The sequence below is a fragment of the Synchiropus splendidus genome, chromosome 1 (assembly GCF_027744825.2).
Source record: "Synchiropus splendidus isolate RoL2022-P1 chromosome 1, RoL_Sspl_1.0, whole genome shotgun sequence".
NCBI lineage: Eukaryota > Metazoa > Chordata > Actinopteri > Syngnathiformes > Callionymidae > Synchiropus > Synchiropus splendidus.
Genome location: NC_071334.1, coordinates 3,231,689 through 3,367,890, shown reverse-complemented (window position 1 = coordinate 3,367,890; position 136,202 = coordinate 3,231,689). Strand labels below are relative to the sequence as shown.

Here is a 136,202-nt window from a genome sequence, read left to right as displayed (position 1 = left end):
TAGTTACACACAAGTCTACTGACACTAGTCAGACTGAAACATAGCATCTAGAGTAGTTACACCAAGTGTACTGACACTAGTCAGACTGAAACATGGCATCTAGAGTAGTTACACCAAGTGTACTGACACTAGTCAGACTGAAACATAGCATCTAGAGTAGTTACACCAAGTGTACTGACACTAGTCAAACTGAAACATGGCATCTAGAGTAGTTACACCAAGTGTACTGACACTAGTCAGACTGAAACATAGCATCTAGAGTAGTTACACACAAGTCTACTGACACTAGTCAGACTGAAACATAGCATCTAGAGTAGTTACACCAAGTGTACTGACACTAGTCAGACTGAAACATAGCATCTAGAGTAGTTACACCAAGTGTACTGACACTAGTCAGACTGAAACATAGCATCTAGAGTAGTTACACACAAGTGTACTGACACTAGTCAGACTGAAACATAGCATCTAGAGTAGTTACACACAAGTGTACTGACACTAGTCAGACTGAAACATAGCATCTAGAGTAGTTACACACAAGTGTACTGACACTAGTCAGACTGAAACATAGCATCTAGAGTAGTTACACCAAGTGTACTGACACTAGTCAGACTGAAACATAGCATCTAGAGTAGTTACACCAAGTGTACTGACACTAGTCAGACTGAAACATAGCATCTAGAGTAGTTACACACAAGTGTACTGACACTAGTCAGACTGAAACATAGCATCTAGAGTAGTTACACACAAGTGTACTGACACTAGTCAGACTGAAACATAGCATCTAGAGTAGTTACACCAAGTGTACTGACACTAGTCAGACTGAAACATAGCATCTAGAGTAGTTACACCAAGTGTACTGACACTAGTCAGACTGAAACATAGCATCTAGAGTAGTTACACACAAGTGTACTGACACTAGTCAGACTGAAACATAGCATCTAGAGTAGTTACACCAAGTGTACTGACACTAGTCAAACTGAAACATAGCATCTAGCTCATCGGTCGCCATCAATTTACTACTACTGCAGTAGTTGTATGTGGAGCGGATGAATAATAGTAGCTCGTGTAATAGTGGTTAGTGTTGCGTCTTGTTCAAGTTGTGTATTGTTCCAGTATAATCTTGAATTTAAGGGGATCAGCAGAAGTACCAGGAAGTGAAGCAGGGCTCAGTTGGTTTTTAGTTTTCAGAAACACCATCATGTCAAACCGTTTCTCTTTATTTTCTGGGAAATTTCATCGGTGTTTTTTCCCTTGTTCTCACCGCTCAGCTGTGAGCCTGGCTAGTAAACCGAAGCCTGCTGGATAAAGCATCATGTTTACCGCTGTAGAATGCACGTGCCAGGTCCAGAACTCCAGGTGGCTCCTTCACAGGTGTTTGCTACAATGCAGCCGTCTGCACCTCATGGTGACCAGACTCTCTCAGCCCATGCTGTTTTGCTTCATACATTATCAATGAAGATACTGAAATGAAAATTGCGTTTATGTCCGCTTGTCATGTGACTACCCTCTCATGATGACGTTCTCGCTCCCTTCAAAAGTCATTTCAAGATGTGTGGACACCAAAAACAATCTCTTCTTTATGTTGTGTTCCATATATTGTTTCACTGTTTGGTTTCTTCTATTTCAGATTATTTTATTTCCATCTATTTTTGTAAGCCCTGTGCTCGACTGTGGGATATGGGAAGAGCACCCCATCAAACCTAACTCACCTCCTTGTCCCTGATACTTTCATGTCAGAGTTTACAGTAGCCCCATCTCACGCTTCAATATTACAGTGTCTTTACAGGCCTGTTCTTCGCGAGTGATGTCGCGGCCTTAACAAACGCCTCCTCGCCGCTAGTGTTGCTCTGGCTCCTTCCATTTGCTATCGAATCGGATCTTGTGGAGGCATTATGATACTGCGGCTACTTTCTTCCTCAGCGAGACAAAATGAGTTTCTTTGCAAACAACAATACAACATTAAAACCCCAAACAAAAATGTGAAAATGGAATATGGTGAGGCTTTTCATTTCGTTCTTTGTTAACATTCTGTCCTGAAAAAGGGAAGTCCTGTCAACTCGTTGTTCCTGACTCATTACACAAGTTCATTTTCATCACCGTTTCAGCACTTCCTCTACTTGAGTCTTTTCCTGCGCAGGTTCAACAGCCCACAAAGGATGAGCAGGTAATCCACTTTAAAACGACCTCTTTCATGTTATTGGACATTTCAACAAGCCTTTTTTTTATTGGAGATGTGGTTCTTTTTTATTGTTCTGGACTTGCCTGACATTGCAGGATGAGATTGTGGCTCCTGGTTTGCCATCTTCTGTTCGTGGCTTGTCACGACATCACAAACGGAAAGGACGTGACTGAATCCTCCTCGAGCGAGGAATTCTTCCGCGGGGGTAAGGTTTGATCTGAAGATAAAAACTTGTAAGGGTGTAAGTTAGGAGGAAGAGTCCTGGTTCAGGTGAGCCATGTGTGTTGGATGGTTGGGATGAGAGTGAGAGGCTGGGGAAAGGGCTATGGCGATGAGAGGTCCCCACAAAGAAAGCAGTACATGTTTGTGTATGCGTGTTCAGGTATTCATATTCTTGTGTGGACCGGTCCTTGACAATACGCTGATCTTATGAGGACATTTTGGCTGGTCCACATAGGGTTGTAAGGGTTCAAACGTCAAATAAGTGGTTTGGTTCAGAGTCCTGGTTCAGGTGAGCCATGTGTGTTGGACGGTTAGGTTTAGGGGGAGAGGCAGGGGAAAGGGTGATGGCCGTGAGAAGTCCTCACAAAAATAGCAAAAAAAAAACATGGGTGTGGTCTTGTTTAGCCCACTTTGTTGGGACCAATTCTTGACAAAACACTTCATGACACTGTGGGGACATTTGGCTGGAGCCCACAAAGTTCCGCCTCCATTTGAAGGTGACCACTTCAAAGTGAACTGGGTCAGGTGTTTTGCCATGTGTTTCGGACGGTTAAGTTTGGGGTGAGAGGCTGGGGAAAGGGTGATCTCACAATGTCCCCACAGGGATAGAAATACAAGGGGCGTGTGCGGGGTGTGATCGGCTTATTTATTTATATTCTGAAAATCCCAGTACCAAGAGTACTCAAACTGACACGCCTCTCTATAGACGGGGGACAACAACATCCTCCTGGCGGAGGAAGGCGCAAATGCCCAGGTTCGTCCTTCACATGTCGGTGTGTGTATCTTTCAGCCTGACGTATTTGATCCGTTTCAGCACAGAACCAAAGAATGACGACACAAATTGAGCCATATTTGAATGATGGGAACCAGCAAAACATAGTCCGGTGAGAACGTACTCTCTCAAGACGGCTTGACTCAAAGTTTCACCAATAAACAAGGGGTCTTTTTTTTGTTTTTTGTTTTTTTCTCAGAAATCTTCGGTCTATCCGAAAGGTTCTCGCAGGAGACAAGGTGAACGAGACGGTGTACGTCAAGCTCAAGCACTTCCTCGCCGTCCTCTACACAGCCAAGTCGGTCTTTTCAGGCCTTCACATTCAAGCCAGCGACTCTGAAGTGAGTTCCGTCGTCCACGAGCAGGTGTCGTCCGCCCCAGCAGGAAGGAGCTGTAGTTCTATTCAAATAGTAGCAGAACCTTGTTCCTGTTTTCTCGCCCCTCCTGATGCAGGTGAACACGGATGAGCCGGTCCATAATGCTAAACTCTTTGTTGAGCTGCCAGGCAGTTTGAACCCTGGATCTGAAAAGGTTTTGTTTTGGTCCATTGTTCTGAACGCCACGAACTGGGTGAGAACATTTTTAAATATTAAAAATGTAAAAATTAATCTGTTTTTATTGGTGATCCAATGGGATTTAGGGCTCTGGTCATTTCTCCGTGGAAAAACCTAACAACTCATGCATTTATTTCAATAAAACGTTACATGCATGAATTATATAACGCGGTCGAATCACTATATTAAATCAACTTTCACGTGACTGTGGTGGCAGATGACGGTTTTCACGTTAATTCCATGCAGTAACCTTTGCCACTTCTCTTGTCGGAACTCTGTAGCTTGAGCGCCATCTGCTGGCCGTTTTAGCTCATTACACTGTCGGACACAAGGACGTTTGTTTCTTTTTTCCCCTATTATTATTATTATTATTATTATTATTAATAATAATAATAATAATAATATATTTTTTAAATTGTTGTTGTTGTTATTACCATTTACTAGTTTATTACCATTCGGCACACCCGGAAATTAGAGATGTGGGGGTTGAGGCCTCCTGTAATACATTATGGAGTAGACAGTGACATCTAGTGGTACTGAAAATGAAGACAGTGGTTAGTGAAACCTTGTCAGTCTATTCAAAAGAGGAAACACTGAAACTGCATGTCTACAATGATAGCAGGCACCACACAGTTAAAGGCTCATTGATGCTCGATGCTACGAACGGATTCCGGGTCAGGACGGATCCTTCTGTCTGCGCTCGGCCTCCATTTACGCCGTATTGCTGCATGTTTCCATAAAGCTAACATCCATAAGCCAAACGGAGCAGTACCACCTGAAACCATGGGGGGCAGTGTTGCTGTTACTGCCCGACAAGTAGACGTAACAATGGCTGAAACTCCTCCTCCGACTCGTCCTCCAGTGGCGATATACAATCCTACATCTTTTTCGTCATTGCCACGGCGAACAAAACGTAACAATGGAGGAAACTCTCCGTCCTCCAGTGGCGACATATAAACCTATGTCTCCCTCGCCATTGTTAGGGTGAAGAAGACGTAACAATGAGGGAAACTCTCCGTTCTCCAGTGGCGATATATAAAACTACATCTTCTTTGTCATTGTTTGGGCGAAGAAGACGTAACAATGGCGGAAACTCTCCGTCCTCCAGTGCCGATATATAAACCTATGTCTCCCTCGCCATTGTTAGGGCGAAGAAGACGTAACAATGGCAGAAACTCTTCATCCTCCAGTGGCGATATATAAACCTACATCTTTTTCGCCATTGTTACGGCGAAGAAGACATAACAATGGTGGAAACTCTCCGTCCTCCAGTGGCGATATATAAACCTATGTCTCCCTCGTCTTCTTCGCCCTAACAATGGCGGAAACTCTTCATCCTCCAGTGGCGATATATAAACCTACATCTTTTTCGCCATTGTTACGGCGAAGAAGACATAACAATGGTGGAAACTTGGCCAGTGGCGATATATTTAACAGCCTCACCGACCACCGCTTCCTACAACGCTGCCTCTGTTTCCTCTTTAGTGCAAGAGCTACATGATCAATACTGACTCCACAGACGCCATGTTGGTTTTGGAGTTTGGAGACATAAACCATTGACTTTGGGCTGCTCCCCCTGGTGGATATATATTGGTGAAGAGCAATACCAACATAAAGAACGCACTGAAGCGGTCAGCGAGCAGAAAGGGGCCACAAATGGATGACAAGTCATGAAATGTGTCCTGATTTTCAGAGCCCACTAGAGGGAGCTGTCAGCTGTAAAATGTTTGGACTAGAACAAGTAACTCAATGAAACCTCACATCATTTCTGTACCAAGAGCGCCATCTAGTGGCCTCTGAAAATTACTGCTCCACCAACCCTGCAACACTGTTTCATGAAAGTTCATCTACCTCTCTGTATAATCCTGTCTTATATAATTCCTGTAAAATAAATATCTGTATTGTGTTGCAGACCGTTTCGGGCATCCAAGCCCCCGGTGACCTGTACGAGAACAGACTGGTTGGCCTCAGTGTTGGAGTCAAGAACATGACGAGACTCCAGCATCCTGTCAAAATAACAATGAATTTGACAACATCGATGAACGTAGGTGTTTTTAAATCTTTGCTCACACAACTGTAGAGAGTCATTACAGGCTTTAAACTTACCTCAAAATAAAGACAGAGAATGTGAGTTATTGTCATGATGACACACCGTAATCCACAGAATCATATACTTTACACAAAAAAGAGGACAACATTCAGGCTTTCTTTCTTTTACTTATTACAGAGGAAAATGTGAAAATATTGAAGACGCTGCATGCAGCAATATGAAGTGTTTAGGAGAATATTCAAAACAAATGGGGAAAAATGTTATTAACACCTTAGAATTTAATGTTTAAAAAAGTCCTGCCATATCATATCATATTATAATACACGTTTGTATATTTAATATATCTTTTTCTGCACACACAATCAAAGTATAAAATACATACATGGGAAAAATATACAAATTGTGCCAGACACTAACTTTAAAAAAATATATATATTCATTTAATTGTGTTCAGTGTGGTATTGCGAGTGACATATCCTTGCTTTTGGAAGTCATATATAAATGGAGAAATTTTTATTAGTGCGTAGTAGTAAGTCATTTATGTCCATCTGTAAATATACGAGAAGACTTCTACGATTGGTTTCTTGTCTGTTCCTTCGTAGAAGACTCTTAAACCCCGTTGTGTCTTCTTGAACTATTCCAAAATGGGTGAGTCCATTGAAACAGAACACGCCTGCAGCGTTTCCGGTTGGTCACTGAAGGAATTGCTCTTTTGGAACGTCAGCGTTTGACAGTGATGGCTGCGACACCATGTGGTCCTGCGGTCGGACGAACGTCACCTGCGTCTGCGACCACCTCACATACTTCGGTGTTCTCATGGTAGGAGCTGCTTTCATGTCAGGTTTGGGTTTGAACTTGGGGCTGTTGCCCTCGTGGCATCACACTGGTGACAGAAGAATCCAAATATGTTACTACTGTGTTTTGGTACTGTTGGCTAGATTTGAGAAAATAAAATAAAATCTGAAAATAGATGGCAGCAAGAAGCAAAAAACATGGCACTTCTGAAAGGAACTAGCAATGGAAAATGAGAGAAACAATGAATCCCATAATGATGATGAGATATCAGCGAATAAAATATGAAATGGCAGTGAACTCACATCACAGTGTCTATACATAACAGAGCACTGGAACGTTGGAAATGCAGGATCAGGTCCTTTAAAGGAAAAGTATTGTGAAGACATTTCATTTTCTTGCGGTGGTTTTTGCCTGATGATGATGAGGATGATGATGATGATGAGGAGGAGGATTATCATTATTCTTCTTTATGTTTATATTTCATTTGTAATGCATTGACTTGGTCCACAGATAACAGCTGACCTCTCCACTCCTGACCTGACGGCACTGACCTACATCTCTCAAATAGGCAGCGGTGTGTCTTTACTCTGCCTCTTCATCACTGTCCTTCTCTTCATCAACAATCGGTGAGTGGGTGCGTGAGAAGCTGGGAAAGACTGACCCAAGGAACGTTGCAACAATCCTCCTACACCTTTGTGCCGCAGCAAAATCCGAGCCGATGTCTCCATGAGGGTCCACATGAACCTGGTGGTGGCCCTCATTCTCCTCAACGTGCACTTTCTCGCCGGCGAGCCGGTGGCAGCCCTCCACTCCGCTGGTCTCTGCCTGTACATTGCTCTGGCGATCCACTACTCTCTGCTGGCCACCTTTTGCTGGATGGCTCTGGAGGGCTTCCACCTCTACCTGCTGCTGGTCAGAGTCTTCAACATCTACTTCAGGAAATATATGCTCAAGCTCTGCCTCGTCGGGTGGGGTAGGTGACTCCTCAGCTCACTTCTTTCTTTGTTTTTCCTCAGTGGAAACTCATAGCCAAGGAAGGTCTATTGGCAAAAGAAGAAAAAAAGACATTTCAAAATTAAAAACTGATTTAATAAATTCATAATATATATATATATATATATATATATATATATATATATATATATATATATATATATATATATATATATATATATATATATATATATATAGCAAGTAAAAAAAAACATGGCAGAATGTATGAGTGACATATCAAAATCCAATAAACCAACGTTCAAAGGCCAAAATTCAATTGTTCAAATAATTAGATTTTGTGTTTTAATATTTGTATAAATATTTGTTTCAACACATGAGTAGTTTGTTTGAAAACTCATAGCCAAGGAAGGTCTATTGGCAAAAGAAGAAAAAAAGACATTTAAAAATTAAAAACTGATTTAATGTATAATTAATTTCTATATATATAAACCAACTTTCAAAGGTCAAAATTCAATTGTTCAAATAATCAGATTGTATGTTTTAATATTTGTATAATATTTATTTCAACACATGAGTAGTTTGTTTTTCCTCAGTGAAAACTCATAGCCAAGGAAGGTCTATATATATATATATATATATATATATATATAAACTTTCAAGGGCCAAAATTCAATTGTTCACATAATCAGATTGTATGTTTTAACATTTGTATAAATATTTGCTTCAACACATGAGTTGAGTAAACAAAGAACTGTACGTCAGCTGTTAGCTTTAGCATGCCCACTTGTCTAACATATACAGTAAGAGGCTAAAGACAGTAGTAATACAAGCGGAGTTAGTTCTCTCAAGATTTTCAGCCTCAACTCAGGAAATCACAGATGGTAGCCTTGGAAACGGTGGTAAAGAGGAAGGTGCAGGCAGGATGGAATGGGTGGAGACGACTGCCAGGGGTGATCTGAGACAGAAGAGTAGCAGCTCGAATGAAAAGGAAACTCTTATATGGAAGTAATAAATCGATGAGGTGTCATGAAACAGCATTGCAGGGTTGATGAAACAGAGGCCACTAGATGGCGCTCTTGGTTAAGAAATGATGTGAGGTTTCAGTGAATGAGTTGTTCAAGACCAAACATTTGACGGCAGACAGCGCCATCTGGCGGCCTCTGAAAATCAGGACAGTGTGTCATGAAACCTCACCGACTCATCACTTGTATAAGCACTGTAGTGAGACCTGCCTTGGTGTCTGGGTTGGAGACACCAACACAGGAAGCAGAGTTAGAAGAGTCAGCGTTGAAGATGCTCCGTGACTAGGAAGGACAAGGTGAGAAACAAATATACCAGAGGGAAAACGGCAAGTTAGCGAGGCCAGAGAAGTCGGTGGGATGTGATCGGTTGTGGTTGTTTTTCTTTCAAAAGCTCTGGTAAGAAACAAGCTTCTTCAACGTTGACTGCCAAAGCTGTTGAGGAACTTCAGAGCCAGCATGCCGCTCACGTGGATTCACTTTCTTCTTTTTGGTCCCGTCCTGCAGGAGTCCCAGTCATCATCGTGTCGCTGGTCATCCTCCTGCGGAGAGATGCCTACGGCCCATTGGCCCTGGACGCAGCCAATTCTACCATGATGTAGGAAAGGACTTCTTACCCTTTTTGATCTCGGGGCCCACCTTTCCCAGAACAAGTGACCCTTCATTTCATTTCTGATCAACCACCATATTTCATCTGGTTGCACGTAAACAAAGCAAAAGCTTGTGAAGCCACTAAGATATTTATTAGTCATCAAAAAGTCCGACCAGCAGCAGAAGCAGGTGCAGGTCATATTCATCAAATTTACTAAAGAAAAAAAATATATATAAACTGAATAAAATTCTGAATAAAATAAATAGAATGAAACCATGTCAACATATCATAAAATAAAAAAAAAGTATTTTATTTAAACACCAAAGAAGATACAAGTAAATGAAAGTATCACCACAAAATGTTGTAACGAATGTTCCAAACTGCTTCAACAGTTTTTCTTTCCAAGAACTTCTCCATAGTTTGCTGCTGTCAAGTCAGTTCAGTGACTCACTCCTGCCACCATACGTGGCTCATGGATTAAAACTGAGCGTCTCAAAAGTCGGCCCAAAGTTGTAAAACAAAAAGCCTCTAGTGGTTCAAAATAAGTGATGCATGAAAGACCCTGTCAGATCAGTCGTGACACTGCTCATCTCACCACAGCTGCTACATCACCGACCACACTGTGAAGATGGTGTCCACGGTGGGAGTCTTCTGCTTGGTGTTTGCGTTTAACCTCGTCATCTTTGGGCTCACTGTGCGCAGTGTTCTGAGTCTGCACTACAAGAAAGAGGTAAGCAGGTATCCAAGGAACATGACCCACCGTCCACAGGATACCAACGACTCCGCCTCTGCTGTCTCTTGCGATGCAGTATGGACCAGGCAACAGCGGCAGAGCCAAGCAGAACATTGCGATGCTGGTCGGGGTCACAGTTCTGCTCGGCATCACCTGGGGAGTGATCTTCTTCTCGTTCGGGGAACTGTCGACAGCCGGGCTCTACCTTTTCTGCATCTTCAATTCAATACAAGGTTTCAGTGGTTTGACTGAGTGGTTTGAATGAGACTATCCGAGGCAGAAGACGGTGCCAAGTTAAACAGCTTCCTGTGAGTCAAGATTGGTGTTGGCTCACAGCAAAGAGGTTTCCAAGCCACTCCTCTTGCATGAGAGCATGTGGATTCTGCCCTCTTGTTAGCTGTGATTCATATTGAAATATTGACTCCGCCTCAAATGAAAAAATGACATTAAATTAAAGATTTCAGATGCTCGTATGGAAGTGTCAATGAGGCTTCATGAAACAGTCGGATTTTCAGACCAGATGGCTGTAAAATGTTTGGACTCTCATTCAATGAAAGCTCACATCATTTCTAAACCAAGAGCGCCATCTAGCCGCCTCTGAAAATGAGGTCATCAACCCTGCAGCACCAGTCACTCGCTGGCAAGCCATACAAGTGAATGGCCACGCCTTGAACACGCTCCTAAATCGATGTTGAACTTCCAACCAATCTGGAAAATCACATGGAAAATTCGAGGGTGGCGGTTAGTTTGCTACACACAACGCGAGCCACTAATTTACCTTTGAGGCTGTGGGAGGAAAGCGGAGGGTCACATGAGAAACCTAGTTGAGGCATTGGCAGAAAAAAGTCCAACCAAAGTGGTTTGGTGTGAGTCTGCACAAAGCTTTAGTTTCCAGGAGCACAACATCTGATCCATTCATTTGTGTCGACACCCTGAAGCCTGGAGTCGTCCACAAACCCTCAAACATTCCAATGCCTCTCACCTCAACTGTTCTGATCTCACGCGCCCGGGAATATTTAGGCAAAATCTGTGGCATGTACTGCAGATGCCGTGCTGCTGACCTCTTCCAAGTGGCCTTGGTGTTTTGCTCTCTCAGACCCTTTTGTGCTTCCTCTGCAGGGCTCTTCCTCTTTTTGTGGTTCCTGATGTCACTGCAAAAGACGTCAAACTCCAGACCTCCCACAAGCATTGAAACTCGGAGCAGCTAATGTGAATTAGTTTGGAAGTCAAATCAGCGGAAGCCCGTGCGTTTGCATGAGTGCACTGTGAACGTAGCTGCTTTGAGACCTTGAAGTCGTCTCCATCTCACTGACTTCTGCGCTCTTCCGCAAGGCTGAAGGTGGCACTGTAGTTTTCAATGAATAAAATGAAAACACTATGAACCTACGGTCATTTTACCCACATCTTTCCTTCTCCTTGAGCTCTGTGGCGACACTAAACATTTTCGCTGAGAAATGTCATTCGTACTGTAAATAACAGCATTGGCAAACAGAACTTTGTCTTAAAATTCTGCGCCAAATCTCACCATTTCTGTGTTGTCAGTCGACTATCTCCACTTCTATTAGTGACATCTGTCCAGTATTAACACTTTAGATGCGTCACTGAAATATTCAGCTGTCACGTCTATGTTTGCGAATGGTTGGAGATAAAGCTGTCGATGAGAAACAACCCGCAGTTTGGGATGGGCATAAATCATCTCATCTAATTTGTAAATTATGAGAGCGGCCGTACTGAATTCAGTCTCTATTTACACCACAACTTTGAAGGAAACATGCCCAAAATGTTGCTGAGGTTAAAGTTGCATGTGTCCGCCATCTGTTTGTGTCAAGTCCTAACCACTTTAGGCTTCATCTTTGCAGCTTGACTTGCTTAAATGGCGTTGCTGTCGGAGGAGCTTTGCATTTGTTGCACTTCAAGGTTTAATAAGTCCGGTTTTGTTCTTCTGTAATCTCCAGAGCCATTGAGCGTAAGCAGCCTTGCAGTTGTCTTAGCTGTGGAGCTGAGTGTTAACACCATAGTGGAGGTTCTCAAGCAGGTGTCACTCGATAATGCAGGTGTCCTCTGCCGACAAACTCTCAACTCAGTTCTGCTGTAAACCAGTGTTTTTCAACCGGTGTGGCGGGAGAGAGGGTCAGGTGAGCGTGGGAAATGATCCAGTCCCACCTCATTTGTCCGGAGACGGAGGTGGGCGACATGATGGCATGAAATCATAACTAGGTGTAGGTAGACCATCTCCCATCATGGGAGGATGACGTGGATTCCGCCACATTCTGAGGCGTTGACTCATCCATCGCTGCACCCAGAAAGCAGCTGGTAAATTGGGCCACTCCGAGTTGTTTTTAAATCTGATCTAACTTGACCTTCTCCACAAAACCGGCTGCACTGCAAAGCTAACAGTGCTGGTGGCTAAGATGACCCCTCGCTTCAAAACGGCACTGACGCTCGTAGACCCTCACAATTCGCTTTGTTGTTTAAAAGTGGGCTAAAAACCTAATGTGGACCCAGAACCTTTAAAGAATGTTAATGTCTGGAAAATCCCTCAAGCTAGAATGACATAATTCAAATAGCAGGGATAGCGGAGAGTCATGAGCGTCAGATTTTCTCAAATGAAAAGGTGTTTTCTACCTTAACTTTTGAGCGAGCACGACTGCACTGGGCCACGTCCTTCTGGATTTTCTCAACGAACAAAGTTCACCGTGGCTTATAAAAGGTTGAAGCACACTGCTGTAAATGACTCACAGACTAAGAAGTTGATTTATTCATGTTCAGCAATATAAAGTGGCAACTGATGTGTGACATTACTAGGTTTTATTAATGCAACAATAATGGACTCAAAGAAGGAGGGGGCTAAGCACTCCACATTTTCTGTAGACATTCTGTTTTCCCTCACTCCAAAATGAATAGACTGAAAAGAGGATTGACTCACACCGACCTGTGACACGTCAAGACAATGGCCACCTTGCTGACCTGTGCTTATGTTAAAACAGCCTCGACTTGCCAGATTTGTCATCGCCCTTCGCACAGCAGAGAAACAAGACTTTTTAAAGGCGGGAACAGAAGAAATGTCTTCGGTCCGAGCAGTTCTTGTGGGTCAGCAGTTCTCCCGACTTTGTTATTGTCCCACAGTAGCTCCCTGGTGGTGGACATGTGGTGGCCTCTTCGGCTGCAGGCTCTCCATTCATCCAGAGCCATTCACCCGCCAAGAAGCGAACACCAACCCACGCTTCTTCAATGTCCTTACGTTGGAGCAGGAACGCCGCGTCCTTATTTCCAATGATGTCGTCCTTCAGAGCAAGGTCAAACAAACGGTGGTTGTAGGGATGGATCCCATCGGATCCAGGGCACGAGTCCTGCAGGTTTCCAGAGCCTCCTCCCAGGTGTCGTTGCCACTCATGAGTACGACGTCCTCATAACACATGATTCTATGTTTCAGAGTGCATTTCACATCAAACCATTCTCCCTGATTGACAGCGACACAATTCTCACCACCATCCTGATCATCAGGCTCAGTGCTGTCCCACGGTGCAGAGGAGAACTGCAGGCCGTACAATGAGGACTGCAGTGTTTCGCCCACAGACCAAGTCCACTCGGAGTCTGCGTTCTCTCGGTAAAGTCCGATCCAAAAGCTTTTGTTTTGGCTGATGTGGTTTGCTTCCTGGAACTCTTGGGAAGATCGTATCATGGCCAGGTCATTGTGGTTTTCTTGACAATAGTCCCGGGCTTCGTCCCAGCTCACAGAGTGATCAGAAAAAATGAACGTCTTTCTCGTGTCCAACATGGGAGACTGAGAAAGGAGAGTGAAAATGAAGAGCAAACCGTCGGCCAACATTTTGTGAGGTGACGACGTCAAAGCTGAGAGTGCAGCTGTCTGAAAGTCCCACCTCAGGGTGCTGGAATAAACAGCTCCCAGAGAGTGGGAAGCACCAGCGGATCATTTGCAATATTCAAATGATCCGCTCAGATTCGCTTGCAGAGACCTCAGCCAAAGCGCAGGTGCTGGAACATCTAGAATGCAAAAACTGACTCAAGCCTCTGACAACGCCAGGGCAAGGGTGAGAGTACAGATGCAGGTAGCCTTGCTCCCACTGCCCAGAACCTGACTGCGGTGCTTGTGAAGCCACCAGAAAAGTTGCTGAGAGCCACAAAGCTCAAGCTGGAATGATTGCACCACAGTGGGGCATGACTTTGCTGTGGACTGGAGTCTGTTGATAAGATAAGATAAGGTGAAACTCTAGACCAGTGATTCTTAAGTACAGGGCCGGGGCCCATGCTTGGGCTGAGGGCGCCTCCTAGAGGGCCGCTAGAAGTTTTTTGTTTTACACCTTTGTGCTGTGGGGGCCGTGAGACGCTCAGCTTTAATCCATGAGCCACGTATGGTGGCAGCAGTGAGTCACTGTATTGACTTGGCAGCTGCAAATCTGTGAGAGTTACCAACTATGGAGAAGTTCTTGAAAAGAAAAAAAGGAAGGAAGTGATGGCGCCCTTAACAGTAAACACTGTTCATGAAAACACCAGTTTTGAAAATTCATTTCATGGTGATACTTTACTCTTTACTTTTACTTTCTATGGAGTTTAAATGAAATATATTATTTTTACAGTAGATTTAGAGATGGTTTTATTATATGTATTTTATTGAGAATTTTATTCAGCTCATCTCAAACATATGTCTCACAAAGCCACAGTAAACTGACATTTGGTCAACATTGTTTTATAACAGGTGAATTATTCCAGGGGCTTGTGTTCGATGCACATTTCAACCAGAGTTGGTCACGAGCACCTGTCAGTCCATTAAGAATCAATGGTACATTAATGCAATGTCACAAGCAAAACAAACCCTGACAAAGTAAAACTCCATGATCGAAACCCCAAAAATGTCTTGTCTTATGTGTACAGACTCAACGTAACCCTTACATTATGCCAAGATACTGTTCGTCGATTTGGACCCGTACAGTGTGAATCCACTCAAAACTGTCCGGAAAGTCACATTTGCAAAAGAGACAATCATACATTATTTAATTCAAAACTATATTTAAGAACTATTTTGTAGTAGTTTCTCCACTTCTCCACAGGCAGGGTGAGCATCTGACATCATGACACATCTACAAAGTTCAGGAAAGTCACCAAGGGCCAGTCTGGCTGCTCTATGTTGCTCGAGCTTTGCCCCGGTTCTCAACTCCTTCTTGGCTGGAGTCGCAGTCCTGGATCACTTGTGGCGTTGTGTCTTCTCTTGTTCTCAAAATGCATCTGTGTGTATGATGCTCATCACAAGAACATTCTTGTTTTTGGCTGCTTTTTCAGTGAAAGCAAATATTGAGGAATGCAGAAGTCTGCGCTGCGTCTTCAGCATTTCACTGAGAAGCTCTGGCTTATTTCTTCTGACTGCTCCCAACAATGTAGCTTTCTCATGGACGTTCATCTCAGGGCTGAAGTGCTGAGTTTATATCAGCAGCTCGTGCAACAGCAGTCGTCATTTTGACGACATTGGAAGATGGCAGTCTTCCTCGTCTCTAGCGTGGTCACGATCCAAATTCTCAAATTGGCACTCATTTTTGGTGTCTTTGTGGAAGAGGTGGCATGAGATAAATGTCCAGGAGGACACTCCTGGGTCTCTGTCAGTTAAAATTGTATTTACTTTCTTCTTCTTCTCTGGCTTATCCAGGGCTGGGTCGCGGAGGCAGCAGTGTGAGCAGGGATGCCCAGACTTTCCAGTCCCCACACACCTCCTCCAGCTCTTCTGCGGGGACCCCGAGGTGTCCCCAGGCCACGTGAGAGACATGTCCTGGGTCTTCCCCAGGTCCCCTCCTCTCCAGGGAGGCGACCGGGAGGCATCGGAAGCACATACAGAACCACCGCAGCTGACTCCTCTCCATGTGGAGGAGCTGCTGCTCTACTCTGAGCTCCTCCTGCGTGACTGAGCTGCTCACCCGGTCTCTGAGGAAAGAAGGTGCTTTGCGCTCTTCAGGTCGGTGGAGTGTTCCTGCCTCAAGATTAGGAGTTTAGCTCCGATCTTGTTCACGAGTGAGGGACGAGCGTGAGACTTACGGATCAAATCAGCGGTTGCAGAGATGAAAGGCAGGGCACTCTATTTACCGCTCAATCTACGTTGGTCATGGTCTGAAAGAAGAAGGTCCCAGACAAAAATGACCCGCAACATCAGCTTTGTAGACAGACATGCCAGTTCACATCAAAGGATAGAGATTTCACTCACCTGCTCATGACTCTATGTGAGGAAAAGCCACAAAACGTCATGAAGAAGACAAAAGCAGGACAAATATTTCAACTCAAAAACTGAAACGGGTCACAATGACCCTAAATTCAGGATACAAGGGTTTTGAGCTCAATCAAATAGTCAAAGAGTTGAAGAGTTTTAAGATCTCTGATTCATTTGATTTTTCAGACGTCATTTATACACTGTAAGTACAAACACTTAATGCTTTAAATGTAAATTTGTGTTGATGGCTGTAAAACCCATCAGGTGTCGCTCATTTGAAGTTGCTGGTCCGATTCTCTGCTACATTTGTTTAGCAAATCGGGACTAACAGGCAAAGCTCTTGTTTTATTTAGTCAAATACGTGAAGCTTCTCGATGGAGTCACACGAGGCGAAAGACTCTCTGAGCCGAACTGAGGAACAGGCTTTCAAAAGTGCCATTGTTTTAATACGTTCATCGGTCTGTTATTAGAGTTGCATAATTTTATGGAGTCAAAATTCTCACGGCAGAATACAGAGAGTAAGATCAGAACTGTGAGCCCTGATCGACAGGAATGTGGGTCACGTGTCCTCCTCTGAGCTGCTCTCGATTTTACAGAACAGAAACTGTCTGGTGGAGATGAACCAGGTGCAGGAGGGAAGAACTTGGCACCCCTTACCTGACAATGGTTACATGCCATCATATCAATGGGGGTCACCATGGCAACGGGAGCGACGCAGAATCACAAGGCCTTGTATCAGGCCTGAAGAGTCCCACCCTAGTTCTGAGGCATTTCACAGCATGGAAGCTGTACGTCTCACGTTCCTAGACTGCGCGATGACAGTTGATACCGCAGCACACTGACACTAATTCAAACATGAGTTTTGCAGCGTGAGTGTTGGGGAGAAGGATGCAGCTCTTGGGTTGAAGTGGAGCAGGAAGTGGTCTCAGATCAAGGTCTCAGTAAAAGGGCGTCATGACGTAGAAAGTCAAACATTCACTTTTGTATCTGTATATCCTCGTGCAAATGTCAACGCAGTATGTTTCCAGAGACTGAGCTCGGCTTATGATTGCATCCACTCACTCCTATGGCTACTGTGAAGTTGGCAAAGGGAAACTGTGATTCGAAACATTCCATCAGTTTTCATCCATCCATCCATCCACATCTGCTTATCCACCCTTTTCCAGTTGAGAACCATGGCCTCGGACTGAGAGGTGCTCATCCTCATTCCTGCTGCTTCACACTTGATCCAGCGAGACCCCCCTCTCTGCAGTTGGAGCACACCCTCTGGTCCCCCTTTTTAAATAGGGGAACCACCCCCCTGTCTGCCACTCGTCGGGTATTGACCCGGACATCCACACAATATAGAAGAGACGTGTCTGCCAAGACAGCACCTCGACACCCAGTGCCTTTAGCATTTCTGGACGAATCTCAGCCTTGCCAATGTGGAGCGTTTTGACTCCCACAGAGACTTCAGCCCGATTAAGACTGCCCATCATCCTCCAGCTCTATCTCCCTTACAGCCGAAGCATCAGCCCTTCGGGCCAACCGGTACTTTGTAACTGTTTCAGGAGTGCCACTAGACACAAGGTCTCAATACGACTCCTTCTTCAGTCGGACGGCTTCCCTGACATCTGGTGTCCACCAAGATGTCCTTGGGTTACCGCCCCTTGAGGCACCGATGACCTTCATGCCACAGCTCGCCACTGAAACTTCAGCCATGGCAGCCTTAAACATCGACCACCCACCTCCACAGGGATGCAGGAGAAAGCTTCTCGGGGATGTGAGTTGAAAACCCTTACTACTAGTTTGGGTGAGGCTTCGCCTGCCATCGGAGCCAACTCACCACCAGATGGTGATCAGTTCTGCACCTCTTTTCACCTGAGTGTCCAGAACATACAGCCACAGCTTGGGTTCCGGAACCCAAGTGAGAAGTGTGGAAGTGAGGCCCACCAGGTCCAAGTGATAACGCTCCACCTCCCCAACTAGCTCAGGCTCCATATCCCACAGTGGGGTGACGTTCCATGTCCCCAGAGCTAGCCGATGCAGTCCAGGTCCTGTACGCGGACGCAGCCCTCTGACTCATGAGATGTTTCCCACAGGTGGTGGGCCCATGTGATGAGGATGGAACGGATGGAGCATCCACGCAGCTCTCCACCCGGCCACCAGACAGGGCCAACACCCAGGTCGGGCTCCAGGTGTGGGCTCGGTATCCCTCCAGGCAGGGTACACTCAATATGTCCATTCCTTTTCATGAATCAATTTTTGGACCATGCTTAGTCTGACCTCTCATCAGGGACCTGTTTGCCATGGCTGACCCGACAAGGATTTAGAATGGAGTGTGATGAAGTTGATCTTTGGACAGGTGCGGCAGGTGAACTCTGAACAACTGACTGTTGAAGCACGCGTGACCACTCCTGCATTCTGTCCTCTGTTTGAAGTGGACTTTTGAGCACAGGTGTGAAACTGAGACGTCTTGAACCTTGAGGTGGGTTTGGGTTCATCCTGGTGGTCTGGATCATTTCAGCAGCTGAGGAGTCTGAAGTCACACACAGACACACAACATGGCTGGAACTGGACTCTTGAAAACACACTCTCACCTCTCTGTTCATCTTTTACAGGACGCCCCGCCTCCCTCACGGGGCGTGTTCCTCTGTCAGAGTGTGTTTCTGTGAGCAGGATCAGAAGGAGCTGAGCTCAGCTGGAAGATTCACCTGCAAACATGGACCCACGTCTGCAGACCAGAGGAGAGCTGCTCACAGGTCAGTGACCTTCAGACTGTCCACACAAGAGGGTGAAGGGATGAATTATGAGTGAGGTGGTGAGGTGAAGGGATGAATCAGGAGTGAGGTGGTGAGGTGAAGGGATGAATCAGGAATATGGTCCTGAGGTGAAGGGATGAATCAGGAATATGGTCCTGAGGTGAAGGGATGAATCAGGAGTGAGGTGGTGAGGTGAAGGGATGAATCAGGAGTGAGGTCCTGAGGTGAAGGGATGAATCAGGAGTGAGGTGGTGAGGTGAAGGGATGAATCAGGAGTGAGGTCCTGAGGTGAAGGGATGAATCAGGAGTGTGGTCCTGAGGTGAAGGGATGAATCAGGAGTGAGGTGGTGAGGTGAAGGGATGAATCAGGAGTGAGGTCCCGAGGTGAAGGGATGAATCAGGAGTGAGGTGGTGAGGTGAAGGGATGAATCAGGAGTGAGGTGGTGAGGTGAACGGATGAATCAGGAGTGAGATGGTGAGGGGAAGGGATGAATCAGATATGTGGTCCTGAGGTGAAGGGATGAATAAGGAGTGTGGTGGTGAGGTGAAGGGATGAATCAGGAGTGAGGTGGTGAGGTGAAGGGATGAATCAGGAGTGTGGTGGTCAATTGAAGGGATGAATCAGGAGTGAGGTCCTGAGGTGAAGGGATGAATGAGAAGAGACTAATTCTCCACTGTTGATGGAAACTCAGCTGACACTGTTGAGTTACTGAATTGAATGAAAGAAGCAAACATGTAAAACAACAGGAAGTGAAGTCCAGTGAACAAAGTCAGTGCAGAGCTGAAGCTGCTCTCATCTCAACACAATCAGAGTTTATGACTCTCCTGACTGTAATAAACAGTTATAAACCTGGACTGTGGACAGGTGTGGCAGCAGCAGGTGACCTCTGACCCTGACTGGGTTGTGAAGGGCTGACACTTCCTCTGTTCTGTGATCCTTGGACTGAAGCAGTCAAAAGTGTCCGAGTGGCAAGAAGCTACATGGCTCCGGAGGCGCACAACTACACAACTCGCTGCACTACACTTCACTACACAACACGCATCTACAGATCTTTCAGCTTTTAGCAAGGAGAGCAGCAAAAGTCACGTGTCTGAACACATCCAGTCAGACAGACACGGCAGGTCCAGTCACACATTGTCCATCTGGTTACACAGATTTTTTACCATACAATTTGTGTTAAGGTAAAGTTGCATGTTTGCTAGTTGAGTTACGCATCTATAGAACAAACTACACATTTACAAGTCACATACTTATACACTTGTTCCATGCATTTGCAGAGTTTTGCTACAATAATGGCTCCATAGTCAGACGTCATGTGAAGAACAGCAGCAGCGTGTTCTGCTCTCAGTCAGTCTCAGTGAGTGAACACATGAATGTGGCTCTGAACACTGAAGAGAGTTTGGAGTGCAGCAGTCATGTTTCTCTTCTGTGAGGACCCCAGACTGACTCACACACCTCAGGAGTTCAAGTGTGTGCTCCTCTGTCAGGACGTCTGTCAGGTTTCTCGCTGACATTCAGGAACAGTCAAACTCAACTGCCAGATGCTCTGTTGGATCCTTTATTCTGGTGAACGAGAGTGTGACAGCAACATACACTAATGCACGTCTGAGTCACACGTTTGCTGCCGTGTTCATGCACAACAAAAGTAGTGCTTGTATATTTGATATAGTGATCTGGTATTTTTACGAATACCTAACAAAGAAGCTTCATGAAAGTCTCCTGCTGAAGAGGAATCTTCATGTTGGGTTCAAAGTGCAAACCTCAGAAGTGAGGAGGGTTCTGGGGAGAGAGAGAGACACCTGGGCGTCTTTGCTCTGGTGCTGCCCCCGCGACCCGACCTCAGCGAAGCTGTGGAGAACAGAGGGATGGAATCACTTCCACCAGGGAAGAGAAGATGGAAGAGAATCTCATGAGACCTGTTGTGTTTGTGTGAAGGTGACGCCTCTGCTGAGACTCGGGGCAGAGAGGAGGGAGACCCCCCCTCTAAAGGACCTGGGACCAGAGCTCAGAGGTGAGATAAGAACCTCCAAGACTGTCCTCCAGGTCAGAGCTCCAATCTCTCCTCCACCTAACGAAGAAAAACTAACGAAAACCGTCATGAACACGTAAACATCTAAAAAACAAGGTTACAATGGGTTCAGGAAAAACAATCTTGGACTGTGGACGACTGGATGAAAGTCATATTCAGTGATGAATCACAAATCTGCATTGGGCAGGGTGATGATGCTGGAACTTTTGTTTGGTGCCGTTCCAATAAGATTTACAAAGACAAGTGGCTGAAGAAAACATGAACATTTCCTTTGATTCAATCTTCAATATATCCACCAGTTTACATAGACATCAATTGAAAGGATGATGGTGCATCTGGCCACGGAGCAAAAACTGTGAAAACATCACTTGAAGAAAGACACAGAAGGTCAAGTGTCATGGCCTGCAAATAGTCCGGATCTCATTCACAGTCTGTGGTGGAAGTGAAAGAAAACAGTCCATGACAAGGCTCCAACCTGCGAAGCTGATCTGGCAACGACAAGGAAAAGAAACTTGGAGCCAGATGGATGAAGAGTCCTGCTTTTTTCACTCATTGAGTCCAGTGCCTCAGAGAGTGCCAGCTGTTACAATAGGTGGTGCGACGAAGGACGAGTGGTGTGTTCAAGTGTTTCTTCATTCCTTTATTTTTTTGAGTGATTCCATAGTTTTTTCTCTCTGCTTGGTAAACTACCACTTTTTTCTTTATTTCTTTGAGAGTTTCTTAAAGACAGAATGTTGCCATTTGAGATGACTTTAGTTTTGAGTCATGTCTGTGATCTGTGACATCACATTTTTGTGATATCAAATAAAAACAATACTCTGTTCATGTCAGCCAATCACGAGTTGCAAAAAATACATTTGAGGACTTGTAGCTGTTAATTTTGAAATTGCAGGAAAAAAATATTCTACAATGCGAAATTAAATTCTTCAAGTGCTAAACTCCGAGAACACTTGTCTTTGTGACTTCAAATTTGTAGTTACGTATACGCTGACCAAGTTTGCGGATGACACCACCATCATGGGGCTCATCTCAGATGGAGATGAGTCGGCTTACAGGAGGGAGGTGGAGCGGCTGGTGTCCTGGTGCAGCCACAACAACCTGGAGCTCAACGCCCAGAAGACAGTGGAGATGGTCATGGACTTCAGGAGAGTCACAGCTCCTCTGTCCCCTCTCATGTTGGCTGGTTCACCCATTCCTATTGTGGACTCCTTCTGCTTCCTGTGAACCACCATCACTGAGGACCAACCATCAGGTCCCTCATCAGGAAGGTCCAGCAGAGAATGTTCTTCCTCAGGCAGCTACGAAAACTACGACTGCCGCCGAAGTTGCTGGTGGAGTTCTACACAGCCATCATCCAGTCCATCCTCACCTCCTCTATCACCGTCTGGTACAACAGCGCCACCTCCAGGGACAAGAGCAGCCTGCAGCGCATCGTACGTTCTGCTGAGAAGGTGATGGCTGCAGCCTGCCACCTCTTCAGGACCTGTATGTCTCCAGGACCCAGAGACGTGCAGGTGGGATCAGAGCCTTCGACCCTTCTCACCCTGGTCATGGACTGTTTGTTCCTCTTCCCTCTGGCAGGAGGCTACGGTCCATCCAGACCAGAACCTCCCGTCACAGGAACAGCTTCTTCCCCTCGGCCGTCACACTGTTGAATTTGTGATCAGTCACTGTTATTTTATTTTATTTTATTCAACACTTTAATCCAAAGCACTTTCCTAGTTGGTGGGATCCCCACTGACCATGGCAATAAAGTTGATTCTGATTCACAGTTGTAGTCCAGAGTGGGACGGGTGCAGCAGTGTGAGGACATCTAGTGGTCAGCTGGTGAATAACAGGATGTGAGAGTTGATCAGAGTTGTGTTTCCATCAGGATCCATCAGGAACAAGAAGAGTCTGGACTCTGCTGTGACTCTCTGAAGAGTAATTTTTCCAAGGATGCCGTGATTGACTTCAAAGATGGACCTGAGTCTCCTGAGGAGAGGTGAGATGATGTTCCTACAGGTTCATCTTTTTCTTATGATGGTCTGGTCTGAAGGTCTGGGAGGAACCTTCTAGTTCGATTGTCTCCATAGTGATGTTTCGAACCTTCAACATGACGAGCGCTTATTGATTTCATCTCTTGTCCTCAGAGAGGACCATCAGAGCTCAGAGCTTTTCAGTGGTCAGCAACATCCGGACTCCGCACGGCAGGTATGAACATGGACAAGTGAAGGTTCTCATCTGACAGGTTCCTTCTGTTGACTCTCTCTTCAGCTAGATTCACCTTCAAATCTTCTGGAGATGATCCTCCATCATCTGACTTTCTTCTGTTCTCATTCTGTTCCAGCGACTGGAGCAGAAGTTCCTCAGCTATGTAAGCAGAGTCTGGAGGCTTCTGGGTCCGGATGAGCCAAACCCTCCAGAGACTGAGGAAGAGGAGCAGTGGAGGAGCATCAGAGAAGAATTCCTGAAGATCACAGTTCTCCTCCTGAGGAACATGGAGGAGGAGGATCTGGCCCAGCGTCTTTGGAGCAGTAAGAACATTCAAACACCTCCAACATGATGAAGATGAAGGACAGGTGTGCATCAGATCTATGAGTCCGTCTGAAGTAGAAGAACCAGCATCTGAAGCTGAAGATCTTCCTCCAGCTTCACCCTCTAGATTAACTTTTTTTCTTCTGAGGATCCACATGAGCTGCCACCAAAGTAGCAGCTCCTCTTCCAGGGGTCCTCAACAAACACACATCACACAACATGACACAACGTGACACATGGAGCAACACACGACTGAAACCAAGTCAAGACAATGAAGCCAAGTCAGAGAAAAACAGAGGATTCATGTCATCACAGACTATAACTGGGGTGATGGATAGTGCAGCTGTCAAGAGCTCACAAACCATTCATTGAAACAACTGCTGTTTCTTGTCATAACTTGAGAATTTGGGGGCGAATGTTTGATAGAAACCTAGCAGGGCCTTATCTCAGCCGCTACACTGCCACCATTCTTTCTCTCCTCATGAGATTTTTGAGAATATACCTGACCCTGACTGGAAGACGACTCCCCCCCAAACATCCCCATCAGTTCTCACCATGATGGGGATGTGTTTGGGCCTGATGTGCCTCCACACATGTGACTGAAAGGTCTAAATGTGTTTCTGAGACAGCAAGTGTCTTCATCATTTCTCCATCAATCCAACTACTAATGTCACCAAGTGTATTTCTCCAACTGTTCACATGAATATGAGTCATCCTCAAGCCTTTTATGGCACCAGGCTTTTGACAGGTCACATCAACCTGGAGCTCAACTTTGGATTTGGGGGTCTCCACACTGCTCAGTCACTTCTCCTTGGCCTCACAGTCAAAGGCGGTCGGAGCTGATGATGCCATCATCTCCTCTTGCTTGTGCCTCCTTCATCGCAGGCAGTAGCTCAGCTCTCCTCTTCCTCACTCCCCAGAAACTCCTCATTGATGTGCACTGAGCTGTTCTTCAGATGAGTCATGCCAAATGTTCCTGAAATCCTTGACAGAGCCAAGAAATGCTGATTCTGCATGTGTCAGAGAGTCACTGGCATCTTGACTCCTCTGATCATGTGACTTCTCTCTTCATTCAGGAAGTGGCGCTGGAGTGTGTGCAGGGCGACTGAAGAGGAGCCTGCAGAAGAAGTTCCACAGTGTGTCTGAGGGGGTCGCTAGAGCAGGAAACTCTGCCCCTCTGAATCAGATCTACACAGAGCTCTACATCACTGAGGGGGGCACAGAGCAGGTCAACCAGGAGCACGAGGTCCGACAGATCGAAGCAGCAACCAGGCAGCAGACCAGACCAGGAACTACCATCAGACCAGAAGACCTCTTTAAAGCCTCACCTGACACAGACCCACCAATCAGGAGCCTGCTGACGAAGGGCGTGGCTGGCATTGGGAAGACCCTCCTGACACAGAAGCTGACTCTGGACTGGGCTGAAGACAAAGCCCACCACAACTTCCAGCTCCTGTTTCCTTTCACCTTCAGAGAGCTGAACCTGCTGAAAGAGAAGCAGTTGAGTTTGGTGGAACTTGTTCATCTCTTCTTTCGTGAAACCAAAGACTCAGGACTCAGCAGCTTTGAAGGAGTCCAGGTTCTGTTCATCTTGGACGGTCTGGACGAGTGTCGACTCCCTCTGGACTTCAACAGTCGGGTCCTGACAGCAGCTACAGAGTCCACCTCAGTAGACGTCCTGCTGACCAACCTCATCAGGGGGAAGCTGCTTCCCTCAGCTCAGCTCTGGATCACCACACGACCTGCAGCAGCCAATCAGATCCCTCTTGAGTGTGTGGACATGGTGACAGAGGTCAGAGGGTTCACTGACCTCCAGAAGGAGGAGTACTTCAGGAAGAGGTTCAGAGATGAGGAGCAGACCACCGTCATGTCTCACATCCGGAGATCACGAAGCCTCTACATCATGTGTCACATCCCCATCTTCTGCTGGATCACTGCCACAGTTCTGGAGGACATGTTGAAGAGCAGAGAGACCGGAGAGCTGCCCAAGACCCTGACTGAGATGTACATCCACTTCCTGGTGGTTCAGGCCAAAGTCAAGAAGCTCAAGTACCATGGAGGAGCTGGGACCGACCCAGTTTGGGATCCTGAGAGCAGGAAGATGATGGAGTCTCTGGGAAAACTGGCTTTTGAGCAGCTGCAGAGTGGAAACTTGATCTTCTATGAATCAGACCTCACAGAGTGTGGCATCGACATCACAGCTGCTGCACTTTACTCAGGAGTCTTCACACAGATCTTCAGAGAGGAGAGAGGACTGTACCAGGAGAAGGTCTTCTGCTTCATCCACCTGAGTCTCCAGGAGTTTCTGGCTGCTCTTCACGTCCACCTGAAGTTCTTCAACTCTGGAGTCAATGTTCTCCATTCACAACAAAAATCCAAACCGTCAAACATTTTCAGGAAGAAACGTCATCCAGGACAGTTCTACCAGTCAGCAACAAGTGTTGCTTTAGAAAGTCCAAATGGACATCTGGACTTGTTCCTGCGCTTCCTTCTGGGTCTTTCTCTGCAGACCAGCCAGAGGCTCCTTCCAGGTTTGTTGACACAGACAGGAAGTAGCTCCTGGACCCATCAGGACACAGCAGAGCTCATCAAGAAGAAGATAAGGGAGAAAGTGTCTCCAGAGAGAATCATCAATCTGTTCCACTGTCTGAGTGAAGTGAAGGACACTTCTCTAGTGGAGCAGGTCCAACAGCAGCTGAGATCAGGACGTCTCTCCACAGATCAACTGTCTCCAGCTCAATGGTCCACCCTGGCCTTCATCTTACTGTCCTCAGAGGAAGATCTGGACGTGTTTGACCTGAAGAAATACTTTACTAGTAATCACGCTTTCCTGAAGAATTACCCTCTTTCAGAGGAGGCTCTTGAGAGGCTGCTGCCGATGGTCCAAGCTTCAAAGAAAGTTCTGTAAGTGGATCAAACACTGAAACCTGAAACACCTCTGATGATGTGAACTAGGGCTGTTGCGTTATACTGCTATTGACGATCATCGCGATATTAAAAAATGAATTTCCAATGTCGTGTAAACGGCTCCATCTCCGACTGAAGCCGACATGCGGAACAGGAAAGTGAAGCGCTGACTCCTGGCGTCGTGCAACCGTGGGAACTGGTGCCGCCATGGTGCCAGTGATGAGTTTGCGCGTGTCGACTAGACAGAAATCCTGATGGATGACAACAAGCACGGCGCCTGCCGTCGTGAGCCTCCATCCTCTCCTCAAAGTTTGATGTCCTCATCCACGCTCAGCTTCTGAACACCACTCGTGCTCATCAGCACAGAGCGGGGAGTGAAGGTGCTTTTGAATGACAGAGAAGCAGATGTTCAGCGCTAAAATACCATCTACCGCCTCAGTTCTTCATACTCCCACAACTTGTGTCAGACAGTCAGGGAAGCCATTGATGGACAGTGTTTGGATCAGGAGTCACAGAGCAGCGCTGCTCTAAAACTCCAGACCGGAGCCGCTCTGTTTCAACCCAAAGCTTCGTAGCAGTTCCATGGCTCCTCCAGGTTCCCACCGTTGGTTGAATTGAAACATTCAAGCCCACCGACGTTCCGTCTGGCTCCAAATCTGGCTCCGAGTCCTGCAGCAGTTTGAAACAACAATGAGCTCCCAGAGAGTCATGAGGCGCAGGGAAGAGGCTGAGACTCTGACAGTCCTCACTAGGAGACACTGTGTTCCACTCCAAAACAATGCTGAGCTCATGGACCTTGGAAAGGGGGGAAATCCAAGCTTGGCCTTCAGCAGCCTGAAGATTTTGGACAGCAGAGAGAGTGAGTTGTATGAGCAGGGAAAGGAAGTGTTCCAGTCAGGTCTTCATTTGGAAACCTCAGTGATGACAGCAGTGGAGTGGAGAGGCTGTTCTTTCCTTTGGCAACTGGAGAGGAAACACACAACATCAAGTTACAGATGGATTTCAGTGACTGCAGAATCGTTCTTCACATTTTGATCCATGTCGTGATCATATCGTTAGGGTGACGTGTTTTACTCGCAATAATCGTCAAGCACAAATCTGATCTGGTTACAGCCCTCATGTGAACTGGACATGAACGTTTGATTTCCTTCTTCATTTTATTCAGACTGAGCAACTGTGACCTGTCAGAGAGAAGTGGTTCCCTTCTGTCCTCAGTCCTCAGCTCTCCGTCCTCTAGTCTGACACAACTGGACCTGAGTGAGAACATCTACCTGAAGGATGCAGGAGTGGAGCTGCTGTCTGCTGGACTGAAGAGTCCACACTGTCACCTGGAGACTCTCAGGTCAGACATGTTGATCAATATTTATTGATCTGGAAACACGTTTAGAGACACTTTAGCGATTCTTCTGATGTTACAGTTCCATTTCTAGATTTCACTTCATCTTTGGCTCAGAAATTCACTTCCTCTATTTCTTCTCATTTTCTGATTCAGTTTCCAAAGAAATGATCCACTTTTCTGAAGTCTTTCTGAAACAACATGGACTGTTTAGTGGCTATTTCTTGTCCATGTCCATTCTTGTTTGTTTCTGTCAAGTCTCCATTTCTGGATTTATGGTTTGATATTGAAGATATTGAGGACAATGTTCATCTGCTCCAATAGAATCATCATCTCTGCAGCTCATGTTCATGATATTGGAGCAGAATCACACTGTTTTTCATCAGAGCTCTTTTTTCTGTTGTGTCCACTGAGTTTGACTTTGAAATGTTTTGCCATCATCATCTCCATGTTTCTTTCTTCTTGTTGCTCTTTTGACCAATAACAGGAGTCAAAAACACTGTGGCCTCACAACAGTCGCAGTGTTTCAGACATGTTTGATCAAGTTGATCCTGACTGATATAAAAGTGTTTCAAATATTCCAACAATAATGTGATGATGATCTTCTGAATGGAAAGTGTTCAGTGGCTCCTCACATCAAGTCTTTAAAGTCTTGTCACAATAGAGGATTGAAAAAGTCTCACTTGTTGATGACACTGGTCTCTTTCACAGCCTGAGCTTCTGTGGACTGTCAGAGAGAAGTGGTTCCCTTCTGTCCTCAGTCCTCAGCTCTCCGTCCTCTAGTCTGACACAACTGGACCTGAGTAAGAACAGGGACCTGGAGGATGCAGGAGTGGAGCTGCTGTCTGCTGGACTGAAGAGTCCACACTGTCACCTGGAGACTCTCAGGTCAGACATGTTGATCAATATTTATTGATCTGGAAACACGTTTAGAGACACTTTAGCGATTCTTCTGATGTTACAGTTCCATTTCTAGATTTCACTTCATCTTTGACTCTAAAATTCACTTCCTCTTTTTCTTCTCATTTTCTGATTCAGTTTCAAAAGAGATGATCCACTTTTCTGAAGTCTTTCTGAAACAACATGGACTGTTTAGTGGCTATTTCTTGTCCATGTCCATTTTTGTTTGTTTCTGTCAAGTCTCCATTTCTGGATTTATGGTTTGATATTGAAGATATTGAGGACAATGTTCATCTGCTCCAATAGAATCATCATCTCTGCAGCTCATGTTCATGATATTGGAGCAGAATCACACTGTTTTTCATCAGAGCTCTTTTCTCTGTTGGGTCCACTGAGTTTGACTTTGAAATGTTTGGTCATCATCATCTCCATGTTTCTTTCCTCTTGTTGCTCTGTTGACCAAAAAGAGTCATCTGATCAAGTCGCCCAATGTGCAACTTGAGTTCTGCCAGCAATGGACTTCAGTGATGATGTTTCTTCTGGGATTTTCCCTGCAAATCACAAGGCGAAAACCCTTCCATTCATGTCCACCTCCATGATGCGTTTTGTGTCAGCTGCTTGTTTCCATGTTTCCACTTCATTTTCATAGGTTTGATCACATGAGATTCCATCTTTAAAAAGAGAACACTCTGATGGCGTAGCAGCTCTCATTGAAGCCGCGGTGCACCGACATGCTAGTTGATATGTGACAGACACCCTCATGTGCAGTTTCATATGGGAACAGTTCCAACCAGACAGCCACAATTTGCTGACAGCAGCAGAAGTAACGTGTCTCTTACTGAGTCCAGTCACTCAGCTGCGCCAGAGCAGCCGTCATTAACATATTCACCCTGAAAACAATCAAGATCTAAAACATGTGCACTCACCGAGGGCTCAGCCTGCGGTCATCGCTTGATTGGACGTGGCAAACAAACCCTTTCTCGGCCTGGGTTTTCAGCAGGTGCGGCTGGAGATTCCGGGGAAATGCAGGGGCGGAGAACAGCGCAATAAGTGCTGGAATTTCACTGAACATCTGTGGTTTCATTGGTTGTTTTCGCATCAAAATCCACGTAAGTTTAAGCCACAATGTTGGAGAAAAAAGTCGTGGTTGGTCCGGAAATGATCCAGTGAGGATCTACGGTGGCCAGGGAAGCTCATAACAAATGCAAACACTGCAACACGACATCATCAAGTCACAGTCTAGTCACAGGACGGGTACAAGTCACCTTCAATGTGAGGCCAGTTGGAGGCCTTGCTGTCTCCAACTCCTGATCTGATTGGCTCTCGCAACTGTCCTTCAACTCTATGTGCTCGTTCACCCAGAGTGCACGTGCGCCTGCTCTGTTGCTGCTGAAGGCCTTGGACTGATTTCATACAGTCTGGCAACACAAGCCAGCTGAATGCTGATTGGAGAAAAGCTTCAACCAACAAAAACCAGACTGGGACGTGCTGTTTAACATATATATATAGAGAGAGTGGAAAATGCATTAAAATGGCATTTACTTTTATGACAAATATGCCCTTGATTTCTGGTTGTGTTTGGCCAGTAGAGAAGGTCATGAAGGCCCTGACGACCACCACTGTCTGACTGATATAAAAGTGCTTCAAATATTCCAACAATAATGTGATGATGATCTTCTGAATGGAAAGAGTTCAGTGGCTCCTCACATCAAGTCTTTCAAGTCTTGTCACAATAGAGGATTGAAAAAGTCTCACTTGTTGATGACTCTCATCTCTTTCACAGCCTGCGCAGGTGTGGACTGTCAGAGAGAAGTGGTTCCCTTCTGTCCTCAGTCCTCAGCTCTCCGTCCTCTAGTCTGACACAACTGGACCTGAGCTGGAGCAACCTGAAGGATGCAGGAGTGGAGCTGCTGTCTGCTGGACTGAAGAGTCCACACTGTCACCTGGAGACTCTCAGGTCAGAACACATCATCTGTCCAGGATGGACCAGATGGATGGGCCCCTGGTTGGATCAGTAACGGACACAGTTGTTTATTATTCTCACTTTCACTGGTGAAAATAAACCAGTGAGATGGGAAAATCTTTGTTTCTCATTGAGTTGCACAATAATCCTGCACACTCCTAGTTGCCTCATGATGCTGTGCAGATAGATGTCCTCTGAAGAAACTCCAAACTTCACTTTCACCACTGACATGTTCATGTTTGAGGGTTTCTTCATGTTGTGGATTGACCAAGAGCACTGGAGTTGAACAAGAAGCAAATGGATCCTCAAAAATATAACTTGCCTCATGATTGTGCTTCTAAAGTGAGGTTATTCAATAAACAGTCCAGAGGTCTTTGACTCGTAGGATCCTTTAATTTCCCGTACTCCTTTTCCAATCACTCTGGTGGTCTGTAACAACATCCCTTTATGGCAGTGTCCCCGCCCCTCAGTACCTGATTGACATGTCGCAAATACCATGACAGTGCTCACAGTGTCAAAGTGCTTCAAATATTCCAACAATAATGTGTTGATGATCTTCTGAATGGAAAGAGTTCAGTGGCTCCTCACATCAAGTCTTTCAAGTCTTGTCACAATAGAGGATTGAAAAAGTCTCACTTATTGATGACACTCGTCTCTTTCACAGACTGAGCTTCTGTGAACTGTCAGAGAGAAGTGGTTCCCTTCTGTCATCAGTCCTCAGCTCTCCGTCCTCTAGTCTGACACAACTGGACCTGAGTGGGAATGAAGACCTGAAGGATGCAGGAGTGGAGCTGCTGTCTGCTGGACTGAAGAGTCCACACTGTCACCTGGAGACTCTCAGGTCAGAACACATCATCTGTCCAGGATGGACCAGATGGATGGGCCCGTGGTTGGATCAGTAACGGACACAGTTGTTTATTATTCTCACTTTCACTGGTGAAAATAAACCAGTGAGATGGGAAAATCTTTGTTTCTCATTTAGTTGCACAATAATCCTGCACACTCCTAGTTGCCTCATGATGCTGTGCAGATAGATATTCTCTGAAGAAACTCCAAACTTCACTTTCACCACTGACATGTTCATGTTTGAGCGTTTCTTCATGTTGTGGATTGACCAAGAGCACTGGAGTTGAACAAGAAGCAAATGGATCCTCAAAAATATAACTTGCCTCATAACTGTGCTCACAGTGTCAAAGTGCTTCAGATATTCCAACAATAATGTGATGATGATCTTCTGAATGGAAAGAGTTCAGTGGCTCCTCACATCAAGTCTTTAAAGTCTTGTCACAATAGAGGATTGAAAAAGTCTCACTTGTTGATGACACTCGTCTCTTTCACAGACTGAGCTGCTGTGAACTGTCAGAGAGAAGTGGTTCCCTTCTGTCCTCAGTCCTCAGCTCTCCGTCCTCTAGTCTGACACAACTGGACCTGAGTCAGAACATAGACCTGAAGGATGCAGGAGTGGAGCTGCTGTCTGCTGGACTGAAGAGTCCACACTGTCACCTGGAGACTCTCAGGTCAGAACACATCATCTCCTCTCTTCAGTTCTGCTCTCATGGTTTTCTAGAACAACGGTCCCACAGCAGGAGTCAAGACAGATGGAGCAATGTTTCATTTTCTGATGTCTGGAGAGGTGTCCTCTCAGAACTCGTGTTTCCTGATCCATGTATCAGCTGACTCAGCAGAGAGTTAAAGGAGCCCAATGACTCTGTGAGTTCGCCAGTTGATCGTCACATCATCATATACTGAAATTCACTTCTAAAAACCCAAACGTGACGTCGACACCAAACGGTCCGTGTCACGCAGAGCTTTTGCTCACAGTTCTGATGATGGAACTAGAAGTGACGTCACAAAGCAGGTTCATGTATCCACAAAGCAGAACGTGAGCGATGACACTCGGCACTGTAAATTGTGTCACTGACAGGACTTTGAGAAGCCACTTTTGAACCATGGAGAGCTTCTGTCTTGAGAGATGTGTGTCTGTCCTCAAGAGCTGCTCAGAAGGCTCAGTGGATTCAGACGCTTCCTCAAGACTGCAACTGCAGGAGTCTCTTTATGTAGCAAACGTGATGCTGCTCCACTGCAACTTTGACAGGAAGCCACTCCATTCAGGAGCTATTCCAACCACCTGGATCTGAACTGTGATGTCAGAATGTGTCCATCATCTTCGTGTGGAGCTGCTGTCACCCAAGTGAAGACATGATTCTGCCTCGTACTGAAACTCTAATAAGCTCCTTTAGAAGGAATTGAAGTCACCTTGATGTGGTCCACAAGAGAATGTGGAGCAACATCTGAGCTGAAGAGGACAGAACATTTCCACAATAGCTCCTCACGTAAGCTGCTCCATTAGTGAGTGAGATCTGAAGACTACAGCAAAACACATTAGGGCTCCTTTAAAGACCTGAATGGAAAACAAGAGAAGAATTCTTGGTTTGGAAACAGTGAGATGATGTCATTTCCTGTTGGAGCTGCTGGATCTACTTTCATCTCTGAAACTGAATCATCTGGCTCATGATCCAAACATCAGCATGAATCAATGACTCAAATGACTCAGTAGTTCATCTGCTCTTCTAGATATTTTTGCTGCACAATATTCAGGGGGAGCTGAAGATACAGTCTTCCCTTGAACAGACCACAACCCCAAGACTCACTGGTTCATCATGATGGTGTTGTTGACTTGGTGTTTGATTAAGTTGATCCTGACTGATATAAAAGTGCTTCAAATATTCCAACAATAATGTGATGATGATCTTCTGAATGGAAACCCTCACATCAAGACTTTCAAGTCTTGTCACAACAGAGGGTTGAAAAAGTCTCACTTGTTGATGACACTCGTCTCTTTCACAGCCTGAGCAACTGTGGACTGTCAGAGAGAAGTGGTTCCCTTCTGTCCTCAGTCCTCAGCTCTCCGTCCTCTAGTCTGACACAACTGCACCTGAGTAAGAACTGGTACCTGAAGGATGCAGGAGTGGAGCTGCTGTCTGCTGGACTGAAGAGTCCACACTGTCACCTGGAGACTCTCAGGTCAGAACACATCATCTCCTCTCTTCAGTTCTGCTCCACCACTGGACGGTTCTTCTGCTCTCATGGTTTTTTGAGAACACATTCTGCTTCATTACAGTCTGTCAGGGTGCATGATCTCAGAGAGAGGCTGTGCTTCTCTGGCCTCAGCTCTGACCTCTAACACCTCCCACCTGAGAGAGCTGGACCTGAGCTCCAACCATCCAGGAGGACCAGGACTGGAGCTGCTGTCTGCTGGACTGGAGAGTCCAGACTGGAGGCTGGAGACTCTCAGGTATGGACAGAGCAGCAGAACTGACTGACTGAGCTCCAAAGAGCTTCAGACTGAACATGTGATCCAGGAGCAGACAGAGAGGATGTGGGTGTGTGAGGCTGCTCAGACTCTTCATCTGAACTGAGCACATGAATCCAAACACATGACATGTTCTCCTGCTGGACACCAGTGGAAGCACCAAGGAGACAGTAGAGACTGAGCAGCTGTTTAGAGATCCATCTTTGTTGTCATCAACAGTCATGAAAGAGCCGTCCACTTAGCAGCAGGAGATAATAGTCCTGAAACATCTGAAGTCACATGGATCTGCTCTCATCCTTCTCTCTCTTTCTTCCTCCAGACTGGACGACTGTGGACCACAGAGGTTATAGATCTGACCTGAAGAAGTGTGAGTGTCTGATTGATCCATGAGAACTGCTGGACTCTGTCAGCTTCTTGTGGAGCAGCTGTGATGTTGGTGACATCATGTGAGCCTTGAATCTGCTGCTGGAACTTGTCTTCATCAAGTCCAGGTCACTGGCCAGAACACTGCTCACCAACATGGTGTCCAGCAGAAGCTGGTTGTCCAGCAGCAGCTAGTGAGGAGCCTCCGTGCAGATCTAGAAGCAGCACTGTTGACTTTCCTCATCATCACATATGGAGTCATTCACTCTCTTCAGTCTTTGACTCCAGAGTCACATGAGTTTGGAAGGTCATCACCTTCTCACTGGAGCAGATCTCAGTGTTCTTCCACCATCATCACCGCACATGTCTTGCAATCTGTCCCCTTAAAATGGGACCATCACCCCAAAAATATTGCATACATGTTCACAAATGAAGTGATATTGATGGACAGAGAAAATAACAATACGGCCCATAGAGAAAAAGCTCAGCGCTTAGAACAACGGCTTCACCAGACTCGGATCATCTACACCAGCACATTGCCCAGGTGTCAAAATAAAGCGAGTCACAAATCACATCTTGTTTTATTGGAAACGTCCTCAATAGAAAGAAGAGCACTTTTTATGAAGATGGTGAAAAAGCAGGAGAGATTCTGGCTCGGCAGCTGAAGGGAGCAAGAACCAAAGAATCAGTGCTGTGGTCACAGACGAAGGGAAGAGAACTACAGAGTCACTCACTATGAATGGTACTGTGAGAGTTTTATAGAGGTCACTTCACGCATTCAACACTTTTCTTTTTCCAAAACCTAATATTGCCACAAGTGGCTGATCATCTTGTTCACAATCTTGAGCGGTCGATCACACCAGTAGAAATAGAAGATGGACTCAGATCACTGCAGACCTGAAAGTCTCCAGGGCCAGATGGCTTTCCCAGTGAGTTGGATGTGTGACTGATGACTCAGTTATCCCCTGTTTTGTCAACAGTCTTTGTAGAGTCTTTTAAAACTGGGCATCTTCCAAACACTCTGAATCAGACATGCATCACACTCTGAGCAAAACAAGACAAGGATCCTACTATCTGTGCATCATATGGGCCATATGGGTTTCTTTGTTGAATCGCGGTGATAAAACTCTTGTCATGATATTGGTTCAGTGTTTAGAAGAAGTCTCACCCGGAATTGTATCTCCAGATCAGATTTGTCAAACAGAGAAACATTTTTTTGAGCATTTGGAGACAATTGAATACCATTTATACTCCTCACCAAAATGGATCTGAGAGTCTTATCGCCATGGACACCGAAAAGGCATTTGATAGAATAGAATGAGAATATCTTTTTGAAACAATGAAAAGATTTGGCTTTGGAAATAACTTTGTCTCTTTGGTCAAATGACTATATTCCAATCCTACAGTCTCCTTATACGCCGATGATTTGCTCATTTATACATCACAAACAGAGACAGCAATTCCAAACATTCTAGATTTGGTAAAACTATTTTTTTTATATTTATATTTATTTCAAACCTTACCAATATTCTTCCCCATGTCATTCTTTAAACATCTAGATTCAATAATGTCAGCATCATCTGGAGTGGTAAACCCCCGCGCCTGCGTAAAGAACTCTGACAAATGCCTCAAGAGAAAGGAGGAACGGCACTGCCTCATGTCTGACAACATTACTGGGCAGCTCACCTCATATTGGATTGACCATCACTTGGATAAAAACTGCCCAGACTGGGTGAGAATGGAAACAACTGTCTCCAACTCACTTTCACTCCCAGCTCTGAGTGGTACAAAGTTGCCACGATCACGCAGCCTGATCAATGGGTCAAGTAGCAGCCCAACAGTCCAAAACTGGGTGAAAATATGTATCCAGTTTAGGAAAGGTTTCAGACTTCATGACATGTGTCTATTCAGTCCTGTGGCCTTGGATCACAGATTTAAACCATCCTTGCAGGACTCATTGTTCAATATCTGGCACAGAAAAGGTCTGAAAAGATACAAGGATCTTTTCATTGAAAATAACTTTGCTTCATTTGAGCAACGGGCAAAAAAGTACTTATTGTCAAAATCCCATTTTTGTAGACACTTACAACGTAGACATTTTATAAGGAGAGTTTGACCACAATTCCCTCATAAAGCAGAGAGCACTCCGCTTGACATGAGCTAGACGCAAGTCTCACCTGCTCCCGTACTTTTTTCACTAAAACTCACGTTTGATATTATTAGCGTTTATTTTTGCACAAGGGAACTGTTGAGTTTTGACGAACCGAAATGAGCAAACATTCTAAGTCTGGAAGTCACAAACAAGGTAGGGATCCTCCGTCCTCACCGCCGAAGCCCGCTGTCATGGCCGAACAGGAGCTGCTCACGCTTCAAGCCCTAAGAGACCAGCTGAAAGCGTCTCGCGATGCAATTCTAACTGACTTCAAAACCGACAAGAACTCAAACATGAATTGGAATCTATTCGTTCGGAGACCTCTGCTAGTTTAGCTAGTAGTCAAAGCCAAGCTACGAGAGGCTAAGGTCGTATACAGCCTTTACGACCCGGCCAGACTGTCTGTCACTTTCAATGGAGTAGGCCCCACTTTCGACTCTCCTGACACTGCGGAAGATTTCTATCGCACCAAAATTCAGCCTTCGCAAGGAGAGTGAAGACGAGCCCCGATCTTTTGATCTCTCATGAACAAGTGTGAGACGGGAGTTACAAGTTGCATATAGTTGTGATTTCTCAGTTTAGGTTTTCCAACATATATATATAATGTGGTTCTGATACTCTTACAGTGTCATTGTTCTTGTGGGTAACTGTTTTGAAATATCTAGTTAAAATGGGAGTTTTAGCTTCACATGTGCCAGTTTAAGTGAAGCTACTGAGGTGTTAAATCACCACGTGTGTCTTTGACTGGGGAGGTTTTGCTCAGCCTATCAGTTCCAGATGGGTGTGAGGGGTGGGGCGAGTTCATGGACGTTCAAAGAAAGCTTTTTGTTTCATTGTTTGTTTTTTTTCTTTTTCTTTTCTTCACTTCTGTGATGCGGTCCACCTATGTAAAATTGTTTTCTTTGACATTGTATGGTAGATATTAATGTCAGTGGGGAGAGCCTGCTGCAGTATGTTAGTTGGAATGTAAAAGGACTTAATCATGCCATTAAAAGGGGAAAGATTCTGAACCACTGAAGAAAGTTGAAGGCGGATATAGTCTTTATGCAGGAAACGCACTTCAAGTATCAAGATAGACACAAACGACGCAAAGGTTGGATTGGTCAGGTTTTTCACTCTGAATTGAATTTCAAATCAAGAGGAGCCGCCGTCGTAGTCCGGAAAAATATCCCATTGATTTCTTCAGAAGTCATTTCAGACACTCGGGTGGATTTATTTGAGTTTGTCAGAGTCAGCTGGACAATGTTCCAGTTATCCTTGCAAGCATTTATGCACCCAACTATGATGATGAGGGCTTCTTCAAAAACTTGTTTTCATCCATTCCTAATTTAAACAAATATGGTTTAATTCTGGGAGGTGATTTCAACTCTGTTTTAGATTCACATTTAGACAGATCATCTAAAACCATCCAGCCAATCACCAAATCAGCTCAATTCCTAAAACATTTTTTACAGACTTATAAACTGGTCGACCCCTGGCGTTTGAAAAACCCTACAAATCGGGCATATTCTTGTTTTCTCTCCCGTCCATCGCTCTTATTCAAGAATTGATGACTTCTTAATTGATTGTGTTTTTCTACCCGCTATTAGACAATGTGACTATGAGGCAACAGTTGTGTCAGACCATGCGCCACACCTCTTGCAGTTATCCTTTAAACATAAAAACATGTCAAAGTGATGGCGCTTTGATCATCTTCTCTTGTCAAATAAGTCTTTCATTGAATTTGTTTTCACTAAACTAAAAATATACCTGGAAATGAAGGATAACGCAGAGGTTTCTAAGGGGACACTCTGGGAAGCTCTTAAAGCTTATATTCGAGGGCAGATCATTTCATTTAAATCATCAGTTAACCGCACCCAAATTAAAAATAGAAATGAAATCACTGATAGGATTTGGGACGTTGACCGGCAAAACTCTTTTAACCCTCCAGAGAACTTGTAGAGAGACAGAGACAGAGCACTACTGCAATCCAGGTTGGATATTTAGAGGCTGCCACACTTCTGACACATGCAAGGTTTCAAGCCTATGAACAAGGAGAAAAAGCAGGACGACTTCTGGCTCATCAGTTGAAGGAATTGGCAGCATCTAAAATGATCACCCAGGTTCAAACAACCTCTGGTGAAATGACAACTGACCCAGAAGTGATTCATGATCAAGTTAGATTCTTTTACAGCCGTCTATATTCTTCACAATCTGAGGGCGATCAGGGATTAATTGATCGCTTTTGAACAAAATAAATGTACCAGAAGTAGATCATCAGGGCAAAACACTTCTATATCTTTGAATGAACTCAAAATGGCACTTAACAGGATCCAATCCTCCAAAGCTCCTGGACCAGACGGTTTCAGTGCAAATTTGGATCAAACCTTCACTGATCTTCTATCTCCAGTGCATCTTGATGTTTTCAATGAGTCCTATAAGACTAAATTATGACCACCAACCTTCTATGAGGCTTGAGTCTCTGTCCTACTGAAAGAGGGTAAGAACCCTGACCCTGGCTCATACAGACCAATGAGCCTCTCAAATGTCGACATGAAGATTTGAGCTAAAATACTCGCAACGTGTCTGGAAAAGATTCTGCCTTCAATCATTTCACCAGATCAAACGGGATTTATTCAACACAGACATTTATTTGATAATATTGGAAGATTGTTGAATATTTTGTATTCAAATAATTTTCCTCCCCAAAACCCTGAAGTACTGCTTTTACTGGATGCTGAAAAGGCATTTGATCGGCTCCAATGGGACTTTCTGTTTTCCACCATGAAAAGATTTGGTTTCGGAGATAAATTCATTTCTTGGGTTAAGATACTGTATATGTCCCCTCAAGCCTCTATAAATACAGGCCCAATTCGATCTCAGTATTTCACGCTCCACCGTGGCACCAGACAGGGCTGTCCACTCTCCCCCCTGCTGCTTGCAACGGCTATTGAACCCTTGGCTATTGCACTACGTTGTTTGAGGAGTGACAGCGGTATTAGGAGGGGAGGAGAAGAAAGTAACGTTTCTCTTTATGCAGACGATCTATGATTATATATATATCAGAGCCATTGAAATCATTGTCAAATATTATGGCTCTCTTGGAGGAACATGGCCGGGTGTCTGGATACAAATGAAATTGATCTAAAAGTGAGTTATATCCCATAAACTCAAAAGGCAATAATGTATCTTTTGCTCATCTACCCTTTATACTTGTTCATAATTAATTTAAATATTTGGGTATTACTGTTACTCAGCACATTTCAGAATTATTTAAACAGAATTTTAAACCACTACTGAGTAAAACCATGTCTGATTTTGACAGGTGGTCTAATCTCCCCATGTCATTAGCTGGGAGAATAAACGCAGTGAAAATGAACACACTTCCCTTAATTTTTATTTTTGTTCCAATGTATTCCCATTTATATCAAGAAAACCTTTGTTAAAGATTGAGATAAAGCGATAACTGGATTTATTTGGAACAAAAGAAAGGTGAGAATAAGAAAGGAATTCTTGCAAAGGAGCAAATCTTTAGGTGGGATGGACCTTCCAGATTTGAAACTTTATTATTGGGCCTGTAATATCCGTGCTTTGTCCTTTTGGACTCATCATTCTGAATTTGAAAAGAGTCTGTCCTGGTTAAATATGGAACAAGAGTCTTGTAATCCAACCTCATGAGCAGCTTTAGTCTTTTCCCCACTGCCTTTGTCATTATACGACTCAAAGCATCATTCTGTCACAACACAATCTTTGGTAATATGGTCTCAAGTTAGAAAACAAGATGGGTGGCACAGAATGTCTTATTTAGCACCGATAAACTCGAATCATTGTTTCCTACCGTCGCTATTAGACTCTTCATTTGAAACCTGGAGAAACGAAGGCATAACGAATATAAAGTCCTGTTATATAGATGGTATATTTTCTTCATTTGAACAACTATGTGGCAGGTTTAATCTTCCCCACAGTTCCATATCTACAATTCAGACATTTTATGAAGTCAAATTCAGCTTGTTTTCCAAATCTACCAGAGGACTCACCAATAGATTTCATTCTCTCTTCAGATCCATCAGCCAGGAGAGTCATTTCTTCTCTCTACACCACTTTGATGAGTCAACAAAGAACAGCTGGAGATCATTTAAAATCTGCCTGGGAGGGTGATGTGGGTCTGTCCTTCACAGATGATGAATGGGAGGAAGCATGAGGAAACATACACCAGACGTCAATATGTGGGAGACATGGACTCATTCAATTCCAAATGTGACATCGTCTTCATTATTCAAAAGTGAAACTCGCCGCAATATACCCAAACATGGATCCTCTTTGTGACCGATGCAGACAACATCCAGCATCTCTTGGACACATGTTTTGGCTTTGCCCAAATTGATTGAACTTTTGGTCCCAGATGTGTACCACTTTGTCAGAAATGACAGGGCATGTCATCAGCCCTGATCCCAAACTCGCCCTATTTGGGATCCACAGCAATAACTGCCCACTTCAGGGTATTGAATACAGAATGGCAGTGTTTACTCTGATCATTGCCCGTCGACTCATGTTGTTAAGCTGGAAAAATCCTTGTCCTCCCAGTTATAAATGGTGGTGACGAGATGTTATTCAACATTTGAAATTGGAAAAACTTTGTTTTCTTTTAAGAAGTTCCACTGACAAGTTCGATAAGATGTGGCTCCCCTTTATCAGCTACGCTGCAACCAGACTGTAATCTCCCCTCATATGATATTGTTGATATGTCTCACAATGTCTTCTATACATGACTAGGGTTGTTAAGCAGTAGAGGTGATTTTTTTTTTTTTTGTGACTGTTTTTCTTTCTTTTGATTTGTTTTCTTGTTTTTATTTTTATTTTTTTTTTTTCTTTTCTTAATTTAGCTATCTACTTATTTTTTATTGCGATGTTGTTGACATAATTTCTTTGTTGAATACTGTTGGGGGGAAATAGAAAAAAAAAAAAAGATATCGATCGTTGAGATATATATTTTTGCTGTTATGTGTCAATAAAAATATTGTTAAAAAAAAAAAAAACAGAGAACACAATTATTGACATTATCATGAGAGCCGACCCAAAAGCCAAAGGTTCAGTCTCAAATATTTTGGATCTGATGTCATCACATGCACAACTTCCACATCCCGCATGAGAACAGAATGGGAGGCGGAGCTCCAAACCCCAATAGAAGAGCAAACCTGGCTGAAGGTTTTGAAGCAGCTCCATTCATCTTCTATGTGTGACAGACACTCATGACTTCAACTCAAGATTGTGCATCAGACTCACCTGTCCAACTCTAAACTGGCTACAATCCATCCTGAGATGGATCCTGAATGTGGGAGGTGTCAGTCAGCAGAAGCAACACCTGTCCTGACTCACCAGTTTATTGGAGTCATATTTTTGAGGCCCTCTCTACAGTCCAGTTGGAATGGAGCCTCTTTACTGCACTGTTTGGAAGTGTTCCAGAAGGTATTCAGCTTCCAGTCGGGGGAGAAAAAGTGGCAGCTTTTACTGCTCTGCTGGTGAGAAGGTTCCTACTTTTGAAGTGGAAGGATGATGCTCCACCCTCACAGTCACACTGGGTATGAGATGTGGGGTTCAACTTGAAACTTGAAAAGATGAGCTGCACCCTGCGAGGTTCTGAAATGAAGTTTTATCAAATGTCTTGGAAGTGTTTTTTTTTTTTTTTTCGATAAACCAACAACAACAGCGCTAGAGTCACTGGAAGATGAGTACGAAGGTGGAACTCTGTGTTTCTCTTTTTTCTGTCACTGGCAAAAAGTTTCTTTTCTTCTTGTTAACCAGGTGTGGAAAGTCTGCTTCTGTTCTATTGTGTCATTACTGTTATAAAACATGGTCACCTGGAGTCATGACAAAAGTTATCGCCTGTATTATCAAGAGTGACTTTTATCTAATATTTTTTTGTGAGAATTTGTTCATGAGTGAAAATCCAATGAAAAGATCATTGAAAGAAAATAAAGCAAGTCGCATGATGCTGTCGTGTAGTGATGGGCAAAACAGTTCATTTTAGTGACTCAGTTCATTGAATCTCATTCAGTAAAAACAATCTTTTTTGAGTCTTACAGTTCTTAGTTTCGCCACCTACTGGTGACATGGAACCCTGCGATTGAATGGTAGTTTCAGTTGGATTTAAACGTCAATTTGACTGACTTTACATTGAACATTTTACAAATAAAACAAAGTGTCATCATACCATGATGTTAAACCATTTTGATAAAATGTTTCTGTTTGCAGACACACTGTATGTAATTTATTGCTTGAATGAAGAAGTGGTTGGACATCATTGCATGGTATCAATGTCCAACCAGCACAACCTCAGAGCCTCTGATGCCTGAGTTAGATTCATGCATAACAACCATATGAATCATAATGAGGCACAGTCTCAACCATCTTGAAGAGTTGGCCTGGTGTTTGACACCATCTAAACAAGTCAAAGCTCAGCAAAATATCACCACTGAGGGAAGAATGCAGGCAGTCTAATCAGGGAAATGTTACAACCATCATGGACATGCTTGAGGACGCACTGGAGTTCCTCATCACTCCTGGTCCTGTCTTTGATACTGCAGGCTTCAACGTTCCACCGTGGTTCTGCATGAGGACTCCCCCGAGCCCATGGCTGCTGCCGTCTGCTCTGACTACTGTTGGTTTGGCTGGGTCAATGACCTCCAGAACTGGAGCGGAGGAGATGAACTCTTTCACTTCGATGAAAGCTGCTTTTGCTGTTTGCCCCAACAGCAGCTGTTCCCAGATTTGACTCATTCATTCAGAGGCTGCAGCACTGTGGACAAGTGTGGTCGATATCGCCCGAGATAGTTCACCATCCCCAGACATCTTCTCAGTTCAACTGATGTTTCCGGGTGGCTCCAGCGCTGTTATGGCCTTGACTCGCTCTGGGTTTGGGGAAATGCCACCTTTGGTCAGGACTTGTCTCAAGGAGCCTCTTGAGTCTTTGATCGTGCACCTCCTGTGTTTCTCCAAACACCAGTGTGTCGTCCATATATACCACGGTGCCCTCATGTTGCTGCACCACCTCTGACATTTCCACTTTGGTTCCACTTCAGCCATTTCTGTCCTCTTGCAGGGCACAGTTCACCGTCATGACTCCGACCACATCTTGTACCCGTGACCTTTGTTTTATTCTGCACCTTTCTATGGTTTTGGAATTGTGACTTTGTGACGTTGAGCAATGAATTGTGGGGCGAGAAACGTCAGATTGCTGTGTAGCTGTGAAGAGACAACATGTCGTTGACCTGTTACTTTTTGCGCAGTCGAGGAGTTTCAGAGGACATCATCTCACTTATGGAGGAGCAGAGGGTGAGTAACATATTGCCTTCATTTGGTGACTGTTGAGTACCTAAAGGAAATGCTCCATGTAGCTTGTAGCTTCGTTGCTAATTCATATCACATTGATGGGATCTACCCGCGTGAATATGCAGATTAGGAGTCGTTGGTTCCTTCAGACAAAAGGATTGAAGAGACAGTCCAGATACGTCATGGTGACGTCATATAGCATTTGTAGAACTCAGCGACACTTTGCATCCAGCCCTTTTGCTTGCTTGACGGAGCCAGCGATCACCACGTAATTAAGGAAGAGGCAGACAGCGCTCCTCATACACAACATTGCACTTGTGGTGTTTGTGGCAAATAATCCAAACGGATGCAGAGTTTCGTATCACACAACTTTACTAGCGAGCGGTCGGAGCGTCAATCTTAAACAGGCAGATCAATGCGCTAGAACGACAAATAGTGCGTGACAAGGCACAACAGATAATATTACTCCGATGGACTAAATAGTCCATACACTACAAGTCCTCCCTCTTTAAATTGAATGGATAACAGTTCTAATGATTAACAACAATCCATTCAAATACAAAATTTACCTGAATTTCTTTCAAATATATGTGTACTTGCATTCCACTATACACATCATTCAAAACAATATCTGGAACATATATGAACTACAAGTCCAGTCTCTTGGGGGGTACTCTGTGCCTATCAGGGTCGCGCCTCTGGACTTGTGGAGTAAATTTAGGGATAGATTTGTTGTTTGTTGTGTCCAAAACAGGAATCTCAGTTGAAGTAGACACATTTGTGTCGGTGGCATCAGTATTACATGTGTCTTGAGATGCAGAATCATCACGCTTTGGTTGTGCATCCAAAATCTGATCCACGTGACGTCTCCATGTTTGTTCTCCCACATCAACTGTGTACATCAGTGGTCCGGATCTTGTTGTTATTTTTCCTGGGGTCCACTTGTCCTTGTCTCTTCTGTAATCACGTGCCAGGACTTCCTGACCAATCTGAAAGTCTCTCGCAGTCTTGCTAGACAACTGACAAAACTGTTTGTTCTGCACCTCCCTCCGTAAATTTGGTTTCAAGAGATCAATACGGGACCTGAGAGTTCTGCCCATGAACAGCATTGCGGGTGCTTGGTTTGTGGTTGAATGTATAGAGTTTCTGTACACGAAAAGAAAGTTGTCCAGTTTGTGTTGTCGAGTAATGTCTTCTTTTTCCATGGCTTTAATGGACTTCTTGAAAGTTTGTACAACTCTTTCAGCCAACCCATTTGTTGCTGGGTGATGAGGTGCTGATGTAAGATGTTTGATTCCATTCCGCTTCATGAAGGATCTAAACTCATCCGAAGTGAATTGTGATCCATTGTCACTCACAATTTGTTCAGGCAGACCATTTTTAGCAAATATTGGTGGTGCATTTTGGACTTTGTTACAACCTGAACATCCTTTGGTGATGTCTTCAAGTTGTTTATCTAAACCTGGCCACCAGACGTAGCTCTGGGCGAGGCTCTTCATCTTGACAGTACCAAGATGTCCTTCGTGGAGAGTTTCTAACACTCTGGTTCGGAGTTTTGGAGGGACCACGACCCGGGAACCGCACATTAGGGTGCCTTGGCAGATTGAGAGTTGGTCTCGTCTCGCAGAGAACTCAGGGAATAGGGTTTCACCATGTGCTGGCCATCCTCGCATGGTTATTTCATACACTTTTGACAGTGTGGGATCATTCTTGGTGTGTCTCTGTATTTCTGAATTTGTCACTGGTAACTCTTGTACCACTACTGAGTGAAACACCTCCGCTGGATCTGGATGAGGAGCCATTTCTCCTTCAGTTGTTAACAGGGGCAGGCGTGACAAACAATGTTGCTTCGTCCCTCTGAATTCAATGTCATATGAGTGAGCTCCAAGGAAGAGTGCCCACCGTTGTAAACGGGTGGCTGACATCACTGGAATCCCTTTTCGAGGATTACAAATTGAAACAAGTGGTTGATGGTCAGTTACAAGAGTGAACCTTTGGCCATAAAGGTAATGGTGGAACTTTTTAATCCCCCACACTAGACTGAGGGCTTCACGGTCAATCTGCGCATAATTGCGTTCTGCACTTGACAGTGATCTGGAGGCAAAAGCAACGGGGCGTTCAGATCCGTCCTTCATCAGGTGTGACAGAACACAACCAATCCCATAAGGACTAGCATCACAGGCCAATCTAATGGGTCGTGTTGGGTCATAGTGGGTTCATAGTTCATCTGACGTAATCAGTCTTTTTTGTCTCTTTGAATGCTCTATTGCACTCTTCAGACCACTCCCATTTTGTTCCCACTTGCAGTAGCACGTTGAGTGGGTGGAGCGTTGTCGCCAAGTTTGGTAGAAACTTATGATAGTAGTTGACCAGACCCAAATATGATCTCAGCTGAGACACATTTTCTGGTTTTGGTGCCTGAAGTATAGCCTCCGTTTTCTCTTTTGATTTGTGCAACCCATTTTTGTCAATGACGTGTCCACAGTATGAAATTTCATTCTTGAAAAACTCACACTTACTTTTCTTTGCACGCAGACCATACTCACATAGTTTAGTAAGCACCCTGCTGAGATTTTGCAGATGGTCGTCGTCATTCTTGCCGGTCACTATGATGTCGTCAAGATAGTGTTCCTGGAACATCATGGAGCACCTGATCCATGGCTCTTTGCCAGATTGCTGGAGCAGAGGCAACACCGAACACGAGCCTGTTATATTGAAACAGTCCTTTATGAGTGTTGATTGTGAGGAATTTCCTGCTGGATTCTTCAACTTCCATCTGTAGGTCGCTTGGGCTAGATCGATCTTTGAAAACTTCTCTCCTCCTGCAAGCGATGCAAAGATGTCCTCAATACGTGGCAGGGGATACTGTACAGTCCGTAGCACAGGATTTACACTCACTTTGAAGTCTCCACATATTCGAACAGCGTCAGCCTTACCTTTCTTCATCACTGGTACTATAGGTGTTGCCCACTCACTCCATTCAATTTTTGACTGGACACCAGAGGCGACTAAGCTCTGCAGTCCTGCCTCTACTTTTGGCCTCAGTGCATATGGAACAGGGCGGGCTTTGTGGAATTTAGGAGTTGCATTTTCAGTCAACTCAATTCTTGCCTTTATCCCTTTGAGAGTGCCTATACCATCAGCAAACACTTCCTCGTGGCTCTTTAGAAGCTGCAATAGTCTTTCTGTGGCGCTGGGCAAACTGCCTGGCTGAGCCAAATGCATGGCTTTGATAGCGTGCCAGTTCAGTCGGATCTTTCGCAGCCATTCTCGACCAAAGAGTGGTGGTCCTCCTTTTCTTAACACGTACAGCATCAGTTGTTGTGTTTTGCCTTCATAAGACACTTTCACTTTCAGCTTAGCTAGAGGGCTCACTTTCTCACCAGTGTAGGTCTTGAGTTGCACAGATGTCCTCTGTAGCGGTAAGTTGTGGAATAGTCGACAGTAGTCTGCTTTTGATATGACAGACAAGGCTGAGCCTGTGTCTCGCTCCATTTTCAGTTTCATGCCGGATACGTCTGGAGTGACCCAGATGGTTTCCCTGTCATCTTCTTCAGTCATGTCATGCAACTCCAAGCAAGCCAGCTCAACATTATCAGACTCTGATGTTGATCCACTTTCACAGGTTGTCACTTTATGCACATGTTTGCCTTTATATCTTGACTTTTTATCTCTGTGTGGTCTTTCTCTCTGTACTTGGTTGTCACTTAACTTTTGTCTGCAGACTCTCTCTATAGGTCCAGTTTTGTTACATTTTCTGCAGTTTTTGTCCTTGAACCAGCAGTCATTTGCATCATGGGACCTTTTTCCACATCTGTAACACCTGTGTTCCTGTTTTCTGTTTTCATTTCTTGACATTTTGTGTATGCCACTTTCTACAGCTTTCTTCTGTAACTCCAGGGCGTCTTTAGCTGCTGTTTCTATAGATGCTGCAATGGCCAGGGCTTTTTCCAGTGTGAGATCTTTTTCTGACAGCAACCTTTTTTGTGTGCTTTGACAATGCATTCCACAAACCAGTCTGTCTCGCAGGGCATCAGAAAGTCCAGTTCCAAATTCACAGAATTGAGTCAGCCGACGTAGTTCTGCCAGATAATCTGAGATGCCTTCGTCTTTAGACTGGTTCCTGTTGTGAAAACGGAATCTCTCTGCTATCACTAGTGGTTTGGGGCACAAGTGATTTTTTAGTATATCCACAATGGTTTGAAACATCTGTGTGGAGGGCTTCTGAGGTGCCAGCAAGTTTCTGAGGAGGCTGTATGTTTTAACACCTATGATGCTGAGCAGTGTGGGCACTTTCTTTTCTTCCCCCACATCATTTGCAGTGAAGTAAAGTTCGACCCTTTCAATATAAGACTCCCAGTCTTCATTTGTGCTATCAAACTCTTCTATTTTTCCGACAAAAGACATGTTCACGTCTGTCCGTGGTCCACACTTTAACGTTACAGGTCGCCGTTAGCTTGTTCACTCACGAGTCGTTCTTTACTTTCTGCTTGCCTTTTCTCTTTCGCCGCTGAGCTCCGCCGTCTCCTTCAACTGTCAGTGCAGCTCGGATCGTGCAGCACCGATGAGGTTCGTGCTCGTCGCCAATTTGTGGTGTTTGTGGCAAATAATCCAACGGATGCAGAGTTTCGTATCACACAACTTTACTAGCGAGCGATCGGAGCGTCAATCTTAAACAGGCAGATCAATGCACTAGAACAACAAATAGTGCGTGACAAGGCACAACAGATAATATTACTCCGATGGACTAAATAGTCCATACACTACAGCTTTCATTAAATCAGTCAAATACACGATTGTAAAATAAGAGAAACTGTGCGTCCACTGAACAAACGGACCACATTTGAACAAACCAGCACGTCTTGACGCTATTAACCATCGTCCCATTAACATACATGCATGTGAGCGCGGTAGTCATCTCCTGACTTTGGTGACTTATTTTGCAGACATTCACATGTTCAGCGCACAAAAGAGACGTATCTAATGTTCTAGAGTCACCGCCGCCGTGTCAGAGACGATGTGAGTGTGTTTGTAATATATTGGGAACTTGAATGAAGGCAACTGTTCGTTTGGTGCGTGCATTTTATTTTACGCCCGTCACACTCACTCGCCGATGCTTCGTCAAGCCTTAAACATTCGCCCTGTTGGCCAACAAAAACCTTCCTTTAACTATCGCTAATATCAGTGAACTCCACTACACTACACCTTCTAGGGCAACAAGACAGTCTATAGCACTGTTGTTAATCATATTTCTTGTTCTTATATTGCTCACATGCTTCACGCTGCTGTTGTCGTTTGTTGTCGAATGTGTTGAATCTAATTTTAGACTCATTAAGCTTATAATATTTTTATGCATATATGTACCATCACTAATTCTTAATATATTTCACCGTGTAACAGTTGCAGCATTTTTGTCAGTTTGTATTTTATTTACAATTTTACAATGCTTACAATGCTTTGTGATTCTGTTATATTTTAATTGATCGTCTTTTTTTGCTGTTTTTCTTGTGCAGATTGATAGTGACGTCATCTCACTGATGGATGATGAAAGTCTCGCCAATTACATCCCCTGTTATGGAGACCGAATTGCTCTCTTCAATTTTTGCAAGACAAAACAGCTCCCATTAAAAAGAAAAAATGGACTTTTGGAAAAACGTGAAAAAATGAAACTCATTTTCATATATACCATGCTGCTACTATGAAGAGTAATATTTTATTGCATTCAATAAACTCACTCTTCCACAACTTTGTATTTCTGTCTTCACCTGAGGGTTTATTAAGTGTGTAAACATGAAGGGTCTCATCATGTTGTTCATGTGTTTTCTAAAATGTTTTCTGCAATAGATAGTACTTCATAAATATTTATGGAACCAATCAAAACTAAACGACATTGTAGACAGCGAACTAATACACAGGAAACTATTTTCTGTCACTCATTTTGGTAGGTGAAGTTTGACATAGATTCATCACAACTGAACTGTGAAATGTTTAATGCCCTTTTATTCATTGGTGACTTACAGAAAATACATTTAAAATGTCATGTGTGAAAAATCACAATACATAAACTCAAAGGACAAAAAATGTGTCATTCTCTTAATGGCACAGTTAGATGTTGAAGTTTTAATAAATATTACATCAATAGACGTGTCATACAATCTTCAATATTTCTTCCCTCAATGTAATGTACAAATCACTTGCATCTGATGGATCTGATGGAGCATGCCATTCATTTTCCTCCATGAGCAGACAACACAGCTCAAAAACAGTTTCATCACAAGGAAACGGGGCTTTTGCCGTGCACTCTTCCATACATACAATGAGCTCTTCCATTTCAGCAGATGTCAGTCGATCCTCAGCACTGTGAATGGCAGGGAGTGAATACATGACGACTGGCCGACCTGAAGCTGCATCACCGGTCAGCCTTGATCTTATTTTGTGGGAGTTCCATGTGTTCACAACTTCATCCAGCTCATCCTGCCCAAAAAGTGGAATAGTTAAGTATTGATGTTATGGACATTTTGCGCAGCAACTTTATGAACATTCAACTTGCTTGTTTGAGTCCTCCCATCTACAGTATGCACTATGCAAAATGACAAAAGTATCTTTAGTACGTCTGACTGTCTTACTTCAAGTATTTCAGAATTACATTTTACCATTGATTAATTAAATAATATGCAGAAAATAATAAATGCAGAAAAAATAATATGCACAGGCAAAGTCTTTTACCTGCATGAGATTGAGAAAGCAGAACTGGATCAGGCTTTTATCCAGAAGGTTTCCTGTGAAGTGACCATCATCCTGAAGAGTTTGAAATAAATTCATCCAGAATTGGAGGGTGGTCCTCCATCCTTCAATGCGCTGATTGGCGGTACTTCTTCCATAAAGGAAGCTTTTGTCCCCTGCAAAGCTATCTGAGTGGTTTCTTCGCAAAAACATTTGCGTCTGTTCAACATGGCCATTTTCTGTGCCCCTGTCAGCACGGATCCTTTCTGGGCATCCACCGATGCGTGAAACTGTTTGAATAAAGTAACTTGCAGCCACCTTCGGATCATTGTTTGTGGTGTAGGCCTCTGCCCATAATACATATCGGCTAAACCCATCAATGCAGCCATGGATGCCAACCCCATAGGGTTTCAGTTTCTCATAGCCATCCATGTGCCAAACAGCATTTGGTCCTCTGCAGCTGTATTGCCCTCTTCGTAGGCGTCGTGCTCTTCTTAATTCCACACCAACGGGGTCAACCATTTTTATCATTTGCAGTATTGTGTCTTGTGACACAACAAATCCTTTCTGAATTGCTCGTAGATGAAGCCATCGATAACCTTGCGTCTGCCCACTCGTCATGATCTCATGCTGGATAAAAGCCAACACTTCTCCCAGGTCTGACTGGTTCTTTCTTCGATACAAACCAAGTCTTCGGCATATTCTCTTCAGAGTCCGAATACTCATGACAGTCTGCAAGTATTTCTTTATTGCTGAGTGAAAGTCTGAAGCACAGCTTGATGAAGTCATCCAAATCTGGCTTTTCAGCCGCCACTGTGTGAGTTGTAGCCTCCATCAGTCGCTTTATCTGCACAAGAAAAGATCAAAACCAATCATATTTTAGAATTACTGAAATAATGTAGCGTCTGACAAAACAGGATGCATATAATATATTTTGTAAAGAATAATGTTTTCATTTATGGTGTTGTGTCAGTTACAACAGTTCACTCCACTCATCAACCTTCCCAGTTCGTAGTAAAATACAGACGTGTGTGTGCATATGTGTGTCTATGTGTATATGACATCACCGTGACATATATGGATTGTCACGTCAGTCTCTTTTTTATGAATTAGCAGCGAAGCTACAAGCTACATGGAGCATTTCCTTTAGGTACTCAACAGTCAAAAGTCAGAATTCTGAGAAAAAAGTCAGAATTCTGCCAATTTTTTTTTTTATTTTCTTTACTGGCCTTAATCCTCTTCTGTATTTTCTACAGTTTTCTCTTGTGCCCTCTTTTTCAGGACTTGAATGTTGTCCACACTTTGCACCTTCTGAGACTGGACTAACTGCTCATCTCTATTGCCGTGCGCAGCGCCAGCTCACTTTTCATTGGTCGTTTTTGAGACACTTGTTTGTCCCTCACCCCGACGACCACGTGGTCCCGCTCATCCTTCTGCGTGCCACAATCACAATTGTGGGCTCATCAAGTTACTCATCATAAAGGAAAGACGTGTTACCTGGAGCATCTTCTTGATCATGATCCAGGCACTCACTCATATTTGAGGAACTATTCATCCAACAACAACAACAAAGCAGAGGGAGCCAGCGCTTCTGTTGGAGCTACAGCGGACGATGAAGCCTTGTTCATTACTCAAGGGAAGTGAATGACAAGACTCCAATTCCAGCAGCGCCTTTCAAAATAAAATACAAATGACGGTGACGTGAGGAAACTGTATCTGCGCTGAACTAGTCGTTCCTTGAGATGACTCGTAGTTCTTAGCTCATTTTGAAGAGACGTTCAAAGAACGACCCCTCACCATTGAATATGTTCTTAACAGGTTCCCTGATCATATCGTATTATATCGTTGTGATGCCGCACTTCTAAAGCAACGTCGCCCGATGTTAAATGTGTCATTTTATTGGTCTCATGATCAATATTTTAGAGTGTAATGACAACCTAGCATAACATTCAGGACTTATGTGTCTGGCAAAAATGTTCATACGTTACATTGAACATGTGACAAGTTGTGTAACAAGATACACATTTGTCAGAATCAATGACGTCTTCATGATGGAAAGGTGGAGCCTTGTTTAAAAGTCTGACATGTGTTGCATTTGTTCAGCGTGACTCTGTCTGCTCATTTTGTTGTCTCTACAGAGACACATTACACTTGGGAGATTGGCTGTGATCCCAAAGAAACAAGAATGCAGCCCTGGACTTTGGCCATTCTGCACCTCTAAAGGGGCACATTTGATGGTTGACAGTCATATTGAAGGCCCCTGTACCGTGAACTGCAAAGACTCAGTACATATTTGTGGATCTGCCCATTTTTACACATTAGACTCGAACTCTAACTTGCTGACTTTACTGTTCTCTCTTTCAGGGTCCACAACCTTGAGGTCTTTGCTTCATTTGAAATGAAGAGGCTCACAATAAAATCAAACAGTTGCATGTGTATATTGTCTTGATTATTATTGTGGTGAAACTTTGTTTCAAGTGTCCTCCAGTATTGTGTGCGGGCTGAGTACACAATTGAAATGTATTAGTATGAACACATATTTGTACAGCAAAACCTGTACACCTGTAGCGGCCGGGATGAGGATCAGCACCTCCAAGTCTGAGGCCATGGTTCTCGACCGGAACACGGTGGTTTGCTCTCTCCAGGTTGGTGGAGAGTTCTTGCCTCAAGTGGCGGAGTTTAAGTATCTCGGGGTCTTGTTCTCGAGTGAGGGAAAAGGGGAGCGTGAGATTGATAGATGGGTTGGTGCAGCGGCAGCAGTGATGTGGCCGCTGTATTGGACCGTCGTGGTGAAGAGGGAGCTGAGTCACAAGACGAAGCTCTGTATTTACCGATCAATCTACGTTCCCACCTCACCAATGGTCACAAGCTTTGGGTCATGACCAAAAGGATGAGATCGCGGATACAAGCGGCTGAGATGAGTTTCCTCCGCAGGGTGGCTGGGCGCACCCTTAGAGATAGGGTGAGGAGTTCGGTCATCCGGGAGGAGCTCGGGGTGGAGCCGCTGCTCCTCCACATCGAGAGGAACCAGCTGAGGTGGCTCGGGCATCTGATCCGGATGCCCCCGGACGCCTCCCTGGGGAGGTGTTCCGGGCATGTCCTACCGGGAGGAGACCCCGGGGAAGACCCAGGACTCACTGGAGAGATTATGTCTCCGGTCTGGCCTGGGAACGCCTCGGGATCCCCCGGGAAGAGCTGGAGGGGGTTTGTGCGGACCGGGAAGTTTGGGCTTCCCTGCTCCGAATGCTGCCTCCGCGACCCGACCCCGGATAAGCGGCAGAAGAAGGTGAAGGTGACATATTTGTACAGCAAAACCACGTACACTGTAATTTGAGTGACACAAAAGCCTTTTTTCAGACTAAGACTGAATTATCTGTTCTGTCCACCTGTCATCGTCATGTAAATAAAAAAAAAATCAAGTCGTTGCTCAAATAACGTGCAGTTCTAAAATGTACCACTGGATGGTGCTATAAAAACCGTCTCCGTTGTTACTACGTTAGTTGCTTCTTTTTAAATGGTCATTTCACAGATGAACATGTCTCTCCTCGAGTACACAGTTAGTGACGATCAATGCTATTTTTATTTTTGTCTGTTGGTTGGTTTTCTCCCGCCTGATGTGTCATGCCAGGTGTATGTCGTGGGCAGAAGGCTTGAGCTCGATGTTGAGCTCCGCCCCGTTCTCCAGGCTGCAGCCACGGTATCTTGGATTTTTTAAAGGCTACAAATGACATCAATAAAAAAGACTGATTTATAAAATAATAATAAAATGAATTGAATTCAGTTAGAAACAAATCCAACCTCTAAATATACAGATTGCGAAATTCAACATATAAAAACATTAACTGTTACAACGCTGAATCGAAAACTTCAATGTTTCAATTTTTGATTTGTTCAGTTCACCGATCACTGTCCTGATGGCGCTGATCTACTCCCACAGTGGGGCTGCTGTTAAACCTTTCCTGCCTCCTCACCGGACCGTGGTCGGGCGTCACAGGGGAGGTGTTCCGTCACCTCCAAGGCTGGAGCGCGCACTCCAGGGTTTAATGTCCTTTTCGTCGGCTGGAGCTGGGACATGGATGAGTCGAGTCTTTGGTAGAGCGTTCTTATGGTTTATTTCTTCGTAGTTCGAACTTGACACGTACCGGGCACTTCTACACGTTTTTCTTCCCCAGAGAGACGTCAATCTCCCGGCAGCCCCTCCCACACGCAGCGGCCACACCACACATACACGAACAGCGGCAGACACTCCACACTCACTCCTACAACACTGCTGTTTCCGGGTGACGGGTGTGTGGGGGAGGGGTTCGAAAGTGAAAGTAAGAGACGCGCGGAACCAGAGGGTCCGATTCCCGTCTGATCTGAAGGCTGTTTTTCACTCCAATATTTCCAGTCTCTCCAGCTCCGATCATCCAGGCGGTGGTGGAACACACACACACACACACACACACACACGGGACTCACTGCTGTGGATCAACACACTGACATCGAACACAATCTGAGTTCACAACTTTGGACCGGAACAACTGAGCTCCGACATGGACCCGAGACTGAGGAGAGGAGCCTCGCTCACAGGTCAGTGACTTGGTTTGACTTGAGCCTCATGAGTCTGACGTCACCTTTGACATTCGAGGATCCGAGTAAAGACGCACTTGTTGACTGGAGTGTTTCTCTGAGGAAGATTGATCAGGAAACTGTGACGTGACCCAAATCAACAGCCGACGATGGCGCCATCTTGTGGCCAAATCTCTTGTTGTGGAAAAGTCCATTTGAGTTGGTCAGAAAACTGAGCATCCAAGTGGCTTCTCTCCCTTGGAAATGAGTCGTGGGCCAGTGCAGTGGAACATTGTGAACTAAGGCAGCAAACATGAACATGCAGGGTTGAATGGCGCCATTGAATGGTGTCTTTTCCCTCCAATATTCCACTGCACTGGGCGACAAGTCATTTCCAGAGAAGCTCCTGCTCTATGACGGTGTCCTGATCTGACCTCCTCAAACGTGTGTCTCTCTAGATGTGAAAGAAAACAACATGAGCACAGACATGTGGAAACAGAAGGAGAGTTAGAGGTGGTTCAATAGACAATATTGATTTGGCTTTGGTTCCTGAACACAATAGATATCAGACTTTTGAAAGGCTGCACCTCAGATTTGGTCCCACAGACGTCGTCTGTTGTGATCAACTGAGTCACTTGTTTCTTCACCATTCTGACACATGTTGAAGGTTGTTCAACAGGAAATCTGTTCCTTCACATCCTGAGCAGAAAACTCTGGAGGTGGAGACACAGTCTCGCTCATCAAGTATAAGACACAAAGAGAAGGTGGGAGCTGCAGATGGATGCAGTGATACCAGGTGTAGACTGGGAATGACCTTGTACGAAGGCAAAAGTCCTGTCTGGAGGGAGTTTGTTTCTTTTGGGAATCCTGCAGAGTAGAGAGAGCATCAGGAGAAGGTGGCTGTGTTGAGGTTCAAGCCTCTGGTGGCCAAGAAAACCATCACAGCTGACACCACATCTGCTCTGAGCTACACAATGGAGGAAGACATCGAAAGACATTTGACAGTTTGGAGAGAATCACAGCGAGACGACGATGACTCACCAAAGTTCTGAGCCAATGATTTATCAGTGCTCCCAGAACAAGGTGACCTGAACTTACAGGAGGAAGGGAAGTTTAGTACAACTGCTGTATAACTGCAGATGCAAAGACGCATGTGAATATATAAATATATTACAGGGACAGGAATCTAAGTGTTTGTGTATTTATGGAGGTATTTGTTCTTGGCTCTTTGGACTGAAGCAATAAAAAGTGCCCCAAAGACCAAACCACAGAGTCAGACGTCATGAGAAGAACAGCAGCAGCGTGTTCTGCTCTCAGTGAGTGAACACATGAATGTGGCTCTGAACACTGAAGAGAGTTTGGAGCTGCTTCAAGATTGTGTTGGATCTGATTGATGAAGGTGTTTGAAGTGCAGCCCCAGCTTCTATCCAAGTGTCTCTGCTGTGAGGACTCCAGACTGACACACACACAGCTCAGGAGATCAAGTGTGTGCTCCTCTGTCAGGACGTCAGGCTCCAGTCCCAGTCAAACACCACAGAGATCAGATGTTTGACGTGAAGCCATGAATGGTCCGAGGCTCAGCATGAAGTTGAGCTGAGACTGAGGTCAGTGAGGTCACAGAGAAGAAGCAGTGACTCAGATGAGCAGCAGGTTCTTCCATCCACCATCAGACCACACCATGCTGACCTCCATGGAGAATGTTGACATCACATGCGAGGGACTCTTCTGTCCACATCGTCTTTCTTCTCTCATGACTTTGTTGTGCTGCTGCTCTGAACCTGATGACTGAAGTTTGCCTGTTGACAAGAAGCACCAGTGATGCTGCTGTTGTGTTGGTGTGAAGGTTTGGACAGAGAGGAGGAAGCTCCTCCCACTAAAGCCCCTCTGGGTGAGGACCATGGCAGCCAGACCAGAGCTCAGAGGTGAGAAGATCAGTTCTCCTGTCAGAGCTCCAAACACTTGAAATCATTTCCACACTGCAACTTCTGTGTGTTCAGATCACTCACATCAGACGCCGCTGGACGAGGACACAGACCAGGACCTGCTCCCAGCTGTCAGTCTCTGAAGAGTGACGCGTCTATGGGAAGGATGATTGACTTCAGAGGAGGACAGGAGCATCAGAGGAGGAGCAGGTGAGAGACAGAGCAGGAGTAACACTGAGAGGACATGACATGGTCAGATGGTTGAAGTGTTGATCAGAGTTGTGTCTCCATCAGGATCCATCAGGAGAAACCAGAAGAGCCTGAACTCAGCTGTCAGTCTCTGAAGAGTGACGCGTCTATGGGAAGGATGATTGACTTCAGAGGAGGACAGGAGCATCAGAGGAGGAGCAGGTGAGAGACAGAGCAGGAGCAACACTGAGAGGACATCGCGTGGTCAGATGGTTGAAGTGTTCATCAGAGTTGTGTCTCCATCAGGATCCATCAGGAGAAACCAGAAGAGTCTGAGCTCAGCTCTCAGTCTCTGAAGAGTGATGTGTCTGTGAAGCCTCCTCTGAACTTCAAAGGTGGACAAGAGTCTTCAGGAGAGAGGTGAGCTCTTCTGTCCCTCTGTGACTCCACTGATGGGATTGTTGGGTCTGAACAAAGGTCTCTGAGGCTCCTTCACTCTGAGTCTGAGTTGGTCTTGGTTTGTCTCCTTCATCTGATGTTGCTTTCACTGGTCCTAAAAGCTGATGCAGATGGTTGTGGAGGAAAGTCAAAGAAGAACAAGCAGGAAAGTGTGCAAATGTGTTGCGTCAAGTGTTGACATGACTGAAGAGGGTGAAGAGTTTGGAATCAAACGTGGTCCATCTTCATACGAGTCTTTTAATGAGGAAGAGTAGGTCACGGGTCCCTCCCTCACTGTGCAGCGCTCACGCGTGCTGAACCCCTCCACTGCTGTTCGCTTCTCCTCTGCTTTCTGCTCCACTGTGGGGTGTTATGACGGAATCTGCATCCCTAACTACAGATGAGCTGGTGTTGGTGTCTGTATCTGTATCTGGACTCTACTTGCCGAACCATACTCCTTTGGCTGAATGACATCACTCGCGCTGCCCGGCAAAATGGAGAAAGGACTAACTACGTGTTTCTCTCAGCATATGGAAAGAAAGCTGGAGAGTGCACCAGCTCACCCTAAAATAGGAAGAAAAAACGGACACTTTTCCACCACACTGCCATGAAGCTGTCAAGTGAGGGCTTGAACCATTGGTGCGCTCCAATGTTTGACCGACCTCTGAGCTGGAAAAACTCCATGCTTTCATCACTTCACGCCTGGACTGTTGTTAGGCACTTTATCATGGGGTGAGCCAGACCTCTCTCACCTGTCTTCAACTGGTGCTCAATGCTGCTGCCCGTCTTCTAACAGGAACACGCAAACATGAACACATCACCCCCATTCTCTCGTCCCTGCGTTGGCTCCCTGTACAACGTAGGATCCATTTCAAAATCCTTTTGTTTGCGTCCAACCCACCTCAGTGACCTGATTCATCCCTGTGCGGTCGCTAATGTCTGCTAGTCAGCTGCTCTCAGTCGCTCCTGAAAGCAGACTTTGGTCAAGAGGCGACCAGACCTTCTCTGTAGCAGCACCAAAGCTTTGGAATCTCTGCACGTTCACCAGGCCTCCTCACTTCCTGTTTTTAAATCACTGATAAAAACTCATCTTTTTAGCCTGGCCTTCAAGAAAGTGTGATTTGACGTCACGTTTTTATCTTCTTGTGTTGTGCTGTTGTGACTTCATTGCATTTGACGTCTCACCCTCACCTGTACAGCACCTTGGACAACTTTGTTATAGAAAACGTGATTTATAAATAAAATGGATTTAGATGAAGTGTGAGCTGCACATGAGAGTCATGGAGTCTGGCTCTGAACACTGAGAGTCTTTTCACTGCCTCCCTTTGATGTTCTTCACAGAGAGGATCAGCAGCTCTCAGATGTTCTCAGTCTCCAGTGTGTCCAGCAGCATCAGACAGATCTGGACTCCACACTGCAGGTACGTTCAGGTGTTAGCTCCTCCTACTAACTCCAACAGCTGCTAACTCACCAGTCAGCTGCTTCTGCTGCTTCATGGAAGCTGTGAGTCCTGGACAACTTAGACCTGTTTGATGAAGAGTCTGGGCTGAAGCTCTTCTATTGCTTTAATTGACGCTGAAGATGTTGACTCTCTTGACATCATGTGACCTTGACTCTCCTGAAACTGAGACCTCTGTTGTGAACAGACGGCAACACAGATCCAACAGGTCCAGGTTAGACCTGGACTAAGACCTGCCTCCATTCAGGAGATTTGGGAGCAGGATTCTAGTGACCTCTGGAGGTCAGCATTTTTTTTTCGGTCACATGATCAGGTCACGTTTGTGTTTCAGCTGTTTGAGGAGACCGTCATGACCCTGGTGAAGAAGGAGCTGAAGAGAGCCCAAAGGTTCCTCAGTCCAGATGACCAGAAAAAACAGGATGATGAGGAAGAGGAGGAGTGTGAAGAGGAGCAGATGAGGAGCAGCAGGGAATCTCTCCTGCAGATCTTCATGAACATTCTGAGGAGCATGAAGGAGGAGAAGCTTGCTGATGTTCTGTGGAGCAGTAAGAGGATTTGAACCTTCAACCTGCTGAATATCTAAAAGTCCATTTGAGCTTGAAACAACTGGAGCTGATGAGAAGAACGATCTGAAGATTGATCAACTTCACCATCGAGAATCTTCTGATCATGTGACTTCTCTGTTCATTCAGGAAGTAGCGCTGGAGTGTGTGCAGGGCGACTGAAGAGGAGCCTGCAGAAGAAGTTCCGCAGTGTGTCTGAGGGGGTCGCTAGAGCAGGAAACTCTGCCCCTCTGAATCAGATCTACACAGAGCTCTACATCACTGAGGGGGGCACAGAGCAGGTCAACCAGGAGCACGAGGTCCGACAGATCGAAGCAGCAACCAGGAAGCAGACCAGACCAGGAACTACCATCAGACCAGAAGACCTCTTTAAAGCCTCACCTGACACAGACCCACCAATCAGGAGCCTGCTGACGAAGGGCGTGGCTGGCATTGGGAAGACCCTCCTGACACAGAAGCTGACTCTGGACTGGGCTGAAGACAAAGCCCACCACAACTTCCAGCTGGTGTTTCCTTTCACCTTCAGAGAGCTGAACCTGCTGAAAGAGAAGCAGTTGAGTTTGGTGGAACTTGTTCATCTCTTCTTTCCTGAAACCAAAGACTCAGGACTCAGCAGCTTTGAAGGAGTCCAGGTTCTGTTCATCTTGGACGGTCTGGACGAGTGTCGACTCCCTCTGGACTTCAACAGTCGGGTCCTGACAGCAGCTACAGAGTCCACCTCAGTAGACGTCCTGCTGACCAACCTCATCAGGGGGAAGCTGCTTCCCTCAGCTCAGCTCTGGATCACCACACGACCTGCAGCAGCCAATCAGATCCCTCCTGAGTGTGTGGACATGGTGACAGAGATCAGAGGGTTCACTGACCTCCAGAAGGAGGAGTACTTCAGGAAGAGGTTCAGAGATGAGGAGCAGACCACCATCATGTCTCACATCCGGAGCTCACGAAGCCTCTACATCATGTGTCACATCCCCATCTTCTGCTGGATCACTGCCACAGTTCTGGAGAACATGTTGAAGAGCAGAGAGACCGGAGAGCTGCCCAAGACCCTGACTGAGATGTACATCCACTTCCTGGTGGTTCAGGCCAAAGTCAAGAAGCTCAAGTACCATGGAGGAGCTGGGACCGACCCAGTTTGGGATCCTGAGAGCAGGAAGATGATGGAGTCTCTGGGAAAACTGGCTTTTGAGCAGCTGCAGAGAGGAAACTTGATCTTCTATGAATCAGACCTCACAGAGTGTGGCATCGACATCACAGCTGCTGCACTTTACTCAGGAATCTTCACACAGATCTTCAGAGAGGAGAGAGGACTGTACCAGGAGAAGGTCTTCTGCTTCATCCACCTGAGTCTTCAGGAGTTTCTGGCTGCTCTTCACGTCCACCTGAAGTTCTTCAACTCTGGAGTCAATGCTCTCCATTCACAACAAAAATCCGAACAGTCATGCATCTTCAGAAAGAAACTTCATCCAGGACAGTTCTACCAGTCAGCAACAAGTGTTGCTTTAGAAAGTCCAAATGGACATCTGGACTTGTTCCTGCGCTTCCTTCTGGGTCTTTCTCTGCAGACCAACCAGAGGCTCCTTCCAGGTTTGTTGACACAGACAGGAAGTAGCTCCTGGACCCATCAGAACACAGCCAAGCTCATCAAGAAGAAGATAAGGGAGAAAGCGTCTCCAGAGAGAATCATCAATCTGTTCCACTGTCTGAGTGAAGTGAAGGACACTTCTCTAGTGGAGCAGGTCCAACAGCAGCTGAGATCAGGACGTCTCTCCACAGATCAACTGTCTCCAGCTCAATGGTCCACCCTGGCCTTCATCTTACTGTCCTCAGAGGAAGATCTGGACGTGTTTGACCTGAAGAAATACTTTGCTCCAGATAAACGTCTCATTACGTTTGGCCAGAAGAATTATCCTCTTTCAGAGGAGGCTCTTGAGAGGCTGCTGCCGATGGTCCAAGCTTCAAAGAAAGTTCTGTAAGTGGATCAAACACTGAAACCTGAAACACCTCTGATGATGTGAACTAGGGCTGTTGCGTTATACTGCTATTGATGATCATCGCAGTGTTAAAAAATGAATTTTCAATGTCGTGTAAACGGCTCCATCTCCGACTGAAGCCGACATGCGGAACAGGAAAGTGAAGCGCTGACTCCTGGCGTCGTGCAACCGTGGGAACTGGTGCCGCCATGGTGCCAGTGATGAGTTTGCGCGTGTCGACTAGACAGAAATCCTGATGGATGACAACAAGCACGGCGCCTGCCGTCGTGAGCCTCCATCCTCTCCTCAAAGTTTGATGTCCTCATCCACGCTCAGCTTCTGAACACCACTCGTGCTCATCAGCACAGAGCGGGGAGTGAAGGTGCTTTTGAATGACAGAGAGGCAGATGTTCAGCGCTAAAATACCATCTACCGCCTCAGTTCTTCATCCTCCCACAACTTGTGTCAGACAGTCAGGGAAACCATTCATGGACAGAATTTGGATCAGGAGTGACAGAGCAGCGCTGCTCTAAAACTCCAGACCAGAGTCGTTCTGTTTCAACCCAAAGCTTCGTAGCAGTTCCATGGCTCCTCCAGGTTCCCACCGTTGGTTGAGTTGAAACATTCAAGCCCACAGACGTTCCATCTGGCTCCAAATCTGGCTCCGAGTCCTGCAGCAGTTTGAAACAACAATGAGCTCCCAGAGAGTCATGAGGCGCAGGGAAGAGGCTGAGACTCTGACAGTCCTCACTAGGAGACACTGTGTTCCACTCCAAAAAAATGCTGAGCTCATGGAGCTTGGAAAGGGGGGAAATCCAAGCTTGGCATTCAGCAGCCTGAAGATTTTGGACAGCAGAGAGAGTGAGTTGTATGAGCAGGGAAAGGAAGTGTTCCAGTCAGGTCTTCATTTTGAAACCTCAGTGATGACAGCAGTGGAGTGGAGAGGCTGTTCTTTCCTTTGGCAACTGGAGAGGAAACACACAACATCAAGTTACAGATGGATTTCACTGACTGCAGAATCGTTCTTCACATTTTGATCCATGTCATGAAAACATTGTTAGCGTGACGTGTTTTGCCCGCGATAATCGTCAAGCACAAATCTGATCTGGTTACAGCCCTAATGTCAACTGGACATGTTTCCTGATCCATGTATCAGCTGACTCAGCAGAGAGTTAAAGGAGCCCTATGACGCTGTGAGTTTGCCAGTTGATCGTCACATCATCATATACTGAAATTCACTTCTAAAAACCCAAACGTGACGTCGACACCAAACGGTCCGTGTCACGCAGTGCTTTTGCCCACAGATCTGATGATGGAACTAGAAGTGACTTCATAAAGCTGGTTCATGTATCCACAAAGCAGAACGTGAGCGATGACACTCGGCACTGTAAATTGTGTCACTGACAGGACTTTGAGAAGCCACTTTTGAACCATGGAGAGCTTCTGTCTTGAGAGATGAGGATGTGTGTGTTTGGCCCTGAGCTGTGTGTCTCTTCTCAAAACTGGCTGAGAAGGTTCCATGGATTCAGTAGCTCCTCACATCAGCATCTCAGTCAGGACTGTGAGGTCACATGGTTTCACCGTGACTGAGGTGTTAAAACTCTGCAACTGTTACCAGGACAACTTGAGAGTGGCTTCAGTTTCATGAACAAACAGGTTCATTTCAGCTCTCAATGCTTCCTGATGGATGTGTGTGGTCATTCTAAACCAGAACAGACTCGCACGGCCATTTTTGTAGTCCTTGTTGCTCATTCAGTATAAAACAGTGTTTGGAGAGAGACGGCCATTTTGTCAACTAACTTCATAACCTGACCTTTTTATTTTGACATGAAGCTGCTCCATTAGTGAGTGAGATCTGAAGACTACAGCAAAACACATTAGGGCTCCTTTAAAGACCTGAATGGAAAACAAGAGAAGAATTCTTGGTTTGGAAACAGTGAGATGATGTCATTTCCTGTTGGAGCTGCTGGATCTACTTTCATCTCTGAAACTGAATCATCTGGCTCATGATCCAAACATCAGCATGAATCAATGACTCAAATGACTCAGTAGTTCGTCTGCTCTTCTAGATATTTTTGCTGCACAATATTCAGGGGGAGCTGAAGATACAGTCTTCCCTTGAACAGACCACAACCCCAAGACTCACTGGTTCATCATGATGGTGTTGTTGACTTGGTGTTTGATCAAGTTGATCCTGACGGATATAAAAGTGCTTCAAATATTCCAACAATAATGTGATGATGATCTTCTGAATGGAAAGAGTTCAGTGGCTCATCACATCAAGTCTTTAAAGTCTTGTCACAATAGAGGATTGAAAAAGTCTCACTTGTTGATGACACTCGTCTCTTTCACAGACTGAGCTGCTGTGGACTGTCAGAGAGAAGTGGTTCCCTTCTGTCCTCAGTCCTCAGCTCTCCGTCCTCTAGTCTGACACAACTGGACCTGAGCTTCAATGAAGACCTGAAGGATGCAGGAGTGGAGCTGCTGTCTGCTGGACTGAAGAGTCCACACTGTCACCTGGAGACTCTCAGGTCAGACATGTTGATCAATATTTATTGATCTGGAAACACGTTTAGAGACACTTTAGCGATTCTTCTGATGTTACAGTTCCATTTCTAGATTTCACTTCGTCTTTGGCTCAGAAATTCACTTCCTCTTTTTCTGCTCATTTTCTGATCCAGTTTCCAAAGAAATGATCCACTTTTCTGAAGTCTTTCTGAAACAACATGGACTGTTTAGTGGCTATTTCTTGTCCATCATAGTGACTGATGTTTGTCATGTTGCTGAGAAAACAGTTCGTTTTCTCTTCTTGTCCAGGTGTTTTCTACTTCACTACAGTTTGACTTTGTTTCTCTCAAGTCTCCATTTCTGCTTCACACATTCCTCCAGTGGATTTATGGTTTGATATTGAAGATATTGAGGACAATGTTCTTCTGCTCCAATAGAATCATCATCTCTGCAGCTCATGTTCATGATATTGGAGCAGAATCACACTGTTTTTCATCAGAGCTCTTTTCTCTGTTGGGTCCACTGAGTTTGACTTTGAAATGTTTTGTCATCATCATCTCCATGTTTCTTTTCTCTTGTTGCTCTGTTGACCAATAATAGGAGTAAAAATCACTGTGGCCTCACAACAGTCGCAGTGTTTCAGACATGTTTGATCAAGTTGATCCTGACTGATATAAATGTGCTTCAAATATTCCAACAATAATGTGATGATGAGCTTTTGGATGGAAAGAGTTCAGTGGCTCCTCACATCAAGTCTTTAAAGTCGTCACAATAGAGGATTGAAAAAGTCTCACTTGTTGATGACACTCGTCTCTTTCACAGACTGAGCTGCTGTGGACTGTCAGAGAGAAGTGGTTCCCTTCTGTCCTCAGTCCTCAGCTCTCCGTCCTCTAGTCTGACACAACTGGACCTGAGTAAGAACATCAACCTGAAGGATGCAGGAGTGGAGCTGCTGTCTGCTGGACTGAAGAGTCCACACTGTCACCTGGAGACTCTCAGGTCAGAACACATCATCTGTCCAGCTTCACAGGTGAAATGTGAAAGTCAGAGGTGGAGACTGTAGCTTCAGAGAGTCACAGTTTTCTCATCACTTTGCTCCAACACTCCAGTGAGCTGTGTTGTGCTGAGTCAGCAAAGTTGGCATCAAACAGAACATGGTGTGAGGTTGAGAGGACCAGAGGAAGATTCTCTGAACAAAGAGCCACTGAATGAATAGATCACCATCAACTCATTTGTGTGCGTGTGTGTGTGTGTGTGTGTGTGTGTGTGTGTGTGTGTGTGTGTGTGTGTGTGTGTGTTGCTGACCTTCAGCTCCTTTGAGTCTTTGTCCACTACTGATGTCACAACTGGCGACTCACGAGGGGAAACATGTTCATTCCATCAACATGCAGCTGAAATGTGATGCACAAACACAATGACGCAACATTGTGAGCAGCTTCAACACACCATCCACACATTCTCAGCACCTCTGTGGTTGGAACTGACTGCAGGCAGCGGAGAGAAAAGAAAAAGAAAAACTCCAGGTTTGAGGATCAGACTCACCAGCGGGTGGCGCTCCGTCTATTGTTGAACACAGCGTGTCAGCAGTGGTGTTCAATGGTCAGGTGTTTCAGTCATGGTGCTTCACTCCAGCGCAGAGCCAGATGAGGCTCCAAGTGACATTGTCATGGTGCAGCCAGTTGTTTAGCCTTCCATGAAATGATATTTCTATCGACTGTTTGGAGTTTCTGCTTGTGAAAGAGCAGAAACTCAAGGACATGTGACCTGCGTGTTTAAATGAAGGGAGGCGCTGGGGAACCCAACATCTGGAGAGCCCAACATCTGCGCTCAATCCCACGTGGTTTGGGATGTAGAGAAGAAATGTGCCTGGATTCCTGCTTCTGGATTCATTTGTTCATCCTCCATGTTTCAGTCTTGCGCACGTTTTCGGAAATGAGGCCCCAGGTGATGACCTGAGCACCTTCATGACTGTTGTCCTGTCTAGCAGTTAGTTTCAAGTGTGATCATCAAGAAGAGGAAGATTCATCAGTAGAAGCTCCTACATTTCTACCACAATGATCTTCTGAATGGAAAGAGTTCAGTGGCTCCTCACATCAAGTCTTTCAAGTCTTGTCACAATAGAGGATTGAAAAAGTCTCACTTGTTGATGACACTCGTCTCTTTCACAGACTGAGCTGCTGTGGACTGTCAGAGAGAAGTGGTTCCCTTCTGTCCTCAGTCCTCAGCTCTCCGTCCTCTAGTCTGACACAACTGGACCTGAGCTCCAACAGGGACCTGAAGGATGCAGGAGTGGAGCTGCTGTCTGCTGGACTGAAGAGTCCACACTGTCACCTGGAGACTCTCAGGTCAGAACACATCATCTCCTCTCTTCAGTTCTGCTCCACATCTGGACGGTTCTTCTGTTCTCAGGTTTTTTTGAGAACACATTCTCCTTCATTACAGTCTGTCAGGGTGCATGATGTCAGAGAGAGGCTGTGCTTCTCTGGCCTCAGCTCTGACCTCTAACCCCTCCCACCTGAGAGAGCTGGACCTGAGCTACAACTATCCAGAAGGACCAGGACTGGAGCTGTTGTCTGTTGGACTGGAGAGTCCAGACTGGAGGCTGGAGACTCTCAGGTATGGACAGAGCAGCAGAAGTGACTGACTGAGCTCCAAAGAGCTTCAGACTGAACATGTGATCCAGGAGCAGACAGAGAGGATGTGGGTGTGTGAGGCTGCTCAGACTCTTTGAACTGAGCACATGAATCCAAACACATGACATGTTCTCCTGCTGGACACCAGTGGAAGCACCAAGGAGACAGTAGAGACTGAGCAGATGTTTAGAGATCCATCTTTGTTGTCATCAACACAGTCATGAAAGAGCCGTCCACTTAGCAGCAGGAGTAGTCCTGAAACATCTGAAGTCACATGGATCTGCTCTCATCCTTCTCTCTCTTTCTTCCTCCAGGCTGTACAACTGGGGACCAGGGTGGTTATAGATCTGACCAGAAGAAGTGTGAGTGTTTGATTGATCCATGAGAACTGCTGGACTCTGTCAGCTTCTAGTGGAGCAGCTGTGATGTTGGTGACATCATGTGAGCCTTGAATCTGCTGCTGGAACTTGTCTTCATCAAGTCCAGGTCACTGGCCAGAACACTGCTCACCAACATGGTGTCCAGCAGAAGCTGGTTGTCCAGCAGCAGCTAGTGAGGAGCCTCCGTGCAGATCTAGAAGCAGCACTGTTGACTTTCCTCATCATCACATATGGAGTCATTCACTCTCTTCAGTCTTTGACTCCAGAGTCACATGAGTTTGGAAGATCATCACCTTCTCACTGGAGTCTGAAGATCTCAGTGTTCTTCCACCATCATCACCGCACCTGTCTTGCAATCTGTCCCCTTAAGATGGGACCATCACTCCAAAAATACTGCATACATGTTCACAAATAAAGTGATATTGATGGACAGAGAAAATAACAATACGGCCCATAGAGAAAAAGCTCAGCGCTTAGAACAACGGCTTCACCAGACTCGGATCATCTACACAGCACATTGCCCAGGTGTCAAAATAAAGCGAGTCACAGATCACATCTTATTTTATTGGAAACGTCCTCAATAGAAAGAAGAGCACTTTTTTTGAAGATGGTGAAAAAGCAGGGGACAAGGATCCTACTATCTGTGCATCATATGGGCCATATGGGTTTCTTTGTTGAATCACGGTGATAAAACAGCTGCTGTTCTAACAAACAACAGATATTGGTCACCACACTGGGCAGGGATGTCCTCTTAGCCCTCTGTGGTTTGTTTTAGCCATGGAGCCTCTTGCTCTGGCTCTGAGATCAGACAAGTCCTTAACAGGTAAACAGAGAGGAGATGAAGAAGACAAGTCTCCTTATACGCCGATGATTTGCTCATTTCTCTATCACAAACACAGACAGCAATTCCAAACATTCTAGATTTGGTAAAACTATTTGGGGAAATATCAGGATATAAACTGAACCGCAAAAATAAATAAACAAATAAATTCTTTTTTTCATTTTACTTTTATTTCATATTTTTGTCATGTGTATAATTTTTTCATCAGTGAAAATTCAAGAAAAAGAACATTGAAAGAAAATAAATAATAATGATGCTGTCGTGCATCAGACACTTGACCATTACATGGTAAGTTGCCGTCTTGTCTCGCAGGAGGGTCTAAGTGTCCCAAAATCAGAGGGATAAATTTATATGGCCTGTTCCATTCAATGGGTTTTGGGATGACGTCATCCAAAAGGACTCGATGAGTGGACAACCCAGTGGTCCGCCTCTTGACAGCAATGATCGGCATCGATCGGTGTGCTATGGATGATGAGTTCTTTGGAGGCTTGTAAGGGCGTATTTGATTCGAGCCGGTCATGGACAGTGACATGATCCGTGCGCAATGCATTGTGGGAAGTTGATGTGTCCAGAATGTCTCCGACTTCATCGCCACCAAAGAGAACCTGGAGAACAGAGCCAGGCGCCGCGCAGTTGCTTCTGAACTAACTGATGAACTGCCTGATGTGGTCTTTGTCGCTGCCCTATTCCCTTCTTCGTCCCGATTCCCTTCCAGAGATCGTTTTCATGATGTCATTTCCTGCCCACATGCGTCACTGCACGAACGTTGTGCGCTTCATCGAATCGTCGAGAGAAGCAGGTTGTACTCCACATCTGTCCGCTATGAAGATTAACCATCCCAAATTAATCGGTTATCACATCCAACCTCCGACATCCGTGAAACTGCTGGAGATTAATTGAATGAGAAGATGAGGCCCATTCTAAATGGTTCTCAGTTAAACTTGTATGAGAAGATTAAAAAGTGCGATGCTCTACTGCACAGATATTTAACCTTTACTGAACAGGAGCAGTGAGACCAAAGGAGAGTAAGTCTGACTTCACAGCAAGACAGAGTCAATGAGCATCACGACCGGTCGTGGTGAAAGCGTTCTAAACACCACGCCTGGAACAGAGGACTTGGGTAAGAATGTTCTCAATAGCCTTGCGTCAAAAGCTCGAAGACATGCTGAATATATTATCCAGAAGTTATCCAAAAATGGCGATGGTTGGAATATGAATGGTGAATTTATATATTCAGGAAATGCTGTAAAAGGTTCTCACGTGATTGATATATTCAAGCACCTTTCCCTACCGGATAAGGAAACAAGTTCTTCATCACCTGAGGGAGTTTCTTGTCACTTTATTAAAACTAAACATCCCTCTTACACTGCTCCAGAAGCGAGGGCTCAATATCAGAGACTTAAATCGGATGCTATCTTGCGACAGAAAAGCACAGCTGAGAGAGGGTCTCTCTCCCCGAAGGACCTTAAAATAGCACCCCAGCGTCGCACGTCTCGTGTTATGGTTGTCTTGTACACAATTATTGTCTTTTGTCCCAGACAAAATAAGATCAGTCACACATTACAATAGTCTTTTAAATACAGAAGAGAACCGTTTTGCTGTTTCCACAGACAGTTTTCACATCTTTTGAGACATTGTTGACGTCTTTTCACATAGGGTCGTTTTCGATGGTATCACGACTGTATAGACTATGTAGTTTTTCGAAAGACCCTCCAGCACGATGACAGAGATAGAAGACGCAATGATGACTGCATACAAACGATAGAGGGTGCTGTAGTTGACCCTTGTGGTACTTGATGTCTCGTGAATGTTTCTCGAGAAACTTCAAAATATTTTCAGGGTAATGAGAAAAGTAGGGCCATAGTCCAAATGAGTCAAAGAAAGTTGCTCGATGGAAAGTTGTGTCATTGGCAGCGTGAATAAATCCAGTTCTGCTCATGTGCATTCAACGGATTTCTAGTGTGGGCGAGCCATGTTACTCTCCAAGATTTTAAAATATATCAGAGCTCCCTCTGGACTTCCTCTTGGCTTGTCTGCTTCTGTCAACTGACCTCTGTGTTACACGTCCTTCATGATAAGATGGCTATTCCTCCTGATCCGTCCTGTCTCTGTCGATCGCTCAGCCCTCTCACGGTACAACTGAACATAGCCGAGGCTGCGTAACCCACCGCTGATTTGAGATGGGGTTTCGCTATCGCTATACTTCTTGTTACACATTTCATTAGGACAACGAACCAATGTCCAAACATGTGTAGGGTTTTTCCTTTATTGAAGTTCCTGCAACACAGTCACACGTCACTCGTCTGCAGGTTCATCCTCGCTAATGAGTTTTTCCGCAGCCGATGCGAGGGTTTAGGGCAGAGGATGTTGCCATGCTGCCATGAGCTCGGTGCTCCCCCCGGTGGTTGATGGACTGATGGACTGACGTGACGATGATTTTTGTTGCATGTATCCTGCTGTGTATTTATGAAATTATTCATTTGTGCCTGTCTGTGATCTTCATGTTGTCTGTGATTTGGATGTCATGTGTCCAGGTCTGAGAGAACAGATATTTCATCCATGCTATATGTCTTGCACTGGAGCATATTTGACAATAAAGCTACCTACCTACCCACCCGAGCAGCCTTCAGCCGTCCTTGACATGCCTGACTAAATGTCTGCGCCTATTCGCGAATCTGTGCATGTATCCAAAGATAATTTTACAAAAATAATACAAAACGTTATAAAATAATAATAATTGAGGGGTGCCAATACTTGTGCGTCCCACACTCTCATCAACAGAGGTGACACAGAACGAAACATTTTTGAGAAGAGGGAAGCGATGCCTCGTTCGTCCAACACCGGAGCACGGTAGAAACCCGGCAGATCTCCTCCCACCTGTTTGTCATAATATTGTACAAATCTGTGCGGCTCGTCTCTGAAGCCTACATGAAGCAGCGTGTCTGTTTAGGACTCGGTCTGCAGAGGCGGCTTATCTCTCTGGTGTTCCATGATGAATGCATTTCCAGACGTTGACACAAGGATTATATAGTCTCCTCTCAAGTAAGTGGTCTACAGTGTAGAGTCCTCGCCACCTTTCCAAAGGTGAAATTGACCGGTTTGTTCAGATCTGATTGAATTTGAATCTGAATATTGTCAATGTGGTTTTTGGCTACGAGAAGCGAGAACCTTGCAAACTACAGAAACAACCTCAGGTTCAACCTCCGGTGAGTATTTTTCCAGTCAGTCTACGAGTAGGAACCACTGTCCAAGGACACAGAGCCTAAAACCAACTCCTCAATGAAAGAAGAAGACAGATTAATTTCATCACTGACACTCTCAATGTTGAAATTAACAGAACACATGGGACACTTTCATCCCTTTTTGGAAGAGGCTGAAACCTTTATCAAACGAATCAGCCTCATACAACACACCAAGGGCAAAAGCAGACAAAGGAAATCCCTCCTCCTGATGTCCCGCAACAACAGGTCCTTCACACCTGTGACCACAACCCACCGGCAGAATGCCTCCACCGTTTCACCCACTGAACACGGCAGTTGGGTCAGAAACATGTCAGACAGGACCGTGTGTAACGAGTCAAGGGAAGTAGGAGCAGGAGCCACGTATGGAGGACGTGGAGACTGGACCCAAACGCAAGTGGTGAAAGCCACAGCGGGGCAGGAGCAAAATTAGAAATATTTTAATAATTAAACAAACAATAAAACACAACTGAAAGCGTCACCGAACCGGGACAAACAAAAAAACAAATCCTGAGAGTGCAAACGGAAAAACTAAAACTAGTAGAAGTCCAAAAGCACGAGTAAAAAGTCCAAACAGAAAGCGTCACCGAACCGGGAGAAACAAACGAACACAAATCTGGAAACTGACTAAAACACAATGAACGGAGAATCACAAAAGAAACCAGGGAGCTAAATGAGCTAGCTAGCATGAGAGACCGAAACAATGCGAACCAGGAGTTAAATTAGCTCCGAACCGGGAGAAAAACGAACACAAATCTGGAAACTGACTAAAACACAATGAACGGAGAATCACAAAAGAAACCAGGGAGCTAAATGAGCTAGCTAGCATGAGAGACCGAAACAATGCGAACCAGGAGTTAAATTAGCTCCGAACCGGGAGAAACAAACGAACACAAATCTGGAAACTGACTAAAACACAATGAACGGAGAATCACAAAAGAAACCAGGGAGCTAAATGAGCTAGCTAGCATGAGAGACCGAAACAATGAGAACCAGGAGTTAAATTAGCTCCGAACCGGGAGAAAAACGAACACAAATCTGGAAACTGACTAAAACACAATGAACGGAGAATCACAAAAGAAACCAGGGAGCTAAATGAGCTAGCTAGCATGAGAGACCGAAACAATGAGAACCAGGAGTTAAATGAGCTAGCTAGCACACAGCACAAGAAGCCGAACAGAGAGGGAGAGACACGAGAACCAGGAGTTACCACGGGGATTAAGGAGTCCAAAATCACAGGAAACAGAGGACACATCACCAGGAACATGGAAACAAAGAACAACAATCTCACACACGGTGCTGGAGCCCAGGTGCTCTAATGCACAGGTGATCAGTAGTTAATCGGCTCCAGCCGTGTGCCAAAGGAACAGGGAGAAACGCAAAACATGGCTCAGGGACACTGAGCCAGGAAGCGGAGTCATGACACCGTGACCAAGGTTGAGATGGATGTGCTGTCCAAAGGCCTGAACTTTACAGTTGCTCCAGAACGCATACCCGTAGTTGAGCTCATAACTGCCACAGAAACTGCCATATGCAAAATGTCAGACTCTGAGGCTGAAGAAATACGGGTTAAAATGTCAGCGGCACTGAGCAACGCACAAATCCCTCCATCCAATCTAACAAGGGAAGAAAAACAGGCTGTGACAGCACTTCAGAAGGACAGCAATGTCACTATCCGACCAGCAGACAGAGGCAGATGCACGGCGGTTATGAACACAACTATCACAGTCAGATGGAAAGCCTGTTAAACGACACATGCGAACCCTTAAAAAGGGATCCCACCAACTCATACAAGAAGATGGGGATGGACTGTCGGCAAACGCTTGAGAAGTCCAAATCGTTGGACCGTTTCCTTTACTACCGCTTATAGCCAGGGGAAGACATCCCGCGCATTTACGGTCTCCCTAAGGTCCACAAGGCAGGAGCGCCTTTTAAGACCTACTGTCAGCAGCATTAACTCTGTGACATACAACACTGCCAAACATCTAGCCTCACTCTTGGCACCGCTGGTAGGTCACAACACCCACCACATCATCAATTCAACAGACTTTGCACAAAAAATACAGGGAACTAAACTAGATGTGGATGAGACCATGGTGTCATATGATGTCACGTCGCTTTTCACACGTATCCCCAGCAACAAAGCGGTCGCCGCGGTAAGAAGGAAACTCAGCCACGATCTCAGTCCACCTGACAAAACCAGTCTGTCACCAGAGAACATGTGTGAGTTGTTGGACATTTGCCTCACCACCACCTACTTCCAATACGATGGATCCTTTTACAGACAAAAACACGGTTGCGAACCTGTACATAGAAGAAGTTGAGGACACTGCTTTGGCTTCATACAAGGCAACGCCACCCAGCTGTTGGTTCAGATATGTTGATGACACCTGGGTCCTAATCAAAAAGGAAGAAGTGGAACCCTTCACACAACACATCAACTTGGTGGACGGACACATCAAATTCACCGGAGAAGATGTGGAAAACAACCGGCTACCTTTTCTGGACTGTGCTGGTAACATTGAAGCAGACAGGAGCCTCAGCATCGAAGCGTACAGGAAACCAACACACACCGACCAATACCTCCAGTTTGACTCTCACCACCCACTTGAACAAAAACTTGGAGTGAGAACAATGAGACATCGAGCCCAAAACATCCCCAGCTCAGCTAGGGGGAGAGAGAAGGAGCAGATTCACATCAGAAATGCCCTTCAAAAATGTGGCTCCCCAAAACATCAGGGAACACAATCAGAACAAGGAAAACAATGTCCAGCGCCGTAACAGCATTGTTATTACGTGGCCCGGGTCTTTGAGAAACTCCGAAGAATCTTTAGCAAACATGAAGTCCGGGTTCAGTTCAAACCATGCAACACCTTAAGACAGAAACTCGTCCATCCCAAGGACAAAACGCCTCACCACAAAAGGAGCAATGTGGTTTATGCAGTCCAGTGCAGCCACGAGTGCCCAGACCTTTACACTGGAGAAACTAAACAACCTCTCCACAAAAGAATGGCCCAACACAGGAGAGCCAACTCCTCTGGACAAGACTCAGCAGTCCATTTACATCTAGAGGACAAGAAACACTCTTTTGAAGACAACAATGTCCACATTTTGGCAAAAGAAGACCGGTGGTTTGAAAGAGGAAAAACCTTCTCTAAACAGAGGTGGAGGACTGAGACGCCATCTTTCATCCTCATACAATGCTGTCCTGAACACCCTCCCCAGGCAGATTTAGCCACTGATCGAGGCATGGACAGGTCCTTCACACCGGGACAGTGTGGTATCAACATCTGAACAGCCCCACCTGGGCTACATGGCCCATCAATACCCATCCCCAATGGGCAGGGGACCCATAAACCCATCCCCATTAACATTAGCTGACTCTTGTCACCCATCACACTGGACTGGCTCCACCCCTGTGCATCAACATCTTTGCCCTCAACTGGCCTAATATAAGCCTGGACTCCAGCCCAGCTCCAGACGAAGCCTCCTGGATAGGAGGCGAAACCTTTTGTTAGACTGTTACCGAGTCCGCTTGACCTGATTCAAACCTTTGCTGCGTGATGACCCGGATAACTGAGCACTCTCACAAACATTCCCTTTGATTCCCACCGTTCTCCAAAGTGGTGCATATGCTACTATGAGCTGCAGTCTTACGACATCGCTGGAACAGTTGAGATGGTAAACGGATTTACGGGGAGCTGTCGCTTAGCAACACCCGCTGGTCCGAGAGACATTCGGAATGATAACAAATGATCATCCATTTCACTGAGCTAGATGAGCAGCCTTTCTCAGGTGTCGTTTTTGCGGAGACGGAAACGACCAGACCTGTCGCCATTTTGGATTCGGGTGCAACTTGCGATAGCTGCTAGAATTGAAAACTTTTGAAAACGACGTCCAGAAAGGAAACTTTGGTAAATGCAGTGCTCTCTGTCTCGGAGTCCCGCTACCGGCGGCCAGTATGTAAATATCTCACATAGCAAAGTCTCAAGAGATTCACCAAACTGCGACGTCTCATCGAATTAAATGTTTTTCAGTTGTTCTTTTGACAGAATAGTTGCTGCATTTGTTGTAGAATAATTTGACGTGCATCATTAGGGACACAGTTAGTTAAATTCTAACTTGTTTCTCACTAGCAACAATAAATAAACCGACGATTGCATCCCGCTGCTTCTGTGGTTCCTTCTGCCTTCCTCTACGTCCTGAGAAGTGTGTAACCCGCTGGCCGGACTGCACCTTCAGCAAAGTTTTTTTTTTTTTCCTTCTTGAAGAGGTTTCTTAAATTGTGTCTGAATTCAAATGATTTAATGCTTCATGTTTTCACATCATGTACACGGAAGCGCTCATCATTTTGATGACAATTTCATTGTAAATCCATCAAGATCAAGAGGTTTATTCGTCACACATACAGCTATACAGGTACAACACATGGTGAAATTCTTTGTGTCCCTGCGTGTGACACTGGCTGATCGGTATTGGTGATCGGCAGCAAAAACCCTGATCAGCGCATCCCGACTACAAATGCAAGTTGAGGGTGCCCACGTTCCATGCTGTAGTGGAGCAGAAGGAGGCTGCTGGAGGACAATGGAGATCACGCTGATGCTCGAGATCCTTTGTTTTTGGCGACATGGAAAAGTGAAGTGAGTGAATGTTGTGATCAGAGACCTGAGGGTGAATGCTGAATGTGTTGTAGATAATAGTGAGTCGGTGAAGGTCTGTTCTGTCTGAACTGTTGGGACAGTTGCAAATAGTGTCAGCGTTTTCATGTTTTGTAAATAAAATGTATCGTTTCCTCTCGTGGTGACACTTTAACAAGTGAAGCGCGATTAATGGTAATTAATGCACTAAAATATTTTAATCACATTTGTTTTAATTTAATTGAATGTAACAGTGTGCTCTCCAGACAACAGGGAACCGCTGTCAGTGCAGGAGTTCCTGCTCCACTGATCCCACTGATGCAGCAGACACGTGGCAGCTAGGATGAGAACAACAACAACAAACATGGAGGAATCATCCCTGAACCAAAGCAAACAAAAGCATGTGTTTGCTTTGGTTCAGGGAGGTTTTTCACTACACAATGACCAGGGTTTCCACCACTCTGAATGGACTTGACTTTCTTATAACATTGAAATTCTTATACAAATATTTTCAAGACATGAAAAGAGCTTTAGTTTAAATAAGGTGATGTAAAAACTTGAATATAGCCACCATGGTGATTTATTGTGCTATGTCAAACAGATGCAGAATAAACGATTTTGTCCTTTAAATGTGTGTATTGTCATGATTACCCATTAATGGACCCAAGTGCAGATGATTGCAGGCTGACAGAAGAGAAAGCGAAACTCAGGAAGCGGCTGAAGAGAAATTCAAGCGTGCACAGGAATCTAGAAAAATTCACAAGAACAACAAGGGATATAAGTCTTGGGACATTTACCGATTGACACGTAGTGACCATCTAGCAGCCAGCAGTCTGGAGCTTGTGAGGTAAGATCCACTGGAGTGGATGACGAGATGAGCTCCAGCTGCGCTGCCATTAAGCCCTTTAAGGAGGGCCTCTCAGATCTCTACCAGGTCTATAAGAATGTGAGGCATGGAGGTCGCTGAGGACCCTCTGATCCAACAGGGAACCGGGGACCCAGGACCTATTCTCAAAACCCTCCCATCTTACCGGGTGCTGTAAAGCATCCCTGTGTCGTCTGACCTTGAGGATGCTCTGCAGACTTATGGATGGACCGTGGTCGGAGACGAGGGGAGGAGGAAGCTCATTGGAGCGTGGACCGACTCAAAGAGCTTGGCTGCTGTGACTCGGAAGGCACGCTGGAGTCCTCGGGAGGCGGCAGCTGGTTAGTTCCTGAGCCTGACAATAACAGTGGATCAACATGGTGAATGACTTGTATATCATGGAAAAATAACCTCTTGTCTTCAGCAGAAAAAAATGTACGTTCATCAGATTGTGGTCCAACTGGGTCAAGTACGTGAAAGAACAATGGCCAGACCTTGTGGAGGTAGACAATTGTATATTGTATACAGTTATATATTGTTTGTTTCTGCCTCTTATCTTCCTTATGTCTATTTCTTAATTTGTTTTAGATTATTTCCCAAATATGCAAGAGATCGAAGCAAATGATGTGATGAAATCTAGAGTTGGCTTTTGCTTGGTTTCAGTTCCAGTGATCCAGATGGCCTCTGCTTGCCCCATGTCTGCTGCTCCTCTCTCACATCACTCTGTATGAAAAATGTGATTTGTTGCAGCTAAATTTGGTCGCAGAAATGAGGGAAATTGGAAATCCAATTCAGGTTTATTGGATCATGAAACCTATGCTGACGGCATCGAGAAAACAGTTGCAGACGTGACGGCTGAAGATTCATTGATGTCACATGAGCTTGATCCAACCACAGAAATGAACACCAGTCCAGTGAAAATGGCGCCCTCTGATGGGGATAAACAAAACCTGACGTCGATACAAAACTGACTTGAGGAGATTCATGTCTAAAGAGCTAAAGGGGCCGACAGAAGATCCAGGGCCAAGTGGATAGAAGAAGGTGAAAAACAGTACAGCATGTTTTTGTCGCCTAGAAAAAGAAGACATGGACAACGATGGTGTGAGGTGGAGCTCAGCGGTGGATCCAAATACAGAACGGATCCGCTTCTACAAAGTTCACAACCTTTATTCAACATGCAGCTCCAGACAGAACAATCCAAGCCAAGGGTGTGGTGTTAGCTTGTATATTGAAGTGGGCCTCGGGTGCATGTTTGGTGTGACACTATGGGATGTGCCAGGGAAGAAGAATAAATGACTCGCACCACTTAAAACCCACTGCTTATAACCACGCGACACACAACATGGTGTCAGAAGCTGGGTAGCGGGAAAAGAAAAGCAACTATGAGAGCTGAGAGTTTCCAGACGCCAGCGAGAGAGGAGACGACGCGGCTGCAACCTCCACAGCTAGTGGCTAATGCTAACGCTCCTCCCAGCGCTACATTCTCCATCCAACCTCCTGAAGCGTCGGACCAGTCTTGCGGGGAAAGTCCCCTGCTCATGGCAAAAACACAATGCCCATCCCCACTGCTGCTCTGGGAGAGACTTGTGAGCTCCTGATGACACTTTCTCTCTGACGGTGACAGACTCTCTGTCCAGCAGCATCAGAGCAGCTCAGACTCCAGGAAGAAGCTTCTGTCCAAACTCAGACTCCTCTTCTTTCCCTCCGTCTCTTGTGAGAGTCACTGCCATAGAAACAGAAGAAGACAGGTGTGGTGAGAAGACAGTGAGAAGGTGATGATCTTCCAAACTCATGTGACTCTGGAGTCAAAGACTGAAGAGAGTGAATGACTCCATATGTGATGATGAGGAAAGTCAACAGTGCTGCTTCTAGATCTGCACGGAGGCTCCTCACTAGCTGCTGCTGGACAACCAGCTTCTGCTGGACACCATGTTGGTGAGCAGTGTTCTGGCCAGTGACCTGGACTTGATGGAGACAAGTTCCAGCAGCAGATTCAAGGCTCACATGATGTCACCAACATCACAGCTGCTCCACTAGAAGCTGACAGAGTCCAGCAGTTCTCATGGATCAATCAGACACTCACACTTCTTCAGGTCAGATCTTTAACCTCTCTGGTCCACAGTCGTCCAGCCTGGAGGAAGAAAGAGAGAGAAGGATGAGAGCAGATCCATGTGACTTCAGATGTTTCAGGACTATTATCTCCTGCTGCTAAGTGGACGGCTCTTTCATGACTGTTGATGACAACAAAGATGGATCTCTGAACAACTGCTCAGTCTCCACTGTCTCCTTGGTGCTTCCACTGGTGTCCAGCAGGAGAACATGTCATGTGTTTGGATTCATGTGCTCAGTTCAGATGAAGAGTCTGAGCAGCCTCACACACCCACATCCTCTCTGTCTGCTCCTGGATCACATGTTCAGTCTGAAGCTCTTTGGAGCTCAGTCAGTCAGTTCTGCTGCTCTGTCCATACCTGAGAGTCTCCAGCCTCCAGTCTGGACTCCTCAGTCCAGCAGACAGCAGCTCCAGTCCTGGTCCTCCTGGATGGTTGTAGCTCAGGTCCAGCTCTCTCAGGTGGGAGGGGTTAGAGGTCAGAGCTGAGGCCAGAGAAGCACAGCCTCTCTCTGAGATCATGCACCCTCTCAGACTGTAATGAAGCAGAATGTGTTCTCAAAAAACCATGAGAGCAGAAGAACCGTCCAGATGTGGAGCAGAATTGAAGAGAGGAGATGATGTGTTCTGACCTGAGAGTCTCCAGGTGACAGTGTGGACTCTTCAGTCCAGCAGACAGCAGCTCCACTCCTGCATCCTTCAGGTCCCTGTTCCCACTCAGGTCCAGTTGTGTCAGACTAGAGGACGGAGAGCTGAGGACTGAGGACAGAAGGGAACCACTTCTCTCTGACAGTCCACAGTAGCTCAGGCTGTGAAAGAGACGAGACTTTTTCAATCGTGACAAGACTTGAAAGACTTGATGTGAGGAGCCACTGAACTCTTTCCATTCAGAAGATCATCATCACATTATTGTTGGAATATTTGAAGCACTTTTATATCAGTCAGGATCAACTTGATCAAACATGTCTGAAACACTGCGACTGTTGTGAGGCCACAGTGTTTTCCACTTGTCTTGTTCCATGATCATTCAAACTAATTTCAAGGTGACTCTCAGTTACTTAGTTCACTATTCACATTCGTTTTTGCAAGAAACGCAACAGACCTCATTTAGAAATGTTTCAAACGTTCAAACGAAAAAAAAGGATTTTTTTGAATAAACATGTCTAAAAACCAAGCATCCACATTCGTTTTCACATGATGATACATGTTGACATAAGTTAAAGATATGGAATAATGCAATATGAATGCAAAGACATGACAAGGATATTATTGTATACCGGCCTGCAGGGATTGTTAGTGTCCAGCAGGTGTCAGTGTTCACTCACACAGTTTCAACACAGTGTGTCCTTGTGTTGAGACGCTTTATGACGCCTCATGTATCCATCACTGCCTCTTCGCTTCTGGACAGGTGTCTTGCGACCCTGCTGAATATTTGCAACAGAAGGTTTGATGGTTCTGTGAAGGCGCCCGTCAAGCGAAACAACGTGTTCCCAGTTTCTGGGTGTGAGAAGTGTTCTGGTGCTGTACATGAAAGTACCACTGGGTGGCGCTACTGTGTCATGGTCAGTTCAAAATCACCTTTTCGGTTGTCACCTGCTCCAGTAAGCTGCGGTCACAGCATGAGAAAGATGCGTGTGTCTGGTTAATAAACAAGATCATCTTTGGACCAGAAGAATTGACGTCTCTCGTTCTTTTCCCACCTGAACGCAACGTGTTGCTGCCGCATTGGACAACTCAACAGCGCCCCAGTATCTCAGAGATTTCAAGAGCGCTGCATCCCTCTGAAAGACTCTCAACTATGGTTGACTTTTCCGAGTCAGTCAAGTCTCTTTTTTGGCCCATTTTTCCTGAGGAGAAGAATCTGCCTCATCCTTCTGCAGCCCTTAATCTAGGGTGTTGATGGCCTGAGGCCACACCCTCCTCGCTGCTCAAACACACATCAGCTGATATGCATCAAGCATGAATGCATGTCAGGACAGTAAGCCTTCAATAAGCCTTCAGGTTTATCCAGCTTGGAGTTGGACATGATGGATACAATGCTGACATGGTCAGAAGAATCACTTGCACCTCATAATAGTGCTCACAGTGTGTCTCCATCAGGATCAACTTGATCAAACACCAAGTCAACAACACAGTGGTGATGAACGAGCGACTCAAGTGTTGTTGTTCAAGAGGAGACTTCATCTTCACCTCCCTCTCTAACACAGTGCAGCAGAGGTTTCTTCAGAAGAGCAGACTTTCAGAGCAACTACTGACTCATTGGTTCATGCTGATGTTTGGAACATGAGCAAGTGAATGTGTTCATGTGATGTTGGTCTGATTTGGATCCTCAAGATGAAGTGGAACAGGAAATGTTTTTCAATATTCAGTTACAGAGAAGAAAGTAGCTCAAGATGTCACTTCAGCAGATGAAGGTCATGGTTGTCTACTTCCTCTGCAAAAGCTGTGTCTCCAGTCTTCAACTCAAAAAACATTTCTATTGTGTCCTGCAGATGGAAAGGTCCATCTGGAGGAAGAGAAGGTTGGAGCATTTCTTGGTTCCTCTTTAGAAGCTCAAACACATGACTACAGGAGGAACCTGCTGAAGACTGATGCCACTGAGAATCAGCTGCTTCATTGAAGAGCAAACTGTGACTCTCTGAAGCTGCAGTCTCCACCTCTGACTTTCACATTTCACCTGTGAAGGTGGACAAATGATGTGCTCTGACCTGAGAGTCTCCAGGTGACAGTGTGGACTCTTCAGTCCAGCAGACAGCAGCTCCACTCCTGCATCCTTCAGGTCTTCATTGAAGCTCAGGTCCAGTTGTGTCAGACTAGAGGACGGAGAGCTGAGGACTGAGGACAGAAGGGAACCACTTCTCTCTGACAGTCCACAGTAGCTCAGGCTGTGAAAGAGACGAGTGTCATCAACAAGTGAGACTTTTTCAATCCTCTATTGTGACAAGACTTGAAAGACTTGATGTGAGGAGCCACTGAACTCTTTCCATTCAGAAGATCATTGTGGTAGAAATGTAGGAGCGTCTACTGATAAATCTTCCTCTTCTTGATGTTCACACATCTCTGGTGTCCACTGTCAAATGTTTGGACTTGAAGGACAAATCTAATGACACCTCACATCATTTCTAAACCAGGAGCGCCATCTAGCGGCAGGACACTGCTTCATCAAGCCTGCACTACTGTTTCATGATGCCTCATCGACCCATCACTGCTGCGGGGAGGAGCGCTGTTCTGGATGAGCAGCGCGTGTTGCTTCATTTGGATGTGACACAAAGCCCTGTCAATGTGGAGGACACTTGAATGTGGCTCTTGAATCAGAGTCATCAGTCTTGAATGCTGATGTGTCTCTGATCATCCATCATTACATTCAGTTGCTCTGTGATCAGAGAATCTTCCTCTGGTCCTCTCAACCTCACACCATGTTCTGTTTGATGTCCTCACATCATTTCTAAACCAGGAGCGCCATCTAGCGGCAGGACACTGCTTCATCAAGCCTGCACTACTGTTTCATGATGCCTCATCGACCCATCACTGCTGCGGGGAGGAGCGCTGTTCTGGATGAGCAGCGCGTGGTGCTTCATTTGGATGTGACACAAAGCCCTGTCAATGTGGAGGACACTTGAATGTGGCTCTTGAATCAGAGTCATCAGTCATTAATGCTGATGTGTCTCTGATCATCCATCGTTACATTCAGTTGCTCTTTGATCAGAGAATCTTCCTCTGGTCCTCTCAACCTCACACCATGTTCTGTTTGATGTCAACTCTGCTGACTCAGCACAACACAGCTCACTGGAGTGTTGGAGCAAAGTGGTGAGAAAACTGTGACTCTCTGAAGCAGCAGTCTCCACCTCTGACTTTCACATTTCACCTGTGAAGCTGGACAGATGATGTGTTCTGACCTGAGAGTCTCCAGGTGACAGTGTGGACTCTTCAGTCCAGCAGACAGCAGCTCCACTCCTGCATCCTTCAGGTCCCAGTTCTTACTCAGGTGCAGTTGTGTCAGACTAGAGGACGGAGAGCTGAGGACTGAGGACAGAAGGGAACCACTTCTCTCTGACAGTCCACAGCAGCTCAGGCTGTGAAAGAGACGAGTGTCATCAACAAGTGAGACTTTTTCAATCCTCTATTGTGACAAGACTTGAAAGACTTGATGTGAGGAGCCACTGAAATCTTTCCATTCAGAAGATCATCATCACATTATGGTTGGAATATTTGAAGCACTTTTATATCAGTCAGGACCAACTTGATCAAACACCAAGTCAACAACACAGTCGTGATGAACGAGCGACTCAAGTGTTGTTGTTCAAGAGGAGACTTCATCTTCACCTCCCTCTCTAACACAGTGCAGCAGAGGTTTCTTCAGAAGAGCAGACTTTCAGAGCAACTACTGACTCATTGGTTCATGCTGATGTTTGGAACATGAGCAAGTGAATGTGTTCATGTGATGTTGGTCTGATTTGGATCCTCAAGATGAAGTGGAACAGGAAATGTTTTTCAATATTCAGTTACAGAGAAGAAAGTAGCTCAAGATGTCACTTCAGCAGATGAAGGTCATGGTTGTCTACTTCCTCTGCAAAAGCTGTGTCTCCAGTCTTCAACTCAAACATCATTTCTATTCTGTCCTGCAGATGGAAAGGTCCATCTGGAAGAGGAGAAGGTTGGAGCATTTCTTGGTTCCACTTTAGAAGCTCAAACACAGGACTACAGGAGGAACCTGCTGAAGACTGATGCCACTGAGAATCAGCTGCTTCATTGAAGAGCAAACTGTGACTCTCTGAAGCTGCAGTCTCCACCTCTGACTTTCACATTTCACCTGTGAAGCTGGACAGATGATGTGTTCTGACCTGAGAGTCTCCAGGTGACAGTGTGGACTCTTCAGTCCAGCAGACAGCAGCTCCACTCCTGCATCCTCCAGGTTGCTCCAGCTCAGGTCCAGTTGTGTCAGACTAGAGGACGGAGAGCTGAGGACTGAGGACAGAAGGGAACCACTTCTCTCTGACAGTCCACAGTTGCTCAGTCTGAATAAAATGAAGAAGGAAATTAAACATTCATGTCCAGTTCACATTAGGGCTGTAACCAGATCAGATTTGTGCTTGACGATTATCGCGGGCAAAACACGCTAACGATATTATCATGACATGGATCAAAATGTGAAGAACGATTCTGCAGTCAGTGAAATCCATCTGTAACTTGATGTTGTGTGTTTCTTCTCCAGTTGCCAAAGGAAAGAACAGCCTCTCCACTCCACTGCTGTCATCACTGAGGTTTCCAAATGAAGACCTGACTGGAACACTTCCTTTCCCTGCTCATACAACTCACTCTCTCTGCTGTCCAAAATCTTCAGGCTGCTGAATGCCAAGCTTGGATTTCCCCCCTTTCCAAGCTCCATGAGCTCAGCATTGTTTTGGAGTGGAACACAGTGTCTCCTAGTGAGGACTGTCAGAGTCTCAGCCTCTTTCCTGCACCAGGAGTCAGCGCCTCACTTCCCCTCTTTGGAGGCTCAACACTTGCTGGTTCTGGTGTCGTTTCACTCGGTGATGGAGCCGTTTACACGACATTGAAAATTCATTTTTTAATATCGCGAGGATCATCAATAGCGGTACATGGCTACAGCCCTAGTTCAGATCATCAGAGATGTTTCAGTGTTTGATCCACTTACAGAACTTTCTTTGAAGCCTGGACCACTGGCAGCAGCCTCTCAAAAGCCTCCACTGAAGCAAAGTACTTCTTCAGGTCAAACACGTCCAGATCTTCCTCTGAGGACAGTAAGATGAAGGCCAGGGTGGACCATTGAGCTGGAGACAGTTGATCTGTGGAGAGACGTCCTGATCTCATCTGCTGTTGGACCTGCTCCACTAGAGAAGTGTCCTTCACTTCACTCAGACAGTGGAACAGATTGATGATTCTCTCTGGAGACACCTTCTCCCTTATCTTCTCCTTGATGAGCTCTGCTGTTTTCCGATGGGTCCAGGAGCTACTTCCTGTCTGTGCCACCAACCCTTGAAGGAGCCTCTGGTTGGTCTGGAGAGAAAGACCCAGAAGGAAGCGCAGGAACAGGTCCAGATGTCCATTTGGACTTTCTGCAGCTTCATTTATTGCTCTCTGGTAGAATGGTTTGATGTGATGTCCAAAGATTTTTGCCAGTAGTAATGTTTTCTGTGAGTCGAGCAGGTTGACTCCCGAGTTGAAGAACTTCAGGTGGACGTGAAGAGCAGCCAGAAACTCCTGGAGACTCAGGTGGATGAAGCAGAAGACCTTCTCCTGGTACAGTCCTCTCTCCTCTCTGAAGATCTGTGTGAAGACTCCTGAGTAAAGTGCAGCAGCTGTGATGTCGATGCCACACTCTGTGAGGTCTGACTCATAGAAGATCAAGTTTCCTCTCTGCAGCTGCTCAAAAGCCAGTTTTCCCAGAGACTCCATCATCTTCCTGCTCTCAGGATCCCAAACTGGGTCGGTCCCAGCTCCTCCATGGTACTTGAGCTTCTTGACTTTGGCCTGAACCACCAGGAAGTGGATGTACATCTCAGTCAGCGTCTTGGGCAGCTCTCCGGTCTCTCTGCTCTTCAACATGTCCTCCAGAACTGTGGCAGTGATCCAGCAGAAGATGGGGATGTGACACATGATGTAGAGGCTTCGTGAGCTCCGGATGTGAGACATGACGGTGGTCTGCTCCTCATCTCTGAACCTCTTCCTGAAGTACTCCTCCTTCTGGAGGTCAGTGAACCCTCTGACCTCTGTCACCATGTCCACACACTCAGGAGGGATCTGATTGGCTGCTGCAGGTCGTGTGGTGATCCAGAGCTGAGCTGAGGGAAGCAGCTTCCCCCTGATGAGGCTGGTCAGCAGGACGTCTACTGAGGTGGACTCTGTAGCTGCTGTCAGGACCCGACTGTTGAAGTCCAGAGGGAGTCGACACTCGTCCAGACCGTCCAAGATGAACAGAACCTGGACTCCTTCAAAGCTGCTGAGTCCTGAGTCTTTGGTTTCAGGAAAGAAGAGATGAACAAGTTCCACCAAACTCAACTGCTTCTCTTTCAGCAGGTTCAGCTCTCTGAAGGTGAAAGGAAACACCAGCTGGAAGTTGTGGTGGGCTTTGTCTTCAGCCCAGTCCAGAGTCAGCTTCTGTGTCAGGAGGGTCTTCCCAATGCCAGCCACGCCCTTCGTCAGCAGGCTCCTGATTGGTGGGTCTGTGTCAGGTGAGGCTTTAAAGAGGTCTTCTGGTCTGATGGTAGTTCCTGGTCTGGTCTGCTGCCTGGTTGCTGCTTCGATCTGTCGGACCTCGTGCTCCTGGTTGACCTGCTCTGTGCCCCCCTCAGTGATGTAGAGCTCTGTGTAGATCTGATTCAGAGGGGCAGAGTTTCCTGCTCTAGCGACCCCCTCAGACACACTGTGGAACTTCTTCTGCAGGCTCCTCTTCAGTCGCCCTGCACACGCTCCAGCACCACTTCCTGAATGAAGAGAGAAGTCACATGATCAGAAGATTCTAGAAGGCAAAACTTGAAGATATCAACCGATTGAATGTTCAAATCCTCTTACTGCTCCAAAGAACATCAGCAAGATTCTCCTCCTTCATGTTCCTCAGGAGGTTGATGTCAGTCTCCTCAAACAGCTGAAACACAAACATGTGACCTGATCATGTGACAGAGAAAACCTGCTGACCTTCAGAGGTCACCAGGATCCTGCTCCCAAATCTCCAGAAGGGAGGCAGGTCTCAGTCCAGGTCTAACCTGGACCTGTTGGAACTGAGAGTCAACAGAGAATCAGCGTCAGTCAGAGCAGTAGAAGAGCTTCAGTCCAGACTCTTCTCCAAACAGGTCTAGTTGTCCAGAGCTTCCATGAAGCAGCAGAAGCAGCTGACTGGTGAGTTAGCAGCTGTTGGAGCTAGTAGGAGGAGCTAACACTTGAACGTACCTGCAGTGTGGAGTCCAGATCTGTCTGATGCTGCTGGACACACTGGAGACTGAGAACATCTGAGAGCTGCTGATCCTCCCTGTGAAGAACATCAAAGGGAGGCAGTGAAAAGACTCTCAGTGTTCAGGACCAGACTCCATGACTCTCATGTGCAGCTCACAGTTGATGGAGCACATTTGATTCCAAACTCTTCACCCTCTTTAGTCATGTCAACACTCTTTTATTTGTGCACTTTTCTGCTTGTCAGATGAAGGAGACAAACCAAGACTCCGAAACCAAACCAAGACTCAGAGTGAAGGAGCCTCAGAGACCTTTGTTCAGACCCAACAATCCCATCAGTGGAGTCACAGAGGGACAGAAGAGCTCACCTCTCTCCTGAAGACTCTTGTCCACCTTTGAAGTCCAGAGGAGCAGCCATCGACCTATCACTCTTCAGAGACTGACAGCTGAGTTCAGACTCTTCTGGTTTCTCCTGATGGATCCTGATGGAGACACAACTCTGATCAACACTTCAACCATCTGACCATGTGATGTCCTCTCAGTGTTGCTCCTGCTCTGTCTCTCACCTGCTCCTCCTCTGATGCTCCTGTCCTCCTCTGAAGTCAATCATCCTTCCCATAGACGCGTCACTCTTCAGAGACTGACAGCTGGGAGCAGGTCCAGGTCTGTGTCCTCGTCCAGCAGCGTCTGATGTGAGTGGCTTTGATCTGAACACACAGAAGTTGCAGTGTGGAAATGATTTCAAGTGTTTGGAGCTCTGACAGGAGAACTGATCTTCTCACCTCTCAGCTCTGGTCTGGCTGCCATGGTCCTCACCCAGAGGGGCTTTAGAGGGAGGAGCTTCCTCCTGTCTGTCCACACCTTCACACCAACACAACAGCAGCATCACTGGTGCTTCTTGTCAACAAGCAAACTTCAGTCATCAGGGTCAGGCTCAAACTCTCTTCGGTGATCAGATCCACGTTCACTGACTGAGAGCAGAGCAGCTGCTGCTGTTCTTCACATGACGTCATGTGTCTGGCCTGCCCTCAGGTCTCAGCCTCTCCAACATCTGTCTGATGTTCATTATGATCGGACCTTTCCTTCAGAGTCCACTGATCCAACTGTCTCTACTGACCTCACCACGGTTCCATCTGTCACTTGATCAGAGTTTCAGCTTCAAGACCACATGACTCACACAATCTCCACCAGTCTCTTCACATGTTTGAGTCTCACACTTGACTGTGTCTCCACCTCCAGAGTTTTCTGCTCAGGATGTGAAGGAAAACAGATTTCCAGTGCAACAACCTTCAACATGTGTCAGAATGTTGAAGAAACAAGTGACTCAGTTTATCACAACAGACGACGTCTGTGGGACCAAATCTGAGGTGCAGCCTTTCAAAAGTCTGATATCTATTGTGCGTCTTTACTCGGATCCTCGAATGTCAAAGGTGACGTCAGACTCATGAGGCTCAAGTCACTGACCTGTGAGTCTCGGGTCCATGTCGGAGCTCAGTTGTTCCGGTCCAAAGTTGTGAACTCAGATTGTGTTCGATGTCAGTGTGTTGATCCACAGCAGTGAGTCCCGTGTGTGTGTGTGTGTGTGTTCCACCACCGCCTGGATGATCGGAGCTGGAGAGACTGGAAATATTGGAGTGAAAAACAGCCTTCAGATCAGACGGGAATCGAACCGCACCCTCTGGTTCAGCGCGTCTCTTACTTTCACTTTCACTCCCCTCCCCCACACATGTCCAGGAAACAGCGCTGTCCCTGAACGCGTCAGTTCCAGTCTCTTTATCTTCCATCCACATCTGACCAAAGACGTTTGTGAGCGGCGACTTTATTTATTCCAGCAAGTCAAAAACGAGCTGCGCCGCGTCTGTTGGTGACGTTCACCTTTGACCTGAGCTCACCCGCGCATTCCAGTGAGCCGTCATCCCAAGGCGACAGACCACGTGATCCCTCCTTCGGAAAAAAACGCCAGCAGTGAACTCGACGATCTCAACCTGGTCAAGTGCTGAACCGCAGAACAGCGCCCTCTTGCGGCCGTGAAGTCCCCCTTTTCGTGTTCAACATGGATTACAAAGTGAAAATCTCAGTGTAAGTGTTAGTGTAGTAAGGATGCTTGTGGACTGTAATGTTTTTGTTTTTTTTTAAGTTTGGATTCTAAAACATCCACTTTTCCAAGATTTAGACGATGTAGCTCAGTGTAACAGAGTCAACATTTGATTATTTTATTTTAATAAGTTTTATTTATTTTGTTTGTTCATGCGTATTTTTGTTGTGTGTATATCTATCTGGATGGATGGATAGATAGATATCCATCACTCTGGACAGCTGTGTCCAGACAAAGCTGGAGGAGAGCGAGGACCATCAGCAGACAAGAGGAAACATAAAAAAAACCTTTATTATTGTCGCATGCTTCCACCGCATCAGAAGTACAATGATATTGCACTGTCTTTGAGTCTCCCATCAATCTTCATCCTCCTCATCGGAGCTGACTCACAGAGGCGGGTGACACGAGTCCTCCGGACACTTGGCGCAGTGTGTGAGTGCGCACATCTCGCACCGCACACATCCACAGTCAAGCAAACCCAGGCAGCAGCCACGCATTTCCTGTACAAACACGCCGCTACGTCAGCGAGTGACAGACACAAGGAAGGTCAACAAGAACACAAATATGCTGAGTACGTGTGTGTTAGAAGGTGTGTGTGCTCCCCGTGAATCGGAGCTTCTCAGGCGGCACAGGCTTCACCAACGGCGCAGACGTGTGCAGAGCTCTCGCTGATGACGTGCGTGAGAAGGCACACAGAGTGTAGCACGCGGAGGGACTCATGGTCCGACCTCAGTGGTGGATATCCTGGAGCAAGATGGTGGCGGGAGTGGGGAGTCTACTTCGGGTGAGTAAAGAAAGCAGACGCTTCCTCAGTAGGGAGACCAGTCAGGCGCTCCAGCTCTCGCCCTCCTGACACGTACGAGTTTGAAGCTCCTGAACTTGTTGAAGGCCGTCCGCCGAGGGTCCACCTCTACTCTGACCTAACGTCTTCCTCGCCTGAGGTCCATGAAACCAGATCCGGCCCACGAAAGCAGAAGGGAGCTCACGTACAGCAAACACCCACACACCGACCCGTGACACGCACACGCACAGTGTTTTAAATGCTCACAGAGAGAACATGCACAACATGGACTCTCTTTCACACACACACACACACACACACAACACACAGAAAGCTTCAACACTTTTGAGCCCAAAACAGGAAGGAAACCACAGCCACTTGGTCCAGAAACAAAACGAGGGAGATACCAGAGTGATACCAGGGCAGATCTGACTCGGACGTCGGCAGGTTTGTTGAAGCGCTGGGTTCTTCTCTGTTCCAACCCTCCAAGTGAGTCCCGTGTCCTCCTCAGCCTGGACTCACTCAGGGAATCATCAGAACTGGGAGTTCTGGATCGGCTCTGCTACGTCTTCTTGGAGCCCGGTCTGTCCTGTTGGGTCACGCTGCACATGGCACTTGTTTTCTGTGCAACAGTCTTCCTGCCCTGAGGCTCAGGGTTTGGTGGAGCTCGCGAAGAGGCAGCAGCGGTGGCGGCGGACGAGGCGCCCTTGCTAGGCAGTGGCACCGGGTCCTTCTGAGTGAATCTGGGGGGCCTCAGCGGGGTGGCGGGGGACGACGCCTGCTCTGCTCGCCGCCGGATGCCAGGCGACTGAGCTGGGGTGGGATGGGGTGGGATGTCTAAAGCGACACCGTGGGGCGTTTTATCCGCGAGGCTTCCGAGTCTGACGGGACCTAGGACACTCTTGGCAACGGTCGCCTGCTGAACCACCACTTTTTCAACACTACTCTCGGAGGGTGAGGTGGCAGCGGCGGCGGCACAAAGTCTGCGATTGTCTGCCTCCTTTTTCTCCTTGGGGATCCCAGGAGAGGAGCAAGAGGTGCGCGAGGCAGGAGTGGCGGGCTCCGGGGTGTTTGGCGGATTGGCTTCCACAGCCCGCTCTGCTGGACCAGACTTGGAGCTCCTCAAGGCCGGTGGTGGGGTGTATGGGAATAATATTAAATTACAAAATAAATATATTAATCAAGCTATATTATTAAATTGAATTACTTTATAATGTTTTGTTAAATAATAATAAGATTGTGTTCAACAGATGCGGAGAATAAGGGAATGGCATCTGACGTGAGGAACCTTTTGGAGACCATCTGTGGCGTCGTAAACCAATTAACCAGGTGGAGAACGGATGAGTTGACAGAAGCAAGATACCAAAGAAGGACGGATTGGGTCATCTGCTCCGCCATTGTCGCCAATAAAGGACAGATATATAAACATCCTAAAGGGATTTCCAGACGTGGTGGAGGCGACACAAGATCTGGAATCTGACCCAGGACGACCAGGACCATAAGAAGACCAGGACCAATCAGTGGTGACTACACCCCAAGATGAACTGAAATGTGTCATAAAAGGGTCAGGGCCAGAGATAGTCTTGGTCACTCTACACCACTGGAGCTAAGGCTAAGTCAGGCGTAGTTGTGACCCAGAGCTCTGTTAGGGTAATTAGACTCCTCTGTCAGGGAATAAATTCTTTTGGATTTTAAGTTGTGGGTTTTTGGTAGAGAGAGAGAGAGAGAGAGAGGAAAAGGTAAATTGGTAAAAGAAGAGATGAATTTCTTGCTTAGTAAGTCAGAGGAAGATGTGTGGTCGGATGTGTGTATTTTACACGGATGTAATAAGTATAATAACGAGAGTCAGAAAAAGATGGATGACTTGTATGCGGAGATAGAGACACAAGTTTTGGCTGGGGTGGATAAGGAGAGAAAAGAAAAACATAGAAATAGATTAAATAAAGAGTGGGTGGTGTTACGGAAGGAGAAGGGATTTCTGAGGCAGAAATGTACTATGAAACATTTATCTGAGAATTTGCAGCAGAAGGAAAGAAGAGTTGTGGATAAAGGAAAGAAGTTGAAAGATGAGGTGAAAACAGCTACATGGTTGAAAACGAGGGAGCTGAGGGAGTTGAGAGAAGAGAATGAGGAGACCAGAATGCTGTTTGTGACATGATGGTCGTGGCTTCAGTGTGAGGGGAGGAAGCAGCCCCACCCCCCATGACAGAGTCCACAACAGGTCACAGACAGGAGCGCGCAGACGAGCTATCCAACTATCCAATGATGATCCACAATCAGGGAGTATTGCAGTATCATGAGTCAGAGATGAAAGATCTGACCCTGGGAACTAATAAATTGCCAAGTTTGACTGCAGGTGGTGAAGAGTGGATTGGAGCATTAAAGACACATATGGACAGCATTTTACTTGCGGTTGGCGATGTGGTGAGAATCATCCGTGCATGTTGCAGTTCAGTATAACAATCTGACCAAATTCTTCACATGACCGGACTTGATTCTGCAGAGTTAACTTCTCCTTTTGGAGGTTTTGCTTCTTATTTTTTTACAGTGATCAGAGATTTGTTCCCTCAAGTGCCCCGACAGTTCAGACGACACGCCAGCCACGGACCCCAGCTCTCACTATGACAAGTGCCTGACTCTGTGGACCGATAAAACTGGTGCTCGTCCGTCCAGAAATGATGAAGCAGAGATCGTCATGCTGAATCTGAAAGAAAAAAAAATGGCAAGGGCAAGCAGGACCAGCTTTTGAAGCTGCGACTCGCACCAGTCCGTCGCAATGCCATGATTCACAAACAAAGAGGGAAGGATAAAGCTAAAGGGGAGAAACAGATGTGGATGGCTCAGGGAACCGGTCAATCGAGAGGCGGAGCCATGGATCGTGGGAGGGGTGACCCTGGAGGCGGTAGGGGAAGCATCACTCAACCCGCCTACCAGCAACAACCTCAAGTGTGTCATCGCTGCGGAGATCCAACCCACTGGGTGAGAGACTGTCCACACCCTCCTGTGTTACAACAAAGGTTTGGAGGAGTGGCAATGAGAGGCGCCAGACCCGGACCTAGGGGAGGGGGAGCCCCCAGTGGTCGAGGTGGTCGAGGACCAGCGCCCTGGAATCAACAACATTATCTACCGCAGCAGCAGAGTTCAGCCTCTGTCAAAGTGGAGGGACAGACTGTCAACATGTTAATGGACACTGGAACCACACTGTCCACCATCAAGCCTTTGAATCCCACCAAAGAGACACTCTGGAAATCACATGATGCTGATGGGACTCACATGAACTGCAGCCTCAATGACTCAGGGTGTGCTGGCAACTACATGCAGAGTCGCTTGAAGATGAAGTCGCTGACATCTATTGGGTTCGTTTGAAACCAGAGCAAGAAGGGGAAGGTGGTGTGTACTCGACCTTCCTGCTGTGGAAGCCCTGGAACGATTCAGTGGCCTCATTAAGACCTCCGATTGACCCCCTCCACCTCACTCTGTTTTATGGCCAAAATCAAGATTTGATCTACCAAGAAGCATTTGAATCAGTTAAAGGGGTAAAAATGTGTTATATTCCCGACGTGCATGCAAACAATCAGGAACTCAGCCAGTGATACTCTTTTGCATCCGTTTATTTTCCTGAACTACCGGACTACAAACACACACATGTATTAATGGGCAGGCGAATCACTTATGCACGATTGCTGTATTTCTACCCAACAAAAAGTAGTGCTTCTATTTTATAACAATAAAATAACATAGTATTTTTGCAAATACATAACAATTCCTCCCTTCTAGCTATAATACCCTTGTTATAGAAAACACTTAACATCTAGGAAAGATAAAAGAAATCTGAAGCACCATTAATTAAATAACATCAAGACACCATATTGCCGATGTCATTGTTTTCGTTTAACGTAGAACTCTGTTTAAGATTTACAAACTACAAGTCAGTCTCTGTAGGGGTCTTCGCTTCCTCTCAGGATAACGCCGCACAGAGACATCTGGTTCGGATACACACTCAGGGTTGACAACTTCTGAGGTTTGGTTGTTGTTGCTGTTGGCGGTATCATCCAAGGCACCAAAAGCTTCATCTGAGTTCTGAGAAGGGTCCGCAGTTTGTATTGGTGTCTGCACTTGTGAGCATGAAGCATCCAGAAGCTGGTCGACATGCCTGCGCCAGACCAAGTTGGAACCCACAGAAACTTTGTAGGATCATGGTCCTGTCTTCTCCACTTTTGGTTAGGACGACGATAATCTCTGGCCAATACTTTCTGTCCAAGATCAAAGGTCGTCAACCTATTCTGTTGTTGGCTGGGCGAAGATTGTCTTTCCTGCACATGTTTCTGGATGTCTGGTTTTAATAAGTCCAAGCGTGATCTGAGTTTCCTTCCCAAGAACAACACTGCTGGTGTCTGTCCCGTTGTTGCATGGACAGTGTTTCTGTACGCCAGCATAAAGCTGGAAACCTTGTGTTGTAGTGACAGACCTTCTTTTACACTTGCTTTCATGGATTGTTTGAATGTTTGTACAAAACGTTCTGCTAATCCATTGGTAGCTGGGTGATGTGCTTTATGCCATTACTTCTGAGGAAACTCTGGAACTCTTCCCCTGTGAATTGGCTGCCATTGTCACTCACAAGTTGAGAAGGAAGGCCATTCCGAGCAAAGAGCGTTGGAAGAAGGGAAACTGTCGTCGCAGCAGTCGCTTTCTTTACCATGAACACTTCAGGCCACTTTGAGTCTGCATCCACGACTACTAAAAACATATGGTCCAAAAATGGAGCAGCATAGTCCGCATGTATGCGCTGCCAGGGAGTCGTAGGCCATTCCCAAGAGTGGACTGGTGCGGTTGGTGGTTGACGTTGACTTTGCTGACATCCTGTGCATGTCTTGGTCAGAGCCTCAATTTGGCTGTCCATGCCAGGCCGCCACATGTAACTTCGAGCAAGACTTTTCATCTTTACCACACCTAAATGTCCTTCATGCAATGAAGTGAGAACTTTCGAGCGTAGTTTGGGTGGAACAACCACTCGTGCACCCCACATTATGCATCCTTGGCAGATGGTCAGTTGATCTCGTCGGACAGAGAACTCTTTGAATAGAGGGTCCACAGATGCAGGCCAACCACTCGTAGTCAGGTTGTAGACCATTGACAGAGTTGGATCATTCCTCGTTTCCGTTTGAATTTGAGCACTTGTGATGGGTAGTGGTTCCATTTGTGAGATGTGTAAAACTAGGGCTGGGTCAGTAACATCTTCAACACTGGTAGTGGCAGGCGTGATAGACCATCAGCATTTGCATGGAGCTTAGAACTTTTGTACTGGACAGTGTAGTTATGTGCACCCAGGAACAATGCCCATCGTTGTAAACGTGCTGCAGCCATTATTGGGACACCTTTGTGGGGGCTGAAAATGGACCCTAGAGGTCTGTGATCAGTAATCAAGGTGAATCTTTTTCCATACAGATACTGATTGAACTTCTTCACACCCCATACCAGGCTCAGGGCTTCTGGATCTATTTGGGAATCATTGTGCTCAGCAGTTGTCAGGGACCTGGAGGCAAAAGCCATGGGTCGCTCTGTGCCATCGTCCATTCTGTGTGACAGTACCGCACCTATGCCACATGGTGATGCATCTGTAGCAAGACGTACTGGAAGTTCTGGGTCGAAATGACTGAGAACTTCATCTGACGTTATCAGCTGTTTTGCTGCTCTGAAAGCTTTTGCACAGTCACATGTCCAGTTCCACTTGGTGTTTTTCTGTAGCAACAAGTTCAGAGGGTGTAAAACGCTTGCTCGATTGGGCAAAAAACTTGTGATAGTCATTAACTAGTCCCAAAAATGAGCGTAACTGGCTGACATTTTCTGGTTCAGGAGCATTCAGGACAGCGTCAACCTTTTCTTGTGTCTTGTGAAGACCACGTCTGTCAATTTTCTGACCACAGTATTCGATGGAGTCTTTTAAGAACTGCACGTAGCCAAATTGCAGGGGCGCTACTGATGCCAAACACTAATGTGTTATACTGAAACAGACCCTTGTGCGTGTTAATGGTCAGGTATTTCTTGGATGATTCTTCCATCTCCATTTGTAAATATGCCTGGGCAAGGTCAATCTTTGAGAACCACTTGCCATCAGTCATTGCTGTAAAAATGTCGTGGGGTTATTTTTGGCAGTGGATACTGATCGGCTTGCATTGCGGGGTTGATGGTCACCTTGAAATCTGCGCAGATTCTGGTTTTGTCGCTGTTCTTTTTTCCAACAGGAGCTATTGGCGTGGCCCACTCAGACCAATCCACTTGAGACAATATCCCTTGCTGCATCAGATGTTGAAGCTCAGCTTCCACTCTGGGACGTAGTGCGTATGGTCCAGGACGTGACTTGTGAAACCTTGGCTTGGCCTTATCATCGAGCTCGATACGAGCTTTAATATCTTTCAGTCTTCCAATGCCTTCTTTAAACTCCTCAGCATGTTTGTCCAATATCTGTTGGACTTGTTTCTTTATACAATCCGATGTTTCTTTGCTTGTGGCTTGCAGTGCTTTTATTGCATTCCAGTTCAGGTTTATACGTTTCAGCCACTGTCGTCCAAATAATGGTCCTCCTCCTTGTTTGAGCACATACAACTCCAGGTTGCACTTTTCATTCTCATACTTGACTTTTACTTTCCGCTTCCCCACTGGTATCATCTTTTCACCAGTGTATGTCTTCAATCTGACATTTGTACTCTTCAGTTTCATTTCTGGGAAGTACCTCTTGTAATCATTCAAACTTATGATGGACCATGCTGATCCAGTGTCCAGTTCCATTTTCAGTTTGACACCATTCACCTTTCACTGAATCCAAATGATCTCATTGTGATCATGTTCTGTTGAATACAACTCCATGCAAGCCACACTCTCCTCATTTGAATCACTGGAGCCTGTGTGTGTTACTTCATCAACGTTTCTGTCCTTCTCAGTTTCTATTTCTGTCACTGTATTTTGACTTGCACATTTTCTGTACGTGTCCTTTTTTATTGCACTGTCGACACACTTTGTCTTTAAACCAGCAATCAGACGGCTTATGAGACTTTGTCCCACATCTGTAGCAGGGCTGAACACCTTTATCGTCTTGCTTCGACTGGATCTTGTGCAGGGAGTTGGCGGCTGTATTTGTTCCTTGCAGCTCATCTGCCAGATACTCCGACACAGACTCGCTCCTCGACTGATTTCTTTTGTCAAACCTGAAACGCTCCGCTATCACCAGTGGTGTCGGATTTAAATGTCGTCTCAGGACGTCCGTTATCTTTGCAAACGTTTTGTCTGCGGGTTTAGTGGGAGCAATTAAGCTGCGCAACAAGTTATAGGTCTTTGTGCCCATGACGCTGAGCAGGACTGCAACTTTTCTGTCCTCATTGCAAATACATAACAGTGGAAAACACTTGTTACTTTGGCTGTTTTGCCCAAAACAAAAGCAAAGACAGTTGTTTTGATCAGAGCATCTGGATTTAGAATGGAGTGTGATGAAGTTGATCTTTGGACAGGTGCGGCAGGTGAACTCTGAACAACTGACTGTTGAAGCACGCGTGACCACTCCTGCATTCTGTCCTCTGTTTGAAGTGGACTTTTGAGCACAGGTGTGAAACTGAGACGTCTTGAACCTTGAGGTGGGTTTGGGTTCATCCTGGTGGTCTGGATCATTTCAGCAGCTGAGGAGTCTGAAGTCACACACAGACACACAACATGGCTGGAACTGGACTCTTGAAAACACACTCTCACCTCTCTGTTCATCTTTTACAGGACGCCCCGCCTCCCTCACGGGGCGTGTTCCTCTGTCAGAGTGTGTTTCTGTGAGCAGGATCAGAAGGAGCTGAGCTCAGCTGGAAGATTCACCTGCAAACATGGACACACGTCTGCAGACCAGAGGAGAGCTGCTCACAGGTCAGTGACCTTCAGACTGTCCACACAAGAGGGTGAAGGGATGAATCAGGAGTGAGGTCCTGAGGTGAAGGGATGAATCAGGAGTGAGGTGGTGAGGTGGTGAGGTGAAGGGATGAATCAGGAGTGTGGTCCTGAGGTGAAGGAATGAATCAAGAGTGAGGTGGTGAGGTGAAGGGATGAATCAGGAGTGTGGTCCTGAGGTGAAGGGATGAATCAGGAGTGTGGTCCTGAGGTGAAGGGATGAATGAGAAGAGACTAATTCTCAACTGTTGATGGAAACTCAGCTGATAATGTGTTGACCGATTGAATTGAATCAAAGAAGAAAACATGTAAAACAACAGGAAGTGAAGTGAAGTCAAGTGAACAAAGTCAGTGCAGAGCTGAAGCTGCTCTCATCTCAACACAATCAGAGTTTATGACTCTCCTGACTGTAATAAACAGTTATAAACCTGGACTGTGGACAGGTGTGGCAGCAGCAGGTGACCTCTGACCCTGACTGGGTTGTGAAGGGCTGACACTTCCTCTGTTCTGTGATCCTTGGACTGAAGCAGTCAAAAGTGTCCGAGTGGCAAGAAGCTACATGGCTCAGGAGGCGCACAACTACACAACTCGCTGCACTACACTACACTACACAACTCACATCTACAGATCTTCCAGCTTTTAGCAAGGAGAGCAGCAAAAGTCACGTGTCTGAACACATCCAGTCAGACAGACACGGCAGGTCCAGTCACACATTGTCCATCTGGTTACAAACACGTTTTTATATTCATATTTCATATATATAAAAGTAAAGTTCCACACTTGCCACTTGTTCCATGCATTTACGGAGTTTTGCTACAATAATGACTCCATAGTCAGACGTCATGTGAAGAACAGCAGCAGCGTGTTCTGGAAGAGATTCCACACTTTGTCTGATTCTTCCATCTTGTTTTTGAGCATGAACGTGACCTTTTCTATTAGTAAAAGTTCGGTCAGTCCTTGTAACCACAAGTTAATGCCTGGTCCTATCATGCCCTGTGCATCTCTTGGCTTGTAAAAAACACAGGTTCCTGAAGTTAATTTCACATTATTTTTTAAATTTACAATTACCTGGATAAACACCCAATACAAAAAAACTTGGGTTCACATTTCACCAGTAAGATCTGTTCTATTTCTTACAAAACATTTTTTTCCAAATATTCTGCACCTTCTCGCATCCCTAAATGCAGTGATAAGAAGAACCCTTTAAGCCTTTTTGACATCAATAACACAAGTCAGGTTTATTTGGACTGAATTTGTTCAGTTTTTCTGGTGTTATGCAAATTCTCATTAGCCACTTATAATGCACTGGCTGTGATAAAGCTTCTTATCTGAAGGTATTATCTGAAGTGTTTTACGGTTAATGCTGTGTCTACTTCCTCAAATGTTTTTACGTGATCTTCTGTGGAAAATAAGTTCTTTATCTGTGTTAAGCCTTGGTATTTCCATCTTTTCTACCAGGAGGAAAATATTTGTTTCCAAAAAGTCAAGTATGAGAAAGTTGCATCTCTTTTAATTATTTCTTTATTTTATGCCATATTGCGATCATATTTCTAACAATGGGGTACTTTTTGTTGTTGCCTTATTTAGATTTTTGTGACTGTATGAGTACATATATGATGGCATTTCACTTCTTTCTGATCTTGCTCCAATATCTCTCCAGACTGGCGAGTTTCCTGTCGAATAGTAGAACCTCATTATTCTGAGTTGTACGGCCCAATAATACCACAAGAGGTTTTGGCACTTTAGTGCCCCCCGTCGTACGGCAAGTACAGGAGTGACAAGCGCAGTCTGGGGCGTGCGTTTTCCCATATATTTTTCATGTGTTTTTTCATGGCGCCAAACATTCCTGCTGGGGAACAAAGCGAAGTCAGAACGTCCAAAATTAAGGCGTCATCAAACCAGGAGAAGTCCACAAGCACGAGTAAGAGTCCAAACAGAAAGCGTCACCGAACCGGGAGAGTCAAACTAACTTAAATCTGTAAACAGAGAGACAAATACAAAATGAACAGAAATTGTAAAATCACAGAACAAACCAGGAAACACACAGAAACAGAGGAAGGAACTAAACTCTAACTCAGGCACCAGGGTTTCAGAGAGTGTAGACAAAAATGAACTAGAGCACAGAGCGAGAACCAATTTACCACAGGGAACTAGAGGAGTCGATCTGGCACACGTTGCTGGAGTCCAGGTGTTTTTATACTCAGGTGAGCAGAGGATGACTGGCTCCAGCCGTGTGCCACAGGAACAGGAAGGAAGGAGGGAGAAACAAAACAGGACTCAAGGGACAAAATAAAAGCAGAATCATGACAGAATGTTCATTTTTAATATGTTGATTCTCCCAATTTGAGAAATAGGGTGATAGCTCCACAATATCTTCGGAGATGTTCATTCCTAAAAGGTTTTCCACACAATCAAAGAGACGAGCCAGTGTTGGGGGGTTATTTCTCTCTCGATGGTGTAACAATAACACGGATGATTTACTCATATTTACTTTGTATCCTGAGGTTTTTCCAAATCTATCAATCAACTCGAGAAGACTGGGAATTGACTTATTCAGTTGTTTTATGAAAAGTATAACATCATCAGCATATAAAGCAAATTGACAGATTTTTTTTAATCACTTTAAGTTTTTTACATTTGTCATTACTTTTCCCAGATTTTGGCAAAAGAGTTATCAATGTTCCTCTTCATGTTGGTGGGAGAATACCTGTTTGAAAAGACTCCTTCAGCATTTGTAAGAGTGTGGTTTTTAAATTTTGTATAAAAGTCATTGGGTGAACCATCAGGGCCACGTGATTTGGCAGATATTTGACTGTAGCAGTACGTGCGCAGACCGATCAGCTGACCCACGAGGCGCTTTGTTATTGTGTATAACGCAGCCTCTGTATGCAGACGTGTCCCGTTAGCTCCATTTACTGACTGTTTTTTCTTCATATTGAGGTGTAAAACCTTTCCTGTCTCCACACTGGACCGTGGTAGAGTGTCACAGGGGAGGTGCTGGAGCGCTCACTCCAGGGTTTGAGGTCCTGTTGTGGGCTGGAGCTGGGACAGGGATGAGGCCAGTCTGGGACAGAGCGTGACTTGGTTTATGACTTTGTCACAGCCAAACTGCACAGAAGCGCACATTCAGAGCTGGACACGCACCGGGCACCTCTTCACTTCTGGAGAGACCTCACTCACTCGGCAACCCCTCCCACATGCAGCGGCCACACACATAGAGGAACAGCCACCTGCAGCAGACACTCTACATTCACTCCTACAAAAGACTAGTTTAAGGCTTGGATCGCATTATTGCTTTTTCCATTCATTGTGGTGGGAAAAATCGATTCAGATTTTGAACAAATTGCTTCTGGATCGGCCGTCTGGAACGGATTGTGGTCGAGAACCGAGGTACCACTGTAATTTCTCACTTTCCTCTTCAAAGATTTTTTGTACCTTTTAATTCTGAATCAATCTCCAAACTATAGAGGCCTTCTTAGTGTGTCTGAAATTCAAGATTAATTTTATCAGGGTCAATAGTTGTTTCACCATTTTGCAATTTTAAAGAGGTGATGGCTCTTTCACTTTGTTGTTCTTCTATGCGCCATGACAATACTCTCCCGGCCTTTTCTGCCTGGTCAAAGCAAGGTCCGTTTCAGTCGTAATAAGTTACGTGCAGCTTTTGACTTCGATATTCAGTTGTACTGAGCTCTTAATGTTATGATTCCCTGATGTATTCTGGGACTGATATTTTGCTAATATAGTGTTTTTAATGGTTTTGTCTTTGCTCCTAACATTACTAATGTATGTTGTGTTTTTTTAGCCTTTATTCTCTAATAAAGGCTTTAAAAGCTTCCCATCACATACAGGCAGATGTCTCATTGAAATTTACTGTGAAAAATAAATCAATTTGTTCCTCGAAAAAAAAAAATCAATTCCTTTTCTCTCCTTTTCTAGACATTTTATCTTAAGTTCCCATTTTGGTGGGTGTTTTTTTAATCCTCGGCTGACAGAGGCACGGTCTGAAATAAGATTCACATTTTTACATTTTTGAAAGTAAACTTGCTGATTCTAATGCATAATCAATTCTTGAATATTTTGTAAATTCATGAATTGTTGAATAGCTTGTCTGCCTTTAGTGAGAGTCAGAGCTCTTCGGGACATCCTGCAGATGAAATCGCCTACGGTGATACTGACCTTTCAGGGATGAAAGATTCAGAAAGAGACTTTTGAAAAACATGGGGTCGTCATTATTTGGAGAAAGTTGATGAGCCATATGATGAAGCTGTGGGAAAGAGTAGTGGACAGTAGACTGAGGGCAGAAGTTAGCATATGTGAGCAACAGTTTGGCTTCATGCCAAAAAAGAGCAGCACAGATGCAGTGTTTGCTTTGAGGATGCTCATGGAGAAGTACAGAAGGAGCTCCATTGTGTCTTTGTGGACCTGGAGAAAGTGTGTGACTGAGTGCCAAGAGAAGAGTTGTGGTATTGTATGAGGAAGTCTGGAGTGGCAGAGAAGGATGTTGGAGTGGTGCAGGTGTCCAGTGTATGTCAGGTGTGAGACAGTGGTGAGGTGTGCTGCAGGTGGAACAGAGGAGCTCAAGGTGGAGGTGGGACTGCACCAAGGCTCAGCTCTGAGCCCCTTCTTGTTTGCCATGGTAATGGACAGGTTGACAGATGTTAGAAGCCCCTTGGACCATGATGTTTGCAGATGACATTGTGATCTGTGGTGGGAGCAGGGAGCAAGTGAAAGATCAGCTAGAGAGGTGGAGGTTTGCCTTAGAAAGGAGAGGAATGAAGGTCAGCCGCAGTAAGACAGAATCCATGTGTGTGAATGAGAGGGAGCCAAGTGGACAGGTGAAGTTACAGGATGTAGAGATAAAGAAGGTGGAGGGTTTGAAGTACTGAGGCTCAACTGTCCAGGGCCATGGAGAGTGTGAGAAAGAGGTGAAGAAGCGGGTGCAGGCAGGATGGAATCATTGGAGAAAAGTGTCAGGTGTGACAAAAGGGTGTCGGCAAGGATGAAAGGGAAAGTGTCCAAAAGGGTGGTGAGGCCAGCAATGTTGGATGGTTTGGAAACGGTGGCACTGAGGAGAAGACAGGAGGCAGAGCTGGAGGTAGCAGAGATGAAGATGCTGAGCTTCTCTCTGGGAGTGAGAGCAGGATGATGATAGGATCAGAGGGACAGCACATGTGCTCAGGTGTTTAGGAGACCAAGTCAGAGAGGCTGGATGGAGATGGTTTGGACATGTACAGAGGAGAGAGAGAGAGCCAGTCCATTGGTAGATGAAGATGTTGAGGTTGGAACTGCCAGGCAGAAGGTGGAGAGGAAGGCCACAGAGGAGATTGGAGGTGGTGAAGGAGGACATGAGGTTTGTAGGTTTGAGAGAAGAGGAAGCAGAGGACAGGGGGAGATGGAGGAGGATGATCCACTGTGGCGACCTCTGAAGGGAGAAGCCCAAAGAAAAAGGAGAAGAAAATGTTTACTAAACTGAGACGTTCGCTGTGTAGTGTTCCCTGTATGATTAAACATCTGCCAGCTTTATCTGGAAACACCTTTATAACAGTGTCATTACACCCCTGCCTTGCATATTGAACAGTGCAGAAAATCATCGCCCTCCCATCTACATTTTATTTTGATCCCCTCATTTTTTGTCGTATGTGCCACTTGTAAAAAAAAAACGATTTGAGCATGTTTTGATTTGATCAATCCATGACAAGTTGAATCTGTTTTTTGCAGCCCCCTGCAGTTCCAGGATGTTCATTCATTTAATTTCTGTGGCACTCGTCATCAATGATGTTTTTAATCAGATATGAGGCACCACTTCGTTGTATTAATGTGTAGCAAGAAACAAGTGCAGAAGAAAACGGTGGACAATAAAGACAGCAAAACCACAACGTAGAACCAAACAACCCTCGGAATATCTCCCCTGATCCTCCCTCCCTTTGAACAAGCTCACAGATGGAGCTGAAACCAATTCCACACATTGTATGGCAAGAAAAAACAAAGAAACTGCTTGAATTGTTGCCAGGCTTATTATTCTTCCTCCCTCAGTTACGAGGAACGTGTAGTTAAAAGCCACGTATTGAGGACGTGGAGTGGGACCCAAGCGCAAGTGGTGAAAACAGAGCAGAATCTAAACGTCCACGAACCGGGAGAAAACTAACTTAATTCACAAATGAAACCAGGAAGCACACGGAAAACAGGAAGAAAACAAAACACTAACTCAGGCACCAGGGATCTAACACAGAATAACCCAAAGTTAGCTAGCTGACAGAACTAGAGACCAAACAAGGAGAGAACGAGGAAAATAAGCTAGCACACAGAACGAGAAACTGAACACAGGAGAGCCACGAAAATCAGGAGTTACCACGGGGAACAAGGAGTCCAAAATCCCAGGAATTACAGAACACGTCACAGGGAAACCAATGGGAGAAATCACAGGGACTAGGAGAACTGACAGGAAACAATGGGAGACGATCTAGCAAACTAGAAGGGGATCTGGAAAACTAGGAGCACTGACAGGAAACAATGGGATAAAACAATCTGGCACACGGTGCTGGAGCCCAGGTGTTTTTGAAGTCAGTTCATCAGGGGTTAATCGGCTCCAGCCGTGTGCCAAAGGAACAGAGGGAGAAAAGCAAAACCAGGACATGACTCAGGGACAAAACAGGAGCAGAGTCATGACAATAAACTCACTAAATGAACAAGGAAAACACCCCAATGTTATTTGTACACTGTACTTGCCACAGTATAACCTCTGTACTCAGGAATTTGTCACCATTCTCAAACGCAACTGCATTTTTCACTCAACTAAGAATTATACTGCTGGAACTAAAATGTAAACATGACTTATCTAAATCACTTCAACCCTGACATTGTTGCCATGCTCACAAAAGGGTTTGTCAGTTTGAGTTTTCGCTGCACTTTCCTGACGAAGATGTCTGTTTGTTGGTGTGTTGAACGCTCGAGTCTTGTTTTCATGTGTCACTATAGAAACAAACTTGTTTGTCCTTGTATATGACCTCCTTCTTCAGTCGCGTCACTCTCATTACATCCACTTTTTCCCTTTTGTTTAAAAACCTCATGATGATGGTTCTTGGGTTCCAGCTTTGCGTCAGTATCCAATCCTGTGGGCGTGCTCAATGGTTATCTAGGGTTTGCTTACATCAAGTGTTTCTGGAATCTATTCATCCAAAAAGCTGCAGCACCTGTCACCTTTTCCTCCAGTTCTTCATTCCGTCGTTCAAGAGAGGTGACTTTAGCTTTCATGACAGCGGCGTCGTCTTCGGCATTCGAAATGCGGACCTCAAAGTATAGAAGACTATAGTTGGATAGTTGGGGAGGAAGAATTCACTTGACCGTCATCTTGAATCCATCAAAATAGTGTTTCTTAATAAATATAATAATCTGATATTTTTACAGATGCATAACAAAGAAGCTTTATGAAAGTCTCCTGCTGAAGTGGAATCTTTTGGTTGTGTTAAAACCTCAGAAGTGAGGAGGGTTCTGGGGAGACTGACGCCTGGGCGTCTTTGCTCTGCTGCTGCCCCCGCGACCCGACCTCAGAGAAGCTGTGGAGAACAGAGGGATGGAATCACTTCCACCAGGGAAGAGAAGATGGAAGAGAATCTCATGAGACCTGTTGTGTTTGTGTGAAGGTGACGCCTCTGCTGAGACTCGGGGCAGAGAGGAGGGAGACCCCCCCTCTAAAGGAGCTGGGACCAAAGCTCAGAGGTGAGATGAGGACTGTCCTCCAGGTCAGAGCTCCTGTCTCTCCTCCATCCTCATTCTCACTGCACCTTCTGTGTTGTAGATCTGCGCTGCAGCCAATACAATGTGGATCTGGATCTGGACCTGGACCTGGACCCAGCTGTGTGTCTCTGAAGAGTGATGGCTCGATGTGGAGATATATTAACCTCAGAGGAGGAGCGGCGTCTTCAGCTCCAAGGTGAGAAGGTCCAAGTGTGAGACTCTCAGGTCCACACGGACACAGGGACTCATGAAAACAGAGATGTGTCTCCTCTTGACCAGGAAAGTGACCACGTCCACAGCTGCACACATTTCAATCACTTCTGTCCGCTCTACAATGTAGTGACTCACCACACCAGTAGGGGGCGACACAGCCACAATTCTGACCCTCAATCGTTGGTCGGGTGCAGCAGTGTAGGGACATCTAGTGGTCAGCAGGGGAATCAGCTTGAGGTCTGGGAGGAACCTCCTCATTAGATTGTGTCCACACTGATGTTTAGAACCTTCAACATGACGAGAGCTTATTGACTGTCTGACCTCATCTCTTCTCCTCAGAGAGGACCATCAGAGCTCAGAGCTTGTCAGTGGTCAACAACATCTGGACTCTGCACGGCAGGTATAAACATGAACAAGTGAAGGATCTAATCCGAGAGGTTCCTTCTGTTGAGTCTAACTTCAGCTGGATCCAACTTGAAACCTTCTGGACATGATCCCCCATCATCTGACTTTCTTCTGTTCTGATTCTGTTCCAGCGACTGGAGCAGAAGTTCCTTAGCTATGTGAACAGAGTCTGGAAGCTTCTGAGTCCGAATGAGCCAGACCCTCCAGACACTGAGGAAGAGGAGCAGTGGAGGAGCATCAGAGAAGAATTCCTGAAGATCACAGTTCACCTCCTGAGGAACATGGAGGAGGAGGATCTGGCCCAGCGTCTGTGGAGCAGTAAGAACATTCAAACACCTCCAACATGATGAAGATGAAGGACAGGTGTGCATCAGATCTATGAGTCCGTCTGAAGTAGAAGAACCAGCATCTGAAGCTGAAGATCTTCCTCCAGCTTCACCTTCTACAATAACTTCTTTTCTTCTGAGGATCCACATTAACTGCCACCAAAGAAGCTGCTCCTCTTCCAGGGGTCCTCAACAAACACACATCACACAACATGACACAACGTGACACATGGAGCAACACATGACTGAAACCAAGTCAAGACAATGAAGCCAAGTCAGAGAAAAACAGAGGATTCATGTCATCACAGACTATAACTGGGGTGATGGATCCAGGTGATTCCACTGGTCCTTCCTCCTCAGCTGTCGCTGCAAAGGCTTCGCAGCTTCTGCAGCTGTGATTTTGAAAGAAAGCTTCCCTTGAGTGAATGGATGTTGACTCCACTCTCTCCTCGAAGACATTGGAAATGTGTCACATGACAAGGGAGATGACATTTGCGCATCAGCACCATCTGCTGGCTAATAATGGATAGTGCAGCTGTCAAGAGCTCACAAACCATTCATTGAAACAACTGCTGTTTCTTTTCATAACTTGAGAATTTGGGGGCGAATGTTTGATAGAAACCTAGCAGGGCCTTTTCTCAGCCGCTACACTGCCACCATTCTTTCTCTCCTCATGAGATGTTTGAGAATATACCTGACCCTGACTGGAAGACGACTCCCCCCCAAAACATCCCCATCAGTTCTCACCATGATGGGGATGTGTTTGGGCCTGATGTGCCTCCACACATGTGACTGAAAGGTCTAAATGTGTTTCTGAGACAGCAAGTGTCTTCATCATTTCTCCATCAATCCAACTACTAATGTCACCAAGTGTATTTCTCCAACTGTTCACATGAATATGAGTCATCCTCAAGCCTTTTATGGCACCAGGCTTTTGACAGGTCACATCAACCTGGAGCTCAACTTTGGATTTGGGGGTCTCCACACTGCTCAGTCACTTCTCCTTGGCCTCACAGTCAAAGGTGGTCGGAGCTGATGATGCCATCATCTCCTCTTGCTTGTGCCTCCTTCATCGCAGGCAGTAGCTCAGCTCTCCTCTTCCTCACTCCCCAGAAACTCCTCATTGATGTGCACTGAGCTGTTCTTCAGATGAGTCATGCCAAATGTTCCTGAAATCCTTGACAGAGCCAAGAAATGCTGATTCTGCATGTGTCAGAGAGTCACTGGCATCTTGACTCCTCTGATCATGTGACTTCTCTCTTCATTCAGGAAGTGGCGCTGGAGTGTGTGCAGGGCGACTGAAGAGGAGCCTGCAGAAGAAGTTCCACAGTGTGTCTGAGGGGGTCGCTAGAGCAGGAAACTCTGCCCCTCTGAATCAGATCTACACAGAGCTCTACATCACTGAGGGGGGCACAGAGCAGGTCAACCAGGAGCACGAGGTCCGACAGATCGAAGCAGCAACCAGGAAGCAGACCAGACCAGGAACTACCATCAGACCAGAAGACCTCTTTAAAGCCTCACCTGACACAGACCCACCAATCAGGAGCCTGCTGACGAAGGGCGTGGCTGGCATTGGGAAGACCCTCCTGACACAGAAGCTGACTCTGGACTGGGCTGAAGACAAAGCCCACCACAACTTCCAGCTGGTGTTTCCTTTCACCTTCAGAGAGCTGAACCTGCTGAAAGAGAAGAAGTTGAGTTTGGTGGAACTTGTTCATCTCTTCTTTCCTGAAACCAAAGACTCAGGACTCAGCAGCTTTGAAGGAGTCCAGGTTCTGTTCATCTTGGACGGTCTGGACGAGTGTCGACTCCCTCTGGACTTCAACAGTCGGGTCCTGACAGCAGCTACAGAGTCCACCTCAGTAGACGTCCTGCTGACCAACCTCATCAGGGGGAAGCTGCTTCCCTCAGCTCAGCTCTGGATCACCACACGACCTGCAGCAGCCAATCAGATCCCTCCTGAGTGTGTGGACATGGTGACAGAGGTCAGAGGGTTCACTGACCTCCAGAAGGAGGAGTACTTCAGGAAGAGGTTCAGAGATGAGGAGCAGACCACCGTCATGTCTCACATCCGGAGCTCACGAAGCCTCTACATCATGTGTAACATCCCCATCTTCTGCTGGATCACTGCCACAGTTCTGGAGGACATGTTGAAGAGCAGAGAGACCGGAGAGCTGCCCAAGACCCTGACTGAGATGTACATCCACTTCCTGGTGGTTCAGGCCAAAGTCAAGAAGCTCAAGTACCATGGAGGAGCTGGGACGGACCCAGTTTGGGATCCTGAGAGCAGGAAGATGATGGAGTCTCTGGGAAAACTGGCTTTTGAGCAGCTGCAGAGAGGAAACTTGATCTTCTATGAATCAGACCTCACAGAGTGTGGCATCGACATCACAGCTGCTGCACTTTACTCAGGAGTCTTCACACAGATCTTCAGAGAGGAGAGAGGACTGTATCAGGACAAGGTCTTCTGCTTCATCCACCTGAGTCTCCAGGAGTTTCTGGCTGCTCTTCATGTCCACCTGAAGTTCTTCAACTCTGGAGTCAACCTGCTCCATCCACACCAAACAATAGGAAACAAGCATCTCATCAAACAGTTCTACCAGTCAGCAACAAGTGTTGCTTTAGAAAGTCCAAATGGACATCTGGACTTGTTCCTGCGCTTCCTTCTGGGTCTTTCTCTGCAGACCAACCAGAGGCTCCTTCCAGGTTTGTTGACACAGACAGGAAGTAGCTCCTGGACCCATCAGGACACAGCAGAGCTCATCAAGAAGAAGATAAGTGAGAAAGTGTCTCCAGAGAGAATCATCAATCTGTTCCACTGTCTGAGTGAAGTGAAGGACACTTCTCTAGTGGAGCAGGTCCAACAGCAGCTGAGATCAGGAGCTCTCTCCACAGATCAACTGTCTCCAGCTCAATGGTCCACCCTGGCCTTCATCTTACTGTCCTCAGAGGAAGATCTGGACGTGTTTGACCTGAAGAAATACTTTACTCAAGATTATAATCTGATCAACTATGGCCAATATTACCCTCTTTCAGAGGAGGCTCTTGAGAGGCTGCTGCCGATGGTCCAAGCTTCAAAGAAAGTTCTGTAAGTGGATCAAACACTGAAACCTGAAACACCTCTGATGATGTGAACTAGGGCTGTTGCGTTATACTGCTGTTGACGATCATCGCAATATTAAAAAATGAATTTTCAATGTCGTGTAAACGGCTCCATCTCCGACTGAAGCCGACATGCGGAACAGGAAAGTGAAGCGCTGACTCCTGGCGTCGTGCAACCGTGGGAACTGGTGCCGCCATGGTGCCAGTGATGAGTTTGCGCGTGTCGACTAGACAGAAATCCTGATGGATGACAACAAGCACGGCGCCTGCCGTCGTGAGCCTCAATCCTCTCCTCAAAGTTTGATGTCCTCATCCACGCTCAGCTTCTGAACACCACTCGTGCTCATCAGCACAGAGCGGGGAGTGAAGGTGCTTTTGAATGACAGAGAGGCAGATGTTCAGCGCTAAAATACCATCTACCACCTCAGTTCTTCATCCTCCCACAACTTGTGTCAGACAGTCAGGGAAGCCATTTTGATGGACAGTGTTTGGATCAGGAGTCACAGAGCAACGCTGCTCTAAAACTCCAGACCGGAGTCGCTCTGTTTCAACCCAAAGCTTCGTAGCAGTTCTATGGCTCCTCCAGGTTCCCACCGTTGGTTGAGTTAAAACATTCAATTCCACCGACGTTCCGTCTGGCTCCAAATCTGGCTCCGAGTCCTGCAGCAGTTTGAAACAACAATGAGCTCCCAGAGAGTCATGAGGCGCAGGGAAGAGGCTGAGACTCTGACAGTCCTCACTAGGAGACACTGTGTTCCACTCCAAAACAATGCTGAGCTCATGGACCTTGGAAAGGGGGGAAATCCAAGCTTGGCATTCAGCAGCCTGAAGATTTTGGACAGCAGAGAGAGTGAGTTGTATGAGCAGGGAAAGGAAGTGTTCCAGTCAGGTCTTCATTTGGAAACCTCAGTGATGACAGCAGTGGAGTGGAGAGGCTGTTCTTTCCTTTGGCAACTGGAGAGGAAACACACAGCATCAAGTTACAGATGGATTTCAGTGACTGCAGCATCGTTCTTCACATTTTGATCCATGTCGTGATAATATCGTTAGCGTGACGTGTTTTGCCCGCGATAATCGTCAAGCACAAATCTGATCTGGTTACAGCCCTCATGTGAACTGGACATGAACGTTTGATTTCCTTCTTCATTTTATTCAGACTGAGCAGCTGTTGGCTGTCAGAGAGAAGTGGTTCCCTTCTGTCCTCAGTCCTCAGCTCTCCGTCCTCTAGTCTGACACAACTGGACCTGAGCTGGAGCAACCTGGAGGATGCAGGACTGGAGCTGCTGTCTGCTGGACTGAAGAGTCCACACTGTCACCTGGAGACTCTCAGGTCAGACATGTTGATCAATATTTATTGATCTGGAAACACGTTTAGAGACACTTTAGTGATTCTTCTGATGTTACAGCTCCATTTCTAGATTTCACTTCGTCTTTGCTCCTTTCTCTGTTGGGTCCACTGAGTTTGACTTTGTAATGTTTTGTCATCATCATCGCCATGTTTCTTTTCTCTAGTTCAGGGGTGGCCACCGAGTCGGAAGCTAGGAGCCACATTGTTTTACTGTGCTGCTGAAAAGTGCCTCATCCTACAAATGTGTCAGGCTGTAAGGCTCACCTCACACAGCTGGTCACGTGACCTCGCGGCAGTATAGTGGTTAAAGCTCATCCCTGTGTGTCACAAGGTTGCTGCTTCACTTCCGGCATATGTCTCTTGTGCATGTATTTTTAAAATTCATACATTTTAAAATCGGAATATCAAGTGGCATCGATAGAAATGTGTGCTATCTTCTATATTTTTATATATATATATATATTTTTTTTTACGTGCCTCATGTCACCAATAACATCAGCCCAGTCTGTGTTCTGTGAGCGACGCTGCACACTGGACAGTCTCAGCTTCACTCCACTGAATTAAACAGACTCCACGATGATCAACAGTGAATAATAGGTGAAACACAAGCCATACGTTTAGTTTAGGGAATGACAAAGTGAAACGTGGAACTAGGTCATGTAAAATCGTGTTGATCGTGGATCTGATGACGGTCTTAGGACCGTGGATCACATCAGTATTGAACGTGCTCTGAGCCGGGGGGCGGCGGCTTGGAGCACGTGCTGCCAGGTTTATTGTTTATGTTCCAAAGTTAAACTCATGTCACAGTCTTTGAACAATATTTTGATATTTTGTTGGAATAGCTCTTACTTTTTCGTCTTATTTCCTGTATAAACAATCTGAATAGCAACTTGATCAAAATCACAGCCAGTTCGTGGCTCATTCTGTAAAGAGCCGCATGTGGCTCGGAAGCCTCAGGTTGGCCAGGCCTGCTCTAGTTGCTCTGTTGACCAAAAAGAGTCATCTGATCAAGTCGCCCAATGTGCAACTTGAGTTCTGCCAGCAATGGACTTCAGTGATGATGTTTCTTCTGGGATTTTCCCTGCAAATCACAGGGCGAAAACCCTTCCATTCATGTCCACCTCCATGATGCGTTTTGTGTCAGCTGCTTGTTTCCATGTTTCCACTTCATTTTCATAGGTTTGATCACATGAGATTCCATCTTTAAAAAGAGAAAACTCTGATGGCGTAGCAGCTCTCATTGAAGCCGCGGTGCACCGACATGCTTGTTGATATGTGACAGACACCCTCATGTGCAGTTTCATATGGGAACAGTTCCAACCAGACAGCCACAATTTGCTGACAGCAGCAGAAGTAACGTGTCTCTTACTGAGTCCAGTCACTCAGCTGCGCCAGAGCAGCCGTCATTAACATATGAACCCTGAAAACAATCAAGATCTAAAACATGTGCACTCACCGAGGGCTCAGCCTGCGGTCATCGCTTGATTGGACGTGGCAAACAAACCCTTTCTCGGCCTGGGTTTTCAGCAGGTGCGGCTGGAGATTCCGGGGAAATGCAGGGGCGGAGACCAGCGCAATAAGTGCTGGAATTTCACTGAACATCTTTGGTTTCATTGGTTGTTTTCGCATAAAAATCCACGTAAGTTTAAGCCACAATGTTCCAGAAAAAAGTAGTGGTTGGTCCGGAAATGATCCAGTGAGTATCTACGGTGGCCAGGGAGGCTCATAACAAATGCAAACACTGCAACACAACATCATCAAGTCACAATCTAGTCACAGGACGGGTACAAGTCACCTTCAATATGAGGCCAGTTGGAGGCCTTGCTGTCTCCAACTCCTGATCTGATTGGCTCTCACAACTGTCCTTCAACTATATGTGCTGGTTCACCCAGAGTGCACGTGCGCCTGCTCTGTTGCTGCTGAAGGCCTTGGACTGATTTCATACAGTCTGGCAACACAAGCCAGCTGAATGCTGATTGGATAAAAGCTTCAACCTACAAAAACAAGACTGGGACGTGCTGTTTAACATATATATAGAGAGAGAGTGGAAAATGCATTAAAATGGCATTTACTTTTATGACAAATATGCCCTTGATTTCTGGTTGTGTTTGGCCAGTAGAGAAGGTCATGAAGGCCCTGACGACCACCACTGTCTGACTGATATAAAAGTGCTTCAAATATTCCAACAATAATGTGATGATGATCTTCTGAATGGAAAGAGTTCAGTGGCTCCTCACATCAAGTCTTTAAAGTCTTGTCACAATAGAGGATTGAAAAAGTCTCACTTGTTGATGACACTCGTCTCTTTCACAGACTGAGCTTCTGTGGACTGTCAGAGAGAAGTGGTTCCCTTCTGTCCTCAGTCCTCAGCTCTCCGTCCTCTAGTCTGACACAACTGGACCTGAGCTGGAACTGGGACCTGAAGGATGCAGGAGTGGAGCTGCTGTCTGCTGGACTGAAGAGTCCACACTGTCACCTGGAGACTCTCAGGTCAGAACACATCATCTGTCCAGCTTCAGAGCTGAAAAGTGAAAGTCAGAGGTGGAGACTGCAGCTTCTGAGAGTCACAGTTTTCTCATCACTTTACTCTTCAATGAAGCTGCTGATTCTCAGTGGCATAAGTCTTCAGCAGGTTCCCCCTGTAGTCGTGTGTTTGAGCTTCTAAAGTGGAACCAAGAAATGCTCCAACCTTCTCTTTCTCCAGGTGGACGTTTCCATCTCTGCTCAGACTTTGTTGATGGAGTCAAATTTCTCCCTCTTTGTTTTGAACTGCAGGACAGAATAGAAATGATGTTTGAGTTGAAGACTGGAGACACAGCTTTTGCAGAGGAAGTAGACAACCATGACCTTCATCTGCTGAAGTGACATCTTGAGCTACTTTCTTCTCTGAAACTGAATATTGAAAAACATTTCCTGTTCCACTTCATCTTGAGGATCCAAATCAGACCAACATCACATGAACACATTCACTTGCTCATGTTCCAAACATCAGCATGAACCAATGAGTCAGTAGTTGCTCTGAAAGTCTGCTCTTCTGAAGAAACCTCTGCTGCACTGTGTTAGAGAGGGAGGTGAAGATGAAGTCTCCTCTTGAACAACAACACTTGAGTCGCTCGTTCATCACCACTGTGTTGTTGACTTGGTGTTTGATCAAGTTGATCCTGATGGAGACACACTGTGAGCACTGTTATGAGGCAAGTGATTCTATTGACCATGTCAGCATTTCATCCATCATGTCCAACTCCAAGCTGGATAAACCTGAAGGCTTATTGAAGGCTTACTGTCCTGACATGCATTCATGCTTGATGCATATCAACTGATGTGTGTTTGAGCAGCGAGGAGGGTGTGGCCTCAGGCCATCAACACCTTAGATCAAGGGCTGCAGAAGGATGAGGCAGATTCTTCTCCTCAGGAAAAATGGGCCAAAAAAGAGACTTGACTGACTCTGAAAAGTCAACCATAGTTGAAAGTCTTTCAGAGGGATGCAGTAGTGATGGGTAAATGAGGCATCATAAAGCGTGTGGACACAATGACTCACTGTGTTGATACTGTGTCACTGAATACTGACACCTGCTGGCCATTACAAAGATTAAGAAGATATATCTTTAAATCATGTGAACACGTAACATCATGTGAAAATCTAAGTAGAAATGAGTGAGGAGGCTTGTGGAGGTTTTGTTTTTACAATTTTTTTTCACGCTCACATGGAGCAGAGGACGCCGGCGTACAGAAGAATTCTTTTGCGAGCTAGAAGAGGTTGGGAAATGCAACCCTCTGGCTCTTCCTAGATGACAGAGGATCTTCGATCCTGCCAATATTCTCTGCCAAGTACTGCTGCACTTCCATCGCTGCATTGGCAGCTGCACTTTTCACAACTCTTGCCACCTCATTGTCCAGGTGCTGCCACAGGTCATCTACAACAAAACAACAAAATTGGCATTTCAGTCCAAAAACACACAAATTGTGTGTGATGTGGTTGCAGAGAGCAGTGTTGATGGTCCAGGCTGGGTGTCATTTGTGATGGCCATGATAACACAAACACACTCAGACCGCAGTCTGGTCACAGCCTCAGTGCACCTGGAGGAACTGAGAAAGCCAAGTGATGTGAATCTGGGGTCCAGAAGTGTTGCGAAGGTTAACACACTCATACACTGGAAGCAGTGTCTGTGACACGACGCTTCAGATGTGCATGAAGTTGCATTGCTTCCTGTGAGTGCAAGGTAGAAGCGTGACGCTCAAGTGAAAGGTAGAGCGTTTTCATCCTGGGGATGACCTTTGAGCCTGACACTCGCCTCTCTTCAGACAACTCCACTGTAGCTTGATGGAGTGGAGCGAGCACTGCAAGTCCTTCTCTCATGATGGTGAAGTCATCAGCTGTCCTGGAGTCAAATCTGTCTTTAGAGAGGCCAGAGATAGCCACACTGGGTCCCTCTCATCATGCAGCCTTGACAGCATTTCATCGCTGCTGTTCCAGCGTGTTGGTACCTCACTGATCCGTTTCAGAGTCTGGTGCTGCACCTGAGCGAGCTTCTCCTGGGCTCTAGTGCCTGAACGGAAATATGAGACAGTGTGCCGAGCTGTGTGTCTGAGGGCTGTAAGTGCGGGGACCAGATCACATGATTCTCTCACTCATAGATTAAGACTATGTGCAATGCAAACTAAGTGGTGAATTTGGAGGTGTCTAGTCGTTGCTATCAAAGTTACAAAACACTTGACTTTGTTGGTGATGGCCCAGTCCTCCATCATACCTCTTTTGACCTGGGCCAAATTGTCTGCAGTGTGACTCTGTGGAAAGTGTTGCACTCCCAACACTGCTGAACACAACTGCCAATTCTCATCAATGGAGTGACAGGTCAGAGCCAAGTCAGCCCCATGTTCACTGATGTCCACGTCAGCTGCGGCAGCTCACTGCCACACTGTGACATTGGACTTCCATTTTCACTCCTTCCCGTTCCTCCTCGTACTTCTTGGTCACCGTTTGTTTGATGGTCTGAAAATGAAACCAAAGGCAAATCAAGACTTTTGAATTTCAGATGAAATCAATTGGACATATCAACTACTTCTTGTTGTAACTTCCACACAAACCTTTCTTGTTGGTTCAAGGACCGGAATCACATCCTTGAACCCTTCACTCTCCACAATGCTGAGCTGAAGTTCAGCAGTGCCAGATCAAGCAACTGCTTCTGCAATGTGAGCTCGCATGGTTGGATCAGTAACAGACACAGTTGTTTATTATTCTCACTTTCACTGGTGAAAATAAACCAGTGAGATGGGAAAATCTTTGTTTCTCATTTAGTTGCAAAATAATCCTGCACACTCCTAGTTGCCTCATGATGCTGTGCAGATAGATATTCTCTGAAGAAACTCCCAACTTCACTTTCACTACTGACATGTTCATGTTTGAGGGTTTCTTCATGTTGTGGATTGACCAAGAGCACTGGAGTTGAACAAGAAGCAAATGGATCCTCAAAAATATAACTTGCCTCATAACTGTGCTCACAGTGTCAAAGTGCTTCAAATATTCCAACCATAATGTGATGATGATCTTCTGAATGGAAAGAGTTCAGTGGCTCCTCACATCAAGTCTTTAAAGTCTTGTCACAATAGAGGATTGAAAAAGTCTCACTTGTTGATGACACTCGTCTCTTTCACAGCCTGAGCTGGTGTGAACTGTCAGAGAGAAGTGGTTCCCTTCTGTCCTCAGTCCTCAGCTCTCCGTCCTCTAGTCTGACACAACTGGACCTGAGTAAGAACATCAACCTGAAGGATGCAGGAGTGGAGCTGCTGTCTGCTGGACTGAAGAGTCCACACTGTCACCTGGAGACTCTCAGGTCAGACATGTTGATCAATATTTGTTGATCTGGAAACACGTTTAGAGACACTTTAGTGATTCTTCTGATGTTACAGCTCCATTTCCAGATTTCACTTCATCTTTGGCTCAGAAATTCACTTCCTCTTTTTCTTCTCATTTTCTGATTTTTCCAAAGAAATGATCCACTTTTCTGAAGTCTTTCTGAAACAACATGGACTGTTTAGTGGCTATTTCTTGTCCATCATAGTGACTGATGTTTGTCATGTTGCTGAGAAAACACTTGGTTTTCTCTTCTTGTCCAGGTGTTTTCTACTTCACTACAGTTTGACTTTGTTTCTCTCAAGTCTCCATTTCTGCTTCACACATTCCTCCAGTGGATTTATGGTTTGATATTGAAGATATTGAGGACAATGTTCATCTGCTCCAATAGAATCATCATCTCTGCAGCTCATGTTCATGATATTGGAGCAGAATCACACTGTTTTTCATCAGAGCTCTTTTCTCTGTTGGGTCCACTGAGTTTGACTTTGAAATGTTTTGTCATCATCATCTCCATGTTTCTTTCCTCTTGTTGCTCTGTTGACCAATAACAGGAGCCAAAAACACTGTGGCCTCACAACAGTCGCAGTGTGTCAGACATGTTTGATCAAGTTGATCCTGACTGATATAAAAGTGCTTCAAATATTCCAACAATAATGTGATGATGATCTTCTGAATGGAAAGAGTTCAGTGGCTCCTCACATCAAGTCTTTCAAGTCTTGTCACAATAGAGGATTGAAAAAGTCTCACTTGTTGATGACACTCGTCTCTTTCACAGACTGAGCAGGTGTGGACTGTCAGAGAGAAGTGGTTCCCTTCTGTCCTCAGTCCTCAGCTCTCCGTCCTCTAGTCTGACACAACTGGACCTGAGTGGGAACATCAACCTGAAGGATGCAGGAGTGGAGCTGCTGTCTGCTGGACTGAAGAGTCCACACTGTCACCTGGAGACTCTCAGGTCAGAACACATCATCTGTCCAGCTTCAGAGCTGAAATGTGAAAGTCAGAGGTGGAGACCGCAGCTTCAGAGAGTCACAGTTTTCTCATCACTTTGCTCCAACACTCCAGTGAGCTGTGTTGTGCTGAGTCAGCAGAGTTGGCATCAAACAGAACATGGTGTGAGGTTGAGAGGACCAGAGGATGGTTCTCTGATCAAAGAGCAACTGAATGAATAGATCATCATCAACTCGCGTGTGTGTGTGTGTGTGTGTGTGTTTGTGTGTTGCTGACCTTCAGCTCCTTTGAGTCTTTGTCCACTGCTGACGTCACAACTGGCGAGTCACGAGGGGAAACATGTTTATTCCATCAACATGGAGCTGAAATGAGATGCACTAACACAATGAAGCAACATTGTGAGCAGCTTCAACACACCATCCACACATTCTCAGCACCTCTGTGGTTGGAACTGACTGCAGGCAGCGGAGAGAAAAGAAAAAGAAAAACTCCAGGTTTGAGGATCAGACTCACCAGCGGGTGGCGCTCCGTCTATTGTTGAACACAGCGTGTCAGCAGTGGTGTTCAATGGTTAGTTGTTTCAGTCACGGTGTTTCACTCCAGCACAGAGCCAGATGAGGCTCCAAGTGACATTGTCATGGTGCAGCCAGTTGTTTAGCCTTCGATGAAATGATATTTCTATCGACTGTTTGGAGTTTCTGCTCGTGAAAGAGCAGAATCTCAGCACAAGGACATGTGACCTGCGTGTTTAAATGAAGGGAGGCGCTGGGGAACCCAACATCTGGAGAGCCCAACATCTGGAGAGCCCAACATCTGGAGAGCCCAACATCTGGAGAGCCCAACATCTGCGCTCAATCCCACGTGGGTTGGGATGTAGAGAAGAAATGTGCCTGGATTCCTGCATCTGGATTCATTTGTTCATCCTCCATGTTTCAGTCTTGCGCACGTTTTCGGAAATGAGGCCCCAGGTGATGACCTGAGCACCTTCATGACTGTTGTCCTGTCTAGCAGTTAGTTTCAAGTGTGATCATCAAGAAGAGGAAGATTCATCAGTAGAAGCTCCTACATTTCTACCACAATGATCTTCTGAATGGAAAGAGTTCAGTGGCTCCTCACATCAAGTCTTTAAAGTCTTGTCACAATAGAGGATTGAAAAAGTCTCACTTGTTGATGACACTCGTCTCTTTCACAGCCTGAGCTGCTGTGGACTGTCAGAGAGAAGTGGTTCCCTTCTGTCCTCAGTCCTCAGCTCTCCGTCCTCTAGTCTGACACAACTGGACCTGAGCAACAACAGGGACCTGAAGGATGCAGGAGTGGAGCTGCTGTCTGCTGGACTGAAGAGTCCACACTGTCACCTGGAGACTCTCAGGTCAGAACACATCATCTCCTCTCTTCAGTTATGCTCCACCACTGGACGGTTCTTCTGTTCTCAGGTTTTTTTGAGAACACATTCTCCTTCATTGCAGTCTGTCAGGGTGCATGATCTCAGAGAGAGGCTGTGCTTCTCTGGCCTCAGCTCTGACCTCTAACCCCTCCCATCTGAGAGAGCTGGACCTGAGCTACAACCATCCAGAAGGACCAGGACTGGAGCTGCTGTCTGCTGGACTGGAGAGTCCAGACTGGAGGCTGGAGACTCTCAGGTATGGACAGAGCAGCAGAACTGACTGACTGAGCTCCAAAGAACTTCAGACTGAACATGTGATCCAGGAGCAGACAGAGAGGATGTGGGTGTGTGAGGCTGCTCAGACTCTTCATCTGAACTGAGCACATGAATCCAAACACATGACATGTTCTCCTGCTGGACACCAGTGGAAGCACCAAGGAGACAGTCGAGACTGAGCAGATGTTTAGAGATCCATCTTTGTTGTCATCAACACAGTCATGAAAGAGCCGTCCACTTAGCACAGGAGATAATAGTCCTGAAACATCTGAAGTCACATGGATCTGCGCTCATCCTTCTCTCTCTTTCTTCCTCCAGGCTGTACAACTGGGGACCAGGGTGGTTATAGATCTGACCAGAAGAAGTGTGAGTGTTTGATTGATCCATGAGAACTGCTGGACTCTGTCAGCTTCTAGTGGAGCAGCTGTGATGTTGGTGACATCATGTGAGCCTTGAATCTGCTGCTGGAACTTGTCTTCATCAAGTCCAGGTCACTGGCCAGAACACTGCTCACCAACATGGTGTCCAGCAGAAGCTGGTTGTCCAGCAGCAGCTCGTGAGGAGCCTCCGTGCAGATCTAGAAGCAGCACTGTTGACTTTCCTCATCATCACATATGGAGTCATTCACTCTCTTCAGCCTTCAGTCACATGAGTTTGGAAGATCATCACCTTCTCACTGGAGTCTGAAGATCTCAGTGTTCTTCCACCATCCTCACCGCACCTGTCTTGCAATCTGTCCCCTTAAGATGGGACCATCACCCCAAAAATACTGCATACATGTTCACAAATAAAGTGATATTGATGGACAGAGAAAATAACAATACGGCCCATAGAGAAAAAGCTCAGCGCTTAGAACAACGGCTTCACCAGACTCGGATCATCTACACCAGCACATTGCCCAGGTGTCAAAATAAAGCAAGTCACAGATCACATCTTATTTTATTGGAAACGTCCTCAATAGAAAGAAAAGCAGATGGTGAAAAAGCAGGAGAGATTCTGGCTCGGCAGCTGGAGCTTTTCTTTTTCCAAAACCTAATATTGCCCCAAGTGGCTGATCATCTTGTTCACAATCTTGAGCGGTCGATCACACCAGTAGAAATAGAAGATGGACTCAGATCACTGCAGACCTGAAAGTCTCCAGGGCCAGATGGCTTTCCCAGTGAGTTGGATGTGTGACTGATGACTCAGTTATCCCCTGTTTTGTCAACAGTCTTTGTAGAGTCTTTTAAAACTGGGCATCTTCCAAACACTCATGCATCACACTCTGAGCAAAACAAGACAAGGATCCTACTATCTGTGCATCATATGGGCCATATGGGTTTCTTTGTTGAATCACGGTGATAAAACAGCTGCTGTTCTAACAAACAACAGATATTGGTCACCACACTGGGCAGGGATGTCCTCTTAGCCCTCTGTGGTTTGTTTTAGCCACGGAGCCTCTTGCTCTGGCTCTGAGATCAGACCAGTCCTTAACAGGTAAACAGAGAGGAGATGAAGAAGACAAGTCTCCTTATACGCCGATGATTTGCTCATTTCTCTATCACAAACAGAGACAGCAATTCCAAACATTCTAGATTTGTTAAAACTATTCGAGGAAATATCAGGATATAAACTGAACCGCAAAAATAAATAAACAAATAAATTCTTTTTTTCATTTTACTTTTATTTCATATTTTTGTCATGTGTATAATTTTTTCATCAGTGAAAATTCAAGAAAAAGAACATTGAAAGAAAATAAATAATGATGCTGTCGTGCATCAGACACTTGACCATTACATGGTAAGTTGCCGTCTTGTCTCGCAGGAGGGTCTATGTGTCCCAAAATCAGAGCGATAAATGTATATGGCCCGTTCCATTCAATGGGTTTTGGGATGACGTCATCCAGAAGGACTCGATGAGTGGACAACCCAGTGGTCCGCCTCTTGACAGCAATGATCGGCATCGATCGGTGTGCTATGGATGACGACTTCTTTGGAGGCTTGTAAGGGCGTATTTGATTCGAGCCGGTCATGGACAGTGACATGATCCGTGCGCAATGCATTGTGGGAAGTTGATGTGTCCAGAATGTCTCCGACGTCATCACCACCAAAGAGAACCTGGAGAACAGAGCCAGGCGCCGCGCAGTTGCTTCTGAACTATCTGATGAACTGCCTGATGTGGTCTTTGTCGCTGCCCTATTCCCTTCTTCGTCCCGATTCCCTTCCAGAGATCGTTTTCATGATGTCATTTCCTGCCCACATGCGTCACTGCACGAACGTTGTGCGCTTCATCGAATCGTCGAGAGAAGCAGGTTGTACTCCACATCTGTCCGCTATGAAGATTAACCATCCCAAATTAATCGGTTATCACATCCAACCTCCGACATCCGTGAAACTGCTGGAGATGAATTGAATGAGAAGATGAGGCACATTCTAAATGGTTCTCAGTTAAACTTGTATGAGAAGATTAAAAAGTGCGATGCTCTACTGCACAGATATTTAACCTTTACTGAACAGGAGCAGAGAGACCAAAGGAGAGTAAGTCTGACTTCACAGCAAGACACAGTCAATGAGCATCACGACCGGTCGTGGTGAAAGCGTTCTAAACACCACGCCTGGAACAGAGGACTTGGGTAAGAATGTTCTCAATAGCCTTGCGTCAAAAGCTCGAAGACATGCTGAATATATTATCCAGAAGTTATCCAAAAATGGCGATGGTTGGAATATGAATGGTGAATTTATATATTCAGGAAATGCTGTAAAAGGTTCTCACGTGATTGATATATTCAAGTACCTTTCCCTACCGGATAAGGAAACAAGTTCTTCATCACCTGAGGGAGTTTCTTGTCACTTTATTAAAACTAAACATCCCTCTTACACTGCTCTTCAATCCAGAAGCGAGGGCTCAATATCAGAGACTTAAATCGGATGCTATCTTGCGACAGAAAAGCACAGCTGAGAGAGGGTCTCTCTTCCCGAAGGACCTTAAAATAACACCCCAGCGTCGCACGTCTCGTGTTATGGTTGTCTTGTACACAAATATTGTCTTTTGTCCCAGACAAAATAAGATCAGTCACACATTACAATAGTCTTTTAAATACAGAAGAGAACCGTTTTGCTGTTTCCACAGACAGTTTACACATCTTTTGAGACATTGTTGATGTCTTTTCACATAGGGTCGTTTTCGAAAGACCCTCCAGCACGATGACAGAGATAGAAGACGCAATGATGACTGCATACAAACGATAGAGGGTGCTGTAGTTGACCCTTGTGGTACTTGATGTCTCGTGAATGTTTCTCGAGAAACTTCAAAATATTTTCAGGGTAATGAGAAAAGTAGGGCCATAGTCCAAATGAGTCAAAGAAAGTTGCTCGATGGAAAGTTGTGTCATTGGCAGTGTGAATAAATCCAGTTCTGCTCATGTGCATTCAGCGGATTTCGAGTGTGGGCGAGCCATGTTACTCTCCAAGATTTTAAAATATATCAGAGCTCCCTCTGGACTTCCTCTTGGCTTGTCTGCTTCTGTCAACTGACCTCTGTGTTACACGTCCTTCGTGATAAGACGGCTATTCCTCCTGATCCGTCCTGTCTCTGTCGATCGCTCAGCCCTCTCACGGTACAACTGAACATAGCCGAGGCTACGTCACCCACCGCTGATTTGAGATGGGGTTTGGCTATCGCTATACTTCTTGTTACACATTTCATTAGGACAACGAATCAATGTCCAAACATGTGTAGGGTTTTTCCTTTATTGAAGTTCCTGCAACACAGTCACACGTCACTCGTCTGCAGGTTCATCCTCGCTAATGAGTTTTTCCTCAGCCGATGCGAGGGTTTAGGGCAGAGGATGTTGCCATGCTGCCATGAGCTCGGTGCTCCCCCTGGTGGTTGATGGACTGATGGACTGACGTGACGATGATTTTTGTTGCATGTATCCTGCTGTGTATTTATGAAATTATTCATTTGTTCCTGTCTGTGATCTTCATGTTGTCTGTGATTTGGATGTCATGTGTCCAGGTCTGAGAGAACAGATATTTCATCCATGCTATATGTCTTGCACTGGAGCATATTTGACAATAAAGCTACCTACCTACCCAACCGAGCAGCCTTCAGCCGTCCTTGACATGCCTGACTAAATGTCTGCGCCTATTCGCGAATCTGTGCATGTATCCAAAGTTCATTTTACAAAAATTATACAAAACGTTATAAAATAATAATAATAATTGAGGGGTGCCAATACTTGTGCGTCCCACACTCTCATCAACAGAGGTGACACAGAACGAAACATTTTTGAGAAGAGGGAAGCGATGCCTCGTTCGTCCAACACCGGAGCACGGTAGAAACCCGGCAGATCTCCTCCCACCTGTTTGTCATAATATTGTACAAATCTGTGCGGCTCGTCTCTGAAGCCTACATGAAGCAGCGTGTCTGTTTAGGACTCGGTCTGCAGAGGCGGCTTATCTCTCTGGTGTTCCATGATGAATGCATTTCCAGACGTTGACACAAGCTTTATATAGTCTCCTCTCAAGTAAGTGGTCTATAGTGTAGAGTCCCCACCACCTTTCCAAAGGTCAAATTGACCGGTTTGTTCAGATCTGATTGAATTTGTATCTGAATATTGTCAATGTGGTTTTTGGCTACGAGAAGCGAGAACCTTGCAAACTACAGAAACCACCTCAGGTTCAACCTCCGATGAGTATTTTTCCAGTCAGTCTACGAGTAGGAACCACTGTCCAAGGACACAGAGCCTAAAACCAACTCCTCAATGAAAGAAGAAGACAGATTAATTTCATCACTGACACTCTCAATGTTGAAATTAACAGAACACATGGGACACTTTCATCCCTTTTTGGAAGAGGCTGAAACCTTTATCAAACGAATCAGCCTCATACAACACACCAAGGGCAAAAGCAGACAAAGGAAATCCCTCCTCCTGATGTCCCGCAACAGGTCCTTCCCACCTGAGACCACAACCCACCGGCAGAATGCCTCCACCATTTCACCCACTGAACACAGCAGTTGGGTCAGAAACATGTCAGACAGGACCGTGTGTAACGAGTCAAGGGAAGTAGGAGCAGGAGCCACGTATAGAGGACGTGGAGACTGGACCCAAACGCAAGTGGTGAAAGCCACAGCGGGGCAGGAGCAAAATTAGAAATATTTTAATAATTAACAATAAAACACAACTGAAAGCGTCACCGAACCGGGAGAAACAAAAAAACAAATCCTGAGAGTGCAAACGGAAAAACTAAAACTAGTAGAAGTCCAAAAGCACGAGTAAAAAGTCCAAACAGAAAGCGTCACCGAACCAGGAGAAACAAACAAACACAAATCTGGAAACTGACTAAAACACAATGAACGGAGAATCATAAAAGAAACCAGGGAGCTAAATGAGCTAGCTAGCATGAGAGACCGAAACAATGAGAACCAGGAGTTAAATGAGCTAGCTAGCACACAGCACAAGAAGCCGAACAGAGAGGGAGAGACACGAGAACCAGGAGCTACTACGGGGATTAAGGAGTCCAAAATCACAGGAAACAGAGGACACATCACCAGGAACATAGAAACAAAGAACAACAATCTCGCACACGGTGCTGGAGCCCAGGTGCTCTAATGCACAGGTGATCAGTAGTTAATCGGCTCCAGCCGTGTGCCAAAGGAACAGGGAGAAACGCAAAACATGGCTCAGGGACACTGAGCCAGGAAGCGGAGTCATGACACCGTGACCAAGGTTGAGATGGATGTGCTGTCCAAAGGCCTGAACTTTGCAGTTGCTCCAGAACGCATACCCGTAGTTGAGCTCATAACTGCCACAGAAACTGCCATATGCAAAATGTCAGACTCTGAGGCTGAAGAAATACGGGTTAAAATATCAGCAGCACTGAGCAACGCACAAATCCCTCCATCCAATCTAACAAGGGAAGAAAAACAGGCTGTGACAGCACTTCAGAAGGACAGCAATGTCACTATCCGACCAGCAGACAGAGGCAGATGCACGGCGGTTATGAACACAACTATCACAGTCAGATGGAAAGCCTGTTAAACGACACATGCGAACCCTTAAAAAGGGATCCCACCAACTCATACAAGAAGATGGGGATGGACTGTCGGCAAAGGCTTGAGAAGTCCAAATCGTTGGACCGTTTCCTTTACTACCGCTTATAGCCAGGGGAAGACATCCCGCGCATTTATGGTCTCCCTAAGGTCCACAAGGCAGGAGCGCCTTTAAGACCTACTGTCAGCAGCATTAACTCTGTGACATACAACACTGCCAAACATCTAGCCTCACTCTTGGCACCGCTGGTAGGTCACAACACCCACCACATCATCAATTCAACAGACTTTGCACAAAAAATACAGGGAACTAAACTAGATGTGGATGAGACCATGGTGTCATATGATGTCACGTCGCTTTTCACATGTATCCCCAGCAACAAAGCGGTCGCCGCGGTCAGAAGGAAACTCAGCCACGATCTCAGTCCACCTGACAAAACCAGTCTGTCACCAGAGAACATATGTGAATTGTTGGACATTTGCCTCACCACCACCTACTTCCAATACAATGGATCCTTTTACAGACAAAAACAAGGTTTTGCAATGGGCTCCCCGGTGTCAACATAGTTGCGAACCTGTACATAGAAGAAGTTGAGGACACTGCTTTGGCTTCATCCAAGGGCACGCCACCCAGCTGTTGGTTCAGATATGTTGATGACACCTGGGTCCTAATCAAAAAGGAAGAAGTGGAACCCTTCACACAACACATCAACTTGGTGGATGGACACATCAAATTCACCGGAGAAGATGTGGAAAACAACCGGCTACCTTTTCTGGACTGTGCTGTTAACATTGAAGCAGACAGGAGCCTCAGCATCGAAGCGTACAGGACACCAACACACACCAACCAATACCTCCAGTTTGACTCTCACCACCCACTAGAACAAAAACTTGGAGTGAGCAGAACATTGAGACATCGAGCCCAAAACATCCCCAGCTCAGCTAGGGGGAGAGAGAAGGAGCAGATTCACATCAGAAATGCCCTTCAAAAATGTGGATCCCCAAAACATCAAAGGGAACACAATCAGAACAAGGAAAGAACAAGGAAAGCAATGTCCAGCGCCGTAACGGTATTGTTATTACGTGGCCCGGGTCTTTGAGAAACTCCGAAGAATCTTTAGCAAACATGAAGTCCGGGTTCAGTTCAAACCTTGCAACACCTTAAGACAGAAACTCGTCCATCCCAAGGACAAAACGCCTCACCACAAAAGGAGCAATGTGGTTTATGCAGTCCAGTGCAGCCACGAGTGCCCAGACCTTTACACTGGAGAAACTAAACAACCTCTCCACAAAAGAATGGCCCAACACAGGAGAGCCAACTCCTCTGGACAAGACTCAGCAGTCCATTTACATCTAGAGGACATGAAACACTCTTTTGAAGACAGCAATGTCCACATTTTGGCAAAAGAAGACCGGTGGTTTGAAAGAGGAAAAACCTTCTCTAAACAGAGGTGGAGGTCTGAGACACCATCTTTCATCCTCATCCAATGCTGTCCTGAACACCCTCCCCAGGCAGATTTAGCCACTGACCTCGGCATGGACAGGTCCTTCACACCGGGACAGTGTGGTATCAACATCTGAACAGCCCCACCTGGGCTACATGGCCCATCAATACCCATCCCCAATGGGCGGGGGACCCATAAACCCATCCCCATTAACATTAGCTGACTCTTGTCACCCATCACACTGGACTGGCTCCACCCCTGTGCATCAACATCTTTGCCCTCAACTGGCCTAATATAAGCCTGGACTCCAGCCCAGCTCCAGACGAAGCCTCCTGGATAGGAGGCGAAACCTTTTGTTAGACTGTTACCGAGTCCGCTTGACCTGATTCAAACCTTTGCTGCGTGATGACCCGGATAACTGAGCACTCTCACAAACATTCCCTTTGATTCCCACCGTTCTCCAAAGTGGTGCATATGCTACTATGAGCTGCAGTCTTACGACATCGCTGGAACAGTTGAGATGGTAAACGGATTTACGGGGAGCTGTCGCTTAGCAACACCCGCTGGTCCGAGAGACATTCGGAATGATAACAAATGATCATCCATTTCACTGAGCTAGATGAGCAGCCTTTCTCAGGTGTTGTTTTTGCGGAGACGGAAACGACCAGACCTGTCGCCATTTTGGATTCGGGTGCAACTTGCGATAGCTGCTTTAATCGGAAACTTTTGAAAACGACGTCCAGAAAGGAAACTTTGGTAAATGCAGTGCTCTCTGTCTCGGAGTCCCGCTACCAGCAGCCAGTATGTAAATATCTCACATAGCAAAGTCTCAAGAGATTCACCAAACTGCGACGTCTCATCGAATTAAATGTTTTTCAGTTGTCCTTTTGACAGAATAGTTGCTGCATTTGTTGTAGAATAATTTGACGTGCATCATTAGGGACACAGTTAGTTAAATTCTAACTTGTTTCTCACTAGCAACAATAAATAAACCGACAGTTGCATCCCGCTGCTTCTGTGGTTCCTTCTCCCTTCCTCAACGTCCTGAGAAGTGTGTAACCCGCTGGCCGGACTGCACCTTCAGCAAGGTTTGTTTTTTTTTTTTTTTTTTTTTCCTTCTTGAAGAGGTTTCTTAAATTGTGTCTGAATTCAAATGATTTAATGCTTCATGTTTTTGTCACGAGTACGAAGGGACGAGGGAGCTAAAGCCACGTAGGAGGACGTGACCAAGACCCAAGTGCGAGTGGTGAAAGGCACTGGAGGCAGGACGGAGTCAAAATTAGATATTTAATAATTAAACAAACATCTGAATCACAACTGAAAGCGTCACCGAACCGGGAGAAACTAAGCACAAACTGAATATACAATGAACAGAGAATAAACTACAAAAGAGAACAAGAAACACATGGAGACTGGGGAGAAACAAAACACTAAGCTCAGGGCACCAGGGTTAAACAGAGAAATCCAAAAGCTAGCTAACAGAACAGGAGAAGCCGAACACAGGGAGAGACACGAGAACCAGGAGTTACCACAGGGAACGAGGAGTCCAAAAAACACCGGAGCGAGAGGAATAATCACAGGGACTTCCGGCAAACACAGGGCACAAACAATGGGATCAATACGGTCTGGCACACGTTGCTGGAGCCCAGGTGTTCTTGTAGACCAGTCATTAGAGGTTAATCGGCTCCAGCCGTGTGCCAAAGGAACAGAGGGGAAAAAACCAAAACCAGGATTCGGAGCCTGGAAGCGGAGCCATGACAGAAGAATCACCTAAGAAACATCACAACGACGTCCATTGCTCGTGGAGGACCCTGATGACGTTGTATCTCACTGATTTATGTCTCATAACTAAATGGACAGTAAATGTTAGAACCTTCCCCTTTACTTCAGTCTGAAACAAGCAGTCAAACTACAGTTTTATCATCTGGCTCCGTCGCTCTTGCAGCTGGATCCTGCCTCTCCTCACTGGCTGCATGACGGAGCTCCGTCTCTGATGTCGAATGCCTTTGCAAGTATTAGCTGGAGAGTGTTGTGTATATAACTTTCTGTGATTACATTTTTCGCTGTTTCGTCACGGTCTCTGCTCATAAACAAAGGCGCCATGGGGGGGCGGGACCAGAGACCCAGCGTTACGACAGCCTGCAATTACACTCATTTACCTGTGGCGCCGCCAAAAGCAAATATTTTCAATCCTGCCTCCAGCTGCTTTAAACTCTCTCTGTTGAAGACAAGACTGGCCGGAGTTACTTCAAGCAACGACGCCATGTTCTCCGTGTCACATTGTTTGGACTCAATCATAACAAACCGAGGAGCGGCCGTGTTGGAGGCATTCCTGGCTAAACACGGGGCTGGATGAAAGTCACCGCTGCGGTGAAGGAGTGTCCGACACCACGGAAACGCTCCTGGTCACCCGTGTCACCTGAGTCGCACCCCTCACCTTTGACCCTCAAAGCCACCAGAGAAACAACCTGATCTTTTGTGGCCTGTTGTGACCTTCCGCACTTCATGTCGATGCTGGACAATCATGTTCAGCGACAGAGTCTTTCCACGTTTTTAAGACTTTGATGATGATTTGGTGAAATGTTCGCCCCGGGAGTCCTTCAGTGCACGAGCGCCACTGCACGTCACCTCCACAAACAAAAACAAAACACACCGACCGCTTGTTGTCGGTTTAAAGAGGACCTGCGCGAGTCCCAGGTGAGGCCATGGAAGCGTGAAGTTTGGGTCCTGGACCTTCTCGGATCCGGCGGACCTCTGAGCACGTCCCAGAAGTCACGTGACTCCTTCAAAACGGCTGACCTTTCCCTCAAAATCCGGACTGGAACCAGAGACGGTTCTGGATCCAGCCCGACCCGCGGATCTTGTTTTCATGAAGTCATTCTCTCGGTGAAGTTTGGGGTTGATCACGTCCCACGTCGACTGGACGGAGAGTTTCCTGGAGCTCGTGCGCGTGTGTGAGTGTGAGTGTGAGTGAGTGAGTCACACAGACAGAGAGTGTGTCAGAAGCATGTCACGTTTATTGAAGCTGATCAAGAGCACACTTTCCTCATCAGAGAGGTCAAAGGTCAGCGGTTATTTACAAGCATCGCGGCGGCTCAGACCGGAGTCTCCTCCTGCGCGTCTGACTCTGGAGACAGCTGGGACATCTCCATCTCCTCCACAGCTGCTGGGAGCTGCTCTCTCCTCCTGCCCCTCCACACCAGCCCCCCCACCACCCCCCCCACACACAGCATCAGCATCAGCACCACAGCACTGAGCAGCACGGACCTCAGCAGGAGGTGATCCTCCTCTGGCTCTCTCAGCTTCAGCAGGGTCTCAGACCTGAACACACAGAGAATGTGTCTCAACACCACACACCAGACCTGTCCACTGTCCTGCAGAGAGACGTTCCTCATCACCAGGCTGCCGCCGGAGAGATGTACGTTGTCTGGTCGATGATGCTCCTGAACATAAGAGACCTGTCCTCCGGTTCTGTTGGACCTCATGAACCAGTCAACCCCACCAGTCTGACTCCAGTTCCCACAGTGGAGAGTGAGCTCCTCCCCCTCAGTGAAGAGCTGCACAGCAGGAGGCTCAGGCTCAGGACACACGTAGAGGAAATAACTCTCACGACCAGCATCACTGAGGAAGCAGGTGTATATACCTGAGTGGCCCAGTGTCAGAGATGGAAACATCAGAGTGGAGTTGAGACTGTATCTCCAAGACCACAGTGAATTAAACATCCTCCACCTGTGTGTTTGGTCCCTGCTGCCATCAGAACAGTTCAGCTCCAGACTCTCTCCCACCCAGTGCAGGATATAGTCTACTGAGACTCGAACAGGGAAACGACTGTGAAGGTGGCACCTGAGCTGCTGCTTCTCCAGACAGAAGTAGGTGATGAAGTAATCAGCAGGTCTGTCAGCAGTGAGCAGGAGGGAAGCTTTGTTCTGCAGCAGCTGGTGTTGGTGCCCGTGAGGTGTTCTGTCCTCTACTGAGACTAATCCATGGTATGTCCAATAGGCCCACTGAACACTCTGGTTTGGTCCCACCCCGTCACAGCTCAGCTCCACTGTCTCTCCAGCAGTCAGGACCACAGTCTCATGACGTATCGTCTTCTGGTCGTCACACACGAGGAGCGTGGAGTTCCTGTCCAGGGTCATGTTGCCCCGAGTCCAGCACTGCTCCTGGTACTGACCCGAGTGGGAAGCATTCACAGGGTCTATCTCATAATAGGAGGCTGAAGAGTTGAACAGGAGCTGCGTCCCCTCAGTGGTCCATCTGGAGACGGAGCAGAAGTCAGCGGTGTCGTCCAGGGGGAAGCGATGTTTCCTCCCTGCTTCTGTGATGATCTGAGCCTGGATGTTGGAGCAGAGCAGCAGCAGCAGCAGCAGTGCAGCCATGGTGTCGTCTGTGAGACACTCTGCTGCGACGGCTGCTTCATCCTCTCTATCTCAACACCATCAGCAGGACGTGACGAGAGGAACACTTCCTGTTCGCTTGATCAGGTGTGAAGAGCGGAGGCAGCACCGCAGCATCAGACCAACACACGGACTCTTTATTCACATGTCTCACATTCATGGAGGTGAAGCTGCTGACTTGCAAGTCCAGTCGCACATCTGTGCATCAAACTACACATTTGCAGACTCAAAGATTTTAACCAAAATAATGACGGCTTTTGCAATGAATGAATCACATTTTAATCTCGCTTTTATTCAGTGGTTTGAGTTGTTTGTCAGAGCTCCATGTTAGTGCATGTTTTGCATTCTTCTCACCTGTGCACTACGACTCTCACACACTGTTTCTGTTGTCACTTTGAGCTGAGAGTAAGAGGCGCACACTGTTGACCTTGTTTGAGCTGAAGGTCAGCGACGCACTTTGGATTCATTTTCACTGCTTCTGTGGCCAAACAAGAAGTGCTGCGCATTGTTTTTATTTTTTGGTGCCACTAACACTGAGGCGGTTTGTGTTGCTTGTACCCATTTTGGATCTCAGTCTATGTCTGAATTGTAATATCACATTGCAAAAACAGCCCTCATGACACTGACACACACTCAGAGCTTCACTGCAAGCTGCGCTGCTGACGTGACATGAAACTGTGCAGACATGGAGGAGAAGACCTGCTGCACATGAACATGGAGTCACATTTCTGTCAGCTATCAGGGAATCTTTCAAGGACATGAAACCACCGCGCGAGTCCTGCTGCCACTTTCTGCTGCGCACGTTGGCAATCTACCGTAAAGACTGGCGTCATGGCTTGAGCGCAGTGCTGTCGTCAGAGCGCGTCCTGTCTGCAGCGGTGATGGATTTGAATGAGGAGAATGAGGAGGATCCCTGGTGTGTCGCGGGCTGGAAGTGGATATTCTGCAGAGATTGACAGTGTTTCTTTCCCCAGTTGGGTGAAGTCACGTGCCTCACATGGCATCACTGGAGCTCATGTCGAGGCAGAGGCGCTCGCTGACGATAGCATCTGGTTTCTGCCGACAGGAAACCATCTCGCTGCCTGTGTTCAGTGACACATTTCCCCCCAAAACGCAACGCTGTCTCAATAATCTTTCAGTCCTGATCATGAGCCAGTTATTCTGAAGTTTTCACCCTCAGAACGTCCTCACAAGTACGGTCAGACATGCTTACACACAGTCACACACCTTGGTGTCTCTGTCCTTGTGGGACCCAGGCGTCTCAGCCACTCCAGGACGTTACAGCTTGACATGAATAAATGATAGGTTCTGCACACGTTGCTGGTCTTTACCAGTGACTTATGTCACGGAAGTCACCACCGACAATCCCTTCTAAATCACAAACACGGTGAAGGGATCAACCGTGGACATCAAACAACAGTTGTCCAGACTCCGCCCACAGCAGCGGCTCTGGTAGAAAAGTAAAATAAGAAAAGAATGCGATGGAATAAAGTCCACAGATTGAGTTGAATATATTCAGTTGATGACAAACATCTACTGTTTACTGTTACATTGTTGTAGGTTTCAGTGAACCGTTGGTTGTTGACATGGAACATTCAAGGTCTTTTTTCAAAACTACAAATGTCACTTTCCTTTTGGTCAGTTTACAGTCATGTATGGAGGAGGAGAGAGGAAGAGATGGAGGGAGGGAAAGATGGAGGAAGAAGAGAGGATGAGATGAGGTAAGCAGAGGAGGAGAAAGAAATGGAGGGAGAGAGGAGAGAGAGCAGGAGGACAGAGGAAGAGATGAGGAAGGGAGAGGAGGAGGAGGAAGAAGAGAGAGGGAGGGAGAGAAGGAGGAGTGAGGAGAGAGGAGGGAGAGATGGAGGGAGGCAGATGAGGGAGAGGTGAGGGAGAAGAGGAGGAGGGAGTGGAGGAGTAGAAGAGAGGAAGAGATGGTACGAAGGAGTGGAGGAGAAAGGAAGGAGAGATGGAGGGAGGCAGAGGTGAGGGAGAGGAGGAGGAGGAAGAGATGGAGGTAGGGAGTGGAGGAAAGAGAGGATAGAGGAAGAGATGGGGAGGGAGAGGAGGGAAGACGAAGGGATGGAGGGAGGGAGTGGAGGAGTAGGAGAGAGGAAGAGATGGAGGGAGGGAGTGGAGGAGTAGGAGAGAGGAAGAGATGGAGGGAGGGAGTGGAGGAGGAGAGAGGAAGAGATGAAGGGACAGAGTGGAGGAGTGAGGAGGTGATGGTAGGAGGGAGTGGTGGAGGAGGAGGGAGAGAAGGAGGAGGGAGTGGAGGAGTAGAAGAGAGGAAGAGATCGTAGGAAGGAGTGGAGGAGAGAGGAAGGCATGGTGAGGGGAGATGGAGGGAGGAAGATGAGGAGGAGTGAGAAGAGAGAAGGAAGAAATGGAGGGAGAGAGGAGAGAGAGCAGGTGGACAGAGGAAGAGATGAGGAAGGGAGAGGAGGAGGAGGAAGAAGAGAGAGGGAGGGAGAGAAGGAGGAGTGTGGAGAGAGGAGGGAGAGATGGAGGGAGGCAGAGGTGAGGGAGTGGAGGAAAGACGAAGAGATGGAGGGAGAGTGGAGGAGTAGGAGGAGTGAGGAGGGAGAGAGGACAGAGAGCAGGAGGACAAAGGAAGAGATGAGGAAAGGAGAGGAGGAGGAGAGGAGAGGAGAGGAGAGAGGGAGGGAGAGAAGGAGGAGTGAGGAGAGAGGAGGAAGAGATGGAGGGATTTCTTTTTGTCATATAGTAAATAAATGTGTATTCAATTGCCATTGCCTCCAGAACGAAGCAGCTGTTGGCCTCTGCAGACAGAAGCTCTGACAGAAGAAGGATTTCAGTGAATTGCAGACGTTGACTCAGCACAGATGTATGAGCTGCTCCCTTGTTCCGGCCTCTGGGATCCTGTATATCGGCAGATACACTATATATATATCTGTATATCGTGTGTGTGGTCCTTATCATCATCATCATCATCACCATCATCGTCATCGTCACAAGCCTCAAGTCGTCATTTGGAAACCTGAAGATTTCAATTCCAGCGTGTAAAACGCACGATTCAGCGCTGAGGATTGGTTTGAAGCACGACACAATAAAGACACATTTGATCAAGGATGACAACATCCAGTGGTGGAGCGGAGTTCAGACGCTGAGACCAACAGGTTTGTCCATTTTCCTGAAAACACACAGGAAAAGAAGAAAACCCATGACACAGCAGTTTTAGCATCAGGATGGAAACTCCACAGGAATTTGCAGAGGTTTGTGGAGGAGAAACCGACGGATGGTGGATCCCTGTTCTGAGCTCTACAAGGTCAAAACATCAGACATCAAGGTCACTGCAGCCTCACAGCACACGGTCCTGTCCAGGTCAGAGTTCATGGACAGAAGAGTGAACAGAGCCTGTCAGAAGAGTGAACGTCTGCAGGAACACACTGCACCTCGTCCCATGTCTGGTGAAGAAAGGATGGTGTCCTGTTGGTTCAGTGGAGGCTGCGGCAGAACAAGCCACTGGACAGTTGTGATGACGCTGAAGATGCTCTGGGGGCGCTGCCTGACTGTCAGACACCGAAGGAGAGTGGGAGGGTGGTCAAGTGACCTGACAGTGACCCACTTGGAAGCAGATGAATCAAATGGACTCACTGAGAGCCAAGAGCCATCAGCTCCCCCTGACACGTCATGAGGAGAGAGGTCCAGGCTGGAGCTGTTCACAGGCCATTCATTCATTCTGGCTGACTGCTGCGTCACAAGCACAGACACGAGGCGGTTGGAAACCCACTGCAGAAGTGCTGCTGTGCTTCCCTGTCCTCAGTCGCACACTCTTCCTTTCAGGTGACAGCAATAAGAGTCGGGCGTGAAAAGTCACCTGCCAAAGTAACAACAATGGGAATGAAGCAAGTCAAGTCCGGACACAGGACACCGCACCCACACACACATCACTGACACATTACACTCCACATCGCCGACAAGATACAGCACTGACAACACGCTGGACACACAACACACACGCCACATTGGAAACTCAAGCAATAAATGACAGGGATGTTTGACAGAGACCAGACGCTGCAACTGTCCCTCTCTGGCATCTCCGGCATGGATGCAGCTTTAGAGGTCCTGGTTACCTCATGTGACCGCAGTTCTATGAATGTGTGCGGAGCCCTCTAACCGACTTCTGCCCAGATCAGAATCAGAATCAGAATCAAATCTATTGTCATGGTCCGATAGCCATGGAGCGATAACTGTAGCGCTGGGGGTCCGGGCTCTGCTGGGCTTGTTGCTGGAGCTGATGCAAGTCAGGAGTGAGAGGCGCTTGTTTACGGTCGCGCCGCCACCATCTCTGATGTTGAGATGAGGCGTCCTGAAGCACCGAGGCATCTAGAGGACTTGACTCGACTCATGAGTCGACTCTTCTAGAGGGTTCTTTTGCGCTGTGGACAGTAAATATAAGCTTCTGCAAGCATGAACTTAAGTTCCCCAAAGCTTTCAGTGGGATTGTCATCAACAACATAAGACATAGATGGCGTCAATGCTATAATGGTGTTTGAGAAGACGTGGATACGATGGACACACACACACAGCAACATTGGATCTCAATGATTTTTGTTCAAAAATAGATTCTTTTTTCAACTGTTTCTTTGACAGAATTTCTATGTCTGTAACCCATCGTACTGACCTTGTTGGCAGAGATAAGATCACACTTTCTCCTTCTCCATGGGTCCATGACAACAGTCATCGATAATCGACACGCAGCTGCTCACTAAACGTGACAAACCGGGGAACCTCCGTTGCGTTTCCTGCCGCTTAAATCTGGAATTGAACTGCTCGATCCACTTCCTGAAGCGGTCACATGGTACGGCCAGCTGGAGGCTTCCACCGGCTTCATCTCCGTCACTGGAGCCTTTCTCGGTGCGCTGTTCATGGACTCGCTGCCAGATGACTCAAGTCAGAGCCAAGTCTTTTCGACTTGTGTCCTCCGTTCCTGCGAATATCAAACATCACTTGGTCGCGTCTGTGTGTTTTAATGTGGTGGTTTAAACTGTATTTTACATTGTTTTGTAATGATGTGTCCCTTTTGTCCCTTGTATTGAAATTTCAATAAAGTAATTCAGAAGGAAACCGGTCACAGAACAGTCGTAAAAACTCTGCACCAGCATCAGGTCAGCGTCAGCAGGTCGCCAACACCAGTGACGAGTCACGGACTCGACAGCTGTGGTGGCACCAGCCCAGGTCCATGGGTTCTGCATCACCTCCACCTCAACAAAGACAGTTTCACCAGCATCTGAGTTCCTAGTTTCAGTGTTGAGAACAGACGCTGCAGTTTCAGCAACCGTTGATGAAAGACTTTGGTTTTGATTTATATTTCAGTGAAGGACAGTGATTGACAGTCCTGGTTTTGGCGACCTCTGATGACCTTGCTCTGAA

The 136,202-nt window shown here is 46.1% G+C and overlaps 5 protein-coding genes and 1 pseudogene across 12 annotated transcripts; 3 read left to right on the top strand and 3 right to left on the bottom strand.

Annotated features, from left to right (window-relative positions):
• The first annotated feature begins 2,125 nt into the window (after window positions 1–2,125).
• On the top strand, window positions 2,126–11,206 carry LOC128749110 (adhesion G-protein coupled receptor G2-like). 4 transcript variants are annotated; one of them, XM_053848358.1, is made up of 15 exons: window positions 2,126–2,164; window positions 2,275–2,384; window positions 3,108–3,155; window positions 3,216–3,285; window positions 3,373–3,514; window positions 3,627–3,743; window positions 5,640–5,771; window positions 6,380–6,425; window positions 6,502–6,596; window positions 7,083–7,198; window positions 7,277–7,545; window positions 9,053–9,143; window positions 9,738–9,867; window positions 9,947–10,103; window positions 10,990–11,206. In XM_053848358.1, exons 1-15 carry the CDS (start codon window positions 2,157–2,159, stop codon window positions 11,076–11,078), a joined length of 1,620 nt encoding a protein of 539 aa, XP_053704333.1. In that variant the 5' UTR covers window positions 2,126–2,156; the 3' UTR covers window positions 11,079–11,206. The 4 variants fall into 4 exon arrangements, with proteins under 4 accessions (XP_053704333.1, XP_053704342.1, XP_053704352.1 ...); XM_053848367.1 differs by lacking the exon at window positions 3,108–3,155; XM_053848386.1 differs by lacking the exon at window positions 2,126–2,164 and having other exon boundaries at window positions 2,312–2,384; window positions 3,221–3,285.
• Window positions 11,207–12,744: 1,538 nt separating this feature from the next.
• Window positions 12,745–13,625, bottom strand: LOC128752309 (uncharacterized; annotated as a pseudogene).
• A 9,186-nt stretch (window positions 13,626–22,811) lies between these two features.
• LOC128752200 (NLR family CARD domain-containing protein 3-like) lies at window positions 22,812–30,975 on the top strand. Its single transcript, XM_053853151.1, has 8 exons — window positions 22,812–22,836; window positions 22,985–23,061; window positions 23,182–23,208; window positions 24,952–26,273; window positions 27,442–27,618; window positions 28,324–28,500; window positions 30,296–30,457; window positions 30,930–30,975. The coding sequence occupies exons 1-8, from the start codon at window positions 22,812–22,814 to the stop codon at window positions 30,973–30,975; spliced, it is 2,013 nt and encodes a 670-aa protein (XP_053709126.1).
• Window positions 30,976–49,614: 18,639 nt separating this feature from the next.
• On the bottom strand, window positions 49,615–51,113 carry LOC128747342 (uncharacterized). The gene is made up of 2 exons (XM_053845589.1): window positions 50,338–51,113; window positions 49,615–50,085 (listed from the first exon to the last, which is right to left on the bottom strand). The coding sequence occupies exons 1-2, from the start codon at window positions 51,058–51,060 to the stop codon at window positions 49,759–49,761; spliced, it is 1,050 nt and encodes a 349-aa protein (XP_053701564.1). The 5' UTR covers window positions 51,061–51,113; the 3' UTR covers window positions 49,615–49,758.
• Window positions 51,114–54,572: 3,459 nt separating this feature from the next.
• Window positions 54,573–119,865, top strand: LOC128762776 (NACHT, LRR and PYD domains-containing protein 12-like). Of its 3 annotated transcripts, XM_053871688.1 has the most exons (17): window positions 54,573–54,906; window positions 56,729–56,807; window positions 56,883–57,017; window positions 57,102–57,218; window positions 57,303–57,416; window positions 58,776–58,854; window positions 59,225–59,438; window positions 59,586–61,425; window positions 63,781–63,957; window positions 64,757–64,933; window positions 66,103–66,279; window positions 112,782–112,958; window positions 116,123–116,299; window positions 117,098–117,274; window positions 118,463–118,639; window positions 118,737–118,910; window positions 119,249–119,865. In XM_053871688.1, exons 1-17 carry the CDS (start codon window positions 54,870–54,872, stop codon window positions 119,277–119,279), a joined length of 4,059 nt encoding a protein of 1,352 aa, XP_053727663.1. In that variant the 5' UTR covers window positions 54,573–54,869; the 3' UTR covers window positions 119,280–119,865. The 3 variants fall into 3 exon arrangements, with proteins under 3 accessions (XP_053727663.1, XP_053728390.1, XP_053729256.1); XM_053872415.1 differs by lacking the exon at window positions 66,103–66,279; XM_053873281.1 differs by lacking the exons at window positions 112,782–112,958; window positions 116,123–116,299; window positions 117,098–117,274; ... (1 more) ...; window positions 118,737–118,910; window positions 119,249–119,865 and adding exons at window positions 66,377–66,550; window positions 66,882–70,390.
• On the bottom strand, window positions 76,974–88,433 carry LOC128765484 (NACHT, LRR and PYD domains-containing protein 12-like). Of its 3 annotated transcripts, none has more exons than XM_053878251.1 (15): window positions 88,220–88,433; window positions 88,009–88,164; window positions 87,327–87,405; window positions 87,111–87,251; window positions 86,913–87,026; window positions 86,545–86,623; window positions 86,170–86,242; window positions 84,293–86,081; window positions 83,478–83,651; window positions 82,533–82,709; window positions 81,345–81,521; window positions 79,269–79,445; window positions 78,998–79,171; window positions 78,613–78,660; window positions 76,974–78,252 (listed from the first exon to the last, which is right to left on the bottom strand). In XM_053878251.1, the coding sequence occupies exons 2-14, from the start codon at window positions 88,025–88,027 to the stop codon at window positions 78,624–78,626; spliced, it is 3,210 nt and encodes a 1,069-aa protein (XP_053734226.1). In that variant the 5' UTR covers window positions 88,028–88,164; window positions 88,220–88,433; the 3' UTR covers window positions 76,974–78,252; window positions 78,613–78,623. The 3 variants fall into 3 exon arrangements, with proteins under 3 accessions (XP_053734226.1, XP_053733419.1, XP_053732556.1); XM_053877444.1 differs by having other exon boundaries at window positions 88,244–88,433; XM_053876581.1 differs by having other exon boundaries at window positions 88,009–88,237.
• Window positions 119,866–136,202: the final 16,337 nt, after the last annotated feature.

What these genes read in the sequence shown, in the direction of transcription:
- LOC128749110 (XM_053848358.1), top strand. An exon ending in TTCAAGCCAGCGACTCTGAA is followed by an intron (nt 3,515 to 3,626) that starts GTGAGTTCCGTC and finishes CTCCTGATGCAG; the next exon opens with GTGAACACGGATGAGCCGGT. An exon ending in CATCTTCAATTCAATACAAG is followed by an intron (nt 10,104 to 10,989) that starts GTTTCAGTGGTT and finishes CTTCCTCTGCAG; the next exon opens with GGCTCTTCCTCTTTTTGTGG.
- LOC128752200 (XM_053853151.1), top strand. Translation starts at nt 22,812, where the DNA reads ATGGACCTGAGTCTCCTGAGGAGAG. An exon ending in CCTGAGTCTCCTGAGGAGAG is followed by an intron (nt 22,837 to 22,984) that starts GTGAGATGATGT and finishes TCTTGTCCTCAG; the next exon opens with AGAGGACCATCAGAGCTCAG. An exon ending in TGTCACCTGGAGACTCTCAG is followed by an intron (nt 28,501 to 30,295) that starts GTCAGACATGTT and finishes TCTCTTTCACAG; the next exon opens with CCTGCGCAGGTGTGGACTGT.
- LOC128747342 (XM_053845589.1), bottom strand. Translation starts at nt 51,060, where the DNA reads ATGAGTATTCGGACTCTGAAGAGAATATGCCGAAGACTTGGTTTGTAT. An exon ending in GCTTTCTCAATCTCATGCAG is followed by an intron (nt 50,086 to 50,337) that starts GTAAAAGACTTT and finishes CTTTTTGGGCAG; the next exon opens with GATGAGCTGGATGAAGTTGT.
- LOC128765484 (XM_053878251.1), bottom strand. An exon ending in GAGCATCAGAGGAGGAGCAG is followed by an intron (nt 87,027 to 87,110) that starts GTGAGAGACAGA and finishes TGTCTCCATCAG; the next exon opens with GATCCATCAGGAGAAACCAG. An exon ending in TGCTGATGTTCTTTGGAGCA is followed by an intron (nt 86,082 to 86,169) that starts GTAAGAGGATTT and finishes CTCTTCATTCAG; the next exon opens with GAAGTGGTGCTGGAGCGTGT.
- LOC128762776 (XM_053871688.1), top strand. Translation starts at nt 54,870, where the DNA reads ATGGACCCGAGACTGAGGAGAGGAGCCTCGCTCACAG. An exon ending in TGTCACCTGGAGACTCTCAG is followed by an intron (nt 112,959 to 116,122) that starts GTCAGAACACAT and finishes TCTCTTTCACAG; the next exon opens with CCTGAGCTGGTGTGAACTGT. An exon ending in TGTCACCTGGAGACTCTCAG is followed by an intron (nt 118,640 to 118,736) that starts GTCAGAACACAT and finishes CCTTCATTGCAG; the next exon opens with TCTGTCAGGGTGCATGATCT.